Raw genomic sequence first — 144179 nt, 5'->3', positions numbered from 1 at the left:
CTATAAAGATCCATGTCCATCACCTGTACCCCCTAGTTTTCACATCAAATAAATCACTTCAGTTTGGGGTATACTCTAAACAATCCTCTTGCGAACCATACCCTAACTCTCCAGGCTGGGTCTGGATGCAGGGATGTGATTTTTGTGGACAGGAGTCTGTTATGTTTGGTGCCATTCAAAAAACAATCACAACAGCAGCAACAAGAGCCATATACTCAACTACAAATATGTACAGCCTTGTTTTCAAAGCCAGAGTGCTGAACAGAGAGAACAATTCTTGAGCCCTTAGAAAACATAAGGTATGGGTAGATTTGAATATATTCTGAGACAAGGTAAAAAAAAAGACATTTTGAATGGTATTCTTTTCTTATTTAAAAGTGAGTCATGTTCTCACACCAGAAAATAAAGTAGGCTGAGGTCCCAAGAGACCATGTTTGATTACCTGCTGAAAGTTGAACAAAGGGAGGGGCCTGGAATGTGTATTGTGACTGACTAAAGAGTCACAGTCTGTGATGAGCTGAGTGCTTCTTTTAATGTGTTTTCTCTCTGAAGAGAATTCTATCCTTTAACTTTTTGCTCAACAAATAAGATGAGGGGCCATGATACTAATGACAGTTTAAGAGACCAAAACTACCTTTGTTTGTTAACTAAAAGAAAAAGTAACAGTAGTTTGATCCATATTTAAACAAATGGCTCAATCTAACAGTTGGATTGGGAAATGTACTGTTAAAAGATGTTTGTATTAGTAATTGCCTTCATGCTTTCTGAGAAGTGAAATAGGATATGTAGTCTTATCTGAAGTGCTTATTTGCAAAGGCTTGACTGGGTTTTTTTTCTCACTAAAGTATATGCAGGTAGTTGGGAATTTGACAAATGAGAGCACCAGAGGGTCTTTCGTTTGAAAGCATTTTGTGTGTGTGTGTGTGTGTGGAATATCAAGGTTACTTTTGGACTACATTTTAGCTGAGAAATTACTTAAGATATATATAAAAAAATGTACCACGTTCTCACTTTCTATACAAGGACTTGCCACCATTGCAATCAGTGTGCTGTGGCTAGTTTTGTTTGAGATAATATCAATGCCAATACAATTAGAGAGGTAAATCTAGGGCTAACCCAGTAAACATATTTTTAAATGACTCCAGGTAGCCTGATTTATTAAATGGATCTTCATAAAAAGATTTTGTGATAATGAATTTTGAGACAGAGAATGGGAGCATGTATTATAAATAAAAAAAATATTCAGAATTACTGGGTAGCTTCTTTTTAACATTACTTCATTTCAGTCACTTATAATTTATCTGTATGTATCTTTCTGGAGAATAATACTTTGTTATCATTATCGTCACCTTGTGAAGCATATTTTGATAGACCTTAAAACTGTTATACTGCTACTCTAAGGAGGGATAATAGTAAGAATATTAGATATATAGTGCTTGGTGAATACAACAAAGTAGTACTAACAAAAAGTGTTGCAAATAAAACCTGCTATCTCACTTTATTCTTATTGATGACAGCTTTTATTTGTTTATTTATAGATATTTGGATGAGTATACTTTATTCACATCATTAACAATCTACAGCCTATCCTGGAAAATGATCCTTCACTCTCACAGGCTTTAGGGGAGAGGCCAATCCTTGCCTACAGACAGCCCCCTAACTTGAAACAAATTATTTCCAGAAACCATGCAGCACACCTCCATCTTACTCACCCAAGAACTCACCCCTGCAATCAACTCTGGTGCTAACTTTGTCTACATATCTATACAAGAGACATCATCACAGGACCTACGCACATAAGCTACCACATCAAAGGCTCATACAACTGTGATATGTTATCAAGTGCCAGTAATGCCCCTTTGCCATGTATATTGACCAGACTGGACAGTCTTTATGACAAAGGATTAATGGACACAAATCAGATATTTGAAGTGGTAAAACTCAGAAACCTGTTGGGGAACATTTTAACCTGCCTAGGCTCTCATTAATGGATTTAAAGGTAGCTATTCTCTTACAAACTGATTTCAGGAATTAACTAGAGAGAACAAAGACATGAACTGGATGGGCTGTTATGTTCAACAACCAAATAACATCAAAAGCTAAATGTTGAGCACTTACAGCCCATTCTATTAGTCTCATTTAGCACAGACACTTTGACAGGTTTTCCTCTTCCTCCTCTTTTTCTGATTTTTATTTGAAGTTCTGTGCCTCTTGCTCCATATTTGTCATCTGAAGAAGTGGGTTGTACCCACAAAAGCTCATGATACTTTATATATACATTTTTAGTCTCTACGGTGCTACAGGACCATTGTTGTTGTTTTTTTATAATTTTTTTTAGTTTCAGACTAACACAGTTGCCCTTTAAAGTCTCCATAAGAAAATGTATGTAACTGGGGCAGCAGGAAAAACAATATATAGTTACTACTGCACTCCTCTTCCCATCTTTCTCAACTTTTTGCTGAAGGAAAGGTTTTCCTCTGAGCAGTTCCATGTGTGGGCACACTGAGTGTACTGAATCTGGAGATGGTTTTTTCCCATGTGGTACCCATCTGCATGATACATGAGCTCTCCACATGCTCATACTCATGCTACTAGCTGCCCAGAACTCCTAACCCCACCATTTCTTCTCACTACTCATGATCATACTCTCAGAGTTTGTGTGGTTGTTTGCATAGTTTTCCATCTTGTTTAGAGAAAAGTTCATTAAACTCTGTAAATACTTAGCTTAGTTGTTTACAGCTAACAATACTCATTTACTTAATTTTTCTTCTGTTTGTTTTCCATTTGTACTTGTTATTGGAGCTCAATACTAGGATATGTCTAAGTCTATAGAATTTAAATCCCACTCTGGTTGTAAAACATTTATTCTGGTCAGTATCATTGACCCTTATTATCCGAAGTATTTTAAGTGAGGGCCGTTGTTGGGATGGGTACCAGATTCTTTGTCCTATTCTCATGGAATCGGTCTAGCATCCTCCCTCAGAACCTAGCCTCTCAGTGTAGAAGGGGTTACACTCCATTTCAGAGCATTTCACCTGATATTGTTGCTTCTTCCTATGGAATGACTTCAGAAGGGAATTATTACATCTTCTCAGTAGTGTGTAAGAGGCAGAAGAAGACAGAGAGCTTGTGTATTTTAGAGGTCTTCCTCATTTGAGGTGATCTTAATCCTTGGAGGAGCCCTCCAGAAGCAAAGTAAGTATTGGTGGGAGAGCACTAGCTCTGGGTAGGCTCTTCCCAATACTGCATGCTATCTTGGCTTGATAAGCAGAATCACTGACACCAGCACTGACCTCTGAACCATTTCCTAAGCCTGATTCCTTTGCCTGTACTGTCTACTTTGTCTGCATGTTAGCAGGAAGTTTAGCACATGCATTTTTGTAGTGGCAACATCTGAGATATATGCAGTAAGTAAAGATTTGCTTTGCCTTTGCAGTTGTACTAGAGATAATTACAGGTATAGACTACTTCACAAGCTCTGGCACTGTTGCCTTTGTAAAATGGTATGCCATTCAGCTTCAACTTTGGTGCAACAAACCTGCAACAAAGAAGGCCTCACACCTAACCTCTGGTACCATATCAAGCCTGGTCTACACTTAAAAAAAATATACTGATGTAGCCACATCACTCAGGAGGGCTGTGAAAAGTGTACTCTCAGTACTGCAGCTAGATTGATCTAACTCCCTGGTTAGAGGCAGCTGGATTGATGGAAAAATTCTTTTGTTGAGCAAGCTATTGCCCTCTGGAGATTTGGATTAATGACTCTGACTATAAAACCCCTTCCAGTGATACAGTAAGCTGGAGCATCATAGTTGTGCTACTCAAGTGGCTGTAGTACAAAGCCTCAGAGGAAGACACTGATATTTTGTCCACCACACACCACATCTAGCCACAGATGATATTCACGTGTACCACATGGCTGTTTGATTACTCTTAACTCTTTTCATATACAAAAGTGGGATTGTATGCATCCTAGTCCTAATATAGTTCTCACAATACTCCATGCATCATATGTAGATCTAGGTCTCTGAATCAATGCTCTCACAGAAACAGGACAACAGATGAGGCACAATGGGACAAAGGAGTACCCGTGCCTTATTAGTGGCCCTTCTGAACATACCAACAGCTTCATGTACTTTTCTAGTTCCTTGGTTAAGTATCAGAGGGGTAGCCGTGTTAGTCTCGATCTACAAAAGCAACAAGGAGTCCTGTGGCACCTTATAGACTAACAGATGTATTGGAGCATAAGCTTTCGTGGGCAAAGACCCACTTCGTCACATGCATCTGACGAAGTGGGTCTTCACCCACGAAAGCTTATGCTCCAATACATCTGTTAGTCTATAAGATGCTACAGGACTCCTTGTTGCTTTTGCTTGGTTAAGTCACTTCTGAGCAATGGGAGATTCCAAAAGTGATCTGAATTTTAGTCAATATCATTTACTCCCATTGTCCAAAGTGTTTTAAATGATGGCCTTGATCCCTTTATTGATCAAGTTCCAGAGCAGTCTCCTCCTGACTCTGACCCAGCTGATTCATCTTTAGTGCATACACTTCAGGATATTTCTGTTCCTGTATCTCTTATCATGTCATTGTCCTCACCTGATGAGGTGACAGTGTCTGAAGATACACCTCCAATTCAGGATGATTTTAAGACATACCAAGAGCTATTGAAAGTGTGAATAGTTCCCTTGATATACACATTGAGTTGATGTGGAAGAATCCACATAAATTAGTGAATATCTTTCATACCCTATGGATTATCTCTACCAAATAATAAAGCGATCTTTAAGTCCACACACATTTTATGGAAAACACGAGTATTTCTTCCTCTCACTGTAAAGAGAATGCAGAAGAGGAAGTATATGCTATCTCAGTGTTAAGAACACTTTTATTTATTTTGTACCCCAGATTGATAGTGACTGCAGTCAGTGAGAAATCAAGCGAGGATCACACTAAATCTACCCCAAAACATAAAGATTCAAAAAATATCTGTAAGGAAAAGGTATTCACTATTCGGGTTATAGTTCAGGATAGTAATTTCTCTCATGGCCAGACAAAGATTTTCAGTCAGGGTTGATATAGAAATATATTTACTGACAAACTACCAGACCACATTAACCAGGGATATCAAATCACAATAACTGAGGGGAATTTGATAGCCTGAACATCCCTTCAAGGTGCCTTGTTTGGTGTGGATTTTACCAGTATAGTGATGGCTGCATTCATCTGGATATCCTGCAGAGATCTAACAACTGAGAATCTCAAGAAAATAGTACTGCATTCCCTATAAAATTCTAGGGCAATTGTTAGATCTCTAGGTATCTATTCACCAGGACTTAAGAGGAATCAATTTCATGCTCAGATACCGAGAGATATCTATTTTACCCCCAAAGCAATTGAAGAGATGATTTATGTCCCAGGGGAGAAAACCTTATCTGCCTTCAGCTTGAATGTGATTCAGACAGACTGCATCCTCTACAAAGTCTATTTACTTCTTAGTCGAGAACAGCAAACCTTTGTGTCATGATTTAATCTACCATATATGACTGAAGAAGCTATTTTATTCTTGTATTTAGCTCTGGTGAGATCATAAGTGGAATACTGTGTCTGCTTCTGGTGTGCTTGATACAAAAATATAGAAAAAAATTGAGATATTTTAAAGAAAAGCCACAAGAACTATTAAAAAATTGAAAATCATTCTTTTGTAGTGAAAGGCTCAAGTTCAATTTACAGTAGACTTCTGATAATCCTGCACCTTTTGGACCTAGGGGGTGCCGGATTATCAGATTTGCCGGAGAATTGGGAGGTGCAGTACATCTGCACGGCTTAATAGCTGGCCAGGACACAATCTCCCTCCCTCTCCTCTCCCCTTTCCTCTTTGCGTCTCCTCCGTGTTGTAACCTGATCCTCCTCCCCTTCCTCTTTCCCCTTCACTGAAGCAAAACGCTCTTCTCCATACTGTAACACGATCCCACCTCTCCCCCTCCTCCAACCTTATGTTCCCTCTGGTTACAGCCAGCACGTATACTGAGCGGCAAGCTTTTTAATCAGCTGGTCAGGAGCGCTCGGCATTTTGATGCCAGAGTATCAGGAGTGCCGAACAGTTGGATACCGGACTATCGGAGTTTTACTGTATTTAATTTATAAAAGAGATAGTTAAGTTATATCTTGATCGGTCAATAGGCAGAGTCCCCTCTTGTGAAATTATGTTCCTAGAAGTTATACATTTAGACATATTAAAACTTACTGCTTGCTTGCACCCATCTTACCAAATGATGATCACCCTGTGTCAGTGGCCTGCTCCTTTTATTATTTATAACTTCCCCAATTTTTGTGTCATCTACAAACTTAGAATCAACTTTAGCAATCCAGCAAACTCCTCAATCAGATGTTTTTACAATTCTTGAATGCAAGTTATCCTGACCTACTGATTTTAAAAATAATTAAATTTAAAAGTGGCTACCGGATTTCCTTGTGACATATTAGTGAAATAAAAAGTGTTATCAAATATATCTACATCTGTTTTTTCCCAAATATAGAAATTTTTATTGAACACTTTTGCTCTTTCTTCATAATTATGGCTAATTCTCCCATTTCCAACTGAGAATGGACAAAAACCATTTTAGGTTTCTCTTTGTTCTTAGTATACTTAAACTCCTTTATATTGTCCTTCTGGCCATGGATCTCTCCTTGTATATCTTTATTTTCCTTATCAATTTTCTAACGTTCTATAGTGCCTAGCTTTTGATTTTTATTTATTACTACCAAATTTATCTTTTTTTCTATTTGTTATACATTATTTTTGTAGCTGCCAACACTTGCTTTATAGATCAGGCATTTTCTCCCTCAGTTTTGGGTTTGGGGCCTTTTGCATCTAGTGGTGATCTTAAAAAATCCCAAGTTTTATTAACATTTTTTATTAAATTCTTCTTCCCAGCTTACTAAGTGTTGTAATAAATTTTCCGTCACTGGCAATTTTTATGGAAAATTTCATTGCCTTTCAAAAAGATCTTCTATAGTTCCAACTGAATTAAATCAGGCAAGTTCTATGGCCTGTGTTATTCAACAGGTCAGAGTAAATGATCACAATGATTACTACTGACTTCATTACGAATCAATCTTTGAAATAATAGATACTAAACAGTATTTTCATTTTTATTAAATTGCATGTTTCCTGAGGCTGTGTTCTTCTGGTTACTTAGTATTCACCATATAGTCCCTTCTTGACTGCCAATGGAATTACTTAAGACCTAATAGCAGTACAGAAACACAAACAGAAAGACTGCATGAAAAGACCAGGAATTATTTTTAGAAGAGAGTCAATGTAAGTATAGTAAAGTCACAGACAATACCATTGAAACAATGCATATAGCTACGTGTGAGGGGAAATTTGCCAGTATAAACTTTGCAATCATAGTTTCTTTTTCTCTATTTCCACAGATGTCTTGTAATTTTGCTTCCCTTACCTTAGTCAGTGCAGGTATGATATCTCATTAACCCAAGTAATTTTAATTATTCTAAACTCTTTTGGGGACTGTATTTTAATCATAATATATAAATATGAGCCTTGTCCGAAAAAGTTCTCTCTGTGGCCTTGTCTTTACTATAAAATAAAGGTGTGATCTTAATTTAAGTTAATGAACCTAACTTAATTAACTCAAGGTAAAACCCTACTGAAGATAAGACATTTTAATCTTTTCCCCTTTTTTTCTTTTCTTCTTTTTCTAAGAAGCGAAAAATGTTTCACAACTGAAACAGTTTTAGAAATTAATCCCTTGTGACTTCCTGGCATGACAGTGAGGAGGGTAGACTGTATGCTCTCTGTCCCAAATGAAGCAAGAAAAACTCAGCTAGTATAAATCAGCAGGATTCTGTCTTCTAGATAGGAGCCAAGGCGAGAGAATTCATGGGCCCAGGGAAAAGGTTGTTAAAAGCCTTACTTGAATTGTTTGCCTTGAACTATAAACTCATATATAGTTACAAAAACTTTGGTATCTTTACAAATTAGCCTTTAATCAAATCCATTTTGATAAAGGAAACCTGTTATCCATAACCCCCTCTGCAGTATGGAGGATTATCTGTGACTGAATATTATACTACCTGGCATAGTAATATCGGAGACAGCAAGTATCCAAAAGCTGACAGGAGGATCCAAAGTCCATATAGAAACAAATAGAGTCAGAACAAAAATGCTGGTAATTATAGTCTGAAAGTAATCAGCTTAATAGCAATATTTTTTGTACTAAATAGATTGCACTTAGTAGGATGCACATACATCACCATATAAAGTATCCATTATGTGGGGAAAGCAGTGACCTAACTCTGATCTCACTTTCACTGTTCTAATACCTGAGTAACTCTAAGGGGTATACTAGTATGAACTGAGACAAATAATAAATAGTAAATGGAAGTATTGGACCAGAAGTGTTAATATTTGATAGAGTTTTAGCTGACATTATTAGTTATCTGTGCTAGCTGTTCATTTACATTATTGTTGGTTACCATGGTGTGCTTTGCCTAAAACTATTTCTATTCTACTGTTATTTACTAATGGCTCACCTCCACTTACTCCAAGATTGACACTTAAGAGCAGGAGTGGCCCGTGCGTTTAGGCCAACTTGGCCATCACATAGGGCGCCACATTTAATGGGGTGCCCAATGATGACATCACGCCATTGAAGGCTGTGCAGGTGGGGGCACCGATCGCACATTCCGCCTGGGGTGCCAGCTGCTGGTAGCTTTCCTTGGGCTGCCCCTGCTCAAGAGACAGATATCCCGGGGTTCGATTTAGTGGATCTGATAAGGACCTGCTAAATCAACCACTGATGGAACCCCATCAACCTTTGTACTCCACCAGGTTGTAAGGAGTAAAGGAAGTTGACAGGAGAAGGGGAAACTCCAACAGTGGGAATCCTGCATAAATTTGACCTGAGGTACATCAACTTCAACTATGCTATTCTTGTAGTTGGAGTTGCATATCTTAGGTCAACTTTCTCCCTTAGTATAGACTGGGCCTTAGTCAAAGAGTATTAGTCAATGTGTCTAGCTGAATATAAACTATATGGCTGTGTCTAGACTGCATTCCTCTGCTGACAAGTCAAACACTTCTGAAGTGCAAATGAGCCCGGGATTTAACTATCCCGGGTTTCATTTGCATACTCACGCTCAGGCGCTGTGCCGTTCACATGCCCTTTCGAAAGTGAAAGTAAAGTGTAGCCATGGCTCTGCCGACAGTAGGGAGCTTTTTTGGCAGATTTCGTACTCCTCAGAAAATGAGGATCGGCACAGCGCCCGAACGTGACTATGCAAATGAACCCCAGGATATTTAAATCCCGGGCTCATTTGCACTTCCAAATTGCTTGATTTGCATCCCTGTCGGCAGAAGGGTGAAGTCTAGATGTAGCCTATAAGACCAGATATGGATATGAAGATGGTTTGTTTTTCCTAACTTACTACATCATGTGGAAATATTGTAGAGCTTTCTAAATAGTGGACAGGCTGTACAACATAGAAACTAAAGCAAATTTCACACATAGCTTAAAGCATCTTGTTTTGTTGGTCCTTCCCGAGAAAATCAGATGTGCAAATATTGAGAGTGTTACCCACTTCTTATGTCTAGGTCTTCCAATTGTTCATGCAAGAATAAGTAACTGCCACTTTACTACTGCTGTGAAAGCAAAATCAAAGTGACAGCAGAATAAAGCTGCCCCTTACTTCCTTCACAATTCTCAAACATAAACTATTGTCAAATGTGTTTTTTTTCTGAGAGAGAAGGAGAGAGAAAGAGAGAGATTAACAGAATACAAATATGGTCTCTGTTGGTTAGGAAATAAACAAGACAAGAACATGTAGAAACAAATGCTACATTGGGAAGTTGTCTACTCTTACAAGAATGTAAACATAACAGTAGTTGACAGTACACTCTCACACATGTTGTGGGTTTTTTTAAGTCTGTCTGTTAGAAGGAGAAAATATTGAACGAAATATAAGAATTTTCTAAAAACTTTTTCCTCTGTAGCTGGAAACTGTTGCCTATATTTCAAAGAGCAGAACAGTGCCAACTGTCATGTTTATTCTCCCTCAAAAAGAAATCCAGGCAATGTCAAATAAAGCAGAATCCTTCTGGTCAGAAAATATATAAAATGACACAATTATATACAAAATCTGTGAAAAGTTTAAGATCAAACAAAAGTTGAAGCAATGATTTTTAATTAGTCACCTTTGCTCTAACTTTACTTTAATATACCATCTGGTGTATTTATTTTCAAAGTTCTCCCGAACCAATGTTTCATCTGACTGACATGGTTAAGGAACATAAGTTTTACAGTCAATGTCACATATGTGATGTTCGCCACATTACTCCCTTTCAACAACCTTTTACTCTCAAAATACAATATATCAGGTGCCCATTTTGCAGCAAGGTGAAATAGAGATGACCATGGTAGAGATGACTGAAGTTAACGATATTCAAGTATGCTAACCACTCAGCCCCCATACCTGGACATTCACTCTCAAATTACACTGGTAAAATGAATTTCTTATTCACTCTTCTTTCTCCATGAGCAAGTGGCCTCTTTCTTCTCCCTCTGCCTATAAGATATCAAAACCATTTTCTCCATCTTCCCAAGATTATTGTGTGTCACTCTTCCCCTGTCTCCAGTTCATTCTATCCTTGTCCTTGGATATGTGCTGTGCTTCTCTCCTGCTATTTCATAGCTCAATGATCACAGAGAGAAAATAACTGTGGGAAAGAAAGTCCTGGGGGTAGTGCAAACTGGGGTCTGAGAAAGACACTGAGCAAATTTGGAATTATCTGAGGCAAGTGTTCTGATTAGTGCATCCCGATGTTCCCAGCATGGTAAATAACCTCCCTGATTTCCTCTTTGGAGCTAATCTTAAAATGCAGCTCTGATAAGTAAAGTTACTGTCTATAATCACTGTTGTTTGATTCCTAGATTTTCATCTCCTTATAAATGTTCTCAGTATGTAATTTAAACTTTGTTTGTTTCCCTGCACCCTGACTTGGGTTTTAAAATTACAGCTGGTTTCTTTCTTTCCTACATGCCATGAAATCTAATAAAAACTGCAATGGACCCTCAGCTGCACTTGGGCAATTTTTTTGGTTTCAGATCACACCTCAGTAACAACTGTGGAAGCTCAATTGCCTTCAGTGAGTTTGCACAGGTACGATTGGTTGCACCTTAGTTAAAAAAATCAGATTCCATCAGTGATGTATAGGCAAGTACACTTATTACTATTGGTCTAGCAATGCCAAACAAGTATGGGGAGAACAATAAGTCACTATAATTGCATCAACATTAGAGTTTATGTCAGTATACAAAACAAACTCCTAACTAAAACAGTAAAGCTGATACAACTTTAAAATATAGACCAAGTCTAATTGTCCTGCAACTCATTTTATTTAGTAATGTGTTATGGATCCTATCTCTGCCAAATAGAGTGCAGTGGAGAATATTTATCTGTCTGTGTCTGTTTCATCTGCAAAATAGGAATTCACATACATATTTACTATTAGTTACTAAGTCTGAATAGGAAAAAAATTACTAAAACAACCAAATACCTAATAAGTGTCTTTTCTACCACACTCCTGCCAATAATTCATTATGAGAGACAAAAAATGGAATTACTAAACATGCTTGATTTCATTATGCTTTACTAAAGCCAATGAATAAAACAAAGCAATTGAGACTATTACATTTAATTATTAGAATTAAATGGGTTTTTGTTTTTTTCTGAACAATTCATCTTTTATGTCAAAGAGGGAAAAAAAAGAAGTCTTGTGGTTAAGTAAGAGTCTTCTTGTGTGATCCTGGGCAAATCACCGAGAATATTTTTAAAAATGACCTCTCAATTTGAGGGGGTTTTTTAGTGCAAATGTAATATACCCAGCTTTAACTATTCATGACTAAAGCAAGTCTGCTGATAAAATGCTACAACCTGTACTGAAAAATATAAATAGGAGGAGATGACAGCATGAGCATCCGAGCTGATCTTAACTGCTATGACAAAATATGCAATAAGATCAGAAATGGTCTTACAAAACATGCTATCTTTCCAGCAACAGCAAGAAAAGTTAGGCAATGTAAAAAGGGCATTCTGAAGAACATTAAAAGGTCGTGCAGTGGTAGAAATGGTTCCAGAAAATGTCTGGATCATTAAGGTGAGAATGGGACAGTAGTGCTGTCCATGTTGTTCTGTTCATTCCATTTGAAACATGAAATATTGGCTGCTTAGAATTTTTTAACGCTAAGGAACATTTTAGCAATGGAAACAATACAAGACTGTGAAGGTAATCAAAGGTTTATGTTAGTACGGCTTGTGTTAAAAATTGGTGGGAGTGAACTCAGGGCAGCCAGACTGGCATTTTAGCACATTTGGGCCCCATAGTTTTGTATGTGACTTCATTAATACATTAGTGTTGATCTCGCGTATCTTGGAGAGCATTGGAATTCTATTGAATTTAGTGGAATTTCAGACTCATCATATATGCCAATTATGATTGCTTTTCTATAACTTTTTCCTTAGATCAGGCCTTGCTAAGTGAGCTAAGCTGAGCTACATACACACTATATTTGTTTTAACCTTGAATTTTGTGGGTATTAATTAAAAGTTAATAAATCAATCACATTAAACTAAGAATAAAGGTATGCAAAATCATTACAAAGATGACCTGGTTGGTCTGGATTGTACTGTGTTCCAAACTCTGTTGAGCAGTACTTCCTTCTCTTCTAATTGCCCACAAATTGAGTCCATTATGTTTTCAGTTATTTTATCTACTATGGAAATTAGGTTCATAGGCCACAAATTCTTTGGGTCATCTTTCTCTCTTTGTAGCCATGTTAGTCTTCCTCCAGTGCATTTACACCTCACCTGATTTCTGAAATGTATCAAATATTTATTGCTAGAGGCTCATCTGTTTCTTCAGCCATTTCCTTCAGAACCCTTGGGACTCATTCCATCTGGTTCTGGAAACTTGTGTTCATTAAGTTAGCTAAGTAAACTTTTATCGTCTTCTCTCCATTGTTTAGCTGTAAACTCTTTTGTTTGTTTCTTGAATTTGGCTCCTGCTGCGTCTTTGTTCCTGTCTTCTTCTTCTTAAAAACAGTAATGCCAGCAGTTCTGTCTCTTTTCAACTTATTTTCCTCTTACTTTTCTTTTCATTTGCAGATAAATCACCGCCTCCATTTTCTTTGCTGCTCAATAGTCCCCTAAAATGAAACTCTAGACCTGTGAATGATCCCACTGATATAGGGACTCCATATAGATGCTGTGATGGCAATAGCGGATTCCCATGAACGATAGTGGATTTATGAGTCAACAGAATTCTGTTTCAGCCATATGAATGAACATACAAGTTTTACAGGTTATTACAGATAATTAAAACTAGCAAGAGAGAACCTTTGGTGAATAGAGACCAGGAGGGAGGTAAAAAATGAGAATGTAGTAAGTTGTGAAATGCCTTGAAAATGAAGAGAAACTGGTTTTGTTAGGCTCAATGTCCCATTAGTTGTTATATAGCAAATTCAAACTGTAAAAAGCTTCTTAATTTCATTTATTTTATAATTATCCAAAGGTTTTGATTTGAATTCACACTATCATGACCTTTTATTCCAAACTGTCCTGCACATTTTTGTTATTGCCTATATAGAGTGAGTGCATCTTTCCTTTAGTAATGTGCAAGAGAAGCATCAAGCAAATTATCCTGACTGTCTTTGTGTTTATGCACCAGTTATTAATCACAAAGATAGTGATATTTACTCACTCATAGTCATAATTGTGGGTATTCAATAGCACTTAGAGACTTCATTTGAGATTAAGGTCCTATTCTACTTAGCACTCTAAAATTAGAGAATAGAAAACAGTTGCAAAGAGCTAATGAGCTCAGATGATTAGAAATTTTCCAGTGGAACTTTTTCTGCCATAACATGCTAATTTGTCAAAATCAAAACAGTCTGTAGGACAGTCTAGATTTTTATGGCTCTTTCTGTAAAATCCTGGGTAATTTTCTGCTCATCTTCCTCTCTCTCTCTCTCTCTGGCTCCTTGGCATTTGACCTGGTGGGGTAGTACAGAAACTAGATAGACTAAATGGGAACCTGGATTCCTATCTCTGCAGCAACCCATCTAGTTGGGAAGCACAGGCTGCTTGTGAGTCCTGGGAGCTGAATTAAAGATATATTTGCTTTCTTAATAAAAAGGTAACAAACACAAAAAATTAATAATCACTTTGCCAAAAGTATAAATCTTTGTAATTCTCCCTGCTTTCCCCTTCCACTGTCAATCTTATGTCCTCTAAATGGCCACAAAACAGGGGTCTCTTTCTGAACCCAGTGAGAGGTAGGGTGGAGGGGACTTTCAGCTTTAGAGTCTGGGAGAAGAAAGGCTGCAACAGTGACTGAATGTCTACTCTTGGAGTGGGTGGATGTGTCGCAACCACAACCCTAGTAGAAGAGAGCAATCCCTGCCTACTCACCATTTGATAAACACATTGGCTATGTCTACACTGGCATGATTTTGCGCAAATACTTTTAACGCAATAGTTTTTCCGTTAAAAGTATTTGCGCAAGAGAGCGTCTAGATTGGTCCAGGACTGATTGGTCAGAACGATGCGATTTTGCACAAAAGCGCATCTACATTAGCGGGACGCTTTTGTGCAAAAGCAGAAGCCTGGAACCATTTTGAAGAGGCAAAAGGGCACCAGCCCTTTCCGCGTTCGGGGGCTGGAGCTCCTTTGAGACACGTGCTTAAAGGGATCTCCCCAGACAGCTGTTTCTCTCCTGCTGTGTGCTATAGGATCTCTTGCAGGGACTGACAGCCGTAGCAGTTCTATTTGTGGTTGCCCTCTGCCTTTTTGGACACCACTGACTTGTGCCTTTTTGTGCCTTTGGCTGATGTTTTTATCTCAGCTTGTTTCTTGTGCCATGGAGCCAGTGGTGGCCTTGTGCCTGCTCTAGCCCCTTCCGGCTATTTTAGAGTGCCTGCAGCTGCTGCTCCAGGCTGCTGCACTGCTCCTCCAGGACCTCGAGGCACAGGTCACTCTGGACTCCCTCACCACGGAGGCCATGGCGTCCCTGTGGCATCCCCACCTTAGTGTGGAGAGGCCACTGTGGAGACTGGTCACCAGCACCATTGGTGGGACTGGCTGGTCCTTGGGCAATGGGACGACCAGCAATGGCTCCAGAACTTTCGCATGCAAAAGCAGATGTTCCTGGAGCTGTGTGCCTGGCTCGACCCTGCGCTCCAGAGAGCCACCACCCGGCTGCGGGCACCCATCTCAGTCGAGAAGAGGGTCACCATCGCACTATGGAAGCTGGCCACCCCGGACAGCTACCGATTGGTGGAACACCAGTTCGGGGTGGGCAGATCGACCGTCGGTGCTGTTGTCATGCAGGTAAGTCCCAGGGGGAGTGTGTGTGGGAGGGTGCTGCACTCCATGCCCAGGGGCAGGCAATACTTCAGGCTGGGTCACCCCGGGGTTTGGGTCGTCCCTCCCTTGCACAGGCCTGCTGGTGGGGGGCAGGGCCCATAGGGCGAGGGGGCCCTGGTGTGTGTGTGTGTGTGAGGACAGACGGCATCACGGGGGGGGGGGGCAAGGGAGCATGCACTCACCCTGCTTTATGTTATGTGTTCCCCTGTGTTTCTCTGCACCCTTCTGCAGGTTGTCCGTGTCATCAGTGACATCCTGCTCCAGAGAGTCATCCACCTGTGCGACATGGAGGCTACAGTGGCCGGCTTCGCTGCCCTCGGGTTCCCCAACTGTGGGGGAGCCCTGGATGCAACCCACTTCCCCATCCATGCCCCAGAGCATCGAGTGGCCCATTTTATAAACAGAAAGGGGTATTTCTCTATTGTACTCCAGCCCCTCGTGGACCACCATGGCCGCTTCCTGGACATTTATGCGGGATGGTCCGGCAGGGCACATGACGCCCGCATGCTACGCAACTCCGGCCTGTTTGGCAGGCTGGAGGTGGGTACTTACTTCCCCCAGCAGGAATTTACTGTCGGGGATGTGCCTATGCCCACATATGCTGTGGGGGACGCGGTCTACCCCCTGCTGCCCTGGCTAATGCGGCCCTACACGGGCACCTGGACCACAACCGGGCCCGTTTCAACGACCGCCTCAACCGGGCCCACAACCAAGTAGAGTGCGCCTTCGGGCGTCTGAAAGCCTGGTTCCGTTGTTTGCTCACCTGTCTGGAGATGGGTGAGCGGAATGCCACAGAGGTAGTGGTAGCATGCTGCATGCTCCACAATCTTGTGGAGCAGAGGGGGGAGGCATGGATGGCAGGCAAGGGCCAGGCCTTCGAACAGCCCCGCCCAGCTGCCATCCGCCAAGTGCACCATGATGGGGTGCGCTTCTGGGAGGCCCTGATGGAGATGTTCTCCCAGGCCCCATAGTAGGGTCGCCTCTGTCTCCCTTGACATCTCCCATTCCTAACCCTTCCCTCCTCCCCTCTCCTTACCTCCCAATAAACAACCAACACAGGGTTTTTTGGAACACAACGTTTGAACTTTTTATTTATAATGAGAAGGGGGCAGATGTAGGATGGGAGGGGGAGGAGGCTCTTAACTGAGATGGGGAGGAGGCTCTTAACTGGGTGGGGGGAGCTACTGCTGGGAGGGGTGGCCCCTGCAACTGCTTCTGCGGGGGCAGACCTGCACATGGGGGTCATGCCGCGTCAGGGCAGGCAGCAAGGGGAAGTTGGCAGGAGGGGCAGGAGCAGGAGGGGGCATTATGGGAGCAGAAGGGGCGAGAGCAGGAGGGGGCACGGGCAGTGCTATGGGAGGGATGGCGGGTGCATGGGGCAATGCCATGCCATAATGTATGGCATGGCCAATGTGTGCAGTGAGGGTGGAGATGGCAGGCTGCCTGGCGCCACTGCAGATCTGCCTCCACCCGGCGCGTGATGGCTACCTCCACCCGTTCGATGGCCTGCACATGCTGCCAAAGGAGCTGGTCCTGCTGCTGGACCCGCAGGCTTGGTGGTTGGGTGGCTGGGGGTGCTGCTGCTGCCACTGCTGCAGGGCTGGAGGGTCCCCCGCTCCTGCTTGGTCCTGCTGCAGGAAACAGAAGAAAGGATGGGTCAGTCAGGCAGCCCGGCCACTGTCCCCACACCCCATGCCCTCCACCCCTGAGCCTAGGTGACATCATAGTAGTGTGGCTTGGGTGGTTACCCGCCACCCCCCATGTTTCATGTTTACATACAGGACCGCACCTGGTGTAGGGTCCTCCTCCATGTATTGTAACCACCGGTCTGTGTCCTGGCCCCTTGGGGGGTGGCAGGGCGCTTGTGTTGTGTTAACCTGTGGAACTCCCTGCCGATGGAGGCTGTGAAGCTTTGGGCTAATCAATGGTGTTTGACAGGGAGCGAGATGAATCCCCACACAGTGCCTGGGAGCACATATGGCAGATGTGGTTTGGACTCTCAGATCCCCATCACATGGGATGTCTCCTGGATGGAACCAGGAGAGTGACTGGGGGGTGTACCATCCTTGCAGCAAAACTCAGGTGGCCCTAGGGCCAGCTCAAGAGCTTCCCCCTCCCTCTCCCGCTCCCGCTAGCCCTCACACACGGTAGCCCAGGATCATGTGTGGCCGCAGTGGGGACTTTCCTCGGGGAGCCAGCCAAGGCACCGGGAGCAGGCGAGGGGCTCAGTGGGGGCCACGTTCACAGGGCTGTGATGCCGCAGTTTTCCCAGGAGCAGCTGGCTGTGCCTCATAGCCAGGCATGGGACAGTGTGCCGTTCTGCGTGCTGCACCCTTGCGGAGGTGCGGGCTCTGGCCTGAGTCCCTGGGGCCCTTGCTGGTTCCAGCTGGCATCCACCCTTCCCCCCAGTCCTGCCAGATGTGTGTGAGCAGCACGGTCACAGGCGTGCCCTGGATCTGCTTGCCACGGCCACGTGCCGCTCAGTCACCAGGCTGCACATGCTGCATACTGCTAATGCTACACAGCATGCAGCTCATGTGGCCTGAGTGACGCGCTCTCCCACTCCCCGCTCCGGGCGCCTGGCTCGGGGGGGCCCTTGTGAATGCAAAGTGCATCACTCACTGGTGGATCCTTCCCCGGCCTCCGAGGATGCACAGGAGACATTGGGGCTGCTGGAGAGGGCCTCCGCCTGGAGGGTCGCAGCGCTGTCCTCGTCCTCTGACCCACTGGCTGGCACTTGCTAATAATTCTGCTAACTTCACTAATTCCGGCTGAAACTTTTCATGTCAGATTTCTGACCCAGGCTGAACTCTGGAAGTTTAAATAAATCTGGTTCTGAAATATTAATTTAAAATGTATTATTTTCTCCCCCTTTTTATTAGCATTTTGCTGAGATTCTCTATCATTCCCATATATTGCAGAAGCAATCTGAATTGTTGCAGAGGTGTCATCCAGGCAGTATGAGCTTTCTGTTGCATCTGTATGGAATACACCCACATTTGTCAAAGATCTAAGTGCACTTATGCGCAGTAGTCACTTGTTAGAGCTAAATTCTGAAATTCTGTCATCACGGAGAATTTTCCAACCAGGGCTGAGCATGACATTTCTTGCAATTGCTGCAGTATGTTGCTGAGGTACAAGGCATGGAAACAGAGCATGGAGCATCTGTCTGTCTTATATTGTCAATGGAAGAGGAAGAAGACTGACTGAAGTGGACAGAAAAAAAAAAGCCGTCTATGCAAAGACAGGCAGGGGAAGTCTAAAAAGACAAGTTAGTAATAAAAAGGTAAACAGAGGCACAGAAAGGTTCTACGTTTTGCCAGAAGTTCCCACAGGACATTTTCAGAGCTAGTAGTGAAACCTGCTCTCCTCACTCTCGATTCATCACTTTATCCATTGGATAGTCCTGCCCTTTCAGGGCACATCTACACAGCAGGACAAAAGATATGCAACTTCAGTTATGTCAAATGTGTAGCTGAAGTCAAAAGAGCTTAATTCAGCTTTTGGTGCTGTGTACTCAGCAGGAAGTAGAAGGAAGAGCAGTCTTCTTTTGTCTTTCCTTACTGCTCATGAAATGAGGGTTACAGGAGTCGGAGTAAGAAGTCCTCCATCTCAAAATTATTTCAAAATAAAGGCTTGCTGTGTAGACGTGCACTTTGTTATTTCAAAATAACCAGTTATTCCGAAATAATGCTGAGGAACCCTCAGTATTCAACAGGTAATTAATTGCTTACTATAATACACTTTAAAGTTTTCAGTATGTATATTTACTGTTGTGCATTCCCTAACCTGGAATAAATGTTAGACAATTTATGCTCCTATTTTAGTGAAATAATATAAATTAAATTTAAGATAATTTTATAAACCTATGCTGTAGAACTCTGCACATAAGCATCCCCAAAAATAATGTCAGGAGGAAGATTTGTGACAGAGATTGTTTGCTCCAATTCTGATTCATTTGAGGAGTGATCATTCTGCTGGCTGTGAATGACAGGAGCCAGAGGCATTCTCAAGTGAGGTTTAAGAGATAATGAGACACGGTTTACACATTGTGCATATACATTACCTAACCAGTAAAGGGTAGCTATGTACTCCTCACTGTAGATTTGTTTTATTTAAAGTAATCTGCAGAGCATTTAGATGAGCTTGCACATGGGATTATTTCTATCTGGAATATATGGGAATATTTATTCTCTTTCACAGAATTAATGTGAATCTTTTAGAAGGACATTATTTGTTGAACCAAGCTTTAGGCCCCATGTAAGTAAATGCAATATGTACTCCCAGATTATACCATCAAGACTGCCACTTTTCTTTCATAATTATGAGTTAGAAATTTTAATTTCCTGACTTGTCTGTTTTACATACTTACTCTATATTTACATCATTACATTATATTGTTAATTTCATAGAATCAGAGAATGCTGGGGCTGGAAGAGACTTTAGTAGGTCATAGAGTCCAGCCCCCTGCCCAAAGCAGAACCAACTCTAACTAAATCATCCCAGCCTGTATAGTATCATTCTGTATAGTTATTTTATGACATTTCTCAGATAACATGTCCCTCAGTAATAGCTGTTCATGTCTGATTATCAATGTGTGTGATTAGCTAATGAAATTTAACTTTGTTCCTTGAGGCTTTAATACAGAAGAATGAAAAAAAATGAAAAAGATATTGATCTCACTTTTGATAAGAGAGAGAAACAAATGAATAAAATTATTGTACAACCAGGTACATGGAAATACAAGTCTTTAATAGAAGTCATCGGTGTGTTTCTCAGCTCTTAAGCCTCTTTGTTAAGATTGTCTTATTTGGTTGTAACACCACCATTGTATAAAGAGACAGCTAAGTGCCATCCAATATAAGAATTAAAGTGTTAGGGTTGGGAAGAAAGGAGAATTTTAATTATGAAAAATGAAATTGGTATTAAAAATATTTTACTTAAAAGTATATGATCAAACTCTTTCTCTAACTGTGACCCCACACAAGAAGGGTGACAGCTATTTGTAGTAGTGATCATTTTGTGCGTTATTATTAAGTTCAGGTAGAATTTTAGCAGCATTTTTTTTTTCTGTTGAAGAAAAGGCATAACTGAATGATTATCAGGACATAACATGGAAGTGGAATGGATTGTTAGTTCTCTATCCAATAACCCTACCCATAGAACCTAAATAATGAATAAAAACATCTGCTTGTCCTCTTCATAAAAAAATAATTTGGTGGCCCAGCAGGCAGCTCAGCAATTTCATAATCCTCCCTTCAATACATTTTACTCTTGTTCAAAAAGAGGCTTCCATTCCTGAAGCAACACACTTCTGGAACCATCCCTCTGCTATTGGAATGGGCAAATCAAGTGAGCAAGACATTGCATATATGAAGAAATGGTCAACTTTTTGGTAGAAGTTTTAGTATATTTATTTGTGCGTGTTTAATACATATCTGATTAATCATATTAATATTGTTGATGGTCTATTGAGTTCACATGACAAAATATAAGCACATTGTAAGCCAGCTTTATATTAACACAAGATGGTCAGGATAAATATCTGCACCCAAAAGCTTGTGGAAACTGTCATGCTTTGTCAAACATAGACAATAGCCATCCTAAAAGGAGGGAGAGGGAGGAATATTATGATACCATCCCCTTTATAAACAGGAGGAAAGCAAACAATATTACACTATTCTGTCAATCCATAAGATTTTGAGGTAATACAAATATAAGTGACGTATAGGTTGCACTTGGATAATAGGAAAACTTGAATGTGCCATAATAATGTAGGACTTAAACCAGAATTTGGAATACTTGTGCTATCCAATAGGTCATAAAGGAACTCTGAGAACTACTGTAAACTGGACAGAATAGCAGTAGTTCAACTGTGTATCAAAAAATGATATAGGGTCTGTCTATACTGCAGGGTTTTTGTGCAAGAAGCTTTTTGCAGAAGAGATCTTCCGCAAAAACTTCTTGCGCAAAAGCGCATCCACACCTCAAAAGCTCATCCCGGTGTGCTTTTGCGCAAGAGAGCGTCCATACTTCATGGATGCTCTTGTGAAAGAAAGCTTTCATGGCCATTAACAGAATGGCCATCAGAGCACCTGTGCTTTTTGCACAAGAAATCCCTGTAGAGCATTCGCACATGCTTTTTTGCAGAAGAGCTGTAGCGCAAAAAGTAGTTATTCCTTGTGGGGAGAGGAATAACTCTACCAGCAAAAGCCCACTGTCCTGTCAATTTACTGTATTTTTTGTGTGTGCAATAATGCGCTTGAGGTGTGGATGCTCCATCGGTTTTTGCACAAAAACCTTGGAGTGTAGACATATCCATAATGCTCTGTAACCAGGGGACAAAGAGAAGGCTTATTTTGCTTCTGAGACATCCTGCTAATATGAAGATGTAGGTAGGCATGTGATATATTTGAATGTCTTACATAGAAATGGATGAAGTTTGTGGAGTTTCACATTTTGGTAAACCTCTCAATCCGTTCCTTGATTGCACAGTACTAATCTGAATGGTCAGACTTTTGATTCTGTAATTGTAAAACCCATTTTTCCTAGGGTGATTCAACATATTTTTCCTAGCTAAACATGCAAATGAGAGCACTATTGAAAGTAAGCAGTGGACCTTACTTTGGGTACCTACATAATTCTGAATTTTTTTCTATATTTGCTAGCTCGCCACTCTCCAATCCTTTTTTTTTGATTGTTTTATTTCTGTTTTTACTCTGCTTCCTTCATTACTTCATTTGACAGCATATTCTAAATGGAATGAATATTTAGTAATGATGAACTTCTGAGCTAAAAATTGCTTGTATGGGTTTAAAATAAGATTGTTAAATTTATAGCGACTAAATAATTTAACATTTAATATCAGTTCAGAATGTCAGAAGAAATAAATCCAATAATCTGTCTTCACTGGAACAGGTAGCAGTTTTAAATTAATTAATTCACGATTTAGGGGGGAAGAACTATTCATAGGGATGGGGAAGAAAGCCATCCATTTCTTTCCTTCTGCAAAAGTGAGGACCACAAAGTGGTGCCTGGACAGTACTGTCAACAGCACTAGTGGCTTTTCTTGTTTCGTTGCTCTCTACATAACTTTAAGATTATGAAGAAACCCCACAGTCATAGATGTGAGTCCCAAATAACTATTTTAATAACCATATACAAACATACAGGCCTAGCCATGAAAGAGCACTGTTGCTATGTTAGTATCTAGCAGTAATTTGGCAATGGAGCCATTAGAAAGTTCTCAGTTTATTTAAAGGGATAGTCTGAAAATCCAATACACTTCTGCCATAAAAAGATGTCTGTAGTTTTGTCTGTGGTTTCACAATTACTTTGATAGGACTAAGGAATGCCAGGTGGACCCAAACAGATAATCAGGCTGTAAATTGCAGGAATTAAGGGTGAGAGAAAGCTCACTTGAGAAGAGGTGTGCTGGGCTAGTATAAACCCAGGAAGCTGAGAGCAACAAAGGCTGCTTGATGGAATTATGTTACCCTCTATTTTGTAGATAGGGAAGGAGGGATCCTAGGAAAAGAGTAGACCCCTGGGAGAAGGTCATAGGGTGGAGAATACAGCTTGTGGGATAAGAAGCACCCCATGGAGTAAACAGCAAGGTGGAGGACTGAACAGACTTGACCTGTGTATTGTAGTGGCTCTGAGATGGAATTCAGTGTAGAGAACTGGGCTAAGTTCCCCAACCTGCCACAGGGAAAGTGGCACCGGTGGGGAAGTAAACTTGAAGATTGCCCGAGTCATTGCGGAAGTGAGAGGGTCAGGGCAATGGGCATAAGGACTGTTTCATATCCCAGAACAGAAGAGACTTTGAAGGACTTTACCCTGGAAGGGGGGAAGGTTGAGTAACTTGGCTGGATGGCTTAATCATGAAAAGGCAGCTGCAACTGCTGAAGTAACAGAGGAGCTGTGGAGCAAGAAAAGGAAGAGATAGCAGGTAACTATAAGAAGGGACATTGACCGCATGGAACTAATGCCCTAAATGGCCAGGAGAAGGTACCATACCAGCACCTCATCCCATGGTCTCACCCTGCTGGCCTAGGCCCACAGAAGTGCTTGCTACAACACCTCTTACCAAGCTTCTTCCAGCACAATAGAAATAATTTGTATAATGCATCCACCTATGGTCAATCGTATTGTGGGCTCTTTCCTATTGCCCAGTGAAGTTCAGCCTTAGTGGCCTTGTCTTCATTAGGGAAAAAAAGGTGTTTTCTTGACTCAGTTTAACTACTAAAAGTAAAACTCTGGTGAGGATCAGGCAGTTTACAGTTGTCCCATAAATTAGGAGGCACCCCATAGATTTCAACCTGACCTTCCCAGCTGATGTAACAACTGCAAACTACCTTGTCCGCACTAGGGTTTTATTTTGTGTTAATTAACCTGAGTTAGGTAACTTACACTAATTTTTCCTAGTAAAGACAAGTCAATAAGAGGCAAAATTGAGCCTTATATGTTCTCTGTTGCTAGCCCTAGATATCTGCTCTCTTTTTTCCCCCTCCATTTTCTACACAGCCCTGAACACAGTATTGATGCTCTATAAATGCAATAAAAGTAAACTACAGTGAATTCAGAAACCAACTAAGAATTAAAGTAAGTATTTGAGAAGACCAGTGTAAACACTGCCAGTGATCTTAATCTCATTGTAAAATATCCATAGTTACTTGTTGAGGAACATTTCCTTTGTAATTTCATGAACTTTACTAATCCTTTTAAGTATATTTTCTATTTTTTCAACATCATGATTTTCTGTGATGACCCTCTTAATATTTGACTGACAAGCACCTGCAACTTTGAAGTGATCCCATTGAAAATGTCAGTTGCTGGCTGCATATTTCTCTTTTCTTTCTGTTAAATTATAGCCTGTTACATTTTCCTTAGTTCTGGTTTTTGTTTTATTTTAGTGGAGGCCGTGAATTCTTACATCTGTCATCTATTGAGAAATTGATTAAAAAAAGAATCCAGTTCACATATGATTACATTCCTCTTAATGGTCATTTAGAAAACTAATGTATTTATACTTTACTTTCTGTGCCCTTTGGGAATCCCAGCATTCTATAGAGTTCTAATACCTGCATGATTTCCACAAGGTGTTTGACATGAAAGATAGATTGCCAGACCTTTGGAATTTACACTTTTTAAGTACACTTGAAGTTAAATGAATTAAACACATGAGATACAGCTTCATGATAACAAACTAAAGACTATGTCTATACTGTGCCTGTTTAGCGCAAGAAATATTCAAATGAGGCAAAGCGTTGAATATCACCATGCCTCATTTGCATAATTAATGAGGCTCCGTTTTTGCACAAAAGGGATTTGCACAAAAAGGAGACACCTGCACGGCTCCTTTTTTGAGTAAAACCCGCTTCTTGCGAAAGAGCTGTTCTTCCGCAAAAAGGAGTTGTGTCAATGGCTCCTTTTTGCATAAAAGCCTCTTGTGCAAAAACGGAGCCTCATTAATAATGCAAATTAATCCACTCTTCGCCTCACTTTCATATTTCTTGCATCAAACAGGCACAATATAGACAAAGCCTAAGGGTGTGTCTACACTCAGGGCTTAATTTGAAATAAGCTACACAAATTGAGCCACGTCAATTGCGTTATCTTATTTTGAAATAGCTTATTTTGAAATAGGGAGTGTCTGCACCACACTGATTTTGAAATAGAACACTCTTCCTCCTACTTCCCTTCCTCCTTTTACAATGAGGGTTACAGGAGTTGGAGTAAGAAGTCCTCCAGCTTGACAGTATTTTGACACTATTTCATAATAACTGCCTGCTGTGTAGACACGGACTAAGTTATTTTGGAATCGAACTAGTTATTTTGAAATAGTGTTGAAATGTAGACGTACACTAATTTGGATGTATATTTGACACACGAAAAAATTGTGTCTCCAGTAAAATATGTTTACTTGTGATGTGGTACTGAGACACGAAATTCATCTTTGGATTCTCTAAAGTTTCAGACATAGTACAGTTCTGTTTAAACAAGTCAGACAAAGCTGGAACATGAGGTTTTGAGAAAGCTGTTTGCTCTGTACATGTAGCTGTTTTCTTTAATAAATATTTCCCATTCAAGATTTGCAATGATTCTATGCATTGTAATACCTATGCCCTAGTGTATGACAGTTTCTGTGTGGGATTTGTTAGTGTACTGAATTAGGATTAGAACCATATAAATAATGCAGTGATGTATCTACCTGTATAAATACATCCATCCAGACTGTATACTCATTTTATAAAGTTTGTGGTATTAATTTCTGTACTCACCCTAAATTATTATAAGTACTATGAAGTAGGAGGTCAGGAGGTCTGTAAAAAGATGAGTTGAAGGAAGGGAAAGTGTACCTGACTGACTTTTTAAATAAATCAATTACTGTTTGAATAAGGCTCAAGGAGGAAGAGTTAATTTAGAATCTTTCCTGATTTCAGTAGGCAACAAACAAACAATTGTTATTTTATTCCTTATATTCTTTTAGTCTATCAGATTATCACTTTATTTTTGTTTGCCGTTTTTATTGAAACAGGGCTCTAATAAATAATTTACCAATCTAATTACAACTAATCTTCATGTTCTTATCATATGTATCCTGTGAACTGAGCAATTTTAGGCTTAGTTATTAACATTCAAATAAATATTGCAGGATGACAAAGTAGAACACTCTTTAAAAATTGTGTATGTGTAATCCACCAGTTTGGCAATGAAGATTTCATGTTATCTCTTTCTGAATTCTGGAGTGACTCTTAAGTCTAAAGCATGATATGAATGCTCATGAGAATATCAGGCAGACAAAGTCATTGGTGAGCATCTTGGTAGTTATGGCAAGTGTATGACACTTTGCCCTTACAGCTAACAGTTATTTCTGTCCTCTTCATACACCTGTGAATCTCTGTGTGTTCTGTCTTGCCATGCTTATCTATTTAACCCAGCCTTCTCAAGATCATCTGGTTTTATTGCACCAAAGTATGTGCTGTTCTTGATATTGTCCTTGTAGCCCTTCCCAGGGTGCCCTCAAAGCCGATGTCCTTGTGCCAATACTCCAAAGAAAATTTTTCTGAGGAGCCTATGTTCAGGCATAGTTGGGCTTTTATCAACATGGCCTCAGTACTTTTGGCATTTGACTTGTGGAGAACCTCCAGGTTAGTAATTTTGTCCTGCCAGCAGATGCACATAATGGCACAGAGAGACCACATATGGAAGGCCTCTAGTGGTTTGATGTGCCATTTGTATGGTGTCCAGGTCTCACAGCTGCAGAAAAGAGATGTGAGCACAAAAGCATTACAGAGTTTTATTCCTGGTTTAATTTATTTCTTTGCTAAATATATCTGTATGTTCTGAGTGGGAGACAGTACGGTCCCTGTCTAGTAACATCAGGTTGCTAAAATATTTCAGAAGCAGCATTGCCACCTACAAGTGTTCAAAATCATGAGTCAATCCTCTAGTTTATGTGAGAATCTCAGCTTTCATTAAAAGAGATCACATGAATCTGGGTGCTGAGATATTAAGAATATCATCAAATGTTGGGGAAAAAAAATTCCATTTCCATTTTATGGTATTAAATTGCAACTACACTTAAAATGCTCCATTATGGTGAAGAAAGAATAGAGTAACACTATCAGTAAACTTACTGAAGTGCTTTGGCCCATTACAATTGACTACTGTATTTGATAGCATGGAAATAAAATAAAGTAACAAGGCTTTCAATTATTCCACAATTGTAAAGCTCAATTAACCATGGCATCTGCCCTAGGCCACAGAATCTGTTCTCGTCTATCAGAAAGTATAGTTCAAAAGCAATTCTGGTTCTTTTCTGGCTCACTAACACTGTTCTTTTTGGAGCTTACACCTGTCTAATTTTTGTCTCTCCCTCCACATGAGCATAACTTTTCAAATGATTCTTGGAGCATAAAAAATCAAAACACACTGTCTCTTTTTGTGACTTCTAGTCAAGATGTTTTCAATATTGTTTTTTTTCTCTGTGCCAACACCCACAAATGCCACAATGCTGAAGGAAAGGAGTTGAAATGTGTGTATCTATTATGGTGCAGCTGTAACAGCATAATAATTAAGTTCATGTTAAAGGTTTTATGGTCTTCGCGGGGAGAGAATGAGACTTGAAACCTTGTTTACAAAAAAATCTAAAACATAAAAGAAAATCCAAATGGAAAATTGACAAAATTCAGAAAAATCTATTTTTTTCTACAAAACTTTTCATTTTCAAAAGCTGCATTTTCTGTCAAAGTCTCTTTCGGGGAAAGTTCCTCACCAGCTTTACCTATGACCTAGCATGTTCCATCTTGATTCTTTTTGGTCACAGCTATGGGAGTACTCAATGTGCCCTGCTTCAATTTTGTGAGCATGAGTTCATTTAATCACTCTTCTATAATTCTGACACCACTGTTGATAGCAGGTCTTTTGGAAAGAAGGAGGCGAGAGCGCATGTTCTACAAATTTCTTATTTCTCATGCAGCTGAAGCCCTTGCCCTCCATTTGAGCTGGCAAATGGCACCACCCACACACCAGAAAAACCTTTAGTTCAATGCCCATTTCTCAAGAGTTTCTTTCCAACCACACACTGCTACAACCCAGTTATTGGGGGAGGGAAAGCCCATTAGAGTTTCAACAAAGTAGAATATCTTACTGTCCCACAGTCCATTTATTTGGGTTTCTGTAACATTGATGAGGTCACCATTTTGGTTTTTGTGAGTTTAATGATGGTGGAGTACAAATTACTTTTCAGCATTGGTTGGGAGTAAATGTGAAAGCCCAATGGAGTATTAGAGTAGTATTGTCTAGCAAGCTACCAATATGAGTGGGGCAAGGAATGTAGAGTAGCTTTACCCTTAACTTATTTTCATTTTTAAAAATATTTCATCTTGGTTAATACATACTGAGGCAACTTTAACTGTCACTAAATATAATGTTTATTTAACATGCAAAGAAGGCTGGAAGAGTTATTAATCATCCTATTCCAGGGCATAAAGTGACCTTTGATTCATGGAGTTGGGAAGAAATTTCCCTGATTGTCAGTTTATTCTATAGCTTCCTGGCTTGAGCTATCACATCTTCCCCTAAAGCATTTGTTATGGATCATTGGCCTGATACAAAATGGCAATTTCTATGTTTAGGTGTTAGCAATGGTAATATCTATTGTTAAATTCTTAGTTGAATAATTGTTCATTATTGGTGGCCTTCTAACACTACTTGAAAGTGCAAAATCCCTTTTGGGGTATATACATTCGAGTAGAGCAATGTACTTAAGTTTAGGAGCTGGGTGTTTCTGTTTGATAAGAAAATAGTGTCAAACCATAGCCAAATTTTCAGCTGTAATCAATTCATACACAGTGCAGCAAAGATACACCCAGAAAGTTGTCTGAAGGCTACTTTCCAGTCTCCTTCCCACCCCCCAGCATGAGTCTGCAGCAGACGTAGAATAGCCCCTAGCGGAATGCAAAGTCTCCAAAATGATGCTTGAAGTTGCAACAATTTGAGAGCCCATAAAACATCGGAAGATTTGAATCACTGTCTTAACTCTAATAATATAATTGCAATGTAATAATTAAGATAAGGGAATTTAGCAACTGTTATCCTTGTTTTATTATTCTCATGTTATTGGTGTAATAAGAGAGCATTCTGCTTTTCCCCAAAGTACAATGATGTAGTCCCATGCATTCCCATGCTTAGTGTGCTATTGCTGTAATCTCCCATCTTCTTTTATTTCTGTTCAGGACACCTCATTGAATGAAGGATGACATTCTGCACAAAGAGGGAGGCTCTTCACAGTCTCTTCATTAAAGTTTACTTTAAAGATTGTTGAGTAGAATTGTGCAGGGAACACTTGTGAATATCACCTCTGGTGACTAAGTACATGCTGGTGCTGCAATTAATTAACTAATTAATTAACTAATATTTGTACAGTATTTCTGTACCTGAACATTTCTTGGTAATATAATAGTCTTAATTCTGAGCACCCTCCCCCCCTTGCTTATAACAGCAGCAACAAAAGAAAGGGGAAAAAGTCATTCAGTTTTAACTAATTCTCAGGTTAATTTGCCATGGAATTGTGAGAACTTCCTATAGAAATTTATGACTGCTTTGCAGCCAATGACAAATAGACTAAAATTTGTAACAGCTTTGAAAGACATTGAAACACACTTAATATGAACTACAATATTCAGGATTGATATCTTCCTCCCACTTCATAGAAAACTAAATGCTATTCATAAACTAACTGTCCAGTTGGAAAATATATGCACACTACTGCTTTCAGCAGTACTACTGCAATGCATAAAATTGCTATGATTCTTACTGTTCAGCATATTAATGGCTTTATTTTACATATTTCCCTGTACTTGTACATAATGGATAGTGTACCCTATGGTGACAATATAGATTGAACAGCCATGTGCCTGCAGCCTTCTTGCAGAACTAGCAGGTTTTTGATTGGCTATGACAGGTTTGGGGAAATGACCATTTCAGACAAGACACAATGAAGCAGAAAATGGGCAGATGCTGTAAGTTGCATAATCAGTATAAAGAAAATTCATCTGCCATTTATAGTACATAAGATAAACCGATGGGATGCTGACTGTTTCAGGCTAATTTAATGACAACCTCTAACCATCTGGATAGAAAGCTGTACTTTGTGAAGGCCTAATGCTGACCCATATAAGTTGATCTAAAAACAGTTGGGAAGTTTTAATAATGAATTATACATCAAAGCAATAACTCATTACTGCTACAAGCCATGAAATATTTATTTTTAATCTGACAGTTCTACAACTGCTGAACAACAAGAGATTACACTGTGAAGCGGCATATATAAGAAATGACTTCTTTAACTCCACTAGTAAATGCATAGCTTTCTGAGTGCCATGATTTGCATGCTAGCTGTGGGAATCTGTGGAAAATAAAGCTGTTCTCCCACACCTTTATGAGTACTTCATTCCCCTATCATGGGGTGTTATCCCTACACACACCTTGAAAGAGTTGCGTTAGGCCACATGGACCCCATTAAACATGAAATGGGGAGAGACTTAGGCTGTGTGACACGGGCTAATTAGAGGGAAGCTCACCTGTGAGGGAACAAGTAGAGCTTTTATGAAGATAAAAAGTGGTGATATAGGGAGGAAGCCCACAGGCAAAGGAGAAGGAAGGAGCATAGGAACATCTGAGAAAAAAAAATTATCTAGTAGGTCTAAGAGAAAGGAGTCTGACTAAGAAGGCTGGTGACTGGAAAGCTTGGAGAGTCATTGCTTTTGCCACTACATTACATCCTACCTTAAGTTAGATATAGCCACAGTCTTTAACTGGTCTCTACAGCGGTCTGGTTCCTGAACACCACCTTGCAGTGGGTAGTAGGCTGGGGCAGTGACTAGGCAGACTGTGGAAGTGATGTACGGCAGCAGAAACACCTGAGGCTGCTTGTTCAGACTCCCACAAGAGAAGAAAACACAGAGTGAGCTGGCCAGAGAACTGAGTCATGAAGCAGCCACACTGCGGGTATGTCTAGACTACATAGTTCTGTCTCCAGGCCCATGTAGATTAGTTTACTAGACATACCCAAATGAAGCGGCGATTTAAATAATCGCCGCTTCATTTACATTAAAATGGCTGCTGCACAGAGCCGATCAGCTGTTTGTCAGCTCAGCGTGCTAGTCTCGACGCTCTGCGGTCGACATCAAAGGCATTTGTCTACCGCCTCGGTAAAAATCATCCCAGGAGGCATAACAGGGCGGTCGACAAATACCTTTGACGTCGACTGTGGAGCGTCCAGACTAGTGCGCTGAGCCGACAAACAGCTGATCGGCTCAGTGCAGCAGCCATTTTAATGTAAATGACATTTGGGTATGTCTAGTAAACTAATATACATGTCTCTGGACACAGAGCCATGTAGTCTAGACATACCCTGCAATTGTATGAGTGGGAGAAGAGCTGTAACAGGGAATGAGAAGAAGGGGACTTCTGAACCAGCAGAGTAGGGTGGAGGTGAACATCCAAAGCATCCTGTAACACTCTGCCTTGCCCCCCACCCCCAACACGCTATTTCTCTGTAATGTCTACAAAGTCAAATGTCTTGGCATGCAGCTGCCATACAGGGTTCTTTCCACCAAAAATAAGAATCCTGCATACCAAATTATGCCCTCAATGATAAATATTCATTCAAAGTGGACATATAAGCATTAAGGAAATCATAATTTGGCAAAAATGCAATAATATAACTTGGCTAGCAGAATCTGTTCTATTTTGGTACTGATGGAGATGGAAAGAAACCAGCCTGACTCTCAGAGCCCACGCTGGCAGTTAGGAAACATACAGAAGCAAATTTGACTCAGAGTCAGTGATACAATAAACATATGTGCATGTACCCTGGTGCCATTTTTACAGAGCTATTCTTCTGAATAAATCCATGCTGCTATAGTACTTGACCTTGGAAAAATTTGATATCACTTGACCTTGGGAAAACTTATGCTGCTGTTCTCCTAAGCAGTGCTACATAGTACTGTGTGCTGCACATACCATGATGCACTTTTGTTTATTTTATCCTTTTACTGCTTTCTTATTTACAGATAGTGCTCCTAGTAGCCAAATTACCACCTTTGCTGGATGGGAATAAGGGAAAACCACACACACACACACACACACACACACACACACACACACACACACACACACAAAGAGAGAACGAACAATGCTTTATTTTAAGAGTCCTTTTAGGGAAACACCTCAGCTTATCATGATTTTTTTCCTCTCCAGTGTATACTTCCACTGCCTTCAAGTTTACAATGAGTTTCAATCTAACATTTAACATGATCTAAGGGTGTTTCTTAAAATAAGGGGCAGGAAGTCAGCATCCCCAAAAAACAAAATCCAACAAAAAGCCTCACAGACCACTACTTTTTCATGGCTTTCAGCACTCGAAGCAACCTTTGTGATCAGCGTCTAATCTCTTGTATAGTACAGAGCATAGAATTTCCCCATATTAATTCCTAGAGCAAATTGTTTAGTACAAAATATTGATTTAAATATAGTCTGTGATGAAGAATCCACCGTTACCCTGATAAGTTGTTCCAATGTCTACTTGCCCTCACTGACAAAAACAAAAAAACAACAAAAAAACCCTTACACCTTATTTACAACCTGAATTTGTCTAGTTTCAACTTTCAGCCATGGCATTATGTTATACCTCTCTTTGCTAGAGTGAAGTGCCCATTAATATATATTTGTTTTCCAGGAAGGTACTCAGTAGACTTTAATAACTCTCCTCTAAATCTTCTCTTTGTGTGCTAAAAAAATAAGTCCATAATACATAAAAAGCATAATTGCTATAAAGAATGTTTTCTAAGTTTTGAATTATTCTTGTGTCTCTTCCCTGAACCCCATCCAGTCTGTCAATATTTTTCTTTAATTGTGGGCACCAGAACTGCACATAGTTTTCCAGCAGTAATTGCATCAAGGCCAAAATCCAGCATAATAAAACTTATCTACACTACTCAAGATTCTCTTTGTAACCCACATACCTACATTAGGTCTAGACTACACTCTTTTATTGGAAGAAGCTATGCAAATTGCACTATGCAATTTGCGAAGCTTTTTCCGATTGCTTTTCCAGAGGAGGCTTTTTTTTTTAGACGGGGCCAAATGGTGGAAAAGCCTCCTCTTTTAGCGAAGCCCTTATTCCTCATGGAACGAGGTATACAGGGCTCCTCAAAAGAGTTTTCTCTTACGCAAAAGAAAAAAACCACCACGGAAGGGCAAACACATTCCCTGGATGTGCAGAGTTTTTCCGGGATATCTCTGGTATCCCAGAAAAACCTGCCAGTGTAGACGTACCCCTAATGTGCTTCACTCTCTTATGTGGTGGCACTTAAACCACTTACCATGAGAGAAAAGAAAAGGGGAGTACTATTACTGAACCTGCAAGGCAGTTGGCTTTATAGCTCAGGCTGTAGAGCTACTTATGCTAAGCTCCAGATGTCCTAGGTTCAAATCCACCTGCTGACGGTTATACAAGGCTTGTGTGTTCCAATATTGCCTCAGCTCTTTTGCCACAGCATCACATTCATTCCTGTAGAATCCTACTGAGAAAACAATTTGATGACAATTTCCCATTGGCAATTCTATTTTGAGATTTATCCATTTTCCAGCTTGTAATTCATTTACTGTGTGTCAACTTCATTTTATATTCTAGTTTTTAAATCCAAAGTGTTTTCTGTACCAGGTAAAATCTGGTATTGAAATCAAAGTATTTCTTTTTTCAACCCAATTTGTACAAGTTTAAATTATTTTAATTCTTTCTTAATCAAGCCCCATGTCATATGATCAATCAACCTGTCCAGGATCAATTGGCATGATGACAGATCCCACCCCACCTCCTGAGGGTCCCTTATCCTACCTTCCTAATGGAAACCAGCTCCATCTCTAGGACAACTAGTATGGGCTACCACACCGCTTCCAGGGTAAGAATCAAGCCTCCAACTCTGTGCTCCCCAAGCAAATGCTGTTTCTCCCTAATCCACCCAGAAACCCACACTGGGGTCATCCCATTTACTCTTTTTTTTTAAAAAAAGTCTCAACATTAACTTTTTTTTCAGTCTCCTGGAACTTCCCAATGCTACAAGTCTTTTTGAATATCAACATTAAAAAAACCGTGACTGACTCAGCCAGATCCTTTAAAACACTTGAATGAAAGTTATTTGGACCTGGTGAATTTAAATTAGCTATTTTGTTGTATATTCTGTTTAATATCCTCCAAAGACACCAGTGCTTTACTGCACTAACATTGACAATTCTACCACATCCGTCAAGTGATGGATTGATACCATTGTTACAATTCTTTTTGTTGCTAATAAATATTTTTTTAAACAAAATCTTTTTTTTTTAATTTCTTTTTGCCTGCCTCTGGTTCTTGCTGGCTTCTCATGTGTTTCCTGTCATGCCTAGTTCCCACAAACCTATGCTTTGCCAGGTGACAGGCATAGGAGTCAGCTTTTCCCCAGTCTTTGCCCACTGCTCCACTGCACCTGAAGAATGGAATGAATTATTGTCACTCATTGGTGAAAAATGTCATATGAAAAATGTTGCATGAAGCTGCACAACATTTGACAGTTACACTCTAGCTGCAGAGTACCACTATAGTTCTACTCCCAGCTATTACATTTGCTGGTATGAATAATTCTGTGCATTTCACAGTCCTTATTGAGCTTTCTACTGTAGAATGCAAGCAAGCTAGATTTTTTCTTCCATATTTCAAATGGACTAATAGGTTGTGAAAACTCCTGTCGTCTGAAGAAGTGGGCTGTGCCCATGAAAGCTTATGATACCATCCACATGTTTTCTTAGTCTTTAAAGTGCTATCAGAGCATTTGTTGTTTAAGTTTAGGCTATGTAAGGTCAGCCTTGCCAGAGATGGAGATAGAATCTGTGCTTCTCATTTGCCAAACCTAGGTTTCATCCACTCAGCCATTCAGAATAAATGTGCTAAATCTATATGATCATCTGTGACCACAAGACTGCATTCCTCTCCAGATCCTTGAATAGAACCCAGGATTCCTTAGTTCCATTTTTCCCTTGCCACTGAAAAATTTGGGTGGCTCCTCCAGTGCTGGTGCCCATAAAGGATAAAAGCCTGTTCTTGCTGTCAGTTAGGGTATGTCTACACTACCAACCTAGTTCGAACTAGGGTGGTTAATGAAGGCAACCGAAGTTGCAAATGAAGCCCAGGATTTAAATATCCCAGGCTTCATTTGCATCTTACCAGGCGCCGCCATTTTTAAAGCCGCGGTAGTTCTGACTCCGTGCCCGCGGCTACACGCGGCACGGAGTAGGTAGTTTGGATTAGGCTCTCTAATTTGAACTACCGTTACTCCTCGTGGAACGAGGTGTACCGGTAGTTCGGATTAGAGAGCCTAATCCGAACTACCTACTCCATGCCGCGTGTAGCCGCGGGCACGGAGTCCGAACTACCGGGGCTTTAAAAATGGCGGCGCCAGGTAAGATGCAAATGAAGCCCGAGATATTTAAATCCCGGGCATCATTTGTAACTTCGGTTGCCTACATTAACCACCCTAGTTCGAACTAGGGTGGTAGTGTAGACATACACTCACTCTGTTACCTCAAGTGATAATAGTCAGTCTGATGGATCTAAAAGTTGCATTCAGAGCAGTATACGGTAATTTGCAATTATTAAAAAGCAAGCAGACTCCTTCCTTAGTATGCTTATGCTACCCCAGCAATAAGAAGCTGTCTCCATAACCCTGTTCTTCAGATTGTACATGCAATAAGAATGTACAATTAGGAAATATATGCAACATTCTCTGTTGTTAAGCCTACATTTCCCAAGACCTGGCATCACTGGGCAGCACACCAAGTTTTACACAGGTTAGGTTCATAAATAATGCACCAGTTCAGACAGCCTATTCACATTCAATTCACTCTCATGTGATACCATCTAATTGCCATTTACTGATTGTTTCATGATGATTCATTTGAATTGCAGCATCTCCGACAATGAAAACAATAATATATTTTATCTTAATTGATCTGACTTCTCAGTGTTACATGATTTCACTTTCATTTTCTGCTTTCAAACCTCACAAGATAAACAATGCGATGTCTATGGTAATATAACAATACTCCTACTAGATCTGTAGAAATGTAAGTTTGGATTTCTGAATCTAAAAGGATGTATCTCTACTATGGGAGCTAAAGAGACAAGTCCTTTAGGTTGGTTTCAATAAGCAAGGTATACACTTGTATACTTGGTCTAGCCAAATGACTCTGTGGGTTACATAGTTATTCCAAAATTTTGGTTTGTAATAAGATCACACAAATAGGAGTCTGTTTTTAGTCCTTCTTACACTATAGAATTCCTTCTTACAATATAGAATTCCTTCACCCAATTGATTAGGGTGAAGGAATTGTTTTAATACCCTGCGAATATATTCAAACCCTTGTTAGGTTTCAGATAATCCTAGGAAAGAATATTTAACTGCCTGACCATGTTCACTTCTTATTCCACCCAAGGATACTAAATATATTAGAGACTTGCAACAAATGGTGGAGTAGCCCTTCCTGATGTCTTGTAGCCATAAGTCAGAAGATTATGTGTTGAAATGAAGTCCCTTTCAGTGCATATCACCAGGCACTTGTTAACAACTCCAAGGGAGTTGCTGTTAAATATGGTGTTTAAGTTCCATAATAGTCCTTTATAGAATGGCTACTGTTATTATCTCAGATAGATCACAAAACCTGTAGAAATAATATATATTTTCTATTAAAATGTATAGTTTTTTCTTTCAGGAAATGTTATGAGACTGGGCCTTATCTGTGTTTATGTCACCATAGTGGCAGCAAGGTCATGCAGAACTATTCTGGGCAGTAAATTATTTCATTAAACATTAATTCTTTCATGAAATCCCAATAACCAGAACATCACACTATGAAGATCTATGTGTCGTAAACAGAGATAACACCACTTCCATTTGGGATGGCTTCTCTAGGCGCCAGAAAAAAAACTTGTCCTTTTATGCAGACGGACTTCCTGGAAGCTCTAAAATACACTCAAGCCATCATTCTTGACTGTGGTCCTTGGTCTTCATGGCTCGCCAAAAAAAGCTGAAATCCCTTAGGAATTCTACTAAGAGAAAGCATTGGTGTTCATCAAATTTTGACAATTTTTTCATTTACAATTTCATTTAATCTAAACCAAAATATTTGTCTGGAATGTATTCTAGTCCAGAAGAAAAGGATAAAGACTCGCACAAAGGCAAATAATATAATTAATAGGTCACTTCCAGCGTATGTGGGAAAAGTCCTTGCTTTGAATTGCCTAGAGATTTGAACCTGTTTCTCTAACATACTGAATGAGTGGCTTCATCACCAAGCTCTTGTGTGTTCCCGAGTGGCCCTTTCTTTAATTATTTTATGGAAAATTTTCAAAAGATACAGCTTTCATTCCAAAATAGAGCATAAATAAATTCAAAATTTAAGTTTTTGCAAAACAGAATGCTTATTTTGTAGCTAGCCCTAGAAATCATTACCAATTTATTTGAAGCAGAATCTACCACTCATTCTAAAGTAACAGCTACACTGCACAGTTATTTCAGAATAAGCTATTCATAGAATCATAGAATCATAGGACTGGAAGGGACCTTGAGAGGTCATCGAGTCCAGCCCCCCATCCTCAAAGCAGGACCAAGCTCCGTCTACACCATTCCTGACAGATGTCTATCTAACCTGTTCTTAAATATCTCCAGAGAGGGAGATTCCACCACCTCCCTTGGCAACGTATTCCAATATTTGACCACCCTGACAGTTAGGAATTTTTTCCTAATGTCCAATCTAAACCTCCCCTGCTGCACTTTAAACACATTACTCCTTGTCCTGTCCTCAGAAACCAAGAGGGACAAATTTTCTCCTTCCTCCTTGTGACACCCTTTTAGATATTTGAAAACCGCTACCCCTTAATCTTCTTTTTTCCAAACTAAACAAGCCCAGTTCATGAAGCCTGGCTTCATAGGTCATGTTCTCTAAACCTTTAATCATTCTTGTCGCTCTTCTCTGTACCCTTTCCAATTTCTCCACATCTTTCTTGAAATGTGGTGCCCAGAACTGGACACAGTACTCCAGCTGAGGCCTGACTAGTGCAGAGTAGAGCGGCAGAATGACTTCACGAGTTTTGCTTACAACACACCTGTTGATACAACCTAGAATTATATTTGCTTTTTTTGCAACAGCATCACACTGTTGACTCATATTCAACTTGTGGTCCACTGTGACCCCTAGATCCCTTTCCGCCATGCTCCTTCCTAGACAGTCGCTTCCCATCTTGTATGTATAGAACTGATTGTTCCTTCCTAAGTGGAGCACTTTGCATTTCTCTTTATTAAACTTCATCCTGTTTACCTCTGACCATTTCTCTAACTTGCTAAGGTCATTTTGAATTATGTCCCTATCCTCCAAAGAAATTGCAACCCCACCCAGTTTGGTATCATCTGCAAACTTAATAAGTGTACTCTCTATCCCAATATCTACATCATTGATGAAGATATTGAACAGTACGGGTCCCAAAACAGACCCTTGCAGAACTCCACTTGTTATCCCTTTCCAGCAGGATTTAGCACCGTTAACAACAACTCTCTGACTACGGTTATCCAGCCAATTATGCACCCACCTTATCGTGGCCCTATCTAAGTTATATTTGCCTAGTTTATCAATAAAAATATCATGCAAGACCGTATCAAATGCCTTACTAAAGTCTAGGTATATGACATCTACCGCTTCTCCCTTATCCACAAGGCACGTTATCCTATCAAAGAAAGCTATCAGATTAGTTTGGCATGACTTGTTCTTCACAAACCCATGCTGGCTATTCCCTATCACTTTATTACCTTCCAAGTGTTTGCATATGATTTCCTTAATTACCTGCTCCATTATCTTCCCTGGGACAGACGTTAAACTGATCGGTCTGTAGTTTCCTGGGTTGTTCTTATTCCCCTTTTTTATAGATGGGCACAATATTTGCCCTTTTCCAGTCTTCTGTCTTCTTTCAAAGATCATAGCTAAAGGCTCAAATACCTTCTCTATCAGCTCCTTGAGTATCCTGGGATGCATTTTATCAGGACCTGGTGACTTGCTGACATCTAACTTCCCTAAGTGATTTTTAACTTGTTCTTTGTGTATCCTATCTTCTAAACTTACCCTCTCTCTGCTTGTATTCACTACGTTAGGCACACCTCCAGACTTCTCGGTGAAGACCGAAACAAAGAAGTCATTGAGCATCTCCGCCATTTCCAAGTTTCCTGTTACTGCTTCTCCCTCCTCACTGAGCAGTGGCCTACCCTGTCCTTGGTCTTCCTCTTGCTTTTAATGTATTTATAAAATGTCTTTTTGTTTTCCTTTATACCTGTAGCTAATTTGATCTCATTTTGTGCCTTTGCCTTTCTAATCTTGCCCCTGCATTCCCGTGTTGCTTGCCTATATTCATCCTTTGTTATTTGTCCTAGTTTCCATTTTTTATATGACTCCTTTTTTATTTTGAGATCATGCAAGATCTCCTTGTTAAGCCAAGCTGGTCTTTTGCCATATTTTCTATCTTTCCTACACAGCGGAATTGTTTGCTTTTGGGCCCTTAACAACATCCCTTTGAAATACTTCCAACTCTCCTCAGTTGTTTTTCCCTTCAGTCTTGCTTCCCATGGGACCTTACCTACAAGTTCTCTGAGCTTATCAAAATCTGCCTTCCTGAAATTCATTACCTCAATTGTGCTGGTCTCCCTTCTACCTTCTACCTTCTACCTTCTATTCTGGAATAGTTATTTCAAAATAGCTTAATTTCAAATAGCACGTCTAAATTGCAGGGATGCCTCAAAATTAGTTTGAGGGAGGTCATAATGTAGACATGCTATCTCAATTTAGAGTCACAAGAAGAATAAGTAAGAATGGTCCTGTTGAGGAGCTATTTCAAAATAGCAGAAGTAAAGCGTTTAAACATACCAGCTGTGTCTACATTGGCATCCCTTTCCGGAAAAGGGATGCTAATGAGACATCGCAATTGCAAATCCGTGAGGGATTTAAATACCCCCGCGGCATTTGCATTTACATGGCTGCTGCTTTTTTCTGGCTTGGGGATAAGCCGAAGAAAAGTGCCAGTCTAGACATGATTCTCCGGAAAATAAAAAGTATTGAAAGTATTGAAAGTAGGGATAAGAGATCCTCCGGAAAAGGGCTTATTTTCCGGAGAATCATGTCTAGACTGGCGCTTTTCTCCGGCTTATCCCCAAGCCGGAAAAAAGCGGCAGCCATGTAAATGCAAATGCCGCGGGGAATATTTAAACCCCCCGCGGATTTGCAATTGCGATGTGTCTCATTAGCATCCTTTTTCCGGAAAGGGATGCCAATGTAGACATAGCCACCATATTTAGAAAGAGCTATTTTGGAAGAGCTATTATTCTTCGTAGAATGAGGCTTACAGAAGTCAGAACAAGCCACCTGTTATTTCAAAACTATTTCAAAATAACAAAATTGCTGTGTAGACGCTCACATAGTTATTTCAGAGTAATAGCCATTATTCCGAAATAACTTTGCTGTGTAGAAACACCCTAACAGAGTAGTCCAAACAATGATAAAGTATCAGTTATTCAGCACTGTGGCCAACCTTCCATTTCTGAAGCTTCCATTTCTGAAAGGCTAACTCAATTATTACTTCTTCACTACCTATATCCAACATCTTTTTCAGTCACTGTCAAGACCAAGACATGGCACAGAGACTTTATTATTAGAAATTATCTTTTGAGCCAATATTTATTTTAACCTGTTTTTCCCATGTATTAACTTACATTAAGCAATTACTGTCCTTTTTATCCTGCTCGATTCCTTTCTATTTCTTCATTACTTTTTATTATTTCTTGCTTATTCTCTCACTTACATAAAAATATACACAGTCCTTAGTGTCAGGACTATGTGAATCTTCTGCAGGAACCCTACTGCTACTCTTCCACATTCAGGCTATATCTAGATTGCAGGCTTCTTTTGGAAGAAGATTTGCTGGAAGAGGTCTTCCAGAAAAAACTTCTTTCGAAAGAGATAAGTATCGGAGGGATAGCCGTGTTAATCTGAATCTGCATAAACAATGAGATGTCCTGTGGCACCTCGGGGTATGTCTACAATACAATGTTAGTTTGAACTAAAGGACGTTAGTTCGAACTAACATTCATAGCCGCTACACTAGCGCTCCGCTAGTTCGAATTTGAATCGAACTAGCGGAGCGCTTAGTTCGAACTAGGAAAACCTCATTTTACGAGGATTAAGCCTAGTTCGAACTTACTAGTTCGAATTAAGGGGTGTGTAGCCCCTTAATTCGAACTAGTGGGAGGCTAGCCCTCCCCAGGTTTCCCTGGTGGCCACTCTGGCCAACACCAGGGAAACTCTATGCCCCCCTCCCGGCTCCGGACCTCTTAAAGGGGCACGGGCTGGCTACGGTGCCCGTGCCAGGTGCAAGCCTGCCAGCACCCAGCCAGCAGACCCTGCACCTGGCACGGCACAGATCCACCCACCCGATGTCCCCCAGCCCACCCCCTCTTCCTGGGACCAGGCTGGCGGCTCCCGGGAGCTTGCCCTGGACCGCAAGAGGCGGGCACCTTCCTGGGCTAGTGCGGACATCGTGGACCTCGTCCACGATCTCCGCACTAGGCACAGGAAAGTGGCCGTCTAGGGTAGGAGAGCTGCCAGCCTGGCCACCCAGGAGCAGGTGTGCATGAAAATCAAGGGGGTCCACTGAGACCCCTGACCCTGAGCTTACAATGGCCGTCCTGGGTCAGACCAAAGGTCCATCTAGCCCAGTAGCCTGTCTGCCGACAGCGGCCAATCCTAGGGACCCTGGAGGGGATGGACCGAAGACAGTGACCAAGCCATTTGTCTCATGCCATCCCTCTCCAGCCTTCCACAAACTTTGGGCAGGGACACCACTCCTACCCCCTGGCTAAGACTACTCCATGGACCCAACCTCCATGACTTGATCTCACTTCCCTTTAAACTCTGTTCTAGTTGTAGCCTTCACAGCCTCCTGCAGCAAGGAGTTCCAAAGGTTGACTCTTTGCTTTGTGAAGAACAACTTTCTCTTACTAGTTTGAAGCCTGCTACCCATTCCTTTCCTTTGGTGTCCTCTAGTCCTTCTTTATGGGAACTCATGAAGAACTTTTCTGAATCCACCCTCTCCACCCAACCCCTGCTTTTAGAGACCTCTATCCTGTCCCTGCTCCATCTCCTCTTTTCTAAGCTGAACAGTCCCAGTCTCTATAGCCTCTCTTCATCTGGGACCTGTTCCCAACCCCTGATCATGTTAGTTGCCCTCCCCTCTCCCAGCCTTTCTCTTCCCCTCTCCCACCTCCTTTTCCCAGTCTCCCCCAGTTTTGTTCAATAAAGACAGAGACAATGTTGGAAGAAACATTATCTTTATTTTGTACATCAATAAGAAGGGGGGCTAGGGAAGGGTAAGTGGAAGGAGGTGAGGGAGGAATGGGGTACGAGCCCCCGATGGGGAGAACTGGGCTGGCTCTGTGGGCTTCTGGGGGTGGAAGCTCTCCTGCAGCCCCCCGATTGCCCCCTCTCCCCAGATGGCAGCCTGCGGCAAGTGCAGCCGGGCTGATGTCCGAGTGGTGTGATGTGCCCAGTGTGGGTACTCCGGGCAATCCAAACCAGGACTGCTTTGCAAGCGGGGCACCCCTGAGAACTGTCTGTCCAGGGTGGGGGTTGGGACCCTTTAAGCGCAGCCTTTGGCTAGCCTGAGACAGCATCGCCACGCTCTAAGTCCTCCTCTGATGCCCTGCCGGCACTGCTTCCGGCCATCCTTAAGCCCTGTTCAGGGTCCACTCAATGTGGAATGCTAGTTCGAATTAGCAAAATGCTAATTCGAACTAGTTTTTAGTTCTAGATGCGTTAGTTCGAATTAGCTTAGTTCGAATTAGCTAATTCAAACTAAGTTAGTTCGAATTAACGTTGTAGTGTAGATGTACCCTTATAGACTAATAGATTTATTGGAGCATAAGCTTTCGAGAACAAAGACCCACCTTGTCTGACGAAGTGGGTCTTCGCCCATGAAAGCTTATGCTCCAATAAATCTGTTAGTATATAAGGTGCTACAGGAAGTCTAATTGTTTGAAAGAAAGCTTCCATACAGCAAAAGTGCATCAAAAAAGTCATCTGCTTATTTGAAAGATAGTGTCCACATTCATTGGTTGCTATCTTACATTTACATTGTGATTACTATAGTCGGACTGGCCACCAGGGCACCTGTGCTTTTTCCTGGAGGCCTCTTCTTTTGAAAAAAAAAAAAAAAAAACAACAACAACAACCTCTTCCTTGTCCACACACACCTTTATTTGAAAGAACTGTTTTGAGGAAAAAAGGATTCTTCCTTGTAGAAAGAGCTTTACCTCTGTTGGAAAGCCCCCTATATTCTTTTGACTTTGTTGCAAGAATGCAATTGCAGTGTGAACATAAGTGTAGTTTTTCCAGAAAAACAGCCATTTTTCCAAAAAACCAGTGAGGTGTAGACATACCCTAAAAGAGAATGAATAGAGAAGGTTTATGATAATCTGTAACCAGTTTACTCAAGGAAAGGAAGTCAACTTTCCAGTTCCTAATCCTAAAATCATGATATCGTGTCCCACAAGTTTACATTTATTCAAATTCACAATCTTGGGCTTTAGCTTACTCATGGAGGGGAGGAAAGCATAGCAAATCTGATGAGAGATGTACTTTGTTCTCATCTCTACACCTATACAATCTTTACACAAGGTTCTGCCATGATCATCCACATCTTAGGGTACGTCTAGACTACAGGGTTTTGTCGACAGAAGTTTTGTCGACAGATTCTGTCGACAAAGCTTCTGTCGACAAAGAGCGTCTACACTCCATTCAGTTCTGTCGACAAAGCAAGCTGCTTTGTCGACATGGCAGTGTAGACGCAAGGACAGTTTACATGCAATAACACCTTCTGTCGACAGAGCTCTGTCGACAGAAGGCGTTATGCCTCGTAAAATGAGGTTTACCAGCGTCGACAAAACTGCTGAGTTCTGTCGACATTATGTCGACAGAACTCAGCGGTAGTGTAGACGGAGGTATAGTTTTGTCGACAAAAGTCCACTTTTGTCGACAAAACTCTGTAGTCTAGACACACCCTTAGAGTATGTTTATACTGCAACACTGTTTTAAAATAACTAGCACTACTCCGAAATAACTTAAGAGTACCTCAAGACTGAACTCTAAAATCAAAATAAGATACACAATTTGGACTATGCAAATTGCATATCTTTTTTCAAAATAGACTATTTTGAAATTTGGCACATCTACATGGCACAACATTTTGAAATAAAGCTCTGTTTCGAGACATCCCTTGTTCCTCGTGGAATGAGGTTTACAGGGATGCCGAAATAGCGCATCAGTTATTTCAAAAAGTATTTAAAAAGATAGCTACCCCTCATCCAAGGAACATGTCCACTATCTCAGGATACCTCCAGTATCCCAAAATAGCCTGCCAGTCTAGACGTACCATCTGTCTGTGTCTATACAGCAGGCAGTTATTTCGAAATAGTTTCAAAATACTGTCAAGCTGAAGGATTTCTTACTCCGACTCCTGTAACCCGCCTTGTAAGAGGAATAAGGGAAGGCAGAGGAAGAGTGCTCTATTTCAAAATAAGTGCTGTGTAGACACTCCGTATTTCTAAAAAAAGTTATTTCAAAATAAGATATGCAATTAACGTAGCTCAATTTGCATAGCTTATTTGAGTTAAGCCTTGCAGTGTAGATGCACCCTTAGAGTCAGCATTGCTCTGATTAAATTTTCTGAGCATAAAGAAAATTTTCCCTCAGTGTTCTAATGCCCATGCAAAATGTCATCATTAAAATCATTATTCCATTTCTACAGATTTTTGTTCTTCCTGTTGCAATTTATGTCACATTATTTGTGATATTTGCATTTAAATCTATTTTTGACTCTTTACAAATCTGCATTTTGGAAATGCAAAATCTTTGAGAAGAGGAAAGACATCATTATATCCTTAACGTACAAATAATATCTCTTCTATAAAAGGGCTCTCTTTGGAATAGCCTTTTTTATTTCTTCAGTGGAAATCTCATAAACTATCCTCAAGTGCTTCTGGCACATTTTTTCTCACTTTTAAATCATAGGTCTAGAGAGTATTTCAGTCCTGTTTCTTTATTGAGCATGTACAGATTCTGTCAGTAAACTGCTGCAGAGAGATTTATTGAATGACAAGCTTAATGAGAAGTTCCAAGTTGTTTTAATGAATTTTGTTCTTATGCTTTGTTTTATTTTTCTGAGTACCAGTATGAAAATAAGTGGGAGAAATCAATCAGCAACATTTTGTCTCTACTTTTTTGTTTATTTTAACCATTTGCATTGCTAACAATTGTTTTGAGCAAGGTATGTTTCAATAAAAAATGGCATTTATAATATGATTTGAATACCCCAAGTAGGAAAATTCAGAGAGAGAATGATGTATCTTAGCATCACAGTCATCTCACTTGTTTTTGCATTGTTCCTTCTCTGACTCACTGCATGGTGGAAACAAAAGGTCCATTCTGCTTACTAAGGTCCACTCCTAACTAAATCAGTGCTTCCTTTTTCATTGGGAGATTTGAAAGAGAACAGACTTCGGTATCACACCCATAATCTCAGCTACAATGCTTGAAATTATTGGCTTTACACAGGTGTAAAACTGAGAGATCAATATAAAGTCCCAAATCTTTAACAAGTCGGTCCTTGCAATTAAGCATAACAACCCTTCCCATCTAATACAAACAGACATTTTTCCCTTTTATTACTCTTTAAAATAATCTTTCCTACTTTTATATACATTGAGAAAAAAAAGGAGACTGGGATCTGCTTTAAAGGGCTATTTTCCACCCTTAGTTGGTGACTGATAATTGATAAACATTGATAAAATAGTGCACTAGGGTAACTTGTGATGGACTGGAACTTTTTTTAAATGGTTCAATGAGTCCTTGCATTAGCTTGCCTTATCTATAATGTATCCCTTGTTGCTGTTTATCTTCCCCATGGTCATCAATGTGCTTGGATTTTATTTTTATTTTTTAAAACTACAACTTCTATCTAGTTTATCAGCTGAGATCCACTGGAAGAAAACAAATACACAGGACCCATAAAAGTCCTGCTGACTTAAGTGTGCCCTTGGAATAAACCTTAATATTGCATTCAAAGCTATTAGACCTACTTCAGAACTAATTTGCATCAATGCAGAGGAGTATAGGGGGGCCCTGAGATGTGACTGCCCGAGTTCCAACCCCACACACTTACAACCATTTTGTTAGAGTAGGGAAGGGGCTGGAAACCCCCGACTTACATCCTCAGCCCACGTTTACAACGGCACATGACGCCTACCGTAAACATGGGTTCAAGTTACGATACCCCCGACTTGCAACACTTCCTCCAGAATGAATTGCATCACAAATCAGGGGTCTCCTGTGCTTGCAACAATTAGTGGAGTTATGCCAGTGTACTGTCTGGACTTCCTAATTTGAGATACTATACCACTGAAGTTTGTGATGCTGCACAGTGAGTATAAGATTTGGCTCATCTTCCCAGTACTTCCAACAAACCCATGAAGTTGCTAAGCAGACATATAGCTAGATTTATATTTGCTTCAATGTTTGCTTGGGAGAAGAAGGTACCACAGCGCAAATTATTTGTAGTCTCAATCTACCATGAAAGGGGAAGCCACACTGTCAGCATAGCTCAAGATGGGTAGAGTTAACACAAAAAGGGGCTGAGTCAGATGCATTTATGCACTATATTCTTTTTGCAGTGAAGCTCCTACGGAGAGTAGAGCCAAAAACATTCCATTGACTTCAATGGACTTTGGTTCAAGTCCATGGAACCCTAACCACAAAGTTGCTATTGTTTTGCAGTAATTTCCCAGAGGCACAATGTCTTCTGGTGGAGGAAGATGCAATTGAAAATGATACTTTTTACCAATGATAAAGCAGATACATCTTTTAGTTGGCCATGGTAAGAGAAGCAGTATTAGATGGAAGATTAAAAAAACCTAATTATTCTCCATCATTGGTTAAACCACTAGTTAGAGCAGGTTGGAAAATAGTAACATTTTCATGAAAATTCTCAAAAAAAAAGCCTGCCAGTTTTGCCATTTGAAATTTTTGAACCAGCCTTATCACAAAAATCACTCTCAAAAATAGAATTCGCTTTATTTCATTTTAATATGCAACTTTCTAGGACACATTCTTACAAACAAGCATATGGATAACTTACATGAATAGGCTCAACAAAAAGGAACTACATACAAAAGTACTACGTACCTGGTGAAAATTATTCATCTAAATCAATGTCCTCTTTTGAAGGATTGACTTTTTTCTTTAAAATTACCTATAAAGCACCCCACATATCTATCAATAAATGCGGTAATGATACAAACTTATTTTCCACCGTTACTAGATATGTCACACACAAGTGTGCATGTGTGTACTCTCTCAGAAGATCTCAAATGACAAATGGATGTTATGCTGTCACTGTAGAAAATGTTACCTTTAGACAATAACTCCAGGAGTTATCACAATTGGCTGTTGGCAATTTGATGTGCCTCAGTTTCAGAATAAGTGGAATTGGGTTATTCATTGGTCCCAAAGATACAGTGTATTCCTACAGGTGACTAATTAAATGAGAAAAAAAATAATCCCAGACATGAGATCAGCAATACATTCTGGTAGGAACCTTACACTAAAAGAAAATAAAAACTTTTGAAGTTCACCAAGATACAATCTTGCTGTAAAGGAAATAAAAATTAATTGAAAATTCCAATTAATTTTACTAAATTAAATTTATTTCTTAGATTCACCATAACTAGCCCAAGACAGAAACATGTTGCCCTTTGGTTGGCTTAGTTTGCACATCTCTCCTTAAGGGAAGCTAAGACAATGGACTAAACAAATATACTCCCCTCAAAATACCCTACCGAGTACCAAGTCTAAAACAAAACTAACTGGTCTTCCATTTCTCTAATCCTCTTCATATTTTTTTTTTTTTTTTTTTTTTAGAAACAAGTAATTTAACTTTAATTTAAACACTTATGTCTTTCAGACCTAATAATGCCAGAGAGAACTCTCAAATACTATAAAACCAATCATGCTTAGTCAAAGCTTTATGAAGCATATAAAAGTCTTCAAGTAAACTATTTTTATTTTCTGGTATAAAAATAGATATGCTTGCCCCCTTGCAGCAGTCTGCATCATTTTTATTAATTTTAGTAAATGTAACAGAAGTCTCCATGAAACAAATCATAAACCTATGTGTCTAGCAGAGAATCCTTTCTAACATTAAATATAGAATCTAAACTAAACATGTTAGTTTTTCACTCACAAAAAACTAAGAAATTCAAAGTGTTGCTTATTTCCACAACCCAATTATCTAGCTCACATCACATATAGTCTTCTGTCAGAAATACCCACAGTACTTGTGATGTTTTATAAGATGAGCGATTCTTCATATGCTACAGTTCAATGTGTAGTTTGGCAGAGTTGAGTATCATTATCTATACACAGAGCTGTGTATATATCAAATCTCTGAAACTACTGTAGTGTCAGGAATGATTCTGAGTCATAACTGTTAGAAAATATATATATTGTGGCAATGTTAGTTCCATTCCTGGGTCCCTGACCCCTGTTCTGTCTACTATCCCAGGCTACTTCTACACTGGCAAGTTCTCACACAAAAACTCTTTTGCTGAAGAGTTCTTCTGCAAAAACTTCCAGAAGAGAGCATCTACACTGGCATGTGCTTTTGCACAAGAGCATTCATGCCAGTGTAGACGCTCTCTTGCATAAGAAAACTCTGATAGACATTTTAACCATAGGGCTTTCTTGCACAGGAAATTCATGTTGTCTGTCTACACTGGCCTCTTCTGGAAGAGCTCTTGCACAAGAGGGCTTATTCCTGAGCAGAAGCATCAGAGTTCTTGTGCAAGAAGCCCTGATTTTATACATTAGAAAATCAGTTTACTTGCACAAGAACACATGGCCAGTGTAGACAGGCAACAAGTTTTTGCACAAGAGTGGCCACTTTTGCGTGCGATCATGCCAGTGTAGACACAGCCCCACAGTTTTAGGTTTGCAGCATGAAACTTACTCTCAGAGTTTTTAGCACTTGACCTTCCTGTCCCTCCATATAAATAATGGAGCGTTGGGCTGAAGTCCTGGGTCAGTCAGGGCTGAGTAGTGAGTCCTCCTCTAGCTCCTTAGGGATAGGGTGCCTTTCAACACTCCCTGCTCAATCACCTCATGCTGAAACCTTTAGCAGGGCTGGTAGTTCTTCCTGTTTCACTCCCCCTGGTTGGTTGCTTGCTCCTCCTCAACTCTCTTCTCTTCCCCCCTCCTCACCTAGGGAAGGCTTTTTTAAAGATGTTTTGTGGCAGCCTGATTCAGCTCACCTGTCTATTAATTAATTTGCAGCCACCCTGTCTCAGCTGCCCCTAATTAGCCAGGGCCTCTGCTGTTCCTCTTGTAATGGCTGCCACTTTCCCCTTTTAACAGACCTTTTAACCTTCCCTGTCACAATATATATATATATATATATATATCAGTACTAAGCAGAGAACCTGCTACAAAGAAACCTGAACTCAGAAATTTGTTATTTGAAGTTTTAATATTGCTTTATTGTTGTAGTAATGTGAACAGATTTTTGTATTTCACATCCTTTCTTAATTTACAGTTACATTATATTGGTTTGCATGGGCATCCAGTCAACTGTTTGAAGTGCTATTAGAAAATGTTCCCCAGGGCTTTTCCTGCCCATAATACAGTCTTTGGAAGGCAGAATAGACTTATGAGCAAAAAGTTGCCAAGTATTTGACTTAACAAAAGAATTGCTGAGAGAATTAAAGTTGTGTAGTGTATTATAAATGTTCATACTTGCACAAAACAGTAGTAGTATTTTTAAAATAGAAGTATTCCTGGTAGTGGCTTTATTGAGCTTGTTTAACTTTTTAAACTAGGTTCTTCTTATGATGTCTACATCTACACTGGAAGCTTCTTCTGGAAGAACACTTTTGAGGAAGAGTTCTTGTGCAAAAACTCTTCCACAAGAGAGTGTCTACACTGGCATGTGCTTTTGTGCAAGAGATTTGCTTTTGCGCAAGAGCATCCATACCAGTATAGATGTTCTCTTCCACAAGAAAGCTCTGATGGCCATTGAAGATGACCATGTCCATGAGGAGACACCTGAGGTAGCTGTCCCAGTACACAGGACTGTGGCCACACCACTGGTGGAGGAGGAGACGGCTCAGGGTGGACACTGGCCGCTGGTTACTTCTGGCAGCAGGCGCTGCTCCACCCCTGCTCCAAACCCTCCCGCCGTGGTACTAGGAAACCGTTAAGCTCTTCTTTATACAGGACATAAGGAATCACTCCCTACAACAGAGGAGAAGAAGCCTCGTATCCCCAAGGCTGGGAGGTCTGCTCCCACCACTGTGAATAGGAAACGTAGGGTAGTGGTGGTCAGAGACTCTCTTCTGAGGGGGATGGAGGTACCCATCTGTCGCCCTGACATTTCATCTCGGGAGGTATGCTGTCTGCAGGGGGGCCCGTATCCGAGATGTTACGGAGGCATTGTTGAAGATTATCCAGCCCTCTGACTACTACCCCATGCTACTCATCCATGTGGGAACAAATAATACTGTGAGGTATGACACTGAGCGGGTCAAGAGTAACTACAGGACTCTGGGAGTACATGTGAAGGAGTTTGGAGTGCAAATGGTATTCTCTTCTATCCTTCCTGTTGGAGGTAGGGGCCCAGGCAGAGACAGGTGCATCCTGGAGGTCAATGCCTGGCTGCGAGGATGGTGTTGTCAGGAGGGATTTGGCTTCCTCGACCATGGGATGCTATTCCAGGAAGGACTGCTGTACAGAGATGGCATTCACCTTTCAAGGAGGGGGAAGACCCTATTTGGACATAGACCCTATTTGGCTAACCTAGTAAGGAGGGCTTTAAACTAGGTTTGACAGGGACAGGTAAGCAAAGCCCATAGGTAAGTGGAGAACATGGAGACCTGGGAGATGAGTCAGAAATGGGATGGAGCGTGGGCTATAATGGGAAAGAGAAAGGAGGGTCAGGGCAAAACTGGGAGGCAAGGTCAAATCAGTATCTTAGATGCCTATATACAAATGCGAGAAGTATGGGTAATAAGCAGGAAGAACTGGAAGTGCTAATAAATAAGTACAATTATGACACTGCTGGCATCACAGAAACTTGGTGAGATAATACACATGTTTGGAATATTTGTATGGAAGGGTACAGCTTGCTCAGGAAGGATAGACAGGGAAAAAAGGGAGGAGGTGTTGCCTTATATATTAAAAATGAACACACTTGGAGTGAGGTGGAGATGGACATAGGAGATGGAAGTGTTGAGAGTCTCTGGGTTAGGCTAAAAGGGGTTAAAAACAAGGGTGATGTCATGCTAGGAGTTTATTACAGGCCACCTACCCAGGTGGAAGAGGCTGGATGAGGCTTTTTTTTAAACAACTAACAATATCATCCAAAGCCCAAGATTTGGTGGTGATGGGGGACTTCAACTAACCAGATATATGTTGGAAAAATAACACAACGGGGCACAGAATATCCAATAAGTTCTTGGACTGCATTGGAGACAATTTTTTATTTCAGAAGGTTGAAAAAGCTACCGGGGGGAAGCTGTTCTAGATTTGATCCTAACAAATAGGGAGGAACTGGTTGAGAATTTGAAAGTGGAAGGCATCTTGGGTGGAAGTGATCATGAAATCACAGAGTTGACAATTCTAAGGAAGGGTAGAAGGGAGAACAGCAAAATAGAGACAATGGATTTCAGGAAGGCGGATTTTGGTAAACTCAGAGACCTGATAGATAAGGTCCCATGGGAATCAAGACTGAGGGGGAAAACAACTGAGGAGAGTTGGCAGTTTTTCAAAGGGACATTGTTAAGGGCCCAAAAGCAAGATATTCTGCTGAGTCGAAAAGATGGAAAATATGGCAAATGACCACCTTGGCTTAACCACGAGATCTTGCATGATCTAAAAATAAAAAAGGAGTCATATAAAAATGGAAAGTAGCACAAATTAAAAAGAAAGAATATAGGCAAACAATACAGGACTGCAGGGGCAAGATTAGAAAGGCAAAGGCACAAAATGAGTTCAAACTAGCTACGGCAATAAATGGAAACAAGAAGACTTTTTATAAATACATTAGAAGCAAGAGGAAGACCAAGAACAGGGTAGGGTTAGGGTAGGGTAATAGGAAACTTGGAAATGGCAGAGATGCTTAATGACTTCTTTGTCTCAGTCTTCACCAAGAAGTCTGAAGGAATGCCTACCATAGTGAATTCTAGTGGGAAGGCGGTAAGTTTAGAAGATAAAAAAGAACAAGCTAAAAATCATCTAGAAAAGTTAGATGCCTGCAAGTCATCAGGGCCTGATGAAATGCATCCTAGAATATTCAAGGAGCTGATAGAGGAGGTATCTGAGTCTCTAACTATCATCTTTGGACAATTATGGGAGACAGGAGAGATTCCAGAAGACTGGAAAAGGGCAAATATAGTGCCCATTTATAAAAAGGGAATCAGAGCAACCCAGGAAACTACAGACCAGTTAGTTTAACTTCTATGCCAGGGAAGATAATGGAGCAAGTATTTAAGGAAATCATCTGTAAATACTTGGAAGGTGGCAAGGTGATAGGGAACAGCCAGAATGTATTTGTAAAGAATAAATCATGTCAAACCAATCTGACAGCTTTCTTTGATAGGATAACGAGTCTTGTGGATAAGGGAGAAGTGGTGAATGTGGTATGCCTAGACTTTAGTAAGCCGTTTGATACGGTCTCGCATGATATTCTTATCAATAAACTAGGCAAACACAAATTAGGGTACATCTAGACTACAGGGTTTTGTCGACAGAAGTTTTGTCGACAGATACTGTCGACAAAGCTTCTATCGACAAAGAGTGTCTAGACTACATTCAGTTCTGTTAACAAAGTAAGCTTTGTCGACAAAACCCTGTAGTCTAGACACAACCCTACATGCAATAACACCTTCTGTCGACAGAACTCTGTCAACAGAAGGCGTTATGCCTCATAAAATGAGGTTTACCAGCGTCGACAAAACTGCTGAGTTCTGTCGCCGTTATGTCGACAGAACTCAGCGGTAGTGTAGACGCAGGTATAGTTTTGTCGACAAAAGTGGACTTTTGTCGACAAAACTCTGTAGTCTAGACACACCCTTAGATGGAACTACTATAAGGTGAGTGCATAACTGGCTGGATAACCGTACTCAGAGAGTAGTTATTGATGGTTCACAATCCTGCTGGAAAAGTATAACTAGTGAGGTTCCGCAGGGTCTGTTTTGGGACTGGCTCTGTTCAATATCTTCATCAACGATTTAGATATTGGCATAGAAAGTACGCTTATTAAGTTTGCAGATGATACCAAGCTGGGAGGAGCTGTGACTGCTCTGGAGGATAGGGTCATAATTTAAAATGATCAGGACAAATTGGAGGAATGGTCTGAGGTATACAGGAGGAAGTTTAATAAAGACAAACGCAAAGTGCTCCACTTAGGAAGGAACAATCAGTTTCACACATACAGAATGGGAAGCGACTGTCTAGGAAGGAGTATGGCAGAAAGGGATCTAGGTGCTATAGTGGACCACAAGCTGAATATGAGTCAGCAGTGTATTGCTGTTGCAAAAAAAAATAACATGATTCTGGGATGAATTAACAGGTGTGTTGTGAGCAAGACACGAGAAGTCATTCTTCTGCTCTACTCTGTGCTGGTTAGGCCTCAGTTGCAGTACTGTGTCCAGTTCTGGGCACCGCATTTCAAGAAAGATGTGGAAAAATTGGAAAGGGTCCAGAGAAGAGCAAGAAGAATGATTAAAGGTCTAGAGAACATGACCTATGAAGGAAGGCTGAAAGAATTGGGTTTGTTTAGTTTAGAAAAGAGAAGACTGAGGGGGGACATGATAGCCATTTTCAGGTATCTAAAAGGGTGTCATAAGGAGGAGGGAGAAAACTTGTTCATTGTGGACTCTGAGGATAGAACAAGAAGCAGTGGGCTTAAACTACAGCAACGGAGGTTTAGGTTGGACATTAGGAAAAACACTGGAATAAATTGCCCAGGGAAGTTGTGGAATCCCCATATCTGGAGATATCTACGACTAGGTTAGATAAATGTCTATCAGAGATGGTCTAGACAGTATGGCTGTGTCTAGACTGGTAAGTTTTTCCGTAAAATCAGCCGCTTTTCTGGAAAAACTTGCCAGCTGTTTACACTGGCCACTTGAATTTTCCAGAAAAGCACTGACGAGCTCATGTAAGATTGTCAGTGATTTTCCGGAAATACTAAGCTGCTCCCGTTCGGGCAAAAGTCTTTTTCTGAAAGACTTTTGCGCAAAAGGGCCAGTGTAGACAGCATAGTACTGTCTTCCGCAAAAAAGCCCCGATCACGAAAATGGCAATCAGGGCGTTTTTGCAGAAAACCGTGTCTAGATTGGCCACGGATGCTTTTCTGCAAAAAGTGCTTTTGCGGAAAAGCATCCTGCCAATCTAGACGTGCTTTTCCGAAAATGCTTTTAACGGAAAACTTTTGTGTTAAAAGCATTTTCAGAAATTCATGCCAGTCTAGACGTAGCCTATTTGGTCCTGCCATGAGGGCAGGGTACTCGACTCGATGACCTCTCGCGGTCCCTTCCAGTCCTAGTATTCTATGATTTTATGATTCTATGATTCTTGCACAAGAAATTCATGTTGTCTGTCTACACTGGCCTCTTCTGGAAGAGCTCTTGAGCAAGAGGGCTTATTCCTCCTGGGAAGAGGAATAACTCTTCCGGAAGAAGCCCTGTTTTACAATGCTATACTGTAAATTTACTCCTGGAAGAACGCTTGTACAATGTAGACAGCCAGCAAGTTTTTGCAAAAGAACAGCTATTCTTCCGGAAGAAGCTGCCAGTGTATACGTAGATGGTGTTTACTTTCTGGTTAATGATACCTTTTCACTCTAAACTTCAATTTATGGAAAATTTGTTATGTGGGATCTTGCTTTGGTATTTTTTAAAGTTTTCAAGGAAAATTATAAGGATACTTTCCATGTGGAAAACAGCAGTAAATTACATTGTATCTAAGATTTCAAATGGGGATCAGCATAATTGAGCTTTATCTTGGTACAGCTGCACCAGAATTTTCTTCAAACCTACATATGCAGGCTTCTTTTATCCTGGCTAGTAAAATATGGACTTAAGTTTGTGTCCTTCAGAATGTCTGTGGTCTTTTATAATGGCTCTATATAGTCTCTGTGAAAATTATAATTTTGTGAAAGGTAGGTACACTGTTTTGTAATTTGAGTGCATTTTGGTGCACAGGAAAAGAGACAGACAAATTTGCGGGCAGAGAAAAAAGGGCTAGCCTTTAATATTATGAAGCAAACTTATAATTTCAAATGTTTGTATATGAGCAAGGAGAAATGGTACATGTTTAATCTTTGGTGGGAAAATTACTGGTAGTTTCCATCACAACTAAATCTTCTAAATGATCTTTAACATCTCATGATCCCTTTAAAAGCAAGGTACTTTGCTGGAGGGTCTGGGTTGGAGAGAAGGCTAGGAAGGATGGTGGGGAGAAAGAAAAAGCACTGCCAGCCAGGGAGACGGGTGGGGAGGAAAGGGCAGAAAAGGTCCTGTCAGCCAGAAAGGGAAAGAAAGCCCTACCAGATATGACACCCCACCCTCTGCCCCAAGTCTCTCTTCACCCCACCCTCTCTCTCTTGTGTCTTCAAGCCCACAGCTTTCTGCCCTTTTTCCCCCCTCCCCTACACATTGCAAAGGCCCTGTCCTGACTCCTGCACCCCCTCCACACCATTAGCTCCCTGTCCTGAAGGACCCAGACAATGAGTCTTCCAGTATAAGATATTAGTGGCCAGGATGTGCTATATATTGTCTAGCCATATAGGAAGATGGCCACTGCCCTGAAAACCTTACAAAGGATGAGAAAAAGGGATATAACATGCAGCCTTGCGGGTTAAGGTTATGAATCATTGGCACATGTGGTTAGTTCTGTTTTCTGTTTCATTAATTTACTCTAGTGAGTGATCACCAAATGCTCTCTGCCCCAGGAATTGCAAGAAAACTGAAATACTAGAATGCATGATGGAGAAGAGATATTGAAAACTATGAAATAAGAGGAATTTTACCACTTTATTGTGATTTCAGGATGTACACCCTGATGATTTAACAAAAGGAACTGTGAATAGAAAGAATAAGCTGTAATAAAATATGCCCTGTTTTGGGACAAGTTTCATGTTGTTACCAAAGACTTCATAGACAGGAACAGACCAAATTATGGAAATGAAATCTTTCTCTATATATAAAAAGGTTTTTCCTGCTGCACAACAGCATGATGTCATCAGTATACTTGAAAGGGGAGTCAGCATCTCACTTACTTGTGCTTCAACCAGAACCATCTGCAAAACTGAGATCTGTCTGTACATCCATCTGTAACATGGAGTCGGTGAGCAATAGACCAATTAGCAGGGATTTTTTTCTATATAGCTTCATTTGTTCACTTTTCCATATAACAGGCTCTCTGGCCACAAACCAAAATCATCTCCACTGAAGCCATCTTGCTATAGCTGTAGCTGCTTACAGGAGTGTAAAGAAGGCCAGTTTTTTCACTCTCTTTTAAGACTTCCCCTTCTACAGAAAATTGTCAGGAGTTTTAAAGGAGATGGAGCATTTTGATTAATGCTGCTTTTTAGAACTTCTGCCTATATAGTATAGAATAAACAACTAAGAAATCATAGAATGGCATTTTATTAATGAGACAATATAGAAAATATCTTAACTTCGTTGTCACATTACTCAGGATACAATCTGAATTGATGACTAACTACAATACCTTTTACACTGCTTCACTCTGTGAGTAATAACTCCTGGCCTGCTTATATCCAGTTTCCAAAATGTGAATTTATCCCAGCTATACTGTATGGCTATGTTTACACTGATGGGTTCTTGCGAAAGAGCCGGGAGAGGATTCACACGACCCGTCCACTCTTGCGCAACACGATTTACAGTAAAGTGTGGGAAGAGAGGGCTTCTTGTGCAAGAGCTATGTTCTTTTCTAACAAGTGTAAGCTTTCTTGCACAAGAATTCCTGTGAAAGAGGGCAGTGTGGACACACGGCAGGGGTTTCTTGTGCAAGAAAGCCCTATGGCTAAAATGGTCATCAGAGAATTCTTGTGCAAGAGAGCATCCACACTGCCATGGATTCTCTTGTGCAAAAGCACACGGCAGTGTGGACATATTCTTGCACAAGAGTTCTTGCAGAAGAACCCTTGTGCAAGATGTTCTTGCGCAAGAAGCTGCCAGTATAGGCATAGCCTATGAGTGCTATAGACAACTACTCTTGAATTACACTTCAGGGCAAAACCAGTAAGCTTTCTGTGTCAGACTTCCCAGAAAGTGCATTTTATAGTGCCCAGATCTCCCCTTTTGGACAATGCAAGATCATAAAAAGTCCATCATTTATTAGTAGAAAATTATATTCACAAATGCTATTTTTTTTCAAATGGAGATTTCAGTCAAAACACACAAAAAAACCCAATAATCATGTTTAAGTATAGAGAGATAATTTAAAAAGGTGACAAGTAATAAGAAATAAAACTGAGAATTGTATATAAAGAAATAACACAGGCGAATTGATTTTATAGCAAAAGTCTTTCTCACCAGCTGTCTTCATTCATTTCTGACATGATCCCTGCCCTGTCCAGTGATGCTTTCTTTGCCATAAAATTATTGTCAATGCCATAAGTAGAGAAGAAGAGACAGATCTTTTTTAGCATGTCTGTTTCCATGTCTTATAACTCACTTTTTCTTTGAAAATCATTTCTAGCGAAGTTCAGAAGACAGCAACCTTATGCGATGGGAAACGTCAACTATTTCTTTTCAGACATATAAATTCCTCTCATTCACCTTTTTTTTTTCTTTCAAATAATGGATGGGTAATAGTCCATTTAATTGTGCCAAAACCTGGCTGAGGCATCAGTTTGCTTTTGTATCTAAGGAACTGGATTGTGCCTGTTTTTCTGAATTTGGAACATGTCTCAGAAATACTATACAGAAGTTTATAACTTTACATAAAGTGTTTCCACACATTTTATCAGAACAATAATGATCAGCAAATTATGAGTTTTCAAATGCTATTTCAGATGACAGCATACTTTATATAAAATGTATCATAGTCATGTAAGAAGGTTGAATACAAAGATATGGACTATAAAATACAGATACCCAAATTCTGGGATTTCAGGTTTAATGTCAGAGGAAAAATTCAGAGTACAGAATTAAGGTAATGAATTTGGATGTTGAAGAAATTAGATTTTCAGAGCGATAGTACAGAAGTTTAGTGAATGTTCTGTGTGCACTTGAAGCTTCCTTGAGGAGATTTCAGCTTTTGTAATCTCTTATAAAGATCAGAGGGGTAGCCATCTTAGTCTGAATCTGCAAAAGCGGCGAGGGGTCCTGTGGCACCTTATAGACTAACTGAAGTGTAGGAGCATAAGCTTTTGTGGGCAAAGACCCACTTCGTCACATGCATCTGACGAAGTGGGTCTTTGCCCACGAAAGCTTATACTCCTACACTTCAGTTAGTCTATAACAGGGGTGTCCAAACTTTTTTCAAAGAGGGCCAGACTTGAAGAAGTGAACATGCGTGAGGGCCGTCCCCGCACTCTCAGCCCCAAGGCGGAGGGCCCGCGGGGTCAGAGGCGGGCAGAGAGCGCAGGGCACGCCGGCCTCACGGCGGCCCGGGGACAGGGCAAACCCGCAGCCGAGCGGGGGAGCGGGGCTGCGGACGTGCCCTACAGGGAAGGCTCTAGGACCGCGGAGGCCATGGGCGGCGGCGGCGGCGGCACGGCTGGAAGCGGTGCGCTGGGCATGCCAGTTCAAAAGAGCGCCAGGGAGCCAGGAGAGGGGGAGGAAGAAGGGGCCGTATTAAACCGGAACACGGGCTGCAATTGGCCCGCGGGCCAGACTTTGGACATGCCTGGTCTATAAGGTGCCACAGGACTCCTCGCCACTCTTATAAAGGTGACGGTGTGAAATTCTTTGCCAATAGAGACATGGGAAGCAACAGCACCCTCCTACCTCAGACCATAGGAAAAAGGAAAAATACTACAATGAATACTTGATTTAACCTGAGGTATGCAAATGCCCTCAACAAAGATTCCCACCCTCCCTACTACTGGAACTCAATGAGTCAAGATGCAGTAGCTTCCAGTTAGCTTTGGAGTGCAAAGTTGCTGATAACAGAAATGTATTTATATAACCTCCCCTCCTCTCTCAAGATTATGTAAAAGTATCTTAAATGCAAAGCAGGGCATGGGTTTTATAGGGGCAGAGATTTCAGAAACCTATGTACACCATTTGGATAGAGAATTAGTGTCAGGTCTGAAGATCAGGTTCTTAAAACTGGGAATCTGAAGAGGGAAGTTTCAACATCTGGTAAGTGTTATGGATCATGGTTCTTGCAAGACCATGGGAAATTGAGTCGTGGTGTCACTTTTCCATAGTGTGGTATTTCACCAGAAAGGAGCATTGGTACTTGAGTGCTGACAGTCCATGTGCAATCATATACCTAGGCTATATCTACACTTGCAGCTTCTTGGGCTAGAAATAAGCAAAAGAGGCAAAGCATGGAATATAGCCAAGACTCATATGCATACCTAATGAGCTGCCATTTTGCAGAAGAGGCTCTTGTGCCAGAAGGAGCTGTCTCCATTGCACCTTCTTGCGCAAGAAACCCCTCTTGCGCAATGCCGTTACACCAATTATTTTCAGGAATAACGGCATTGTGCAAGAGGGGTTTTCTTGATCAAGAAGGGGAAATATAGACATCTCCTACTGGCGCAAGAGCCTCTTCTGCAAAAATGGTGGCTCATTAGGTATGCAAACGAGGCTTGGTGATTTCCACGCTTAGCCTCATTTGCATATTTCTGGTGCAAGAAGCCGCGAGTGTAGACGTTGCCCTAGTGTAAGAGGAAATGTATAAGACCAGTCCTGTTCAATGTACAGGTTGGACCTCCCTGGTGCCCTCAGGGCCTTACCACTCCTGGATGAGAGATTTTGCCAGCCCAGGGGAGGTCATATTGCCCCCCCTGCTTCTGGCCTGGACCCACAGCAAACCTACTGCCCTGCTTCTGTTACCCATCCTCCCATGCCTTTGATGCCAGGCAGCCCCACTGAGGCACTCTGGACTCCAGACCCACCGAGGCTCCTAGATCCACTGGGCAGCCCAGCTGAGGCACACTGTACAGTACTGTTGTGGCACACTGGGCAGCTCTACTGGGGTGTGCCAGGCTCCTGGCTCAGCCAGGCAGCCCAGCTGGGGCACGCTGGGCAGCCCCGCTGAGCAGCCCCACTACGGTGATGGGGCATACCCAGCAGCCCTGCTGCAGGGAGCTGGACTCCTGGCCCTGCTAGTAGCTTACTACCAGCAGCCCACAGCCCAGCCAGCCCAAAGAGCTCATAACGCCAGTGCTCCACCGGGACTCTCTGGTCCTGCAACATCCATGGTCCTCCTGGACTACAGATGTTGCTGGACAAGGGAGTACCGGTTTACAGAGGTTCAAACTGTACTTGAACTGCAGAAATAGCCAAAGAAAATCTTTTAGGATAAGTTACAATTCAGTTTTCCCTGCTGTTAAAAGAAATTTCAGATCTGTCCTAAAAGGGATGTTTGTTCATATTTTGTTGTATAGATATAGATATAGATATAGATATAGATATAGATATAGATATAGATATAGATATTATTTTTTCAGATAACTTTTTTTTTCATTTTGTGTATGTCTTTCAAGGTTATTTCCCCTGCTGTACCCTTTGCTGCAAAAGACTTTCATGTTATAAAACATTTTATTTGCAACTGAGATCAGGACTAATACTGAATGTGCCTCTTCAGTCACAAGAATGCAAAGACTACATTGCTGCAAAATCACAATATAAAAATAAATCTCCACGATTCCTTCAGCTATTTCTCCTTTATCTGAAGGTCAATCATAGCAGTTAAAACAAATAAGGCATTCATTAGTAGTGGGAAAATCTGTTTGGAATATGTTACAAAATACAACCCCATAATACCATTAATCATTTTTAAAGCTACAAAACTGAAAATCCATGAAAATATGCCATGAGGTATGTTTAGCTTAAGCACCTCAGTGCAATAGACACCATAAATCAAAACTACCTATACACATGCTGTTCATCACTTATAAAGAGTGAGCATTTGTTACACAGGGGTATATACAATACTGTATCATACTTTTTCATATATGTGGGATAGGAAGCAAGTGTGGGGAAACTGTTGGCAAATCATGATGTGGTAATGCAACTTATTGTAAGCACTTCCATTTCTATGCTTGCATACACAGAATCATTCAGTTTATAAATGCAGTTGACTGGGAGGGCTGCTTCTATATTTCCCCCTTCTAACTACTGCACAAAAGTAAATGTCATGAAAATATATTCAGATGTTAAGGTCTTACTTTGTGGTTTGTTTATAAAGGTTGCCTGTTTGTCCTTCTGGAATTATAATGTGTTCTTTTGAGCAGCATGAGTGACTTCAAGTGTTCTGTAGTACCGGCAATCATGTAATGACTCCATTGGCACAATCAACATAATTGGAGTACAGTTTTCTTTCATCTAATTTCTATACATATTTGTTGTACAGGAGCTAAGTTTTCTGTAAGCTGCACAGCCATATGGTCACACAGCAGCCTTTATGTGTCAACCAGACACTCAGGGAACTCACCTGGCCCAAACCTTGTATGGTCAGGGGATGGGCACCCTTTCTACAGCCTGAAACCAGCCTTGGACTTGTCCCAACTGTCAGATAAGGCACCTCTTTCATAGCTTGAAACCAGCCTTGGCCTGGATCTGCCACAGATGGGAGCAGGGTCTTCCTCCCCCACCATTAACCTGCTGCAGCCCAGTGAAAGTTGTCCCTCCCTCCCCTGCCATGAGGGAGAGATGTCCTTCCCTCCAACAGCCTGAAACCTGGTTCTGAGCTGCTGTAGCTGGGGGAGAGGTACCTATCCTGCACCCCTAGCCCTGGAGCTGCCATGGAGGGGAGAAGCACATCTTTCCCTCACCTAAGTGCTGCTCAGGAGATTCCGCTTATGCTGCCCCAATCCTGGGGCAGCCCACACAACAAACCCTTCATCTCCAGCCCCACCCTAGACCCTGCATCCCCAGCCAGAGTCCTCATTCCCCCTATCCCAATCCTCTGCTCCAACCCTGAGACCCTCGTCCCAACACCATCCCAGAGCCTGAACCCCCAGCTAGATCATTAACACTTCTGTACCCAAAATGTGTGCCCAGCCCTTAACCCCCTTCCATTCTCCAGACCACCCATTCTTCAAACCCATCCGCCCCACCTTTTTTACTATGTTCAGCAATAAGGAGATGACACATCACCTCCCTATTGGGGCATATAACAAAATTCATTATGCACATGTACAGAAATAGTTAGAAAGATCATTATACAGAAGTAGTACTTTTTTTTTTGTCAAATTCCAAATTTCTTTGTCAAGGTATAGTTGAGATCCAGACTCCAAGGAAACACTTTTCATGACACAATGAATAAGTATAATAATAAGTAAACAGTCTTTTGTGGTACATAGTCTTCCTATTGACTACCCCGTTGTAGTAGTTTCTTGCTTCAGAAAGGACTATATTAGCAGATAGTGTTCTGGGTGAGCATACTTTTAAAAAAAATTGCATCTATATATCTTCTTTAAAGAAACTAGCGGGCTGTGCCCCGTGCTTGCTATAATCGCCAAACTCCCTCTCTCTGGCTGCTTTTGCTTTCTCAGCCAGGGAGAGTTAGAACGTGATGATGTCATTCTGTCACCTGACAGGAAAAAATCTTTTTTATATATAGAGAGAGATAATTGCTGAAAGTCTGGAATAGGTATCTCTTCAGTTTCTTATGAACACAAATTTTAAATCATCATCATCAATTTAATTTACACATACTCAGGAGCAGATGTAGAACTCTGAACCTTTCATTCCTTTGACAATCGTCATTAGTAGAGATTGGTGAAAAATATGGACAAATAAATTATTTGCCAAACATGCAGATTAGAGCTGACTGAAGCTGCAAATTAGGCACAAACTTGCCAAATAGTTCTGGAAAACATTTTTTCCCATTGAAGTTCATAAAAGAGGAAGAAATAACATTATCTTTGTGTTATTAGGATAGTCTCCTAGGATGTGGGAGAATACGCCTTGAGTCTTTGCCCCACCTTGGTTTCCCCCTAACCCAGGTGAGTTCCCCTGCCATTAGATTAGACAATTTTGATTGAACATACTCCTGGAGGTTTCATCATATTCCATAACCAGTTTTAAAGAGTAATGTTTAATTCCTGGAGGCTCTAGGACAGTCCTGAAGCTCTGGCAAGCCTACTATCATAAAAGAAACCATTATAGAGACCCAGCTTAAATATAGCACATATTAAAAAAACAGTAAGAGAACCATAAAAGTGCCACCATGGCTTAACAACCAGGTAAAAGAAACAGTGACAGGTAAAAAGATATCTTTTAAAAAGTGGAAGTCAAATCCTAATGAGGAAAATAGAAAGGATCATAAACTTTGTCAAATTAAGTGTAAAAAATATAAAAAGAAAAGGCAAAAAGAAGATGGAAGAACAGCTAGACAAAAACTCAAAAAATAATAGTAAAATGTTTTTTAAGTACATCAGAAGCAGGAAGTCAGCTAAACAACCAGTGGGGCCCTTGGACAATCGAAATGTTAAGGGATCACTCAAATATAATAAAGTCATAGAGGAGAAGCTAAATGAATTCTTTGCTTCAGTCTTCACAGCTGAGGATATTGGGGAGATGCCCAAACCTGAGCCATTCTTTTTAGGTGACAAATCTAAAACTGAGGTGCCATTAGAGGGGGTTTTGGAATAAAATGATAAACTTAACAGTAACAAGTCACCGGGACTAGATGGCATTCACTAAAGAGTTCTGAAAGAACTCAAATGGGAAATTGAGGAACTATTAACTGTGGTTTGTAACCTATCCTTTAAATCAGCTTCCGTACCTAATAATTGGAAGATAGTAACACGATGCCAATATTTTATAAGGGTTCTAAAGGTGATCCAGGCAATTACAGACTGGTAAGTCTAACATCAGTACCAGGCAAATTAGTTGAAACTATAGTAAAGAATAAAATTGTCAGACACATGGATGACTGTAATTTGTTGGGGAAAAGTCAACATGGTTTCTGTGAAAGGAAATCATGTCTTACTAGTCTGCCGGGCTACGTCTACACTGGCCCCTTTTTCGGAAGGGGCATGCTAATTTTGAAAGTGGGAATAGGGAAATCCGCGGGGGATTTAAATATCCCCCGCGGATTTAAATAAACATGTCCGCTGCTTTTTTTCCAGCTTGGGGAAAAGCCGGAAAAAAAGCATCTAGACTGGCCCGATCCTCCGGAATAAAGCCCTATTCCGGAGGATCTCTTATTCCTACTTTGAAGTGGAATAAGAGATCCTCCGGAATAGGGCTTTATTTCGGAGGATCGGGCCAGTCTAGACGCTTTTTTTCCGGCTTTTCCCCAAGCCGGAAAAAAAGCGGCGGACATGTTTATTTAAATCTGCAGGGGATATTTAAATCCCCCACGGATTTCCCTATTCCCACTTTCAAAATTAGCATGCCCCTTCCGAAAGAGGGGCCAGTGTAGACGTAGCCCTAGAATTCTTTGAGGGGGTCAACATGTGTACAAGAGGGATCCAGTGGATATAATGTACTTAGATTTCCAGAAAGCCTTTGACAAGGTCCCTCACCAAAGGCTCTTAAGTAAAGTAACTTGTCATGAGATAAGAGGGAAGGTTCTTTCATGGACTGATAACTGGTTAAAAGACATGCAACAAAGGGTAGGAATAAATGATAAGTTTTTGGAGTGGAGAGAGGTAACAAGTGTGATCTCCCAACGGTCTATCCTGGGACCCATCCTATTCAACCTAAATAATCTAGAGAAAGGTGTAAACAGCGAGGTGGCAAAATTTGCAGGTGATACCAAACTGCTCAATATAGTTAAGACCAAAGCAGATTGTGAAGAACTTCAAAAAGATCTCACCAAAATAAGTGATTGGGCAACAAAATGGCAAATTTAATGTTGATAAATGTAAAGTAATACTCACTGGAAAAAATATCCCAACTATCCATACAATATGATGGGGACTAATTTGACTACAACAACTCAAGAGAAAGATCTTGGAATCATTGTGGATAATTCTCTGAAAACATACACACAGTGTGCAGCGGCAGTCAAAAAACCAAATAGGCTACGTCTACACTGGCCCCTTCTTCGGAATAGCCATGCTAATTTAGAACTTTGGAATAGGGAAATGCGCGGGGGATTTAAATATCCCCCGTGGGATTTAAATAAACATGGCCGCCACTTTTTTTCCGGCTTGGGGAAAAGCCGGAAAAGAGCGTCCAGACTGGCGCGATCCTCCAGAATAAAGCCCTATTCCGGAGGATCTCTTATTCCCCAAGCCGGAAAAAAAGCGGCAGCCATGTTTATTTAAATCCTGGGGGGGGGATATTTAAATCCCCCGCACATTTCCCTATTCCAAAGTTCTAAATTAGCATGGCTATTCCGAAGAAGGGGCCAGTGTAGACGTAGCCATAGAATGTTAGGCGTCATTAAAAAGGGATAGAGAATAAGACAGAAAATATCTTAATGCCTCTATATAAAACATGGTACAACCATATCTTGAATACTGCAAACAGATGCGGTCGCCACATCTCAAAAAATATATATTGGCATTGGAAAAGGTTCAGAAAAGGGCAACAAAAATGATTAGGGGTTTGGAATGGGTCCCATCTGAAGAGAGATTAAAAAGACTTAGACTTTTCAGTTTAGAAAAGAGGAGACTAAGGGGGGATATGATAGAGGTCTATAAAATCATGACTGGTATGGAAAAAGTGAATACGGAAAAGTTATTTACTTATTCCCACTATATAAGAATTAGAGGTCACCAGGTGAACACGCAGCACGTTTAAAACAAACAAAAGGAAGTTTTTCTTCACTCAGCACATAGTCAACCTGTGGAACTCCTTCCCAGAGGATGTGGTGAAGGCTAGTACTTTAACAGGATTCAAAAAAGAGCTAGATAGATTCATGGAGGTTAGGTCCATCAATGGCTATTAGCCAGGATGGGTAGGAATGGTATCCCTAGCCTCTGTTTCTCTGAGGTGAATGACAGGAGAGGGATCATGTGAGGATTACCTGTTGTGATCCCTCTCTCTGGGGATCGAGTATTGGCCACTGTTAGCAGACAGGATACTGGGCTAGATGGACGTTTGGTCTGACCCAGTGTGACTGTTCTTATGTTCCTACGTACAAGCCTATTAGACTAGCTTACTAGCCTACTAAATTACTCATTATGCCGGGGTGGATCATTTTCAACCTTTCCTGTCGAAGCTGTTTCACTTTGTGAAAAATACTTGATTACCCTGTGGTCAAAATGACTGATGAAATTCTTAGATGTATAAACAAGAGAATATTAAGTAAGGAAGTCATTTGCCCTCTGTATTCCATAGTGCTGGGACCACTGGAGGAATACTGTGTCCACTTTTTAAGTGGGTTGTTGATAAATTGGAGAGGATTCAGAGGGAAAAAACCACAAAATAGATTAAAGGATTGAAGAATATTCTTTACAGTGAGTAAAGGAGTTTGATCTATTTAACTTAACAATATTTCAAGGGGTGATTTGATGACTCTATAAGGGTATGTCTACACAGCAAAGTTATTTCGAAATAACGGCTGTTATTTCAAAATAACTTTACTAGCATCTACACAGCCAAACCACTATTTCAAAATTAATTCGAAATAGGGGAGTGCTTATTTCTAATTTCGTAAACCTTATTCCATGAGGAATAATGCAAAATACGAAATAGCTATTTCGAAATAAGTGCTGTGTAGACACTTATATCGAAATAGGGGGCCTCCAGCCTTCCTAGGGTGCCCTCCGGCCTCGACCAAGAATCCTCCCCCATCCCCGGAGCCCTTAAAGGGTTTGACCCTGGCCACAGTGCCTGTGCCAGCTCCAAGCCTGCCAGCCCAGAGCCAGCAGTCCCTGCCCCTGACCCAGTGGCCCCAGAACATGAGCCAGCAAGCCACTGGCAGTCAGCCCTCCACTGCTCCCCAGAAGCAGTCTGACAGCTCCCAGGAGCCTGCCAGGGCCCGGAGAAGGCGAAAGCCTTCCTGCTCCAGGGTGGAGATCACAGACCTTATTCAGGTTTGGGGGGGGGGGTGCTCCCAATGTCCATGATCTCTGCACTAGATGGAGGAAAGTGACCGTCTATGGCAGGATAGCAGCCAGCCTGGCCACCCAAGGCCACATGTGAACCCAGGAGCAGGTCTGCATGAAAATTCAGTTGGTCCAGTGAGGACCCCCCCCCATCCTGAACCCTGAGCTTCCCATCTGCCTTTTTCTCCTTGCTTCCCCCTTCCAGCTCCCTCCTCCCAGGTTTCCCCCCTCCCCTCTCCCACCCTCTTTTCTCCCCTCTCCTGCCTCCTTTCCCCAGTCTCACTAGAGTTTCATCCCCCCCCCCCACCCAGTTTTGTTAAATAAAGAGAGTTTGTGTTCATGAAAATATGTGTATTTTATTTGACATCAGGAAGGGGGGTTAGAGAGGGGTAAGTGGAAGGACATGAGGGAGGAATGAAGCACAAGCCCTCAGTGGGGCAGACCAGGGAGGTTCTTAGGGCTCCTCAGGATGGAAGCTCTCCCGCAGGTTCTCCTGGATACTGACAGACCCTTGATGGACCTCCCAGATGGAAGCCTACAGAAAGTGCAGCCAGGCTCACAGCAATGAGTCCATGAGAAGCACCAGAGTGCCCAGGGGCAGCTCTGGTTCCATGTTGAAGAGTGCTGTGGTATCCCGAGTGAGGGCAACCAGAATGTGCAGAGACAAAAAGCTTTGCTGTCCCTCATCGAGGTAGGCAATCAAGCAGGGAAAGCTGAGAACCGTCTGTCCAGGGTGGGTCCCTTTAAGCACAGGCCTCAGATAGCCTCAGGCAGCAGCCACACAAAATAACTCCTGACCTGTTGCCCTGCCAGACCTGGTTCCAGCCAGCCTTAAATGTGATTCAGCCTCCACTCAGTGTGGACGCACTATTTTGAAATAGCAAAACGCTATTTCGAAAAGCATTTTGTGTGTAGACACGTTTCAAAATAAGCTATTTCAAATTAACTATTTCGAAATAAGATATTTTGAAATAATGCTCAGCTGGCAGAAGCATGTAAATTAGACTACCCGACATAGTCAATGAAGCGGATATTTATATATCCCCCACTTCCTTAAAATAAAAATGGCCACCACACCGTGCCGACTCAGCTGATCACCGACACAACACAGCAATCAAGATGCAGATCGGTCGATAAGGAAAGCTTTTGCCGACAGATCCCTTATGCCTGGCTAGTGAAACGAGGTTTACAGGATCGGTAGGCAAAGGCTTTCCTTGCCAACCGATCCACATCTTGACTGCCGTGTTGTGCCAACAATCAGCTGAGCCGGCACAGTGTGGTGGCCATTTTTATTTTAATGAAGGGGGGGATATTTAAATAGCTGCTTCATTGACTATGTTGGGTAGTCTAATTTACATGCCTCTGCCAGCAGAGGCATGTAGTCTATACCTAGCCTAAGTTACCTACACTGGGAGCAGAAATCTGAGAGAAGGCTCATCAGTCTGGCACAAAAATTTATAAACAAGTCCCAGTAGCTGAAAGCTAATGTAACATAAATCGAGGCTAGAAATAAGGCACATCTTTATAACAGAAAGGGTAATTAACAACTGGAACAATTCAATTTCTTCATCACTGAACATTTTTATGTCATAACTAGATTTTTTTAAAATATCTTCTCTAGTTCAACCAAAAATTAAAATCAGGGAAGTTCTCTGGCCTGTGCTATGCACGAGATTAGACTAGATGGTTACATTGGTTCCTTCTGGATTTATAATCTCTTGATAAACTGAATATTTTTGGAACCTGATTGACTTCAGTGGATCTCTGTAAGATTCTGCCAGTTGTAGGATCAGAGCCTTAGACTACAAGCTTTTCTTGAGCAGACACTATCTATCTCATAGGGTATGTCTACACTACAAAGTTAATTCGAACTAACAGACATTAGTTCGAATTACCTTTGATAGGCGCTACACATACAAACTGCTAGTTCGAACTTAATTTGAACTAGCGGAGCGCTTAATTCAAACTAGGTAAACCTCATTCTACGAGGACTAATGCCTAATTCGAATTAAGCAGTTCGAATTAAGGGCTGTGTAGCCACTTAATTCGAACTAGTGGGAGCCTACCCCTCCCCAGCTTTCCCTGGTGGCCACTCTGGGCACCACCAGGGAAACTCTTCTGCCCCCCTCCCGGCCCCGGAGCCCCTAAAGGGGCACGGTCTGGCTACGGTGCCCATGCCAGGTGCAAGCATGTTATAACTTTTTTATGAGGTTTCCTTTTGAGGGTCTTGATCCGCTTGAGCTTAGTGGTTTTTTCTTCCCTCCAGTGGCTGTAGTAAAAACACATGGAAATCTCTTTCTTTTGCCTCTTTGTTAGGAAAGAGATAGATATGATTTATTTAAATTAAATCCATGCCCTTAAGAGTCTCTTTCATGCAGCTCTTTCCTTCCTTCCTCCCACCCCGATTTAAATTTTCTCAGGCCAAAAAAGGATACAATACTTTTGTTGAACTTGACTCATAAAACTCGCTGCCATTTAGTGTAAACCTTTGTCCCTTTTGTTCTTTGCTGGAGAGACATGATAAAAGAGGTATGAAATACTGTATTTCAAGTGAGTTTCTATCATCAAGATTCCTTCAGGCTGCTATCTATCTTACACTTCTTTCCCGCCTCCCACACACACGCTCTTTTTTGAGCTTCTTTTTTTACTCAGAAGTCAGAAAGTAGGGGTGAAAGTAGAAGTGGTTTTTTATCTCCTATATCATAGCAGCTTGATATTTCTGGTAAGAGAGTCATAGTAACAATTGCCCAATAAACAAGGAAGATATTTGCCTCATTCCTGTCTTCCCTCTTCTAATTTTGAACATACCCCTCTTTCCTTTAAAAAATACAACTTAGATAAACTTGAAGTTGCCCTTCTAAACCATTGGAAAATCTTTCATTTTTTCTTGCCCTGACATTTACCTTTCACATCTCATATTTCCTTAGAAATTTCATTTTTTTCTCCTGACTTTTGTTCCTGTTCCCATATTTTCTCAGGTTAAATTAGTAGTTGATTGCACTGACCAGAAAAGTCAAATCTGAAATGAGGGAGTCAACTATATTTAAGAGGCACCAGAGCAGGAGAAATTAATTCAGGCTTTATCACAAATATCCCATTATGACAAATAAATGGGCTGAAGGGACAGTAAAAACAAAACAAAACAAATGTAGTAATTTAATATAAACTGCCCATTGCCAAACAACCCTAAGGATTGAATGTATAAAACGGGGAGAAATAATTAAAAGTAATTTATTTGTCTTCAAATTTAATTGTTGTTAGAAATCATTTGCCTTCCTATATCTGTGTCTAATTCTTGACCTGAATCTGAATATTCAGTAGTTTGAATTATTGATCAACACAGATCACATTACATTTGTATTTTCCGTGATCAGAAGTTAATAGTTTGGAATTCCTTAGTCTGGCACCCTCAGTGCCTGACTGGTCCCAAACAGAGGAAGTCAGGCCTTTGGGCTTGGGGGAGGTGGGAGGGCGGACAGAGAAAAATTCAGTCACACAAACTCACTAGCCAATTTTGAAAATTTTGGCTCACACTTATGAATTCCAACTTCCCTTATTTGAATAGTCTGAACCATAATATGACCAAATTCATAAATTTGGCAACACTCCTGCTAGTAAGCTTGTTTATAAACTACTAGCAGAAAATGAACAGAAATGGTGAATAAACATAGCTAATGCACAATTATTTGAAAATCTGACTGAATATTCCTAGATATCTATGTTTCTGTACCTTATTTACATGCTACAAATTGTTCTTACTCAAACGTTCTAAAATACAGGGCTATAAACTCATTCCATAATTTTGAGTAGTCATTTGAAAAATCCAGTTTTATTTTAGGAAGTTTCATGACTCTTTTTTCATTTGAAATTTAGAAATTATTTTAGGGTATCCATTCCATATTTCTACTGCATAATTTGAATATATTTAAATGAAAACCTATATCGAATAGGTAATACATTGATGGTAAAATACTTTGATTTACTAGACTGTTTCATCTATCATCTAATATTGAATGACTTTTTGAGTATTTCTATGGACCTTATTGTACATTGTGAAATGTATGTGTTGAATCAAATCCCCCCTCACTCTTCGCTTCTGCAGACTAAACACACCCAACTCCCTCAGCCTCTCCTCATAAGTCATATGCTCCAGCCCCCTAATCATTTTGGTTACCCTCTGCAGGACCCTCTCCAATGCATCCACATCCTTTTTGTAGTGGGGGGCTCAGAAATGGACACAATACTCCAGATGTGGCCTCACCAGAGCCAAATAAAGAGGAATAATGACGTCTCTGGATCTGTTGGCAATGCTCCTCTTAATACAACCTAATATGCCTTCTTGGCTACAAGGGCACACTGTTGACTCATATCCAGCTTCTCATCCACTGTAACCCCCAGGTCCTTTTCTGCAGAACTACAATTTAGCTGGTTGGTCCCCAGCCTGTAACAATGCTTGGGATTCTTCCGTCCCAAGTGCAGGACTTCACACTTGTCCTTGTTGAACCTCATCGGATTTCTTGTGGCTCAATCCTCCAATTTGTCTAAGTCACTCTGTACTCTACCCCTGCCTTCCAGAGTATCTACCTCTCTCCCTAGCTTAGTGTCATCTGCAAACTTGCTGAGGGTACAATCCATCCCCTCATCCAGGTAATTAATAAAGATATTGAACAAAACCGGTCCTAGAACCGAACCTTGGGGCACTCCACTAGAAACCGACTGCCATCCTGACATTGAGCCGTTGATCACTACCCGTTAGGCCCAGCCTTCTAGCCAGCTTTCTATCCATCTTACCGTCCATTTATCCAATCCACATTCCCTTAACTTGCGGGCAAGAATATTGTGGGAGACCGAATCAAAAGCCTTGCTAAAGTCAAGGTATATCACATCCACTGACTTTCCCATGTCCACAGAGCCAGTTACCTCATCATAGAAGCTAATCAGATTAGTCAGGCACGACTTTCCCTTTGTGAATCCATGCTGACTATTCCTAATCACTTTCCTCTCCTTAAGTGCCTCAAATTGAGAAGAGGACCTCTTCAAGTTTGACTTATTTATGCAAAGCAAGGAACAGTATAGTCATGCATATGCAGATTTTTTAATGTAGTAATTTAATATAAACTGCCTATTGCCAAACAGTACTTAGACGTGACAATAAGAACATAAAAACATAAGAATGGCCGTAGTGGGTCAGACCAAAGGTCCATCTAGCCCAGTATCCTGTCTGCTGACAGTGGCCAGTTCCAGGTGCCCCAGAGGGGATGGACCGAAGACAATGATCAAGCGATTTGTCTCATGCCATCCATCTCCAGCCTCTGACAAACAGAGGCCAGGGACACCATTCCTATTCCCTGGGTAATAGTCTTTTATGGACCTAACCTCCATGAAATTATCTAGCTTCTCTTTAAACTCTGTTATAGTTCTAGCCTTCACAGCCTCCTCTGGCAAGGAGTTCCACAGGTTGACTATACGCTGTGTGAAGAAGAACTTTCTTTTATTAGTTTTAAACCTGCTAGCCATTAATTTCATTTGGGGTATGTCTATACTACATGGCTCCGTAGACGGAGCCATGTAGATTTGTTTATTGGGCAAAGGGAAATGAAGCAGCGATTTCAATAATTGTCACTTCATTTAAATTTAAATGGCTGCCGTGCTGAACTGAAAACAGCTTTATCAGCGCACTAGTCTGGACGCTCAGCGCACTAGTCTGGACGCTCTACGGTTGACATCAAAGCCCTTTGTCAACCGCCCCGGTAAACCTCATCCCACGAGGAATAACGGGGCGGTCGACAAAGGGCTTTGATGTCGACCGCAGTGCGTCCAGACTAGCGCGCTGAGCCGACAAACAGCTGATCAGCTGTTTGTTGGCTCAGCATGGCAGCCATTTAAATTTAAATGAAGTGGCAATTATTTAAATCGCTGCTTCATTTCCCTTTGCCTACAACCCTAATGTACATGGCTCCATCGATGGAGCCATGTAGTCTAGACACAGCCTTGGTGTCCTCTAGTTCTTCTATTATGGGTTCTTCTACTTAATCTTAGCGGTGTTTCTGTGGGTTGTTCCTGCTGATAAAATATCTCAGAGATTCTGGGCTTGTTACTTTAGGCCCAACCTTGGCAAAAACTATCAGGCATATCTGTGAGAGATTTGCAGTAATAAAGCTTGCAAAATGGGCCCCTTTGTGGCCAGGCAGGTTAGGGCTCAGTCCTGCTGCTGTTGATTTCAGTGGCTAAAACTCTCTCAGACTTCAGAGAAGCCAAAGGCCCTTGGAGAGCAGGGAAAAGTAAAACCTTACCTCGGTGATCTGAACAACAGATAAAAGGATTATTAGGAATCAGAAAATGGTGTTTACAAATACATCACAGTCTAACGTCTATAGAGTTCCATTTATTTTTTCTTCTCTTTTTTGATTGTGACTGAAAGATAATCCACACTGACAAACAACATATATGGGTTATAAAATAAATATATAAATAAAAAAACAACCAGCGTAGTGGTTACAGAAATGGTCTTAGATTGTAGACCTCCCTGAAACAAGGTAAGAGGCTTAAGGATTTTAGAAGCTGCTGCTTGAATACACTTTTGTGGAAATATATCCTGTACATTAATCTTAAATCCACAATTTGAACGAGGCAATATTATATTTCAAATTGTATATTTAAGATTAATCTTTTATTTAAAATTATTTTCTGTGTAAAAATGATACTGTTTTAATTTGGATTGGGCATGTGTTTGAGCAATTTTGTTTTCTAATGAAAAAGCATACGCAATTGCTGTTTGGGTATATCTACATATTTTGAAATAACTAAAGTTGAAAGAAAAACTAGTGGAATAACAATACTACCTCTAATTTGAAATAACTTTTGAAAGAAGAGTTATTCCCTGAGGAAATCAGGAGTACAGATTTCAAAATAACTAGCCCGTTATTTCAAAATAATGGGCTTGATAGTGTGGATGCTCCATTTATTATTTCAATATATGGGGTTGTTATTTCAAAGTAACTCCCTAGTGTAGACCAGAGCTTTCAGACAAATTCCTGAGTCTAATCTCATGAATATGCTGCAAATATAAACATCAGTTTTGACATCAAGAAAACAACAGTTTATCTCCACTTCTTAATTTACAAAAAAGACTGTTATATTTTAACTTCAGAAAAAAGTGTTGGCTGTTCCCGTATTAATATCACTGTCATTATTTCTCAGGGTGTTCTAAACTACACCCCTCTGCCGGCAGCGGGATGTAGATTAGGCACTTCAAAAGTGCAAATCCCAGGCTCATTTGCACTTTCGAAGTGCTTGATTTGCATCTCTCTGTTGGCAGAGGGATGCAGTCTGGAGGTAGCCTCAGTGTTCAGATGATCAATTGTATATGAAGAATTTTTTGAAAAACTTCAGGTATCGATTACCAATGCAACCATTGCAGATTGGAAATAATTCTTTCTTTGTTCATGCCTCATCAACAGAACTGTTAAGCTATGTTCTGGCTATTGAGTTCTTGGTGGTGGTAATTTATACGAAGAGAAGAATACAGTTGCACTTTAAGATTTTAAGTTCAATTTGCAGGGCTGGCAGTTAAGGGAAAATACACTTTTTTTTACCTGTAAAATTATCAAAAACAATGTGGAATCAGCAAGAGACAAAATGGGGAGTGTTGGTTGGGCCAGGCAGCATCTGGGGAGGAACTCATAGCATTAATGGGCCAAGTGGTGGCTGGGGAGGCCCAGTGGTGGCTGGGGAGTCCCTGTCCCAGCCAGGGAATCTCTGGCATCAGTGGGGCCAGGTGGTGACAGGGGAGCTCCTGCCTGGGCTGGGGAACCCCCAGCATTAGGCCAAGTGGCTGGGGAGTCCTGGCCCCAGCTAGAGAACCCTTATTTGCAGCTGGGCTGCCTCCAGCCAGGCAGCCCCAGCCAGGAACCCTGGGAAACTGATGATGGCAGTGGGGCTAGGATGACCGGGCAGCCTTTGTCGGGGTACCCCTGGCTCAAGCGGGGCTGGTGGAGGCAGGTGGAAAGAATCCCCAGTGGCAGCGGGACAGGGTGACCAGGCAGCCCCAGCTGGGGAATACCCAGCTGCAGCAGGACCAGTGGCAGTCCCAGCTGGGAATCCCTGGAGAACCTGGGGCAGCAGGAGGGCAGCAAGGTGGGCAGCTGTGCCCCAAAGAGAGGAACCTGGGGCAGCCAGCAGGGGAGCACTGATCTCCCCTGGTCCACTAAACACCCTGGTCCAGGACAGGGCAGGACATGAGGGTGCCAGACCAGGGAGGTCCAACCTGTAGCTTTTCCCATAGCTACATGAGAAACATCAAACCCTAACCTATGACTTGTGTATATCTGCCTTTTAACATAACATGAAACTTTGCCTTAGAACTTAATCATTAATCTCCTTTTATATAAGTTTTACCTAATGCAATTATTTAAGTTCATATACCTTATATATTTGATAGGTTAGTTATATGAGGAAAATTAGCTGAGTTAATAGGCTTTAATCTGTCAATACATATTGTTAGTTTATATACACTAAACCAGTGGTTTCCAAACTTTTTGGCATCATGCCCCCCTTTTTGATTTTTGAAAAACCCTCATGCTCCCGCCCCCATTGCAGCAAAACTTGTTAAGAAAAAAAATGGAATAAAGGAACTGAACAGGGCAGCAAAACTTGATGGGGGTGGGGGGGAGGCTGGGTTGCCACACGCCCCCCAATTTCTGCAATAAACAGAATGAATTATTATTATTTTGTATATAACACTTGGCATACTTTGATCCTTCCTTTTTTTTAAAGGAGTCTTTTTTAGTTTGGATACCAAATAACAGCCATTATTGACAATTTTGGTTCCCTAAAAGGCCAGTTATAGGAGACATGAACTGCCTTCTCCTCCCCTTATCCACTCCTGTAACAAACACTCATTTAAACTCTTTACCAGCCTATTTATCTGATTGCTGTATACTTTCCCTAGCCCTCCACCCCTACTCCCCTACATAATCAACAGAAGTGTCATAGTCTGACTCGTGTTGAGTAATAACACTATGGTGGTTCACCAGGATTAACCCCTAGCAGGTTGCCACTGCTATATTTACCTGCCCAGCCACAGGAACCAGAGATTACAGCTCCAATTGGCCACGGATCCTGATTCCTGGACAATGGGAACTACAACAGCACAGATAGGAACACTACTTCCCGCAGCTTGGCCACAAGTGGTGATCTGCGGCCAATGGGAGCTGTGATCTCAAGTACTGCAGTCATGCAGGTAAATATAGTGGTGGGAGCCCACCAGGAGCTAACCCTGTCAAACTGTTGAACTGTATCAGGCCCACGGGCTTGTATTTGCCCATGCCTGCTCTGACTCCTATTTTGTGTTTGCCTATGAATCTGCTATAGAAAGGTGAAAAAAAGCCATTTCACTTAGGCCAATCTGGCCGCGAGAAAAAAACATCCTAGCTCCCAGAGAGAAGTGCATCTTGAGCAATGCCCAAACCAGATCCTGATGAGGCACTTTGACACTTTAGTGGATGGAAGTGTGGGTGCTGCTCTGCCAGGTCAAGGTGAAAGAAGGCTTCTCCTACCTGGTATGCATTCTGGTCACCTGGACGGGATGGGTCAGTGCACTCATGCTTGGTGATTACTACAAAACCACTCTTCATATTTCTCCCCATTAAAGTGGTACACACCATCCTTCAGCAAGCCAAACAATATCTCCCATATCTCCTGCTTAGGCTGTGGTGTGGTCATTCTCTTTTCTTTTATATAATTTTCTACTCAACCCTGTAATATCTGAGTACCTGAAACTCATGCATGTACGGAGAACTTTGTGAGGGAGAAGCATCTGAGTTACTGAGCTTCCCTTGTCTAACTAGCTGTCTCTCATGTCTTTGAGTGCTTTTAGCAATTTAGTGTGTAGTGGTGGTTTGGTAGAATCACAACCCTGGACCTCAGACTTACATGCATGTAAATATATGTGCATTACCTTATTTGCTTGTATATTTATGGGAGGCGTGTATAGAATTTCTGTACTTGAAAGTACTTTTAGTCACACCTAGCATTTTTATATATTGAGAACTGTCAAAACAGTCATGCCTGAAGCATAATTGGGTCCCCAAGGTTACCTTTGCCTCAGTTTCCTTTGTATGAACAAAAAGTTATTTTAAAAGCACATATTACTGAATAAACTTGTTTATAACCACTGTGAAGGGGAAAGGGAGAAGTTTTAAACACAGGACATGCTTAAATTGGAGGATTACAAATCTACAAAATGTACTGCCAAAAGGCAGTTAGGGAAAAGGCAAGCGGAAGAAACAAAAGACTGTGACATCCCAAAATTCCCCTATCATGCAAAAAAATCTCAAAATGACCTAGCTAAAACAAGCAAATTACTATGTAATATGAAAATAGCCCTCTACGGGATGCTTCTCCTTTGCCTCATTGTGACGTGGAGTTGACCCTGGACTCTAAAAGGCTATGCCAGCAGAGCATAAACTCTGGCAGGTTCTACCAAACTGGAAAGGTTTCAGGTATGGTCCTGGTGGTGGACTGTGTGTGTGGACAGCCTAGCAAAGTGTGGAGAGGTTTGTCACCCTATAATACTATGTACTATAATACTATGGGGAAGCCAGTTTCAAAAGTACACTACCATATTTGTCAGTTTTCCCTTTGAGCTTACTCCCCATATTAAGGTTTATAGTGAGCTGACTGCTAAGAGAAATGGGGTAGATCTGATAACTTTGCCAGCAGCACCCTGAAGAAGATCATTAAACAGAAGAAATTGGTTTAAGGTTCCTGGCTATAAGGCAGTTTTCTTTAGTATCACAATCCTCAGTAGCCCAATTAATTTGCTGTTTTCTGTGAGAGTAAAATATGTTCATGGGATAAGAGACTGCCAAATAAAACTGGTTAGAATCCTACTCATTTTCTTTTAAAGTCCAAAGTCTTTCTGGGCCCGTTCATCTTCTATGGACATGTCTGGAGTAAGAAAATCTATTAGACTCCTGTACTATACCTATTTTTACTAATATGTTTTTGAAGGTTGGTGAGGGTAGAGGGAAGATCTCTACCACTTGGGTCCCTTATGCTGTCAAAAGAGACCCGCAGCCTTAAGCTTTATATTTGACTGAGGGAGAAACCCTTCAGTGCAGGAACAGCAAGAGAAAGCATCAAGTAGGCAGTGAAGTAGCCCAGTGCCCACCAGTCACCTGGGTTCTGAACTTCAAAAGGTAGCCTGTTAGGTCTCACAGCTAATCAAAGGCAAGCAGTTGTACTTCGGCTCCTCCTCTCCTCGTGAACAGTAGCTATTATTTGTAGAAGCTCTCACAGAGTTTAACTATCACTAAACTCTTTTCTCCTCTCCCAGAGGTGATTCTGCAAGGGCTGCTCCAGGGCTGCAGTAACTCCAGGGTTCTGAGAAAAGGAAACAAATGGGAATCTGAATCCACTGTTTCCTAATTGAGGGGATGGGTAGTTCACTGAGCTGCTTATCTTTTTTGGACTTCTGGGGCTCTGGACTACAGAGAGGCTGAGCAGCTGCTTCCAACACCATACCATGCTTATTTGACTGTTCAGAGGATCAGCCAATCCTCTGTACTCAAGTCTCCTCAGTGCTAGAATGAGCACAGCAAAGACCTTAGTACACAACCAGAAGGGATACTCCCTGACTGCAAGTTTCTTTTGAAAGAAGCTTTTTTCTAAAGAGCTATTCACAGAATGGCCACAAGGACACCTGTGCTTTTTTTGATTGCCTCTTCTTTCGAAAAATGTCTCTGTTCTGCGTCCACACATGCCTTCCTTCAAAAGTGTGCTTTCAAAAAAAGGCATTCTTCCTTGTAATTTGTAGTTTAGCAATGCAAAAAAAATCCTGATTTCTTTTGATTTAATTTCGAAAGAAAAGAATTGCAATGAATTGAAGTTTTTTTTTTTCGAAAAAAGGGCAGTTTTTTTCGAACCCCCCCCCCCCCCAATGTAGTCTAGACATACCCCTTAAGGAGAAAAAAAAGCCACATTGGCTAAAAGACTACTGTGAGCCCTCTCTCCAACTGTTAGCCAGCTTCCTGACCCATATGTTATTTAAACATTTGTGCAATGCTGGATAAGATGGATAACCCTGACCCTTGCAAGAGATTTGATTATGCTTGTTAATAGCTTAGTAAGAGGAAGACCATTCCCATTAATTGAAATCAGCATTGTTTAGTTATTTATCATTTGTCATTGGTCATGTTTCTAGGATAAAAATAATTGTTAAGATTTTGACCAAATGATATTTAAAAACTACATTTCATTGTAATTTACTCACCAGTGTTTTGTAAGATTTAAGAAGTTACTTGTTCTCATAATACCTCTTTGTGTGCGCACATTTATATAAACAACATTGAAAGGAATATGAATTTTACACAGCTAACAGACAATAAATCTAGTGGCTTTCTAATGGAAACAATTAAGAATAATCAGAGTGCATTGAAAGGGTAATTGATAACCAGATGAGTACTTTATACTAAAGATGGGACAGGTGCAGATGTTTCTGCCTATGAGGAAACACAGCCATCTGTATGTACAACAGCTTCATTGCTATGTGACAGCTTCCTTCTGAAAACCGTGCAGCTGAGTTAGTATTAAATTGAACTAAGTCACTTTTCATATGTGTCAGTCATTCATCTGTTCTAGAGGGCCAAAGATTATGCTTTGTTCTGTTTTTTCAGACACCACTAGTAATATTGTCCTCCTTTCAAGAGGGAGAAAGCTAGCCCATGGGATGGTGACTCTACAAAAGGATTAAAATTACATCATACCATCTGCTTGGAGTCATAGTGTATAAACACTTACGAACACAGAATGCACATGAACAACTATAATTCATTATAGCGTGTATGCTGGGACCACACATTATGGCTGAAATTCCTGAGTGTCCACACACATTTCAGTACAAATCTCTTAGAAGAAAACATCACTGCTTGGACTCAGTCCAAAGACAATTATTTATTTTAATAACCAAAGCAAAATCAATTAAAATGACAAAGTTATTTTCACACAAAGGGGAAAGGCCAATGGATACTGATAATAAATTTTGCTATAGAAAGCTGTAACTCTATTTTAACTAGATCTTCTGAAAGTTTACAACCCTTTTTTTTTCCTCACTGGGTCTGGCATAGTGGTCAAGGTTTCATTAATATTTTAAAATGTAAGTGTGCTGTAACTAATAACTGGATTCCTTGATGCAAGAGGACCTAACTCAAAAAGATAAATTCTTCATATTTATGTGATTTATTATATATAAATGTAAGTCTCAAAGGTACCTCAGGAGGCCATCTAGTGCACCCCATGTGCAGAGGCATCACAAAGTATATCTAGATCATTCTGAAAGGTATATTCAACCTGTTCTTTACACACACAAAAAAGGGGGGGGGGGGAATACACATCTTCCCTTAAACGGGTATTCTACTACTTAGTTACTCTTATAGGTAGAAGGTTTTGTGTAATAACTAATCTGATTATCCTTTGCTGAAGATTAAACTCACTACTATTTATCCAACCTTCAGTGGAGATGGAAAACAATTGATCACCATCTTCTCATCTTCCGTATAAAAACCCTTAGTATATTTGAGGATTGCTATCAGGTTTTCCCCCTCACTGATCTTTTCTCAGTGTTAAACATGACCAGATTTCTTAACCTTTCCTCATGGGTCTCTTTTTCTTAAACATTATTTATTATTATTTTAGTTTAGTTATGTTCTATGGAAACAAAGTGAGGCAGGAACAGATTGATCTGCGTTAAGCAAGCAACAACATAGAACCTCTTTCACTAGGAGACTCTCTGGGTGTATCTAAACTACGCTAGACTTTCGAAAGAGAATATGCAAGTCTATGGAAATTTGCATAACTTCTTTCGAGTTCACTTTCAAAAGCGGCAGTTTTGAAAGCGAAAGTAATTAAGACACGGTTTTGTCGGTGAACCCTCCCGTTTGTCGGCAAGCCACTTTTCCTTAAAAAATTAGGTTTACGCAGCTTGTTGAGAAACGGGAGGGTTTGCTGCTTTCGAAAGTGAGCTCAAAAGAAGATATGCAAATTCCCGGGGAATTTGCATATCCTCTTTTGAAAGTCTAGCGTAATCTAGATACACCCTCTGTCTCTGTCTTACAGCTAGAATGAACTTTATCTGAGAGTCACCAAGAAAATGATTTTTTAAGGATGACTACACCATAAAAGTGAGGGCCAAAGGCACCCTGATTCTCTCTCCTTTCCCCACTCCTCATTCTCACTTACAAAGACAAAGGAACCAGTCCACTTTACTTTGATTGGGGTCCTGACTTCAGAATTTGGTCAGCAATATTGCTGGGCACACATGGTAGGGATTAGTTTGCCCATTAAGTTGTATCTGCTATAAAGTTTTTGTTCTTTGTTTCTTGAAACTATTTCTTACTTTAATATCCTATCTTTATACTCAATGACAATCCATATTTTTGTATTCAAATAAGCATGTTTCTTTTTTAATCTAAACTAATCTAGTGTTTTGTTTAAACTGAACTATTTGGTAACTGCAATTAAAATAGCATATTATTGCCTATTGACCTCTTACAGGGTAACTGAGCTCTGTTTCCTGAACTGCCAAAGAGAGAGCTGGATCATGCAGAAAACATGGTTTTTTTGGGGAAAATACAGGCTTGAGAATGTGTCGAGATCACTCTGTTGGTAGTGACTGAGCCTGGTGTAGCCGGAGTATGACTGCTGTGTTGTTGAGAGGCTTCTGGGTTAGAGGTTCTGTACCAGGAATGTGGCCATACACAGATACTCAAAAAATTACTGGTATGATATTTGGCTGTTTGGCCTTAGGTAGGAGCCTCAGAAACAAAGACTTGGAAGCACCCAAGGTTGTAGGGCAGGTATTGATGACAACCCTTCATTGATTTGTATTGCACCATGGAATATGTTAGCCATCTGGAATGGTGGTGGCAAGAGGGCTACCTCCTTATCACAGGTAGGCTACAACAGCAGCACGGCACCCGTTGTTGCCACTGTAAATAGCAGCAGAGACCTCACTGCCCATAGCAGCAGCATAAAGTAGTAGCTGAGATGTTTCTACTTAGAAAGGTAGGATGGAGCAACTCTGCCATACTAAGAGCCCTCCCTTGGACTAGTGTGTGCACCACACTGACAGGAGTGGGTCTCAAAATTAACACCCTGTTCAAATGCTTAGAGTTGGCATTGCACCTCTTAGATAGATTGATTTGACTGTCTGCAGACTCGGGAGGATGTCATTGCAAAGCTTTTCTTTTAAACCATGTGGGCTAAAATTATAGTAGGCTTGATTATGTATATTAATCACATGATTTCAGAATCCAGGAAACTAGGCATCAGTTTATATATCTGTGTATAAATCTCTCTCTATTATTTTTTTAGGAATGGTATATTGACTACTAATGTCTCCTCATCAACCCATTTCTTTAGGATATCAATACTTTATCCTATTCTGTCCCTTCTTGCTCTTCATCCTTCCCTTCTAGGTTGGCTACAGGATTTTCTTATTGATAACTTTATTGAAAATAACTACCTGAAGATATGTACAATGCTCAGAGCATTTCTGCTGTTCAGAATGTTCAGAAATTAGAATTTCATGGAAAACTCTGACATTTTGAAATTTAATAACAAAAAAATAAAATTTTCAAAATGTATAGCAGAGCTATCCAAAATGTTCCACCATGGAAACTTCAAGTGGAATTTCTTGGAAAGCTTTTTTTGGATGACTTGAAAGCACTAAAGTGTTACACATAAATACTAAATATAACAAAATTCAAGTTAAAACTAAAAAAATAAATGAAAATATAGCAAGAAAGTTAAAAATAAATGAGACTATGCAAACAAAATACTCCATTTCATTCATATTGATTCAATTTTTCCATTGACATTTTGTATAGAAATTAATTTGTTGCTACAAAACTGTTTTGTTTGTAGCAATGCTCACAATATCCTATGTGATTCCCATATATATATAAAAGGATGATTCCTGATATGAGATGCTTACCAATGAAGGACAAATAAAGATGTAAACAGGCTAGTACAAAGGGGACCACAACCACCAACGATCAATTTATATGACTCTCAGCTGATTCCACAACATGCGATATGAGAAAAAATAGCCTTTAAAAACTCCTTAGCAGTATATGTTTGTAAAGTGAATTAAGATCTTTGGCTGACTATGCAATAATTATATTACATTACATTTACTATGTTATAGCCACTTCAATTATTCATGACTTATTGGTGCCAGAAATCAAGCCCCACAATAGGGCCAGGGTTCATACAACCTAACAAATATTGCTGTCTTACAGTAAGTTACCTAATGGGCTACATCACCTAAATGGTGTCAACAGATTAGCTCAGAAGACCAGAAGATTGGTGGCTGTTCAAAGCATTTACTCATGCATGTGTTAGCTTTTTTGCCTGTTCTCATCCTGGACTCTGTCCTGTCTCACTCCAGATAATCCTGCACTTACCATTTGGTATGACTCCCCATGTTCCGGTCTGTAACAGCCTGCACAGTAAAACAAAATACCAGCAGTGCTTTTGATGTGCTTGCAAATCAAGCATGACTGTAACTTTTCTGGAACAATTATTTCTAATTAAAATAGCCCCTGTGCCTGAGAAATTCACTAAAATATTCACTCTGTCCTTCCCTACAGTAGCAAGGACTCTGGTTGGCTGCTGTTACTGCATGAGTTTTTCACTGCATTCTCAGTGCTCTGCTGCTATAACTGCAAGCTGTTGGAAACTCACTGGTCATTTTAATAACTTGGCTTGCATCCCTGTGTTACCAGCTCTTCTTATTTAAATCTATATATTTAAATCATTTCAAAATTTGTCATAGGATTGGGGAAAGGGCATCATCCATCTATCTCTTCACAATGCTGTCTGTATCAGTGACAATGAGCTTGAAACTAAAATTCCCTATTCACTCTCTCCAACTCTCCTGTGCAACTCCAAACTCCTATGCTTCAGTCTTCAGTAGTGGGGGAAGAAAAAAAAATCCGTGTTAAATTAGAAACTGCTTCTGCTGGGAAACATTTTGGGTTGGCCGGCTGCATCCCTTCACTTTTGGTTCATGAAAAATAAAGCAACTCCATTAGATTTGCAGGCTGATCCAAATTCAGTGAACTTGGAACAATCAAAATAAAATAGCTAATGCTTAGGAACTAATTGGCTTTTTGAGCTAACATAATAATGAGATTAATGTCCGGCAGAAGTTTCACACCCTTTAGTCAGCCAACACGGGCAGATGACAATATTTACACAATATCAACATTTCAGAAATATTTCTTTGCAACCATAGGGGCTAAAAAGTTCCTGTTCCTGTTTAATATAACAAGTGTTCATTTAAAAATGTGTACAAAGTCCATCCAGATTTGAGATTCTAAGGGTACGTCTAGACCAGTGTTTCTCAACCTTTTTTTGTTCATGGCCCCATTCAGAGCCTTGTTTACCTCTGAAGCCCCCCTCATAGTCGCTGTTGGTTGGAAAAAAGGGAATATAATTTACCTAATGTTCCATTTTTTCCATGTGGCCCCCTAGAGGTAGGGCGTGGCCCCTAGGGAGCCATATGGCCCACGGTTGAAAAACACTGGTCTAGACTACATGGCTCCATCGATGGAGCCATGTAAAATAGTTTACTCGGTATAGTCAAAGAAGCGTTGATTTAAATAATCCCCACTTCATTAAAATAAAAATGGCCACTGTGCTGTGCCGATGTTCAACTGATCCGGCACAGCACAGCAGTCTAGACATTGTGCGGTCGACAAGGGAAGCCTTTGTTGACCGCTCCGATAAACCTTGTTTCACGAGGCATACTGGAGCGGTCAACAAAGGCTTCCCTTGTTGACTGTGCCATGTCTAGACTGCCATGCTGTGCCAGATCAGCTGATCCTCGGCACAGTGCGGTGGCCATTTTTATTTTAATGAAGTGGGGATTATTTAAATCTCCACTTCTTTGACTATGTGGAGTAAACTATTTTACATGACTCCATCGACGGAGCCATGTAGTCTAGACGTACCCAAAATGTGCAAAACATCAGTACAAGCTCTTGGTTAAGTGTTTATTTGTGGAAATACTCTTGTTTGCATCTGAAAAAAAATATTTTCTGCTTTGGAGGTCTCATAAGGTCAATAATTACTCATGTTGCTGTTTGAAAAATATCACATTCATTAGATGGTATTCATTTGAATAATGAAAATTGCTATTTGACTCATCCCCCACCAAACTTCTAATTTATAATAAAGTTATTTTTTTCAGAGTAAGCACATCATCTCAGCAATAAACTATAACTTTGTAGATTCCACTATTAAAATATGCAAAAGCAGTGGCTTAATTAAATAAATCACCAAATCTGACAAGTCAATAAGCAATAAAATGTGTGTGCGGGGGGGGGGGAGGGAGAAGAATCTATTTCCTAAAACTCAAACGATGAATGCAAAGGCATGTTAGCATATGCTTCAGTTGCTCATCATTATCTTCAGATGCTACTAAATTCACTAAAATATTCACTCTGTCCTTCCCTACAGTAGCAAGGACTCTAGTTGGCTGCTGTTACTGCATGAGTTTTTCTTAAAGGATTTGAATCCAGTGAGATCTGATTTTTAAACATACAATTAATAAATTATGATATCAAAAATGTTACAGTGAGACAATTTAGCAACTTGGACCACGTTGGTAGTAGCATTGCCAGCAGATCTAGGGAAGTGATTATTCCCTTTTATTTAGAACTGGTGATGCCACATCTGGAATATTTCATCCAGTTCTGGGGTCTCCATTACAGAAAGGATGTGGATGCATTGGAGAAAGTCCAGCAGAGGGCAACAAACATCATTAGAAGGCTGGAGCACATGACTAAATAGGAGAAGCTGTCCTTATTTAGTATAGTATAGTATAGTATAGTATAGTATAGTATAGTATAGTATAGTATAGTATAGTATAGTATAGTATAGTATAGTATAGTATTTAGCATAGAAGAGAAGAGCGGGGAGTGAAATTTGATAGCAGCCTCTAACTACCTGAAGCAGGATTCCCAAGGGGGTGGAAAGAGGTTGTTCTCAGTAATGACAGATGACAGAATGAGGAGCAATGGTTGCAATGGGGGAGGTCTAGATTGGTTATTAGGGGAAAAAATCCTATTTTACTAGGAGGGTGGTAAAGCACTGGAATGGATTACCTAAGGAGGTGGTAGAATCTCCATCAGTTGAGGTTTTTAAATCCCAGCTGGACTAAGCCCTGGCTGGGAAGATTTACTTGGGATTGGTCATGCTTTTAGCAGGGATTAGGACTCAATGACCTCCTGAGGTCTCTTCCAAACCTGTGATTCTATGAAATTCTGCCCACTTGTATCTACCTTATCAACGTTTGCTTAATGATGATTGAAAGGGGTAAAAAAAACCTAAGAACCTCCCAATCCCATCAATCTCAGCCTATACTCCCTCTTAAATCTGCTTATACGAGGAATTTCCTAGGGGACTGGGAATTAACCAGTCCTGAAGGAGGGAATTTGTCAGACTGGCCCCCAGCCTACCACCTCTCCCCACTACCAGCCAGAGTTTCCCCCCTTGCTGGGATGCTGGGTCCCAAGCCTCTGCCTCACTACTGCTGCTGCTGGGTCCCTGGCTCCACTACCAGGGCTATCGTGTTTCTGGTTCCGGCCCTATTTCTGGGGCTGATGCAGCTTCTGCACCTCTGACCCAGCCCCACTATCAGGGTTGCCATGTCCCCTGCTGCACTATCAATGCTCTGGCTCCAGCTCCAGTCCCAACCCCACTTCCACCATCCCTGCTGGGCTCCCAGCTGCCAGTCCCCTTGCCACTGGGTTCCCAGCCAGGATTCCCTGGTCCAGGAACTTCCATGGTCCTGCCAGATCATGCATGTTGCTGGACCAGAAAGTCCCAGTTTTGGATGGTCCAACCTGTATATCTGAGGCAGAGTATTTGTGAAGTAGATTTATGCAGATATTCCTACTTTTACTATCAGAATAGTTCTGTAGAAGGATCCAATATACTTTTGTGGTGTCACTGATCATGTCAAACTTTTGCTTGGGCCCCCTGCTTGGATTGGATGTGGATCTTAGTTAGGTTTATTCCATTTTACATATGAAAGAAATATGCATAAATATGATAAATTACAAGATCAGAATAGTGCAAGAAAATGTATAACAGTTAATCACAACAGCCAGTTGAATAGCCACCGATGATAGCTAAATTATACTTCACAAACAACTGGAGGTTTAAAAAAACCAGTGAAAATGTAGTGGCAACATTTCACAGAACCATTTACTACTACTATGAAATGCCTCCAAGCAAGGTAATGAAAGACTAATGGTTTAATAGAGAAAACAAGATGACTCCTTACAGGGATAGCCCTGAAGCATTGTATAGGGAAAAAAAGCCCAGATTTTTGAGGCTAAGAGATCTCCCTCAGTATGAAGATGTGAAATGGCAGGCTTACAAGGTCAGAAAGGCTAGCAGCTTAATATAGAAACATTTGATTCCAGAGAAAACCTAGTCTGAGGTGAAAATTAAACACAAGAATTTTAAGTGTTTTCCTAATGATACATATACTAAAACAACAACTACAATAAAACACAAAAAAACCCCAAGCAAAGTTCTGTAAAAAATATGTAGAATTAACAGTATTCGTTAATTTTATTATGTTAAGTACTAATATTGTTTATGATAGTCTAGTTTGGTTGTAGCTGTGAGATGAGTAAACAAATGTTGTTGCACATACAGCAAAACAACAATCACTAGCATTTGGTGGTATTTAATTTAAACAAAAATAATGTATGGAAAGACATACCTCTATATAGAACTTTACAAACACACACACACACACACACACACACACACACACACACACACACACACACACACACAGAAGTTGTATTCTATGTCCTAAGGAGTATGCAAATAAGGTCCCCAATCCTGTAAAGGCTTCTTCATGAGAATAAGGATCTTTCTTTATGAATCCCTTTGCAAAATCAGGCCCCAAGAAATAGTTCTTAAGTCTAGTTTATAGATATGGTTACAAAAATCAAAAATTTGAAATTTTTTGGTTACAAAACGGACATGTATCTGGTGGAGAAAAAATGAAACAAATTAACATTTTTTCTCAACCACTTCATCTATAATTTAAGTACAATGGCTTCCTGGAAGTGGGAAAGCATAATCTTTGCCATACACACAAAAATATGTGAAAATATTTTCCCGTATAAGTGCAAATGTCTGCGTCTTAATCCAGGGAGAAAGGGAAATATATATGGCTACATTGATTATGCTCTATTAATAGGTCTCATTCTTATTCTTACCCAGCCTTGAATCTATGGTAGAAATTTTTGCAGAAGAGGAAATTATGATTCTCTCTAGACAGTCTCCAAAGTCCCTCTTTCTTGATAATAAATTCAATCACTGAAAGAGACTGATTCAAGAATAGACCAATTCATGTATAGAACCAGGCTCTTATTTTTGAGCAGATGCTTGCCAGACTTTGCACGACATGCAAGATCCCTAATGCCAAAGAACAGTGGGCAAGCTGTTCTTCCCTTTTTGATGATTATTAGATAGTGATTCATCTCATTACTTAATTACTAGGGGTGGGCAAAGTGGCTTTGATTTTAAATCAACGTATAAGACCAAAATAGAAACAAAGTCCTTTTTTTTAGATTTAACACATTTATGGAAGCAAAATTATCCCCCCAAAAAAGCTATTTTATAGAATTTTCAGACCAGTTGACACCACAAAGTGGTGAAAATCACACAAAGACTGTTAATATCCACTTTCCAGAACCTTTATGTGAATTTTGACTATACGCAAACCTTCAAATATCTTTTGAGTTTTACTTATCTTTACTTATACTGTGTCAAATGGCTTTTAGATTGAAATGTCTCTGGAACGAATATGGTGTACTTATACAGTTATTATTTTGGTAGCACTGCTAGCATTTTTTAGGAAAGGAGAATACTGCAAGGAAAACTGGGAGACTATTGCTAAGCGCATTCCAACTTTAGCTATGTTTATTTAGAGAATCCATATGATTGATTGATATTTCACAGTGAAATTCTGAAGCTGCAGAATACTAACCAAAAGATTACTGTTCCAAAGTATTAATTAATAAACACTCATTTTTTCCATTGTTACCTTTTTCTGCCAGGCAGACACCTTTTGAATATGTTTGTTGTATGTTTGTTTTACTTGCTTTTTTAGAGATTTTTTCTGAAGATTACATGTACATTGTCACAGGCAAATATATACACCTTTCTGCCCATTATTTTTGCAAGCAATTTCCAGAAATCCAAGTACAAATGAACAAAATTTACCACTTGTATAACTCATCCCCCAATTTGTAGATGCAATTTCCTACACTAAGGCTACGTCTACACAACAGTTATTTCAGAGTAAGTTATTCTGGAAGAGATTTTTCATAATAGTTTATTTTGAAATAGTGAGTCTACACACAAAATGCATATCAAAATAGCACTTAGTCACAAACAGCAGCCACACAAAGTGACTACTGACCTGATGCCCTGCCTGAACTGGTTCTGGGTGCCCTTTAATGCAATTCTGCATCAAATTGATGTGATGCTTTATTTCGAAATAGCTATCTGAGGCTCGTGCTTAAGGGACCCCCTTGGACACCAATTCCTCAGGTTTCCCTGCTTGCTTGCCTACCTCTCTGAGGGATAGGAAAGCATTTTCTCTTCTTGCTCTGGTTGCCCTGCTTCAGGACACCACAGTACTCTCCACTATGGAGTTGGAGCTGCCTCCAGGCAATTTTCAGCTCTTGCAGCTTTGGCTGCAAGTTATGCAGCACTTTCTGCATGCAGCCTCCCAGGCTCTGCAAGAACCCAAACCTCCAGCCCCTCCTCAGGTATGTGGGGGAGCAGCTCCAGCAGCTGGATGCTGCCCTCCCTGCCTTGGATGCCGGGAAATTCTAAGGCACCCTGAATCCCCTGTGATTCTCTGTTTCTTTGTTTCCTTCTGTTCAGGGTGATCAACACCATCCTGCTGCACAGAGTCATCCAGTGCCAAAAAAAGGGGAATAGTAACTTATCTAGATCTGCTGGAAATGCTCCTCCTAATGCACTCTTATATGTCATTAGCCTTCTTGGCTACAAGGGCACACTGTTGACTTATATCTAGCTTCTCATCCACTGTAATCCCCAGGTCCTTTTCTGCAGAACTGCTACTTAGTCAGTAGGTTCCCAGTCTGTAACAGTGCTTGGGATTCTTCTGTCCCACGTGCAGGATTCTGCACTTGTCCTTGTCCAGATTTCTTTTGACCCAATCCTCTAATTTGTCTAGGTCACTCTGGACCCTATCCCTGCCCTCCAACATATCTACTCTCCCCCTTACTTAGTGTCATTCGCAAACTTGTTGTGGGTGCAATCCATCCCCTCATCCAGGTCATTAATAAAGATATTGAATAAAACTGGCCTTAGAACTGATCCGTGGGGCACTCTACTTGAATCTGACCACCAACATAGAGAGGTTGATCACTACCCGTTGGACCCGACAATTTAGCCAGCTTTCAATGCACCTTACAGTCCATTTATCCAATCCATACTTCCTTAATTTTCTGACAAGAATATTGTCATGTGACCCTAATTTTGGCCCAGATGCATTAGTGGCAAACCAGCAGAATCTAAATCGCTGTTTAGCACAATTTTGTTAAAGCTGTCTGATAACAAAACTGGAGTTAGCTTAGTGTAAATAAAAATAAGAAGAAAATATTTTGTAAGTGCATTAGCTAAAAAGCAAGCAAAATTATTTGTAAAAAATATTCTCTAGAGATGGAAGATAAAATGGCAGCACCCAAGCTTTCTTTAAGATGTGGAACCATAGAGCTGAATGTAGCAGTTTATTGAATTTATTTTTTTATTCACAGCTAGGATTTTATTTCTAGGATTTCTATTCACTGGTATACTTTAATAAATTATTTTCTCCCTGTATAGTTTTAATCTGACATGCTAATAATAAGAAACAAACAAAAATCACAGTGGATACACAAACAAAAGTTTAAAGGGCTTCTTTTAATATTGTGCTCATTTTCATGAGGTTTTTTTAAGTGAGTATAACCAAGTATTCCCTGAGCTAGAAATTACAGTGGCACTCTTTATTTATGTTTGGCCTATGCATGGTGTAACTTACAAGGCTGACTCCCCCATTCCAGTGACATACTGTTTCTTCAGTGAGAGGCATAGTGATTGAGTCTTCTTTCTAAAACTCTTGAATTTTTATTTACTTAGTTGAAGAAGTCCATATGTGTTAAATTGCATAGCACTATGCATAACATGGCAAGGGTTTTTATTATGAAGGATATTTAGAAAGCTGAGATCTAAGCAAATACCAGATTCTATTCACTCAGGTTTCATCTTCACTGTTAGTTTTTTTAGCAGAAAATATGCTAATGAGGGACTCAGTAGCATCAGTCCTGATCTCATTAGCATATTTTCTGCCGAAAAAACTCACAGTGAAGACGTAGCCTTAAGGTAAAAGTTGCAGTCAGAATACCAACCAGAAAGGCCACTATCCCACTTTTTCCATTTCTTTGCCTAACAATTTATGTTTCAATTATCCACCCAGCAAAGCCCTGTAGCTTAACTTTAAGCACATGAGTAGTGAAATCTATTGGTATTATTGGGACAATTCATGGTTAACACTAAATGCTACAGACATGGTTAAGTATCAGAAGGGAGTAATCAGCAGTCAGTTGCAATGGGACCTAGACTCTGGATTCCACTTGCATCCATATCAGCACTGAGGTTCAAAAATTCAAATTCAAATCTCAAAACATGTTAGGTTTTTGGATGGTTGATATAGCCTGTCACTGAGTCCATTCTATCACCCGAGGCATACTCCCTCTCTGAGCTCCTCCTGGGAAGTCACAGGATCAGTCCGTTCCCAGGCAGACTCTGTGCCATAATTCTATAACAGTAACCATGACAATGGATAATGATCCCTATGATGTGATCTCATTAACTTTTGTAACCCTGGCTTATGATATGTGACTGAAGCCAAGAAACAGAGTACAATACCCTTGTTGCATGACAGGGTACAGTGTTTTGCAATGCGATTGTAGCCTTATTGATACCAGGCTATTAGAGACAAATGGCAGGTGGGGCAGAATCTTTTGCTGTATGGACTTCTGTTGGTGGAAGGTACAGGCTTTCAATCTACACATAGCTCTTCTTCAAACTGACCCTCAACTGCCCGTGTCTTTTAAAGTGTCGTCCTAAAACATGCATTACTCTGATACTTAATATTTCATCCCAATTTGTATTTAGCTCAGACACTCTGATTTTCTTCCTCAAACCTGTGCAGCTTGAAAGCTTGTACCTTCCACCAACATAATGTGGTCCAAACCTATATTTTCTCACTTACCCTGTATCTTGGAGTTCAATATCTCTTGCCAGGATTACTGTTACACATCCATACAAGATTCAGAGCCCCAGTTACAGGTCCCATCCTGGCAGCTAATGTGGGTTGTCACATGGCCCCGGCAACTGCCAAAGCAGTCAATGGCTGCATGGAAACCATTTCCAATGGCAGGGGGAATCTCTCTTCTGCAATGACATGGCAGTCTTTGGTTGAGCCCCTTCTCCAACTCACACAGGCTAAATGAGTCAAGGGTAGAGGTGGCACTCTCTTCCTAAATCCCAACTGGGGCTTAAGACCAAGCCATGCCACCTGGGCTGAAGCCCAATTTATTTTGCTGGATCCCCTGAAAACTGCTCGTGACCTCCCATTAGGCCCTTGACTCTGAGGATCAGTACTCGAGAGAAAGTTTAACATAACTGACCTTCAGAGATAAGCGTGATTGAACAAGAATTTCCCCCGAGAATTATATTAATGTTGTTAATCTTAGGTCCTTCCTCATCATCCTATCACTTGTGTAGTCCTGTTACATCACCACCATTAACATTCAGTTCCCAGGCATCATTATTATTTTTACAGATTGTATATCCCATTGTCAGGGCAGAACTTCACTTCCATTAGCTGTTCATGCCATTGAGAATGCCCTGAGCTGATGGCCAAAGAAATTCCCAAAGCAGGGAGAGCAGTTGATCCCGCCAAGTGGCCTCAGATACCACCGAAGCAGCGGGAGCAGATGCCCCCACCACACAGCACTGGTCATCGCTGGAGCAGCTGAGCAGCAGTGTGGTGTCTGACAGAGAGGGAACTGGGGCTGTGGTGAGGTTGCCCCGGTAAGGACAGCCACACTATGGCCCTGACTCCAGCAGATACTAAGTGGCCCAAAATGACAGCATCTCCAGCCTCAGCAAAGGGCTCAATGTAGAGCCAAGGCTGCATGGTGGCTGCCCAGCTGTTCCCGGGAAGAGGCAGCCACCCACACATGGCCCCACCCAAGAGCAGCTGAGTAATCACTGTGCGGCCTGGCTGGGGAGGTGAACGGGATTTGAATTGTTGGTGCGATCCCACGCAAGCACACACCTTAAAGTGAACTCTGGTCTGGACAGACCCCTTGTCATCCTTTTATTCTTTTTCTGTAGAACCCAGATGTGATTTTAAAAAATCACTAACAATAACGTGGATGAAATACTATGTTATTTTCACTTAGTCCCTCCTTATTTTCTTCATGTTCCCTGCTATGATCCTTTTTGTATCTGTGATTAACAGGGTTATATTTAAACAACAACCTTCTCTCTACCAGAATATTCCCTCTATTGTTGTCTTTTCCTGTTTACTTTGATAAAAGTATTTAACAGAAAATCCAACACGCCCATTACTTCCCTTTCAGTGCAATGTATGGCAGACTGTTTCCAAGCTGAGGATGCTTGGTAATGATGCTGGCAGTTTAAGCAGCTGGTAAAGTCATTTGAACAGCTCACTGGAGCAAACACAACTCCCTAACAGTCCCTCATTTGTTCATTTTTGCCCCAAATTTACTTTTACATTTATTTGTTGTGCCATCTCTTTGATTGCTCAAAATTATTCAGACCAAAATTAAAGAATGATGAAGCTGAGAGTTATTTGCAATGAAGGGCATAATCTTGCTGCATTTTAAGCTTTCTGCATACATTTTGTCTGGCACAGATTGGTTCTTTGTCACACTTTATTTCTTAAATTTTGGAGTTCGTGGGAGATTGAGAAGATGCAGAGAAAGCAAATTGGATGGGTATCAAAGTAGTAAAAGTGTTAGACGTGACTTCAGTGCATATAGCAGTGAGAACATCAGTACCAGAAAGATATAGACATGACTGAAGAGAATTGAGAGGGAAAAACGATAAATGTGATTTACTGTCAAGCTGCTGAAGTGACTGATTTCTAAAACAAATGATTACAATGTTTATGTATAACTCAGCTAACTGATGATTAAGGGAGATGACACCATAACTATTTACAAGCATCTGAAGGATTTCAACAGAGAGAATGGAATAGTTCAAATGTTTCTAAGGATGTATAAACAAAAGGATTAAAATTGTGTAAATGAAAAATTTGTTTTACTATCAGGAAAAAAATTGTGATAACTTCTTGCAGACCAATATTTCAATGGGAATAGTGAAAGTCTGATAAAATGAGTTATTGTCAACTGAACTGAATAAAGTAAGGGGCTGCGTCTAGACTGGCATGATTTTGCGGAAATACTTTTAATGGAAAAGTTTTTCCATTAAAAGTATTTCTGCAAAAGAGCGTCTAGATTGGCACAGATGCTTTTGCGCAAAAAGTGCTTTTGCGCAAAAGCATCCGTGCCCAGTATAGACGTGCTTTTGTGCAAGAAAGCTCCGGTGACCATTTTAGCCATTGGGCTTTCTAGCGCAAAAAATTAAGGTGCCTGTCTACACTGACCCTCTTGCGCAAGTATTCTTGCGCAAGAGGGCTTATCCGTGAGTGGGAGTGTCAAAATATTTGCGCAAGAAGCACTGAATTTTTACATTAGAATGTCAGTGCTCTTGTGCAAATTAAAGCATCCAGTGTAGACAGCTGGCAAGTTTTTGCACTTGCTTTTGTGCAAAATCTGGCCAGTCTAGACGCACCCAGGGAGAATACTCTGAAGTAAACAATCCTGCGTTACCAGAGAGATGGACAAAATGATCTTTTTTCCTTCTTCAGTCTCTATGACTGCATAATTAATCCTTTTCCTCCATTAATCAAACCATCCAAAGTAGAAATGATTGCTAAATTTTGGAGATGACATTATTCCTCATTGCACAACTAATATCTCTAGGGCTGTCACTTTAAAAAAATGCATCTGCACATAATGGAAATGCTTAAATTTTACCAGACCACTGAGTTCAAGATGCTCATCTCTTTTAAAGGTTAATTTCCACTTACAAAAGCATATTTAGCAAACAATTAGTTTGTTTGATAGTCTAGGAAGAAGTGTTTCTGCAGTGACTGGGCGTATCTCTTTTGATATAGCTGATCAAATATACTCAATAATTCTTTAAACAAGATCATTTTTTATGTTTTAAATAACAGTATAGTTCCTTGGATTCCCTGACTGACAGAATTAAGTGGCTTACAAAGAGCTTTACAAAATCTGCTGTAGGCTCAAAAGGATTGCCATGATTTTCTTGTGATTATAATATTAATGTAATAATGAATGCTATGTAATATTAAAATTAATCTTCAGAGTTCACCAAAGAGTGGTGTGTACATATATGACTTGGATTTTGCTACAGAGATGGGAAAATAGAAACAAAATGTAAATGCTGTTCCTTATCATCTATTAATATAATGGAGATGGGATTTCTCAGATGGGTGATGCTCAGCATGTGTTTAGATGCTTTCAGAGACAGGGCCTATATTAGGAAAGTTAATCTATAGCTGGTGTCCTAGACTTCAAGTTATTACATCCCAGTGGACAAGGGCAAAAATGAGTTTGTGGATCTGGGGGAGAATGAAGAAAAGTTTGAATCTGTGGTCTGGGACTCTGTGATCCAGAAGGACCGCGGATGTTGTGGGATTAGAAAGCCCTAGCAGTAGAAGTTTCCGGTGGTTCAGAGTGGAGCCAGCTGGCAGGGCCAGTGGGGCAGCGGAGTCCACAGCTGGCAAGGCACGGAAGCTGGCCAGGGTGGGAGGGAGGCAGAGCTCATGACATAGCAGAATCTGCAGCTGGTGGAACCGCCAGGGACTCTGAAGAGGCCATGAGGGTGCTGTGAGGCTGGTGGGGCTGCCAGGAACTCCAGTGGGATTGCCAAGCTTTTGGGGCTGGAAGCTTCGGCAGAACTACTGCAGCTTGCAGGGCCAGGAGATTGGGGAGAGGAGCTTTGGTGGCTGAGGAAAGTAGCTCAGTGGGGAAGTTGTCCCCTCTCCCAGATCTCTCCTGACCCCCAAAAACTTCCTTGTATAACCTGTATCATTTTCATCCAGGGTTCAAATCCAGATTAAACATATTATTTTCATCTTTCATTGTGTGTACTTGCTGAGGAGCATAGAAGAACATGATTTGTTTTTCCTATTTCTTTTCCCTAATAGCCACCCTTCTCACAATGTCACGTCACAGTGTAGATCTGACAGCAGCAATTACCCAAATTATGGGCCAGATCCTTAGCTGGTGTTTGTCAGTATAGCTCCATTGCCTCAATGGAAGTGTATATATTTTTTTTACTTTTCTTAGAAATGCTTTATTTGAAGACATTCATGAATTCAAATTATATAAGCTTTCTCAACTTAATTGTGACAAATTAAAACTAGTGAAAAAACAAATAGTCTAGTAGCACTTTAAAGACTAACAAAACATGTAGATGGTATTGTGAGCTTTTATGGGCACAACCCACGACTCCAGATGACTATTTGTTGTTTATTAAGTTTATCCTGTACAGACTAACTCGGCTACCCCCTGAAGCTTCTAAAACTAGTGAGGGTTGTAGCTATGTTTTTCTTTCTTTCTTTCTTTCTTTCTTTCTTTCTTTCTTTCTTTCTTTCTTTCTTTCTTTCTTTCTTTCTTTCTTTCTTTCTTTCTTTCTTTCTTTCTTTCTTTCTTTCTTTCTTTCTTTCTTTCTTTCCTTTCTCAACTACACAAGCTTGTCAATAATATAAAATAGTGCACTTTTTTCTTTTAGAAATATACTTCAATAAAAATAGTAATATGACAGCCATATCTCATTTCAAGCTAAGTAGCTTGAGGGTAGGTCTGCAGTGTAATCCAAAATATGATTGCAGTTTGGATAGACATACTTAACACTTGCAGGGATAAAAATAGCATCCTAGTTATAGTGGCACAGACTTTCACAACACACCTCTAGTCCCCAGCATGCTTGTACAGCCCATATTAAAACCCCTGCCACCACATCTACAATGCTACTTTTAGCCATGAAAGACCGCAATTCTTTCCAGGTTTAATATAGCCCAATATAGTTTAAGGTTTAAAGCACAGTGGAAAAACTAATATTCTCTTTGAAGAAAAACATTTATTTGAGTTCAAAGGCAGCCTTGTAGTTATGCATCAGGTACTGGAATGGGACTTAGGAGGCCTGTATTCTCTTCCCAACTTGACCATTGTCATGCTTTTGGCCTTAGTCAAATCACTTCACCACTCGGTGCCTCTGATTCCCATCTTACTCTCAGTGGTGACTGTTTAGATTGTAAGTCCTTCAGGGCAGGGACTGTCTTTTACAGCAGCTACGAAAATGGAATTTCCATTCTCACATGAAGCCAAAGCTTTAAAGTACTTTATGGCTTTCAGAGCTTCTGAGCACCTTCATCTCCCTTGGAATTCATTTGTAGTTGTGGATATTCAGTGCATCTAAAAATCGTGCTCACCTGTGAGATTATCTTGGACACATCTCATCCTTCAAACACTTAGTTCAAGTAAGTTGTCCCTTGATTTGCATGTAGGCCTGCCTTGCTTATGTTGAAGTCAGTTTGCTGTAGTCATCAAATTTACCGGCAGCACTGTCACCACCCCACAATCTCACCGACGATATACCTTTAACATGGGATCTCTTGAAGGCAATTGGGCGCTTTGGCTAAAGCAACCTTGTACTTGAGAAAGCAAGGAAAGCCTGGGAAGCAATTTCATTGCATTGGAGATATGTTTCCAGATACCTCTGAGTGTCTATGACACATTTTCCAACCACTTGTGGGAACCATATCACATTTTGGCTACGTCTACACTGGCCCCTTTTCTGGAAGGGGCATGTAAATTTCACGAGTCGTCGTAGGGAAATCCGCGGGGGATTTAAATATCCCCCGCGGCATTTAAATAAAAATGTCCGCCGCTTTTTTCCGGCTTTTAAAAAAGCCGGAAAAGAGCGTCTAGACTGGCCCCGATCCTCCGGAAAAGGACACTTTTTCCGGAGGATCGGGGCCAGTCTAGACGCTCTTTTCCGGCTTTTTTAAAAGCCGGAAAAAAGCGGCGGACATTTTTATTTAAATGCCGCGGGGGATATTTAAATCCCCCGCGGATTTCCCTACGACGACTAGTGAAATTTACATGCCCCTTCCGGAAAAGGGGCCAGTGTAGACGTAGCCTTTATGTTTCAAGAATGCATACAAACCTCAGAAAAATCCATTATACCCATTGTATTGAGATAGGCCAGGCAATCTGAGATATATAATATTCTTTGCCTTCAGTATCTGTATAGTTGATGTATATTTGTGGGTACCCTGTCCACTGAGTGGGGAACGTGGAATAACTACTAGGAGAGATTAGGGCAAAATCCCTATGCGGGCTTCAAAGCCTCCCCTCCTGGAGGCACTGGCTTTATCTTTTTTAAGGAGGTTGGGAGACAAAACAGAATTTCTAGTTAAAAAGGAATACATTTAAGCAGTTTCAGGTCCTTCTTTCTGATCCACAAAGGGACAGCTGATTCCTTTAACCAATTTTAATTCTCATCTCTTTCTTTCTTTCTATTAACAACGAGTAGCCCTGTGGCACCTTAACAAATGTAATAATATCCTGAGATTTTGTGAGTAAAATACACTTCATCAGATGAGATGAAAACAAACTTTTAGATATTAGATAATAAAGGATCAGCAACAGCATGATTATGGGATAAGGTCTGAGTTATGCATTGACCTGGGTCTGTGGCTGGCCATTTTGGGTCAGAAGAACACTTTGATTGCTTAAATTGGTTTTAAATAACCGCTCATCATTAGGGCTACTGTCTGGGGATTGACGACAGATTGGAAAATCTATAGAGACTATCGATGCTGTTCTGACTTCTTGTTAGCCAGTGTGATGAGACAGAAGCTTACATTTGTTACTGGTTTGGAATATTTTATAGAAGATAAACTACCAGTTTGGGGCATGTGTTTGTGTCTGCCCTTTTGCTCAGCACTTTTTCCTGAATTTGGTATTCTCAGTTGTGATCCACTTAGACATGGTGACTGTAGCCCTGGGCAAGAAAGCAAAGCACAGAGTCTGGCCATTATGCAGACTGCTCTGCTGGAGATATCACAGTAGAAGGGAACTCTGCAACCTTAAAAAAAAAAAAAAAAAAAAAAAAAAAACACAGTCAGAAGGGAGTAGGCCACAGGTCCCTGCCCTGAGACAAATGATTGCTGCAGGCCTGACACCTTAATGAGCACAACTATAGGAGGATGCAGAGAGTGCTAAACATGCAATTACTCTGAAGAGGCTTTGTTACTAGGATAATAGTAGCCAACAAAAAGGCATGGACTTTCTAGGTCAGATATTTGCAACCTACAATGTAGCCTTGTCATTGTGTAAGTAATAAGTCAGTTAGGGTATGTCTACACTACCCCGCTAGTTCGAACTAGCGGGGTAATGTAGGCATACCGCACTTGCTAATGAAGCCCGGGATTTGAATTTCCCGGGCTTCATTAGCATAAGCGGGGAGCCGCCATTTTTAAATCCCCGCTGCTTCGAACCCCGTGTAGCGCGGCTACACGGGGCTCGAACTAGGTAGTTCGGACTAGGGTGCCTATTCCGAACTACCGGTACACCTCGTTTCACGAGGAGTAACGGTAGTTCGGAATAGGAACCCTAGTCCGAACTACCTAGTTCGAGCCCCGTGTAGCCGCACTACACGGGGTTTGAAGCAGCGGGGATTTAAAAATGGCGGCTCCCCGCTTATGCTAATGAAGCCCGGGAAATTCAAATCCCGGGCTTCATTAGCAAGTGCGGTATGCCTACATTACCCTCCTAGTTCGAACTAGGAGGGTAGTGTAGACATACCCTTAGTTATAATGAATGTATGTTATATCATAAGGTTTGGATTAAACTTCAACACAAGATATAGGCCTCAGTCAGTCCAGGCAGCTTTGTTAATTTAGCTCCAGCTCTGTTTGATGTTAGCATGTTCTGATGTTAGTGCGAAGGGATGGAATATTGTAATACATAATGATATTAATATTAGGTAAGGCCTTGTAATAGATAGATGTTTAATGTTGAAAGACTTTGTAACTTTGGTAAAGTGACTAGAAGCACCCTTTTGTCCCATGCTGCAATTGTGTAAATGCATTGTTCGTGTGAATGAGAGAGAGAATGTATTAGGAGAGAGAAGTGTGAATGCCACTGCACGGTCAAATGGTCAGAGGAAGGGCTGGACACTCAGAAGCACCAAATAATTATCAACTAAGTAAAAGCAGACTACTGGGGCAGATTAATGAACTCTGAAGTTAGTGGCAAGCATCCCTTGACAGGCAATCGATAACAACTTTTGCCATAAAACAACACCCAGGAGGGGTCGTCAGCATACTGATATCAGATGACTGCGAGAATAACCTCCAGATAAACATATGTTGCAGAAAAACTGATTGTGATGCTGAAATACTGATTAAGGCCTGACAAGGCAAAATGCATAGCCATGCATGGAAAGAAAAAAGGATGAGGTGTCCTGCATGGTTCTTTGGGTTCAGTTCTGCTAAAACCATGGAGCATGAGTCCAGACTGACAAGAACCCGGCTTCTCCCTTGTATTCAAATTATCTGGCCACTAAGTTGGGCTGAGCTACAGACTGGTCACTATTCCATCAGCAGGACATGTGTGTGTGTGTTCAGGGCTGGCCCGAGCCATTTAGGCACCCTGGGTTTGGGCACGCGGCACTGCCTCCAGGTGAACAGCGCATGTGTGGGCCCGCCCCCGGGGCTCACGGCGCATGCGCTGCCCGGCCCGGCCACAGCCACTGGCGCACAGCCTGGGGCCCGCCCCTGGGATGCACAGCACATGTGCTGCCCAGCCCAGACTGGCCACTGCTGCTGGCGCGCAGCCCGGGGTGGGGCTGTGCCTGGCCGTGCAGGGCCCTGCGGCCATGGGGGGAAGGGTGCTGCTGGCCGGTGGAGGGGGCGGGGGGGCGGCGGCGCTGTGGGATCCAGGTGCGCAGTGCCTGATGGCAGCTATAAGTGACGTTGCATGCCTCTTACAGCTGCCATCAGGCATCCCCCATCGGTTGGTGCCCCGGGCAGCTGCCTGGCTCACCTATTCCTTAGTCTGGCCCTGTGTGTGTGTAAATGCATATCCGTAAATGCAGCATGTTGCCTTATCCCCCTGAAAAAGGTCTGTGTGCTTCTTTTAAGCATAACATCATTGCCCTGAAATTATGCTGATTTACATCCGCATGACTCAATATGTTATATTGACTGATTTCCTTCTTATTTTTTATTTCCAATACTTTCGTACATAACGTTTGAATTACATAACCCTATAAAATTGGCAAAGCTTCTAAGAAAGATGTCTGAGAGGTTTACCCTTTCTGATTTTGTGTGCATGTATTTTAAAATTATTCTAAAAGCTGAATCTAAAAGACTGTCCGAAAAAAGAACTCTGTCCTTCCATTTTCATGCTCTCTTGTATCATTATCTCCTTACTCTCAACCAACCAGTGCCAAACTCTACTCTAGGTGGAACTAATTGTAATGGGTAGTGATGATGACTCCTTTTCAACTCCTGTAGCAGAAAACAAAATTTTATATGTTTAAAATAGAGTCCTTAAAGAACAAACCTGTCTGATCACTTCATATTTTATGAATATATATATTGTCTTTGATTATTGTGAAATGTCTTAAAGCTATTAACAGTTCACTACATTTGTAAATTAAGCAACAAGTATCCTGTACATAAATGGTTTCCTAACAAGATCATCAGTTTCATTTACTGATGTTGTTCTAGTCTTCTTCCAACTGTTTAATTTTGAAATGTATCTTTAATAGAGCTTAGAGCATTATCTGGATACTAATATAGGCTGCACTTTTAAAAAATTGATTGTAAATAAGGACAACTGCAAATACATTCTCAATTCATGCAGTATTTGTTAACGTTTTTAACTTTTAAAATGGGAGGATGCCTGCTATTTCTCAAATTATAATAATATATATCCTTCTTTGTTCTATCTGTTGTCTCCATAAGATCCTTTCCATTAAGCAAATTTCAATGTGATATACACCTTTTGATATAGTTCGTCTTGTACAAACTCTGTCCAGAATATAAATATAAAGATATTAGCATGTTTTCCTGTGTCTGACCAAATTGGTAGGAAGAATTTCATCAGAATCTTTTAAAGAGTTTTTAAACAAATAAGTTCAAATCTTAGTTTACAAGCTCGTCCTACTTTTTTCACTGCAAGGCATGTTTTGACATATATTAAGAATTAGAAGTTGAAGAGCAGCTTTAAAATATAAACAAAGAAAAATCCTCAGCTGGTAAAAATGGAGATTTTATATACAAAAGTTGTGTCCGGCCTATAGAGTTCATTTGCACTGGAGTTGATTACAACATTTGTACTTCACTATATTAAATCAAGTCTTTAAGCATTTACGATAGCTTTGTGTTTAACATTTAATTTATAATACCTGACGCTTACAATTACATTTTATTGTTGTTTGTTTTGTAGATATCAACAAAAGTGTATAGAGCTATAAATGGTTTTAGTTTTCCTCAGCATACATACTTATTAATGTTAGTGGATTCTGATTCAGTAATACTTTACTCTGGAACCTAAAGAAAAGTTGTGCAATCCACTACATCCAATATGAACACTCATAAAGTTAATGAGGAGTCCTGTGGCACCATGAAGACAAACAGATTTTTTGGGGCATAAACTTTTGTGAATAACCCCCTACACAAATAAATCTGTTAGTCTTTAAGGTTCCACAGGACTCTTCATTGTTTTTGTGGATACAGACTAACACGGCTACCCTTCTGATACTGGTCATAAAGTTAATGGTGGTTTAAACAAGGTCAGTAAATATAACAGCCAGTTGTTTTAAAACCTCCGTGGTTGAAGCATGCTTAGGTCCCTCTCACACAGGGCTCAGTCTTCATTTCTCAAGGCTAAACACACCCAGTTATTTTAATCTTTTCAGATAGGCCAGATTTTCTTAAGCTTTTTTTCCCCTTTTTGTTGATCTTCCCTCGCTCCCCTGCCAGTGCCAAGGGTCACACCCCACTTTTTTTTGACAAAACTGCATTTGTCTAGTTGACAAGAGATGATCAGTAGTCAAGAGAAAATGGGACAAATGTCCAGATTTGCCATCAAGTTGGGACAGCCTGGACAGGGCTTAAAAGAAGGACTGTCCGTGACAAAATGGGACGCATGCTCATCCTACTTCCAGCCTTACATTTCTATGATACTATGACAGCAGCAGGCAATAACCATCCCACAGGCCAGATGCGGATCACCAAGGTTAGCCCTGGTGGGATGCCACCACTGACTGCATTTACCTGTGCCTTTGCAGGTATGGGTGCTTACAGCTCCTGCTGGCTGCAGGTCTCCATTTCCAGCCAATGAGAGCTACAGAAAGTGTTGGCCCAGTCTGTGCTGCTTCCCACAGCTCCCATTGGCCAGGAATGCTGATCCATGGCCAACGGGAGCCCCAAACACCCATTCCTGCAGAGATGCAGATAAAAAATGTGGCATCAGCCTGTCTCGGGCTAACCCTGTGGAAATGCTGCTTTCTAATTGCCAACCCATGTCCTACGTTATAGCTTTAATATGTACTCCAGAAAACATTTCCCATGTTCCACGGAGCATTTTGATCTTTGAAGATTCTAAGATATAAGGTAAAAAGAGCATGATTGGGGCATATTAAGCAGCTTTGTATAGTAAACACTTTGGTTTACAGCACTTATTTTCAAATAGCTATTGTTATAAAGATATTTAAAGAGTGAGCTCTCTAACTGATGAGTAATATTTTCCATTTAATGAATGGGTATTAAACAGACAAAATCATGTCTTTTTGTGAGTGCGTGTGTTCACAACAAGTTTTGAAAGAGAGATGCAAGTGATGCTGAGGGCTACTGTGTCAAAAGCTTGCATATTTGTGGTTGAAATAATTACATCTAAACTTCAAAGAATTCGTGTTTCATTCTGTGGATGTAGTTTAAGCAGTCTACATGGAAAAGATAAGAAGGGAAAAATAGACTTTAAATTCACAGCATCTAAATTTCCATATTAATACACAATTTCTATATTAATATATTAAAACAATGTTTTTGAACACTACCAAAGTTTTTTCCCTGAGTCTTCTATTTCTATTTTGTTTGATCAACAAAAAAGTGACACACACCTTCAATCTTTTAGAATTTCACATGAACCACATTGTTTCTCTTTTCATTATAATTCAATCTCCATGTGAACACATGGGCTGTTTCCCTGCCCTGTCTTATTAAAAAGAATCTACTGACAATACCCAATTCTGCTACAAGCATCTGTACACTTCAAAGCCCTGGAAGACCATGAATCTTGACTCCATAGGTAGTCAAGATGATATGCAGAAAAGTAAGCCTGTCAGGTTGCCGTACACTGACCTATTACTGATCTTCCCATGTGTCTTTCTCTCTACACTACTCCCACCCACCAAGAAGGAAGTGATACAACTAAAATAAGCTTCTTTTTAACTGCATCCCACTATTGTGGAGTTCTCTTAAAATAAAAATAGAGATTGAAGACAATCCAATTCTACAGAAATTACTCTTAACAACTCTCCATAAATTGATTTTACTTTGTTTAGAACCGCTCAATTGAATCGTATTGCAGGGATAAATTCTCTATTTAATCCTACTGGAGGATTCAAACAACCTACCGAATGGCTCTCCTTTTTTATTTAATCTTACTCAGCTTTACTGTGTGGGTCACATCCAATGATGATATATCAGGTTTTCCTTCTTCCTTGGTAATTTGAGTCACAGAACATACTTCTATAGCTCCATTTGGGATCACTTATTGAGGACAGCCTCCCAGAATTCTCCACCTCTACTAGATAAGAGCATAAGAATTGCCACACTAGGTCAGACCAAAGGTCCATCTAAACCAGTATCCTGTCCACTGACCATGACCATTACCAGATGCCCCAGAAGGAGGAAATACAACAGGTAATCCTCATGTCACCTACCTCCAGAGAAACCGAGGCTAGGGACATGATTCTTACCCATCCTGGCTAACAGCCATTGATGGACCTAACCTCCATGAATCTATCTAGCTCTTTTTTGAACCCTGTTAAAGTTTTAGCCTTTACCACATCCTCTGGCAAGGAGTTTCATAAGTTGACTGTGTCGTACAGAGTGAAAGCAGTCAAGGGCCAGACTTTCAGGCATAGAATTAGAATGTTCATCATATTTTTTATAATAGTTGAACAGATATTTTCCCTTATGTTGGAATTTCACAGCGCTCCCTTTCTTTCTGGACAATCAGAATCTTTTTGGCTATGGTAAAGGGGATTTTGAGAGATTCTCATTGTCACTTCACTCTTGTGCAGCAAAACACACAACATAGAAGAGACCCAAAAAGGTGAGATGAAAAGGATTGTTCATCTTGCCACTTTCTGTTGCTTGGCAGCCTTGAAGGTTGTTACCTACCAGCCATGGGCTTTTGGGAGCCAGGGAGTGACATTCATGGAAAACCATCTCCCCTCCCCCCAGCCTTTGCTGGAATCAGACAAAGCAATGAAAAGGCCGGGGAAGACACACCTAAACTGCTTCAGACAATGGTGATACAATTAAGGAAACACCCCAGCCTCATTTGCATTAAAGATGGAACAGAGGGACATCTCATTAGCATACAGAATGGAGAGCAGCTCTTCCAAGGCAAGAACCGCAGTGAACTATGGGACACCGAAAGCAGAGAAGCACTGCCTGATGGGAAATCCCTGCTCCAGATGCTAATGAATCTAGGCCTGCTCACACCCAAATTAGTTATTATCAGACCAATTCTAGTAATGATCCTATTGACATCTAAAAAACTGCCTAGTTGCATTGTGAGCTCGTTCAAGGAACATCACCCATAACCAGGGGTGATCAGTCTCTATTGTCTCTCCTCTTTCTCTTTCAACTATCCCTATAAAAAGTCTATCTTTGCCCCAAGAAAAACTGTTCTGATACCTGGACTTAAACTGCATCAGTTCCATTGAGACTTCTTCATCTCCTGTCTGATCGTGCTGGGGGCTCTGTCCTGCTTTTCTCTGGACCCCCGGCTACCATCATCATCTGGGAACCCCGATCAGTGCAAGCTCCGTGGAGTGGTGAGGTCTCTCTCTCTCTTTCTCTCTCTCATCAACTATCTCTCTAAGCATAGCCTCCTGACCCTGCACTGTGTAAACTGTTATATGGTTACCTAACATTTTTAATCAGTTTCAATTTAGATTTAATATTGTAATTGTTAGATTTAATATTGTAACTTTTTGATATCTATTCACTACTCAGAAATAAAACACTTTCATTGTTAAGCTGGTTGCTTCTCTCTCTTTCTTTCTCTTTTGCTCACTCTTCCTTAAGGGGTGTTGTTTTGGCTTCCCCATTCGCTCTGCAGCAACGCTTCTTGTACCCAAGCAAAAGATCCCTGTAGTGCCCAAAATCCTGTGGGGTTTGCTTATCGTGTGGTTTACCAGTGAATGACTGTGGTGTGAAAGTGGGGATAGGGGGTGCTGAACCTGGGGGCTTATGAGGATGGCAGCTTAAAGTGCTGTTTAATCCAGCCCACGGAGTCCAAAGGCACATGAGGGTGCAGTGTGGCATTGCTGTGAAACCCAGCCAGCTGAGTCCAGGGACATATGAGGGGGTCAGCTTGTGAGTGCTGAGTACCCAGTCCTCTCAGATGTGCTCTGATTAGTGGGTGTGAGTGTCTGTGTGTGTTGCCAAGGTGGTAAGAACCCCATCCTGAGGAACCTCGTTCCTGCAGGAGAGCTCCAGTGGGAGGGGGAATTGACAGCAGGGAGAATTCAGCTCCATATGAGAGCACAAGTAAGCACCCAACATCACACTGATAGAATTGTTAACCTTCCCCCAGTCCCATCAGGGTAACCCTGATAAATGAGCATACCCCAGAGTATTGGGCAAATCTGGTAACAAGGTGATCTCCACACAGGTTCTCTTCAGTGCATGGTATGAGATGAAGACACTCTCTAATACCTTCAGCATGCAAGACAATCATCCCCCTTTCTCCTGGCAAGTGCGCTGGAGAGGACTGCACAGAACTGTGTCAGTGAGCAGTAATACATGGCGATCTTGGTCCCCCTTCTCCCTGCACATATACATGCACACACACATATATTGTAGAAGCAGCAGTCGCTATGGCAGGGCATCAGTAGCCTCATGAAACAGCAGGAGAATTTGCCTTCACAGAATACTACTGTGAAAAGGTCAGAACAGACAGGAGTGAGTCAGCCTTTTAGTGATGTCACCAGTTTCAGTCTTCCTTCAGCCTCAGCCTTCCCTCAGCCTTCCTTTAGCCCAGCTTCCTTCAGCCTCATCATAGAATGTGGATATGCCTCAGGAATTTATACACTGGATGGTGATGCATCTAAATAGAAAAGCATATGCTTCTGTCATCTTCCTATTCCAGGACTTGTCCTCCAACCTTCCATAAAAAAACATTTCAGCATGGGGATTCTTCCTCAGTAGGCAAATCCCAAGACAAATATCAGCAACATTCTGCAAATTCATGAAACATTGTGTTCTGCCACACTCTCCTTGTCCATGTGTGGATATTTCCCAGAGGAAAATTCATCTGTTAATCTTTTTAGGGGAATGGATTGCCTAACATCATCTTACGGCAGTCATTGACGCATAGTTACATGCTATTCTGTTTTGCATTCTCGGGTTTTTATTTTCTGATTCTTGATAAAAGTTGTATCAAACTTGTAATGTTTTCTTCCACGAATAACAAGTGAACCGAACATTACTTTGATCTCTACATTGTTCTGCTATGCTGACCTTTCTCATGTGCTGACCACAGGCACAAAAATATAGACCAGGTGGGTGCAGGGAGGTATTTTTAAGTATCACAGATTTGTTGTAGTTGTATTCCACTGAGATTGTACTGTGGCAAAGAGACCCAACACAAGCAGAGATGGAGTTTAAAAGAAGCTGATAGGTCTGAACTCTTTGTGCATCCTTCCCAATAACACATTGACATATTTTCAAGCAATATTAAAGTCTTCTGTGAACATCATCACTGGTCCACAAAGCAGTTCAATTTATTTATTTGTTTTTTAAGGCTGGAAACATTTTTGAAATGTCTCATTATGAATCAGTAAAAGGTCAATTGCAAATGAAACTATTCAAAAATAATGAGGGAGACATGTCTGACCTATACCTTATTATTACTACTTGCAGAGCAGATAATCATTCTGAAAAAAAAAACATGGATTTTTTTTGCTATACTCATCAGCTTGCAAATATGACATTTCAGCTAAGTAAAGCCAATTGTGTTGTCCGATAGAAAGTCGTACCTAAATGCAGAAATGAAACCCTTTAGAAATTCTTTATAATAGTTTCCTCTCTCCTTAATTTTAATTCCAGCCTGTGTAATAGCAGGTAAACCATGTAAGAAAAAAGGAGTTTTAGTTCAATTGATGCTGGATCGCTGCAGGCACTGTAAGGTGAGGAAGTAGAAAAATAATCTAATATCATTAAGTATTATATGAGATAAAATTCTGACCCAAGATTTTAAAAACTGACTAGTATTTTCCATTTTTTCTTGCCCAATCTTAGATCTCTTATGTGATCAATATTGGCTCTGACTCTCTGTGACACTGGGCAAGTTGCTTAAACTTTGCATGGCTCCTTTTCCCCAGTGTTTAAATTGAGCCACTACTGGAACTAGAATTTTTAAAAAAATTTCATTCTTGTGCCCTGTATACTGGGCTACTCAGCTTTGAAGAAAAATGATATAGGGTTACATTCAGTTTCTGATACTTCCACAAAGCAGATGTGCATATTCAGTCTCCTATATTGGTTCAAACATTGTTTCTGAATTAAGTTGAAATGCTGTTTGGCTCTGTCCATTGTGGCTGATCATAACTGTGTTAAATCATAGCACATTTTAATGGTCTTTCAAAATCAAGGCCTCAGGCTGACTTGGAGAGGGGAGAGTTCATGTAATAGTCAAGTCAATTAATTCTTTGTGAGCAGGCCTATTAGTGTTTGGGTGAAGATAAGAATCTCATGAGAGAAACAGTCCTTTTTGCCAGTGTTAAAAAATGGATGATTCGAGGATTTGTAATGGGCTATTATAGCTTTCATCTGTAGGCTGCCAGTGTGAGTTAATCCCAGTTCAGAAGTGATTGAAAGTTGTTGCTGTTGGTGGCCTATTAAAAATGTGCTTGGTTGTCAGAGTTCACATCCCAGAGTGCAATTATCCATATTAAAAAAGTAATCACTACACTTGGTACTAATTTGGAAGTCACAGCAGAAAACATTAGAGATGGAAGGGCATGGAGACCAGACTATCATCTCACCCTTAGAGATGATTCCTCCTATGTGAGCTTCAAGTACATCCTCGGTGTGGCCAGAAAAAGCTTGTACTGCTATAATCCCTGCTACTGGGTACTTGTTCTGGAGCAATTGAGTACTTAGTCCACCTGGCCCATAAATCCATTCCCTCCACTCTAAATACACTCAACACAGGAATAGTCATGAGGAAAAGATGGCTCCTAGTAGTGATGGAGTAATATAGTCAAGAAGTAGTCAATGAATGCAGTTGGGGTTCAGAGACCTCCTAATTACAAGTTTCAAGTAAGGAGAGGATTTTGTGGGTCTAAAACTTACCGTGACAAAATGAATCCCAGGTCCAGGGATTAACCACTGGGCAAAGGTTTTTGTGATGGTGTGTTTACTCAACATGCTGAGAAATGGTTAAGGTGATGTGAGTCCAGTTAACTTGGCTGCTCACATCTGGAGGGTGGGATAGGAAAAAAAAATCCCATATGGGGGAGAGAGTAGGCCTTGTTGCCCTACAGAGGGAGGCGAGCCAATTGAGAGGAGGGGCTTCTAGCTCTCTGGGAAGTAGTCTGAAAGAAGACTGAGAAGCTGAGTACTGGGGAGTGAGTCAAAAGTCTGACTGGAAGTAGACACCTTGAAAAGCAGCAGCCTGGTAAAATCCCCGATTGATGAGATAAGTGTGCCTAACCTCTTGAGCTGGTTGATCAAGGCAAATAAGCCTATGGATAGAAAGGAGAGTGGTACAGAACAGCTGAGGCATGCCTGTGATGGTGTGTCTGCTAGCTGAGCTCTAACCAGGCTTACTGTTTTATTTGCCCATCTTTTGGTAAAGAACACTGAATCTGGATGGGGTAGATTTCTGTAAAGCTGTTTGGCTGATGGGCCAGGACAGACTGACACTTTGAAATGGCTGGAAGGTAGAAGAAACTGACGCCAAAAAGGTTGAATAGCTACCTCCAGCCATGACAGGCTGTGTCACGTGGCAATATTAACACAGTCCCATACAGATTAACGAAAGACAATTTTCCATAGAAAGGCTTGTGACCTAATTATTTTTTGAAGCAGAGTAGTCCAAGCAGCTGGGCACAAGAGTAAAAAACTTGAATTCTGTTTCCAGCTCTGTCCTTGATTCTTTGTGATCTTGGATCTGATTATCTTAATTCCTTATGAATAAAATGGCTCCATGTTTTTTTCTGGTATCTTGTAAATCACTCTAGATCTACACATGAAAAACACTAGACAAATGCCAGGTGTGCTTATTACGTGATTTGTGGCTCATTGGAGCTACAGAAGTCCCAGAGAGACACTTTATGTTTTAAAGGACCAAACATCAGTTCAATATAGTAGTTGTACCTGACTTAAAATAGCCTCATCTGAAAAAGAAGATAGCTAAGAGAGATGATGGAATAAGATCTACAGATAGATCTGTAGTGCTAAAAAGAAATGTTGACTATTGTGTCTTTTTAAGAAAGCTGAACACAAGACTATGTATCAGGAAACTCTTTTTCTGCATTGTGCTAACTTGGTGGTAGAAGTTTCTTCTTCTTTAGAAAGTAGCAGCCATCAAGCCTTTGCTGAATGTATCCTCTCAAAGAGAAGAGTGACCTGATAGCAGAGCCTGAGAGTTTCAGAGGAAAAAAATCAATGTATAGTGTACTTGGCCATATGTTCTGATTTCCTGTTAGCAATGTCTTTGGGATTCTGTTTATTAGTGATTTAGAAAAGCTGTTGGGCAGCAGAACAAGGTAAAATTTAAACATGCCAGTGGTTAGATTTTTACATCCATTGAAAAGGAAAATATGACCAAGAAGTAAACAGCTGCTGATTACTAGGAATGGACCAACTTATAGCACTTAATTTCAAATGCTGCCAATATGTTCAAAAGTTTGGTCCAAACTTCAGTAATACTGGATGTGTGTCATGTTTAGGAAAGATTGAGAAGTAATAGTGGTGGAGGGCAGGGAGGAACAAAAGAAGAAACTTTGTGCTCATGTGTTCACTTGCATACATGCAAGGTGAGATTCTTTTCACCACTTTTCAGTAGTTGTAACTGGATTTGCTGTGGTGAAGTTTCTTCTTTACACAGTGTAAGTGAAGACAAATAGACCCAGTATTCATAGGCAGTCCACAGAAAGAGTAAATTTTTGTTTACATTTACAAATGCCTTTAAACATAAGTTGTCTTGAGGGAAACAATACCTGAATTTAAATCAGCAAAGAACTGTTTAGTAAACATAGGCTCTTACTTTAACTCCCTCCAAAATAGTTCAATTACTTCACAAAACCTAAAAGTCTGTGAGGTTCATTCATTTATACTTTTATCTCTCTATCAAAATTAAGTTGGTATGCTTGCAGGGCACTTGTGAGCCTTTTTGCTATTATTTGTGGTGATTTTCTAGAAGTAGATTTTCTCCAAAGATCAAGAGGTTGCTTGGCCTTTGATTAAATTTAAAAGGAGAGCTCTGAGACATTATGCTGCTGTGTGAGGTAACTACAGATTAAATCTCAAGCAGCAATAGTGCACCTTAAACACACTGAGAAGAGGATATTCACTGTGCACTAATGTTATATGAAAATACTGTCATAGGGCAGAGAGGTCTAAATAGGAAGCCTTTTCTGAGCTTTTGATCTATCCCTTGTGCAGAGGAATTGCACACACTACAAAAACCAGCAAAAGCAAATTAATATGATATTTAAGGAAGTGCCTTAAATTCTTAGGCTTTGTCTATACTGTAAGGTTTTTGCACAAGAAGTTTTTCGCACAAAAAAAAGCATGTCCGCACCTCAAAAGCTCATCGCAAATGCGATGTGCTTTTGCACAAGAGAATGTCCACACTGCATGGACACTCTAGCGCAAGAAAGTTCTGATTGCCATTAACATAATGGCCATCAGAGCACCTGTGCTTTTTGTGATAGGATTTTTTTGTGCAAGATCCCACTGTTGAGCATCCATACACCGCTTTTTTGCACAAGAGTTCTTGCAAAAAAGGAGTTATGCCTTGTAGAAGGATGTATACCTACACCGCAAAAAGCCCTCTGTTCTGTTGATTGTAGATTTTTTTGCGCACCTCACTTGAGGTGAGGACACTCCGTGGGTTTTTGCACAAAAACCCTGTAGTGTAGACACAAGCAAGTCACAAGGGCTGTGTCAGGACTGGCAAATTTTTCAACAAAAGCAACTGCTTTTGCCGAAAAACTTGCCAGCTGTCTACACTGGCCGCTTGAATTTCCGCAAGAACGCTGACTTCCTACTGTCTGAAATCAGTGCTTCTTGCGGAAATACTATGCTGCTCCCATTATGGCAAAAGTCCGTTTGCGCAAAGCTTTTGCGCAAAAGGGCCAGTGTAGACAGCTCAGATTTGTTTTGCACAAAAAAGCGCGTCTAGATTAGCACGGATGCTTTTCCGCAAAAAGTGCTTTTGCGGAAAAGCGTCCGTGCCAATGTAGACACTCTTTTCTGCAAGTGCTTTTAACAGAAAACTTTTCCGTTAAAAGCATTTGCGGAAAATCATGCCAGTCTAGAAATAGCCAAGAAGTAATTCTTCTGCTCTGTTCTGCACTGCCTCAGCTGGAGTGTGTCCAGTTCTGGAGAAATGTTTAGTTTAGAAAAGAGAAGAATGAGAGGAGACATGATAGCAGTTTACAAGTATCTAAAAGGATATTACAAAAAGGAGGGAAAAAACAATCTTTTTGACCTCTGATCATAGGACAAAAAGCAATGGGATTAAATTGCAGCTAGGGAGGTTTTGGTTGGATATTAGAAAAAAACTTTCTCACTGTCAGGGTGGTTAAACACTGGAATGAATTGCCTAGCGATGTTGCGGAATTTCCATCATTGGAGATATTTAAGAGCAGGTTGGATAGGCATCCATCAGGGATGATCTAGATGGTGCTTGTTCTTGTTGTGAGGGCAGGGCAGGGGATTGGACTCTTAAAATCCCTTCCAATTCTAGTATTCTATGATCCTGATCTCTTGTCTTCAATAACCTGTTTTCTAAAATTTTCACCTTCCAGGCATGACACTTTCCTTTTGTTCTCTCTGTGCAAAAGTAAATGTTTATTTGTAAGCATAAACAGTATAAAGAAGCTCGAGAAATGTGTATTTCTCTTCAACATAGGTAGTTGTTCTCAAAGGTTCCAAAGGCTTCAAACAGCAGTGTGGTGTGTCCTATTAAACTATTCATATGACTTACATTTGTTTGCTTCATAAATTATGGGGAGGGAGGAAAGATAAACAAACAAACCCCAAACCAATCTGGAATCTTGAAACACACACTAAACCACTTCATCCTAAGAATGGCAAATATGCCATCTCAAAAACACAACTTTTAAAAATTAAACATTAGTGAAATAAATGTCTATCTTCTAAGTGACTAGAAACTTCCCTTTTGATAGCAGTAACAAAACCAGACCTTTCTAGTATATCTTGGAAATGACAGAAATGCAGACGAAAAGCAAAAATTTTTCTGACAAGCTAACAGAGCTGAAAGGATCCTTGGTACATCACAGGATTGCTAGCACATTGGCACTGTTGCTACCACATTGGCACTTTGCTACTGATCCATCATTTAAACTGCTATAGTAATCACATCCTCAGAGCAAATTGATGGTTGTATCTCTGATATGACATGGGAAATGTCAAATTTGCTACAAAAACTGAGAAGTAAAAAGAATACAGAATGGTGGAATTCTTTCTGGAGGACTGTTAGTCTAGCAAAAACCTAAACTAAAGCATGGGAAGTAGGGAGGCATTTTGGGAAACAGTGTGGGGCCCTTTGTAGTTAATTCTCAAGTGTAAAAGTTACACTGCTCTAAAAATAGTGGAAGACAGTAGTCAATCATGACATGTACGTATAATGAGGGGTGGGGAGAATCAACTATTTGAAAAAGAAAATAACTAAAATAGATGCACCGGTGTATTATGAATATTATAGCATGTTCCATATTATGGAAAGAATGTCAAATATTATTGTGAAAGATGAGTAATACAAAAAAAATTAGACAGCTTTTTATCTTTGAAATACTTTGCTAGAATGCATAGATTTATCCTAACAATACTCTAGCTTCTGTCCTTTCTAAAAGGAATGTTCTATCCTAATTTTTTTAAATGTCTGTTACATGACTTCTTGATACAAAAACGACAACTCATTTCGTCAATGTCAGCCCTGGTTAAGAGTGGAAAATCCGTTGATTGCAATGGAGTTGCACTTAGCTGTTCAAGAACTATGTCATGAGTACCTGCTCTTGAAAGAATTATTGCATAAGTGGTGTGAGGTTTGACAGTTTATACTAATGTAAATGTAAATAATTTGGCACATTAACCTTGTGGCTACGTCTATACTGGCCCCTTTTCCGGAAGGGGCATGTAAATTTCACCTATCGTAGTAGGGAAATCCGCGGGGGATTTAAATATCCCCCGCGGCATTTAAATAAAAATGTCCGCCGCTTTTTTCCGGCTTTTAAAAAAGCCGGAAAAGAGCGTCTACACTGGCCCCGATCCTCCGGAAAAAGTGCCCTTTTCCGGAGGCTCTTATTCCTACTTTGAAGGAGGAATAAGAGGCTCCGGAAAAGGGCGCTTTTTCCGGAGGATCGGGGCCAGTGTAGACGCTCTTTTCCGGCTTTTTTAAAAGCCGGAAAAAAGAGGCGGACATTTTTATTTAAATGCCGCGGGGGATATTTAAATCCCCCGCGGATTTCCCTACTACGATAGGTGAAATTTACATGCCCCTTCCGGAAAAGGGGCCAGTGTAGACGTAGCCTTTATGTATTGATATGAAGGACTTCAATATTCTCTGTTTTCTGGGGTGATGCTGTTTTAACTCAATAGACTTATGGAGTTATGTTCGTAAAAGTGTACTAGAATGAAGAATCAGACTCAGGAGCTATTAATGTAAACTTGGTGTTTATATTACTCTCAATTACACTAATATAAAATTGGAATAGTTATACTGGCTGAGATGGTTGCTCCAGATTAAGACTGGTTTTACTGGGAAACATCTAACTGAGAAACTACCCTGTATAGTTGATAAACTAAAGGTTGTGACTATAGTTCCCGAAATTCAAAATTAAAACCAGTGTTTCATTTGGTCTGGGCTCATATATCCAAAACATACTGCCAAGAGTTCATTGAGGTAATTCAGCTTTCCAGTGACATGATACAGGTTGGATCTCCCTGGTCTGGCACCCTCGGGACCTGAGTCAGCCCAGACCAGGGAATTTGCTGGACCAGAGGAGGCCAGTGCTCCCCTGCTGGATGTTCCACTGTCAGATTGTCTCTCTGGGGTACCCAAAGCTGGTGCTCACTGCCCTGCTGCTACCCCACTAAAGCTGGCCTGGATGAGGCTCTCTGCCCTGTGCCAGGGATTCCTAAGGGTTCCCCAGCCAGGGCTGCCCAGATACCACCAGTCCCGCTGCCTCTGGAGGTTCTTTGGGATTCCCCAGCCCCAGTGCATCCAGCTGCTGGTGGCCCCCCTGCAGTGGTCTGGGCCTGCTGCCGCTGAGGTTTTCCCAGAACTGCCCAGCCATCCCAGCCCCACTGCAGGGAGGTCTCCAGGGTTCTCCAGGTGTTACCGGCTCTGCTGCTAGGGGCTTTCTGCCTGCGTGAGGTTCCTCAGCAACAGGGGTTCCCCAGCCAGGGTAGAGGTTCTCTGATGTCTCCTGGTCCTGCCAATGCTGGGGTTCTCCTGCCCAGCTGCTGCAGGCCTGGCTGGGATACCACAAACCCTAAATCTTCAGACTGGCTCCCGCTCATGGGGCTATTTGGTCCAACAACATCCATAGCCTTTCCAGACTATAGGTGTTGCCAGACCAGAGAGTCCCAGATTTGGGTGGTTTAACCTGTACTGATCTTTTTCAACAACCGTGAGGGCAATAAGCATTGATCAGTCACCCAAGAATGACCAGTTTCCACATGTTGTTGCAGTTCATTTTCTGGTTAGAAATTGATGCACAATTATAAAATCAGTTTGTAATGTGCACAGGCATTATTGGGAGAGCCGTGTACTTGGATGCTTTCTGAAGGAAATGGAACTATCCACTGTAAAAGTGAATACTAGCAAAGCTGCAAATGTATCTCCTCTGCTTGATGGCTTCTCAAAGGTTATTTCACAATTGTTGTCTCATTTTTCGGATCAAAGCTTGTGAAACAATACTACTGAAAGCCTGCTTTTATTCAAGCATTTGTAATCCAAAAGAGCTACTTAGATGTTTTAGAAGTGCTTAAAGCCTGAACCCAAGAATTCTTTGCATGTATAGATTTTTCCCCCTTTCTTTCTCTTTTACCTATATAAAACAGGCAGCATCTATTCCACTCAAAGAAAAGCCCTTCTCTCTTGAGCTGCAGCCTGTAGAGGAAGGCAAAGAAAGTCTTTCTTCTCAGTATCAGATTAACACCTGATCAGAATTGCAGCTCAGCATTCAAGAGAGACAGGTGGGGGCTATCTACTTACATAAAAAAGCTGGTATTAAAATGCCAGTTTTTATCTACACTTACCAGCAGTGACATCTGAGAAACTATTTCTTCGTTGCACAAAAAGGGAATGACTTCTCAGGTCACACTGTGTAGCTAAACAAATACTGATTTGTCATAGTGTCTACTATGTCATCCCTCCAAAGTATAAGCATGTGTACTGTGTGTGGAAAGATCTATTGCACTTTGTAATCGAGTGGGGGGACAATCAGTTCTCTGTTCTTTTCTTTGGTTTTGGAACTGGCTTCAAACTTTGAGCATGTTGCCAGGATTTTTCTATTGCTCCAATTATTTGGGAAATATTTTAGTGAAGAGAAATTTCTTTCCCAGAGTGTAGTAATTGTTGGACCCAACCTCCCCAGAAGTGTGGTTCCCTTGATGGGGCTTACTATTTGGAGTGGCTTCTTCCCTCTCCTTGCATGGTTCTGGTCCTGCAGCTGGTGCCTCCACCCTCACCATGCCCATGTCATAAGGGGTAATGTTCCTTGGGAAAATGATGAATGCTGCTACTCCTGCTGGCAAGGAGCATAAAATCCAATATTCACAAGAGATAATGAAGTAAATCAGTACAATCCTCATCCTCCCCACAAAGAAACAAAACTCTCTAAAATAATAAGGGGAAATTTACTGGAAGAAGTACAAAAGGATGCGAGGAAGGAAAGGGTTAGGGTTAACTAATAAAATGGAAATGTCAACACACTTCTCACGTCCCATAACTCTTCCTGATTCCCATTTCCCTTTGGTCAAGGGGGAAATAGAACACCCTGCTTTTTATTGAGCTAGTCCATTTTAGAGGGATATAAAATAAGCCTGCCAGGTGTCTTTGTACCTTAACTGATCTTGTGGTCACTGAGCATTACACACAAGGTTTCCTATGCCTGTTACCTGTGCAGAGCTGGGACAGCACACAGAGGAAACACATAGCTGAACATATAACAAAACAAAAGTTCCACAGTTTTTTTTAAAAGTGGAAATATCAAAATAAGGTTGCATAGACAAATTAATTCTTTGTCCTTGGGCATATGCACTGTGGTAGGATGTAATTACTTGATCACATAATTGTGAGATTTTTTTTTAAGCAGCAAAATTGGATCAGATCAAAGCCTTACTTCACTTCTCATCTAGTAGTATATTTACCCTTCAAAAACAAGGAAATAAAAAGTTATTCTTCCAATGCACTAATAATTCTTCCTCTTGTGTATATCCATTCTTTAAATTGTGTTCTCATATACAGTTTGTCAAATGCAATTTAAAATGATCTGTGGTAGTATGAAAATGTATATGTAGGTTTATTTATTTTATTCTTGAATACTGGTCCTGCATTTAGTGTCATAATGGTCAAGTAACTGGTGTGAGGAAAAACCAGAAAGAATAAGTCTTCTGAAGCTGAGAATGGCTGGGAGTAGGCAAAGGCCAGTTGGAGTCAGGTAAAAAAGGCTATCTGCTTTTATTGGGGACCAGTTCTGGATGAAGCCTGGTCAGGGAGGGAAAACTCTCCCTGTCTAACCCAAGTCACTTGGCCTGCTCCGGGGTCTCACCTTCAGTTCAAAAGAGTCCTCTTCAGAATAGCAAGGGTTGCAAACTATCTAACCAAACACTCTTGCTCCATCCCCTGTCCTGCCTCTTCTCTGAGGCTCCCCCCTCCTTCTCTAACCTTCCTTTCTCTGTCACTTTTTCTCCTCCATCCTTGCTCACTTTGGCCAGTTTGGGACAGGAGGTTGGTACATGGGCTCTGGACTGGGACAGAGAGGTTTGGAATGTAGGCAGGGGGCTCTGAGCTGAGCCTACATCAGGAGGTTGGGTACAAGCTCTGGGAGGGAGTTTGGGCACAGGAGCAGTCTGGGGTGAGGAAGAAGTTTGGGGTGCAGGGTCTGGAAGAGAGCTCTGGGCTCAGGCATGGGATTGGGGTACAGGTTGAGAAAGGGGTGCATGCAGCGCTTTCCTCAAGAGGTTCTTGTTTGGTGGTGCAGAGGAACTTCAGTAGGCTCACTGACTCTCTGCTATTCCTGGAAGTGGCTATCACATTTCTTCATCCCAAGGGTGTGGGCCAAGGCTCTCCAGGCACTGACCCTTCTCTGAGCACCAACTCCTCAGACTCCTGCTAAAACTAGGAGGGTTGGCAACCATAAGCATAAGTGCTCTCCTAAATATGCATGGGTCACATGTGCTTAAATGCTTTTCTGAATGGGGGTCAGCAGGTACCTTTTACATATGTTACCAATGCAGATTGCATAAGCAGCCATAATACAGTTAGTTTGTGGCTTATGAATGATTACATGGGCAGCCTTACAACATTTTTCAATTAATATTTCGATAGATTTTAAGAGTTTTTATTTTAAGGATCAAACCTGTATCTGGCTAAACGACAACAGATTGTCCCATTCAGGCATTCTCTTATGAAATCCCAGAAAATAACTTCTTCCATTCAAACCTACTCCAGTAGTTATTAATTCCGTATCTTAAAAGATACACAGCAAATGAAGGCAGAACAGTACTCAGTTATCTCCAAGACTTCCTTTGTTATATAAATATTAACTCTCAATTCTATACATTTTTAGTGGGCTGCATCTAGACTGGCAAGATTTTGTGGAAATACTTTTAATGGAAAAGTTTTTCTGTTAAAAGTATTTCCGCAAAAGAACATCTAGATTGGCACAGATGCTTTTGCGCAAAAAGTACTTTTTTGCGCAAAAAGTGCCCAGTATAGACGTGCTTTTGTGCAAGAAAGCTCCGATGGCCATTTTAGCCATCGGGCTTTCTTGCACAAAAAATTAAGATGCCTGTCTACACTGGTCCTCTTGCGCAAGTATTCTTGCACAAGAGGGTTTATCCCTGAGCAGGACCGCCAAAGTATTTGCGCAAGAAGCACTGAATTCTTACATTATAACGTCAGTGGTCTTGCGCAAATTCAAGCGGCCAATGTAGACAGCGGGCAAGTTTTTGCACAAAAGCGGTTGCTTTTGCGCAAAATCTTGCCAGTCTAGACGCACCTGTGGAGTAAATATGGGCAATTTTTCCTTTTATTGCATCTTCAAAAGTTGCCCTTTTCTCTGTCATTACAGCGAATACTCTGTTTCATGATCTTTTTAATTTCCTGTCTAGACTACTGCACACCCTTCTCAAGGATGGGGAAGATACTAATCCCTGTAGCCTGGCTAAAAATATTCCACCAATATATCTTCCACTCACTTTTGTTTAACTTTTACTCCTATCTTCATAGAATCATAGACTAGAACTGGAAGGGACCTCAAGAGGTCATTGAGTCCAGTTCTCTGCCCTCATGGCAAGACCAAGAACCTTCTAGATAATTCCTGATAGATATCTATCCAACTTGCTCTTCATATCTCCAGTGATGGAAATTCCAAAACCTCCATAGGCAATTTATACCACAATTTAACCAGCCTGACAGTTATGAGTTTTTTCCTAATATCCAATCTAAACCCCCCTTGCTGCAATTTAAGCCCATTACTTCTTGTCTTATCATTAGAGGCCAAGGAGAACAATTTTTCTCCCTCCTCCTTGTAGCGCCCTTTTAGAAACTTGAAAATAGCTATCATGTGCCCTCTGTCTTCTCTTTTCTAAACTAAGCAAGCTCAATTTTTTTCAGTCTTCCCTCATGTTTTCTAGACTCTTAATCATTTTTATTGCTCTTCTCTGGACCATCTCCAATTTCGCCACATCTTTCTTGAAATGTGATTCCCAGAATTGGACACAATACTCCAACTGAGGCCTAATCATCAGAGTAGAGTGGAAGAATTACTTCTCATGTAAATTCAAAACTTTTTAATGTTTTCACAAATCTCCCTTTTATTCCATAAAAATGTACAACTTAATTGTTTCTTACCCTCGTGCTAAAGTTCTACTTTTAATTTTTTTTTCACAACTTCACTTTTCTGACCTGGAACTGATTCTTCTTTTTCACACATTCCCAACTCTCCTTCTTTCCTTATATATGAAATGGTGCTCTTCCTCTCAAACTCAGTTCTGAAAATTCACCTTGTCTCACAGGACTGCCAATAATGCCTGTCAGTTTTGTATTTTAAATACTGTCCCCATTGTGTACTTGGGGAACAACATTTAGGCCCATGGTCACCAACCAGTAGATCGCGATCTAGCGGTAGATCTCAGGGGCTCTAAGAGTAGCTCTTCAGCCCTCTCTGAATTGCGCACCTGCGCAGTACATTTACATTAGATTTCCTCATGTAATGTAGGCGGGGCTTCAAGGAAGGGGCGGGGCAGTAGATCTTCACCTGTTCTGAGACTTAAAAAGTGATCTTGGGTGTAAAAAGGTTGGAGACCACTGATTTAGGCTATACCTTGATAGAAAAAAAAAGGCGTGTTCTTAATTTAGGTTTGCTAACTTGGATTACAATAGCAATGGAGTTGTGACAATATGGTTTTTAGCTTGGGTTTGCACCTCAAGTTTAAGCCTGTCTAGGTCAGCCTTGAGTTTAAGGTGAGTTGCTATGTTTAAAGCCAAATTGCCATGTTTTCACTGCAATTTCAACTCAAGTTTGATAACCTGAGTGAAGAATGAACCTTCTTTAGCATTCTAGACACCCTTAGTCACCCTTAGTACTTACTCCCACAACCAGGCCCATTGCTTTCAATAGCATATTCATATGTTCAAGAACAACTTTATATGATTTACATAATGTGGCCATCAGACTGTAATTTATTTGGGGACAGTTGGCCTGTTCAAAGTGCTGTAAGACACTGTATTTGTAATAACAATACAGGAAAAATTCACTAATTCACATAGATGGAATGGAGGTCCATATGACACTGCTAAATCATGCAAACTGGTAAGTGAATAAACATATTAAAAATCAAGATACTGCACCATAAACTGTACTCTAGTTTCTAGTTTCTGACAAAAGTGTTTCATTGGTATATTGTGATGTGACATAATTAAAATTAAAGTACTATATTATTTCATTAAAAAGTAATAACACATTAGTAATTTGGAAATATGTTAAATTGTTGACTCTTCCTTGTGAAATGGGGTGAGACTGCAAAAGATTTAATGAGATTTACTTGGCTTGCAGTTCAGTATAAGATTAGTATAGTGTTATTACATAGTGATATTTTTACTTCTCCTTGGGCTGCCACCTTAATGTTGTTAAATTTGCATACATAAGACCCTCAGACTGAGGCCATCTGAAGTCTAGTACTCTTATTAGGGTCACCCTGATGGTAAAGTCAAATGTGAGGTGCTGCCCAATACAACACAATATAAGACCTCAATAGTAGAAAGGTTGGATGAAACAAGGTCATTTCTCAATGGCTGAGAAGGTGGATGAAGGTTGCAACTAAGGATAAATACCTAGTCATCTTGGATCTCCTTGTTTCTGCCAAGACTACTACTTCTTTTCTCCATCACCACCCATAAAGTCCTGTGGTTATTAGGCAAGTGGTGACAGGGACAGGTGAAGTGATCATCAAGAGTCCCTAGTTATAGATCTGCTCATAGGCTCTGACAAAAAGATGGTCATGTGCCTGTGGATTTGGATATTGGGGCATTTTTGGCAGAAATTAGCATGACCGAGCAGGCCTTTTTAAGCGCCCTTCTGCTAACCCTATATAAAGAAGGATCTTAAGGTTCCTGAAACATAGGCTATCCTACAATTCCTAACTGGATAATTGCATAAAGAGGGATCACACCCAATATGGTTGAAAAACACAAATGTTTCTTGTAACGCAGAATGTCTGTACCCTACTAGAAAAACCCACAATTGAAAGAACAGAAGTTGTTGTCCAGGAACTCTCAAAGTACAATGTCAACACTGTTGCTCTCAGCAAAATAAAGCATGCAGATGAAGACCTCCTAAGGGAAGACAATGGTGATTACACTTCCTTTTTGTAAAGGAAAAACAGCAAGTACATGCAAATACATGATTTTGGCTTTGCAATCATGAAACTGTCAACTGAATGAGTTCCCCATTGGCATTAATGAATGCCTTATGACTCTCTGTATCCAAATGTTCAATCAGCTCTTTGTTATAATCATTGGTGCATATGTACCAATTGCTGACACGGAAGAAGATCAGAAAGAATCATTCTATGGTAACCTTGATAAGTTGCCATCTATTCCAAAAACAGATAAGATTAGCCTCTGAGAGAGAGAGTTGAGAGCAATTTGTAAGGTAAGGAGTAACACCACTGGGAAGGAAGGACTTGTCAAAGCCAATTCCAGTGGCATTATTCTACTCAGCAAATGTTCAGAGCAAGAACTAATGATCACAAACAAAGCCTTCAGACAAAGCAACAAGTACAAAACACCTTGGTAATACCTCCACTCAAAACAGTGGCAAGAGTGATATGATATTGTCAGAACACAGGATCTAAAAAGATATCCAAATCACCTATGTCATAAGAGAAGCTGTTAATTCGTGAACTGACTATAACCTTATGAGTTCACCCATGTCCATCATGATTATATCAAAAAATAGAAAGTAATCCAAATCACACAAATGGCAACACAACACCCAAAGACTTCAATCCTCAGTGCTCCAAGATAACTTCCAAACACTCCTCAGTAAAAAAATGTTTATATGCACAGCTGGAAATAGCATCACATGTGCCAAAGAAGACTGCAAATCCCTAAAACCACCATCAGCACCAGTTTGATAACAGCAATGTTGAAATTACAGTCCTTTCGGACCAGAAGAGAAAAAGGATTTATGATTGGCAAAATGAACCACTATCCAGTCAAAAACATACATACCTCTTTCCATCAGCTCAAAGATGAAGCTCAAAGGAGGAGTCAAGAAATCAAAACCAAATGGTGGGAAGACAAAGGAAATCCAAACATTTATTCTGACTGGCATGAGGGCTTTTTTGTTTTGTTGTTTGACACACACAGACCCTTTAAGGACCAAATGTAAGGACCAAATGTGGCTTCATGCCTCTGAGATTTAAAGATGGAAGTATCTTTTTAAAGATAATAAATGTATCAAAGAAGACTGGATGAAATACTATCTAAAATGAGAAAAGACTGACTGATTGATTGATTCTATCAGCTCTATTCCTTGGGAGATAGTCTCTTGCCAACTCTTGACACTAGAGGAAGTCTGCAAAGCAATTAAAGATATGGACAATAAAGCACCAGTTTCAGAGGGCATACCAGCTGAAGTGCTTAAAGTGGATAATCACTAAATAGCAAGCTTCCTTTGCTGCTCCTTAGAATCTGGTGCACAGAAGAAATCTCTCTGAATTACATAATGCTAACATCAACACCATTTCCAAAAAGAGAGACAGGGCTGTCTGTTGCAACTTTCAAGACCTTGCCTCCTATTCATGGCTGGAAAGAATCTTACTGAATAGCCTGCTTCCCCTTTCAGAAGAGGAACTTCCAGATTCATATTGTGGCTTCAAACCTTCACAAGTCACCACTGACATGATTTTTTTCTGCCATGCAGATCCAGAAAAAATGTCAATAGCACCAATAGCTATAATATGGAACTTATTGATCTGATCAAAACCTTCACTCTATCAATCATGAGGCCCTGTGGAAAATCTGTCATGCAAATTTATCATTGTTGTAGTATTCCACCATGACCAGATAACTGCCTCTATCCTGTGCACTGGTTCTATTTCTGAGCCTGATGCAAGCAGGGTCTGAACCACTGCTTCCAATGCATCTTGCTGAAAGGGGAAGGGAGCCCTGGGTGTGGTTATATTCACTCAGGGTATGTCTACACTGCCACCTGCAATGAGGAGTAATGGTAGTTCGAATTAGGAGCTTTAATTTGAACTACCTGGCCCGTGCTGCATGTAGCCCCGGGCAGGTAGTTCGAACTACAGGCAGTCCCCGGGTTACATACAAGATAGGGACTATAGGTTTGTTCTTAAGTTGAATTTGTATGTAAGTCGGAACTGACTCCAGATTCAGCCACTGCTGCTGAAACTGACCAGGAGCTGACTACAGGAAGCTGGAGGCAGAATTGCTCTGCCCCCAGCTTCCTGGAAACAGCCACTGATCAGTTTCAACAGCGGCTGAATCTTGAGCCTGGGACAGAACAGCTGGGCTGCCAGGTAGGTCCCTGCAGGACCCCTCCGCCTCCCCGGCTTTGCTCCAGGTGTCCCTGGTCTGCTGGAGACGGTCCCCAGCAGACCAGGGGCACCCGGAGCAGCTTTTCTCGCCCCGGAGGTCGAGGTGGCGGGACCGCTGCGCTCTGGGCGGTCCCGCTGCCTGCGAGCTCCGGGGCGAGAAAGCCCCGTTCGTAAGTGCGGATTTGACGTAAGTCAGATCCGTGTAACTCGGGGACTGCCTGTACTGGGCATTTAAAAATGGTGGTGCCCGGGAACATGCAAATGAAGCCCAGGATATTTAAATTTAATTCTGAAATAGCCTTCCAAGGGGAGCAGCTGGAGATAGTTTTTTTGGCTTCAAAACAAGACTTAACAATGTTTGGAGGGAGTGGCAGGATGGAATTGGCTACATACCATTGTAGTCAATATGTTACTGCTACAGGTTGAACCTCCCTAGTCCAGCACCCTCGAGACATGACCAGTGCCAAACCAGAGAATTTGCTGACCACAGAAGATCAATATTGCCTAGCAGCATTACCAAAACTTCCACTGCTTACTGGGTCTTAGAAGACATTTGTTGCTAAATTAGAGCTAAATAATAGCACAGAACACTGACAGCCAGAACTGGTGGCTATTAACAAACTTTATGGGACTGTGGAAACTTGGCCTCACCTATGTTAAATGGACATCCCACTAACTAAAATTATGCTGGACCAGAGAGTGCTGGACTAGAAAGCTTCAAGTTGTAGCTGCAAATATACCCAATGGATGGTGATGGAACATTAAATGCAGATAGCTTTGACTTACTATAGTTAGTTTTTCCCCATATGTCTAGCTGGTGGGCTTACCTAATTGCCCATGCTCTAATTGTCCACCATATGGGTAAGAAAAGGAATTTTCACATAGGTCAGATCAGCAGGGACCATGGTTTGTTCTATTTTTTTCTTTGTCCTCTGCAGGATGGAGAAAAGTCACTTGCAAATATAAAGTAGTGTAAATGGTAGTTTTTCTATAACTTTAATTCCTCAAAACATGATTTAAAGACTTGTCCCATAACTCATCCAGCAGTTAGGATACTATTACAAGAATGGTGTGGAAGCACTTATGTTGCCTGTATACTATTAGTTTGCACTTAAGCCCAGAACAACATTTCAAATGACATGACAAGTAGATGTTTTTAATCTTTATTCCAAGTGTGTTCACCTTCCACCTCATTCTCAGAGCAGTCAAGGTGAAAGCTTCAAAATTAGGAATGTTTCCATGACTTATTTTAAAGAAATTTGAGGAACTAAATAGTTTCTTACACAGGTTTCTTCAGTGAAGGGAAAAAATGTTGCCTGCAGTGATACAGATGCATTTAGAGTAAACATACAATGGCAGTCAAAACCAGCAAGATTTGTCAAAGGTCCCAGCTGCCTTCTCAGTTTCCAGTAAATTATATAATCTTCTCTTGCATCTACATATTTATTATTGTGAAGGTATTCTTCTGCTATCATAATTTCAGTGTCTCAGTCTTCATAGTGCCATTGTACTCACAGCAGGTGAGTCCAACGCCATGCATCTGTACAGTACCAGCTAGGAAAAATTTATTCCTCATACAATTCTATTTAGCTATGCCAGGGATGAATGCAGTTTCATATCTAACCAAAGAGGAGTTGTGCTAATCGAGTGTGGCACTAAGGAGCTGAAGAAATCCTGCCTAAATCCAAAGTTCAATATTAAGAATCTCCTAGTCTACAAATGTAATAATGCTTTGCTGGAGGTGGGTAAAATTTCTCTCTCTGCATAATGGTTGGGATGCCAATATAAATGAAGTGAGCTCAGCTAGTTATTATTTGTAAATCTGCAAATCATGATGGGGAGTTATACTTTACAATGAAGGGTATCAGCGGAAATACATCTGCATTAATCAATTTCTGATTGGACAGTCACAGTGGATCCTGGGGCAATGCTTTTACACTATTCTGTAACATTTATCTTGTGATCCACTATGACCCCCAGGCTCCTTAACACAGTACTTCTTCCTAGTTATTTCCCATTTTGTTTGTGTGCAACTAATTGTTCCTTACTACGTGGAGTACTTTGCATTTGTCCTTACTGATTTTCATTCCTTCAAACTATTTCTCCAGTTTGCCCATATCACTTTGAATCCTATCCTAAAAAGCTCTCGCAACTCCTCTAAACATCACCCTATGAGAAATGAAAAATATTCTAGTACTTCAAATGCAACTCAAGTGCTGTGAATGTCATAACTCTGAATTAACTTGCTGTACTTAAGTGAAAAATTGGCTTTATTGTCTCTTACAGGGCTATTTAAAATTTATCCTTAACATTTTCCTTTATATATGTATGATCCTTCATGTAAACGTTTTACCTATGTAAGTATTGCAAGTCGTGTGTGTACACATTAAATGAACATTTTCCTATGACTTGAGGTATGAAACAAAATGCAGATTTTTCACTTAAAACAGGTAAGAGACAAAAAGATAGTTAAACCAATGTAGTTAAGGATGTGTTAGCATTTCTACCATAAAGACTTATTTAACGTCTTATATCCTGAATATCAATAGCTCTGGGCTAAAACCTGGCTGAAGTCTTGGCCTAGAGGGAAAGTGATTTTATTTCATTTATTTAGGAACAATACTTGTATTGAGAGGATTGGTGGCCAGAAAAAACGATATTCTTTAAAAATAGTGTATACAACTTCAGTGCCTCAAATATGTAATTAAACATCCAGTAGAAGAAAAGAAAAGGGTAACTTTTTCGGTTATTAGTTCATCCGTTGATGCTCTGAAATATAGTACCAGTTTTTATGATGTTTGCAACCACAACCATAATTCTTCGCTAATAGGTCACCAGTTCATTCACAGAGACTAAGACTGAGCAGATTGTGTACTCAGGACTTGTGGAATTGAATGGGAGATTGAATGGAGGTGAGAAATTCTTTATTTCATTACTGATCTCCAGAATAGACTATGCAATGTATTTTGGAACTACTCATTGAAGAGCATAATAATCTCAACTATGACATCAGTACTACTTTGCTAATCTATTAAAATTCAGATACAAAACTGCAGTTTAAGCATTGAGAGAACATGCCTGCTAAACTTAACTAATATAAACAATTTCCATGCTCAAGTACTCCCTTTGAAATTAGTGGCCTGCCCTCATGGCAGGTCCAAATACTGTCTAGACCATCCCTGATAGACAAGGAGCTCCTCTCCAGACACAAGAGCCACAATCGGTGCACTTGGAACCAGAGACACTTGGCCAGTTACCCGTGCCGCTGTTGTCTCTGGGCTGAGCCAGATCGCAACGCCAGCTGCGTTGTGCATCCCCTCTAGAAGCTGTCACTGCTCCAGCCACTGCTGTCTCCCAAGCCATGCCTGCCAACGTTGCTGCTGTCACCAGACCCACATCTACAGGTGGGACCACTGTCAGCCAGTGTGAGGGGGTAGGAAGTAACCCAGGGCAGGGACCAGGAAAGGCTCACCGAGTTTCAGGGAGAACTCCCTGCTGAGCTAGTGGTGGGAACCACCCACCACTGATAGGGCCCTGGTCTGGGGCCCAGTGGAGAGGGAGGGCCTGGGACCCCATACCCCTTCCTCCCAGATCCTGGATGACGAAGGGATCCCATTGAAGGACTAGGCCACTGGGCCTGTGTATGAAGGACCAGGCTGATGGGCCGGTGTATAAAGTACTAGGCTGCGGAGCCTGTGCACAAAGGACTAGACTGTGGGGCCTGCAGTTAAAGGACCTGGCCATGGGGTTGAAGGAGGCGGGGCTGGTAACCCTGCCACACCTACTCTTAAATATCTCCAGTGATGGAGTTTCCACAACCTCCCTGGGCAATTTATTCTAGTGTTTGACTACCCTGACAGTTAGGAACTTTTTCCTAATGTTCAATGAGGTTGAACAGAAGTTCAATGAGTTGCCCAAGGTTTTGGTGGGGCAATGGCAGACATAGAAACAGAAGACTTAAGACATTACTCACTTACTCATCTGTTCTTCTTGCCAGAACACAATACCCTCCTGCAATGCCAGAGGCAAAATTTTAGTCCTGATTCTCTCCTTACACTGGTTTTAGGCACCATCATTTCTTCAACTTTAATATTGTTATTCTAGATTTACACCTAGGTGAGTCTAAAATTGTTGCTTATGTAATGTCTGCCCTAATACTTTTATTTGGGGCAATTTTTTAAAATGAAAATACTGCTTTTTTCACTGCTGGAATCCCATTTGTTCTTCTTATAAAAACAGTTCTGTGCCAAACATCTGGGTCATGGAAAACAGGCTTAGCCATGACCTGGATGTTAGAAAGTTATATATGTTAGTTAGGAATCTCATGATCAAGGGCATGCAAATACCTGCAGTCATGGTGCAAACAGACAAAAGCTACAATTTTGTGGTTTTCCATTTAAAACTGATTCGCTAGAGGAGAATCTGTCAGTTTTTCTTCTGTCAATGACAGTTCAGTCAGTAAGCATGCTACAGTTCCATCCAACATAAACATGGGATGAGAGCCATATGGGTGTGGGGAGTCCTGTCTTTAATTTCACAGAAGGCAGAGGGCTACTGCCTGAGCCTGAAAATCTGTTCCACCAGGGTGAAATACTATTTCAGGTTAATCTAACCAAAAAAGAATCCAATTTTTTTCTCTGTGAACATTCCAACAAGTTGAGGATTGCTAGGAGACAAATAATTGCAAAACGTTGAAAGACAAGTCAAAGCAAGAGAGGAAACTAGGGAGGAAGTACTTATTACTTAAACTTCAAGTATCTTTGAAAAATATACACAATTCTAATTAATATAGAATGTTGGCCAAAGTTTCTTTAACTGTTATGCGATTAATGGATTTGAGGTTGGAGGATCAAGATCTGATATGGGGGGAGTCTGAAATAGTTTCGAATTTTTTGGGGGGAGGTTTCAGATAAACATCCAAAACTCATCTATATTATCAAAACACTTTGCGACATTGTCACAGGAAAGCTGTACAAACTTTCTAAGTCTCATACAACAAACCTTTATGTTCTGCTGGCAAATCTAAGGAAGAGGTTTTGTGTTTGCAACCACTTCTAGTAAACAATCTTCTCTCCAGTGGCCAGGCAATCACCCTGGAAAATGACCCCTCACTCTCACAGGCCTTGTGGGGAAAGGCCAATCCTTGCCTACAGGCAACCCCCTAACCTCAAACAAATTCTTTCCAGTAACCACATACCACATCTCCATCATAATCATCCAGGAACCTATCCCTGCAATCAGCCCCGGTGCCAATTCTGCCCACCCATCTACACAAGCGATTTCATCACTGGACCCAACAACATCAGCCATCAAATCAGGGGTTCATTTAACTGCGGATACACTAATGTGATCTATGCCATCAAATGCCAGCAATGCCCCATTGCCAAGTATATTGGCCAAACTGGACAGTCTCTATGGGAAAGAATTAATGGACACAAATCAGATAATCAAAAAGGCAACACAGAGAAACCAGTTGGAGAACACTTTAGTCAGCCTGGACACTCATTAATGAATCTCCAAGTCACCGTGTTGTTTCAGCCCAATTCCACAAGCCAAATACACAGAGACGGGTTGGAACTTAAGAAGTAAACTCGTAAATGAAGTTATCAGATTGGAATGAACAGAGATTTCGGCTGTCTTGCACACTATCTTCCACATCCTTAACCAACCAACCAACCAATGGAGGCACTAATTGTTCTTATCAGCCTCTTATAACTACTTGAATAATCTATTCACTGTCTATTTTCCTCCTGTTTTTCCTCTCCCTCCCCCCTTATTTATTCTTGGATCTGGACTTTTACTACTCCAATCATCTGAAGAAGTGGGTTTTGCCCACAAAAGTTCATGATACCATCTACATGTTTTGTTAGTCTTTAAGGTGCTACTAGACTATTTGGTTTTTTAAGTTTTCCCTTATCAGTTAAGTTTCCCTTATAAGTTTGCCAAAGAAAGTGGCTTTCATCCAGTCTGACTCCCAGCATGATCAGTTTTAACTTTGTTGGCATTTTGTGGCTAATTGATAGGCTGCTCCTCTTCATCCGGGAATCTTTGAAGTGAGTCCAGACAGCTAACTGTACTTCTTCAACATCAGAACAGCTCTTCCCCTCCCCACAGTAAGCTCAGGGAAGTTTACTTGCCTGTCTGACACACTGACAGCAACGTTATTTTATATTTAATGGGCTGGGATAAAATAATCCAGTAGAGTGTTTCCATATTCTGTTGCTACCAAACAACTAAAACAAAATCTTATTTTTATTCAGAAGTACAGTTTCTACTCTAAGGACAGCACAAATGACAATGTTTTTCTTGAAGACCATTGGTCTGAATGGCAAAAAGGAAAGAAAATTGGTAATCTGGATTAGTGGTAATTTCCTTTCTGTGTGTTTTTTTTTTTTTTTTTTTACATTTGAGTATTCAGATGAGCAAATCACCATACGATTTGAGATTTCTTTGTGCTCAAATCTGAAAATAAGGAACTGAATTGTTAAGAATTAGAAAATTATAGAACCCATTCAAAACCAGTTTTAGTATTTTGTCTGCCAGTATGCAGGCATGTTTGTGACAAATATAACTGCAAGAGCTTTGGTTTTGTGATATCACTGTTTGTTTTCTGAATTCTCAGATCCTGGCTAAATCTGGTTCCCAGAGTACTCCTTTGTAGCAGTAGAGATGCAGATTCTAATATCCAGACACATCTGAATGTGTGCAATAACATTCTGAATATCTTATATATAGTAGCCCAATGTCTGTGACTCTGAAATGTTTTCTGTTCCCTCTGGGAGGCTCTGTTGCCTCCCGTCGTGGCTCTCAGATGATTTCTGTGCCTCTCTGCCAGGCAGCTGCGGGAGAGCAAGAGGCACAAGTGACTGTTTGGGCACCGCGGTCCCCATGCAGCACCCCTGTGCTGAATAGGGAGCGCCGGGCCCAAATGGCCACTTGTGCTGCTTGCTCCCCTGCATCGGCCCAGCTGAGTGGCACAGAAGCCAGCCAAGCGCTATGGCGAGAGGGGAAGGGGGGTGGGGCAGTGATGTTCATGGCCACGGGGCGGGGCCTGGAGCCGCTGTCATGCCGCACGTCACTGCCCCCCTCCTTTGCCTCCCGCCATGGTACTCGGCTGACTTCTGCACTGCTCAGCTAGGCCGCCTCGGGGGAGCAAGTGACACAAGCGACCATTTGGGTTCCGCATTCCTCATGCAGGACAGGGAGCACGAGTGAGAGGCAGGAGGGGGAGGAGAGCTGAGAGAGAGAGAGAGAGAGAGAGAGAGAGGGAGGCAGTAGGAGGAGGAGAGAAAGAGAGAGAGAGAGACCGGAGGCTCAGGAGAGAAGACCACCTTGGAGGAAAGACCTGAAAATCCCATCTTATGACGGGCTGATTGGCTAGTTATAAAGAGAACAAGAAAAAGGGGATCATGTGGATAAGTTATGCAAGTGATTTGATCTATATTTTTTTTAAAAAGGAGGAGACATTGAATCAACTGTAGTGAGATCAGAGTTCATGTTTAACTATGAATGGAGTTGTCTTAATTAGACATATGCACCTTCCTATTTTCTAACCTCTGGGTAGAATGAATAGACACAGCTCATCAATTCATTTATTTTCACAACACTCCCCAAATTAAGGAAGTATAATTCCCATTTTACAGATAGTGAATAGAGGTACAATGAGGCTAAGGTCACACAGAAGCAAGAAATTAAACCAAATTCTCCTTGGCTAATATCCTAACCACTGCACCAGTCTTCTTCTTCTTACGCTATTTTTTATCAGTAGCAATCATCAGGAACAACCTTAATTTTAGCATTTTGTGCCAAATAACTGTATACAGTAATTGGGAACCATGGTTTTCATTAGTTTATTGTCATTTGATAAGATAAGAAATTCCACTTGAAACATTGGAAATTTTATATTATCTTCCCTTTTTTTAAACAAGGAACTGTTTGCAATAAAATAGACAATGCTTGTTATCATACAAATCCGTGTTGAAAGAAAAGTGAGACTACTACAGAAAATATTCTATACATTTTGCTGTAAAATATCAGCTAATCTGTTCTTTTACTATGTTTGCAGTTCATTTAAATTATGTTTGGAATTGTCATGTCTGCACTGGAAGATTTGTTAACTTTTCTTGGCTTGAAAAATAAAATAATACAAATACAAATCTACAACATGAATGGCAGTTGCTAACACTACTCCAGCCCAATAGATGTTTCAGCTGTGAGTCTGTCTTAATAAGAAGTTACAAATAGCACCTGGTAAATGTGAAAACAAGCCTTAAAAATGGAGAGTGCTCCTGCAGTTGAGGTCATATCCAGCATTCAATGTAAATTGTTAAATAATTCATTTACTGTGTTCTTGTAGCATAAAACTACTGTTTAACCCTTCACAAAGTAAACTTTTGCAAATAGACTCCTATTAGAATCTTATTCCCATCACCATAAAAGTGATTCTTAATTGCTACCATATCTGTTCTTTTCCTATGCTTTGAATGTGAACAGTGATCTATTTTTTGAGAATTGCATAAAAAGAAATATCACAGACATCACTGTTTCACAATGAAGAGATCATTCTTCACTTACAAATTTCTCCTGTATATTTCAAATCAGTCCAGTGCTACTTAATGTATTTTGGGTGTTTTGAAACTTTTTAAATTCACTCTTTATACTTAGTGCCCTATCCTGCATCTATTCGTTTTGAAAATCTATTAACTTCAATGGAAGTTCAGTGACTGAAGCAGATATGCAAATCAGATCTAAATTCTTTAGTGAGGTACTTTAGAAAAGAGAAGCCTCATTGGAACTTTATATGGGCCCTGGGTTCCCTTTATGAAGATGGAAATTTGGACACATTAAAACTAAGACATGTTGCATAGTGATGGCAGCCTCTCTCTGTTTTCTGTTAGACAGGGATTTACAAAAGGCTGTAACATCTGGCACCACTGGCATTCACTTGGAAGCCTCAGTGCTGAGATTAAGGGCTGGGACAAGAACAAAGATTGAACCACCCCAACTATGTTGGATCTGTTTCTGCTTTCATATAAACTTGTACATGGGTGTAACTCCTTTGGTCACCTGATTTATATTTGTTGTGAGAGGAAAATAAAACCCTTCCATTGTTGATATGCTTGGAGGCTCATTGGTCAAATGGGGCCTTGTTGTTGTTGCCCATTGCAAGTCTGATTCTTCAGTGCCCTGCATCTTGTGGACACCTTTCACCCAGTGGGTGAAAATGGTTACTGTTCTAGTTTGGGAACATTTCACACTACTTTGCAAATGGTGCTCAAAGACTACACAAGATGAAAGGCAGTGGAGAATCAGGCTCTCTGTATCAGTTCTCTGAATAAATGGGACTGCCAGTGTCAACAACCATAAATAATGAACCATTCAGGAACTCTAAATTCCCATTACACATTGTTAAATGCTGTGTCTCACTTACCCCTATCAGGAGCAGCATTGTCACATTGACTGATTAAGAGACTTACGCACACAATAGCATAGTTTTTCTGGCTTCTTTACTGGAGTTACGGGTTGAAAGCTGACAGCCAGTGCCATGATGATCATAAATTTTCAGATTCTGTTTGCTCAGAAAAGTCTTTCAAACTCATAGGAATCAGCCATGTCCACCTACCAAGAACAGGAATGGAAGATAAGCTGCAGAAGAGCATTCAAACGTCCTTATTTTAAGATATATATAACACTCACAACATTTCTATTACTAGTGTATTTAAGAGTGCAATTGATTTCAGCTTACTGGTGGGTTTAATTCCTGTTAGTACAACTAATTATTGCTTGTAAAGTGCTTTGAAACCCTTAGGAAATGTATTATTATTATTATTATTATTATTATTATTATTATTATTATTATTATTATTAATTGCAACAAATTATGGTTTGATTAACCTGCTAAGCGGGAAACTATGATTTCCATTCCCCCGTTCCTCCCCTCCCTACCCCCACCGCTAACTTGTCACCCTCCAGGTAGAACATGCAGATGCATCTGTTTCCCCTAGGAAGTAGGTGATGAGAGAGGAAGGAAAGACCCTGACTCAAGAGGTGACCCTTCCCACAGAAAAAGTAGATGCCACATGCGACGTTGAGAACAAAACAAGGATGCTGACTATAAGTGAAGCTGCTGAGGAACTCCATGGGGAGCAGGATGTAACTGGTAGATGTTGTAATTGAATTTTGTTGCATGCAGATTTTGCAGAGAAGGAGCCAGGACTGGGCATAGGCCCTGCAGTCAAAGGACTGAGTAGAGGAATCTGAAGAGAACTCTTAGGACATGGAGCTCAGGCTCACAAAGGGACAGGAGTCTGAAGGCTATTGAAGCCACATGTTACAGACATTGAGATGAGTCTGGAAGTGCTCAGAATGCTCTGACCAGCTGGTGGATTCACAAGAAAAGGCTGCCGTCCTTGAATAGGATAGCTGCATACAGTCAAGGCCATGTCATATAGGCAGCCTAGCAGATACTCTGGTTGGAGCAGTCCAATATCGGGAAATGTGCGGAAACGGCTGGTGCTGCAATGGGACAGTAAATTAAAGAGCCCTCCAGTGAGACATGCTAGTCTAATTTGGCTAGGAAACCTGAAGGTAAACTTTAACAGAAGAACAGACTGATGGGTACTTAAGTCTGTAGGCCTGAAGAGATTAAACTTCTATTGGGCTGCCCCAGGGGCCAGTGTAGGGACTGCTATGTTTTACATTGAAATAAATCTGCTTAAAACCCAGAGTATTTGAATATTTTCCCTTTCCTGACATTGTTAGAAAATTGTGCCTTTATTTTAGACTTGTATCTAAGGAGTTACTGGGGCCCGTCAGGAACAAAATCTATAGGCTCTAGCAGTTGAAGCACTGTCCGGGTATGTCTACACTACCCCCTTAGTTCGAACTAGTGGGGGTAATGTAGTCATATGGAGTTGCAAATGAAGCCTGGGATTTGAATTTCCCGGGCTTCATTTGAATAAAGCCGGCCGGTGCCATTTTTAAATGCCGGCTAGTTCGGACCCCTGGTGTCTAGGCCAGCCAGATCATATTTTGCCCAGGCCTGCTCTAGAGTTTAGTTGGATTTTTTTGTTTGTTTTTCTATGTGTGTGTGGTTTGGTTGGTTGGGCTTTGGGGGGGGGGGGAGTTGTTTGTTTGTTTTGTTTTGTTTTGTTTTTTTAAATCCTGGTACTAAAATTGACACCCTCCAGTTTTGGAAACTTGTATGAATAACTGTCCTCTCTCCTCTGTGAAAGGAAGATATTTCATGCCAAAGGTTATTATGAAGATTATTTAATGTTTCAAAGTGCATCATCAGAGCTAAGTATTACTACTTGTAAAAGTGAGAGCTCAATCCACACTTTTTACTTTTCTCCTTTGTCTGTTTTATTTTCGCTTAAAGCCTCAAGGGTCTTCTGATTTGCATCTTTACAAGCAGCCTGGTTGCCCCCTTGCACTTCAGACCCACATTGCAACCATTGTCTTTACATTCAAAGAGTAGATAGGAGTTCTTCAGAGCTGTCATGCTGATCCTCCCTTGGGGAATACTGTTAACATAGACAAGACAGTCCCTACCTTCCACATTATCTGAGCTGCACTGTCTGTTTCAGCCAGCCCAGAGAGCAAATGATATGACTGAAAATTAAATGTCAGGTTTCTTGTACCGCAATACAGCACATTTAAAGTAGGTAACAACACTAGCACATTTTCCTCATTCTAACGCATAACCTTAGAAAGCAGTATACATTTTTCTTGGATAAGTCGATTATAAAATACCTAAAACTAATGTCTATTCATCATTCCCTAACATCCTGCACATAAATATAAATATACATTCTAGAAATTTCATCTCCAGATGATGCTTCTGCAACCAGTTTGATAACAACAAATAATACGATGTCACTCCATACGTACAAATGCTAAGGCTAAAGCCTCATTTGGTGTAAATTCAATGGAGCTACACTTATTTACACCTACTTATGAGCTGGCCTGACTATTGCGCATAGAACTTGCCAGAGTCAATGCGCCTGATTCATCCCACACTATCTCTATGCTAATGTAACCTCATTCTCTTCAGTAAAGTTGCTCTGTGTTTACAAAGTGTGAGATCAGAAACAGGGCCAATGTTTTGTCATGCATATTTCATTGTGTAACTCTAAAACATCAAAGACTGCCAATCCTTTTCTCAAATTAATTCTACTCTTCAACAGTTTTCATAATAAACATTGAGTTGGTTAGCAACATACCTGCCTAAGCATGCAGGTTGGATCATGCAACCTTTCCTGGGATTTTTTTTCCATTTCTATTATGAGAGTTACTGCTTTGGGAAGCCTAGGGGGCATGTCAGTGACAATACTCACACTCAAGGAAGACTTTCTGTAACTGTAAAAGTTGTTTATTATGAATATACTTCAATAAGTAGAATAATCCAAAAAAGAAAAATGACAACACCAGAAGAACATTAGAGGTGTGTGCTCCTTCTATCTTTAGGCAGAGCTGTAGAAGTTGAGATGGATCCTATTCAACTGTGGCATGCTGAAGAAGAACTTAGGTTGTACCTGAGACCAGATATTGTATTGTAGGTCTTGAGGGACTTGAGCACATGGTAAAGGAAGAATGAGCTATGCATACATATCTTAACTTCCTCACCTGCACAACACTGAGGTGTCTATATTCTGTAGTATGTTAATTAGGTTAAGCTCATTAACATTCATCAATTGGGTTACTATACTAACTATATTTATTCATCTAGTGTTGCCCCAAAAATTCTATAAACAGGTACAAATTATTTCCTTGCAGTTACGTATCACAGTTTGCAAAACTTGTGACTATTACAAAATAATGAACAGAACTCTTTATCATCTTGGGTCTTACGGTCAATATTAGTTTACTTATTTATGATAACTTATTGACTCCTACTAAGTCTACTTAAACTTTTCTTTTATATCTAGCTATAGTCTGCTTTTTTTTTAATGTTCCACAAGATGGAAATGAACTGAGGAGTGAACTTTAAGTAAAGGAGTTGTCACCTGTGTTTAGTGCTCATGTGTTAACAGTAGGTTTGGACCATTTTTCTCAAGGTTTTTTCATGAGGTTTTAAACATAATTATATGCTAGAATAATCATTGTGCTGAAATGTTAATGATTTGTTGGCATCTGTAGTGATTTTTTTCCCCTCCCTTAGACTTTTTTCTTTCAGTCTTTGATTAGGCCACTTTCTTGTCATAGCATCAAGGAATAGAAATTATATGTTCTTTCACATTTTCAAAGTTTGCTGTGAAATGAAATCTTTACCTTATTCCCATCATGGCGATTTAGCAAATTAAGGAAGAAAACACCACCATCTGTTGTACATAATGCTCCACTTTTACTGTCCAAATGGGGGGAAGAAAAAAAGGAAAGGAATCTTTATTCATACATTTTACATGATAAACCCTTATTCCAGGATTGTTGTAATTGGTTGAGGGGAAAACATCACTCCAGGCTTCAACTTGGAGTCAATTTTGGTTTGAAAAATTGGAAGAAAACATGCTGTGCCAAGAATGTATGTACTAATGAATGCCAGAATCGGAAATAAGTCCATACATGATCATTCAGCATTTTGGATATTGTTTCGTTCACATTAGCTCCCCTTGCTGCTCAGGTATTTAATGTGCTAGTGGCCAAGTGAACTTTACAAGTTTCATGATCTCTGAAATGAAACTTTACAAGTTTCATGATCTCTTTGCAAGCCAGAAATCTTGGAAATGTTCACCTTTGCTCAGCAGAGAGTAGAACACACTGGAACAGAGAGATTCAGGATATGGAGCTACATAGCAAACATCAAAATGGAGTAGCTGCAAGAGCAAGTTAAAACAGCGGGATTAGCTGTTGAAGAAGCAACCATGAATAGAAGGAGCAGACATAGCTTAGGACAAGTGTATGGAGTTTATTTTCCTGTTTATAATTTTCATAAGTAACTTTAGAGGTTGGAGAGTAACCATATTTAAAAGACATTCAGTATAACTAGGTCAACAGCTTTCTCTTAGTTCTATGTATTTCTTGCTTACTGAAGACTAAATGGACTAAAATGGTAACTTTGATTATCTTGTTAATTTGCTTCACACTGTGCACCACTGCCACAGTGACTGATATGGAATCACTGAGAGAGAATGTATTGTGTAGTGCCACATTAATTAGCAGTGGCTTTTCAGAGTAGAACAGCACTTTGAAGATTCACATACAATGAGTGAACTCCAGTCTAAGGAATCTAGCAAAGTCAATTGGAGAAACAAGCTTCTGCACTGTATGGTGGCATCTAGAAACTGCAGCAATTCCAGAAGTGCATAAACCAGGTCCAATAGTTAAAGTAATAACTAAGAATGGTGATGCTAGGTCATTTCATTATTTGCCAGTTGCTCTGTTCGTCACTGGTTTTTAGATGAATATTCAGAATATGTTGTCCATGTATTTGTTCAATGTCTTTACATTATATTTGACTTTCTAGGGCAAGATAATTCTGAAGGTGACCCTTAGTTTTCTCTCATTGAGTAAGAGCTCAGATATAAAAATAATCAGCTCAATGAGAGCTTAGAGCGGTGCTACATCATATATAAAAGTAAATCAATTTGATCTTGACTGCATCTAATTTACTTGTATAATGACAGAGATTAACTTTCTAATTAGAAAAGGAAACAAAAACGTGCCAAAGTCATCAGGCTTAACTTATTATATTTTAAATTATATTAAAATTGTTAAAATTCCTCAGTCATCTTCCAGTCCAACTTTTTTTTTCTGTACTCTGATTCTAACTTGTTTGTGTGTACAAACAAGTTCTTGTCCACCAATTTATAGTATGCAAAGTTGGCTAACCTAACCAGGTTCACCAATGGGGAGAAGGCAAAGCTGGCAACTGCCTCGGGTCCTTTAAATCACTGCTGGAGTATCATGTAGCACATTTTTGGCTGGTCAGGGGAGCACCATTTTTCTGAGGTCGGGATGCACCTAAGGCCCCACCCCTTCTAGGAGCATGGAGCCAGCACTCCCCGCCCCCCTCCCCCCCCGCCACACACACAACTTGCCCAGGGGTCTGAATCGAACACACAACTAACTTCATTTGGTAAAAATGGGAATGCCTTTCACTACATACCATTTATGCCAGTGATTCTCAGAATTTTGTATTGGTGACCCCTTTCACACAGCAAGCCTTTGTAAATTAATTTAGTTTTAAATATATAATACTCTCATAGGGTGCATCTGCACAGCAGGGCATAACTCAAAATAAACTACGCAAATTGAGCTACATCAATTACATATCTTATTTTGAAATAGCTTATTTCGAAATTGGGAGTGTCTACACAGCACTTACTTCAAAATAGAGCACTCTTCCTCTGACTTCCCTTATTCCTCGTACAATGAGGGTTACAGGAGTTGGAATACGAAGCCCTCCAGGTTGACAGTATTTTGACACTATTTCAAAATAACAGCCTGCTGTATAGATGCAGACTAATTTATTTTGGAATAGTGCTAGTTATTTCAAAATAGTGTTGCAGTGTAGATGTACCCTTAAATATTGGAGGTAAAGCAGATTTTGGAGTGAAAACTGACAGCTTCTGACCCCCTGAGGGTTCACGGCCTCTAACCTGAGAACCACTGACTTATGCAATACTATACACAGCAATTAAATGTGATAGAGAACACTTCTCACATTTTTCAGTGCAAGAAACTGAAGTACTGTGTCAACCACTGATACAATTTGGTACAGTAGTGCTACATGTTCAATGCTATCAAGTCAAAAGCCCTTGTAAAAAAAAGGCATAATAGGTACAGTATAAGGGGAGGGAATGGGAGTTTCATTGGCTTATTGGTGAAAAACAGCTGCCTGGCCCAGTCATTTAGGAACTGGATGTGGCAGACACTTTGGGAGCAAAGGTGGGTGGGGGGAGTCATGCGAGTGTTCCTCACCCTGCTGCGCCTCTGATCAGGAGAACCTCAGATAAGTGATGCTCACCCAGAGCCTACATCCCAACCCTCCTTTCCCAAGTCAGAAACCTCTCTTGTGTCCAAATTTCTTCCAGATGCTGCTCCATCACCTGCACCCCATTCCTTGCTTCAGATCAGAATCTTCCCACACCCAAACTCCCTCCCAAACTCTAAACCTGCACCCAGCCCTAATCCTGAGCCCACTCCTACTCCCCATGCACCTCAGCCCCACCCCAGAGCCCACAGCCCCATTTGGAGCCCTTATTCCCTCCTAGAGCCTAACTCCCAACCCCGGCCCCGAACCTTCTACCACACCTAACTTCTTGCCCCCCTGAGCTTTCATTCCCCCACCTACCCCAGCACAGGAGCTGTGAGAACTGGCTTGATGAAATTTCTGCCCTTCTTCTCCCTGGCAGATCTGTGTATGGCCCACGCACAGATTTGTTTCTGTATGTCAGTGACTCCTGATTAAAAAAATAAGATTTTCCACCCCTGAAAACATCCTATCACATGACCATTGGTACTGGTATCACTGTATTAGGAATATAGTACATACTCTACTTAGTATATTAGTTTGTGTGCCAATAAACAGGCTTGCTCTCTATCTCTATTGAGCTTGTTCACTCTTGCTCTTACACTATCTATCTATCTATCTATCTATCTATCTATCTATCTATCTATCTATCTATCTATCTATCTATCTATCTATCTATCTATCTATCTATCTATCGTTCTCCCTCGATTGTTCTTCCTCTCTCACTCTCTCGCTCACTCTGTCGCTTGCTCTCTCTCTGTAACTTTCTCTCTTGCTCTAGTGCTCCATCTATTTTTGGTCTCTACTAGTACAAGTTTCACAAATTCATTTTCTTCACTTCCATTTGAGAGAACAACATGTGTTTAAGAATGCTGCAGCAAAACTCTGTCAAAAATTTACATATTTAGTTTTCCAGTTAGTTCTGACTAGTTTAAAATTATGAAGGTGCAGAAAACAGGTGGTCAGAGCTATTCCAATCCTTCCTCCCCAAAGTGACATTTGTATAGTGATGTCTAGCTTTGGGGGAGAACACTTCAGTCATTGTGTTTGTCCTTTATACAGACACACCAAAAATCACTCTCTAGGCTTTGGTTCTATGACTTTGGAGAATAAATAGCATTTTATGCTTTTGCAAGTTTCCCCTGCTTATTTGAGGTGGAGACAACATAATAATCTATTTCTTCCCTTTCCTTACGCTTTAGGTAATTTTTGCCTGACTTCTAAGATTGTAATGAGAATAAAAAATTAAGAAAATGTATGCACAGTCTACCCTGACTAATTACATGTTTGTATGTGCATTTTAGTACTCCTACTACTCATATTCCCAGAATACTACACACAGGAGCATTCAGGCAAAGAGCTTCCTTACATGCTGCCAACATGTCTTCTTCCCACTTTAATGTCTTCTGGTGTTATCTCCCTTTTTCGCCTACTGAGGGTACGTCTAGACTACACCTCTCTGTCGACAGAGATGTAGATTAGGCATGTCGAACTTGCTAATGAAGCAGGCATTAAATATCCCATGCTTCATTAGAGTAAACATGGCCGCCATTTTTTTTTAAATGGAGCTTTTTCGAAAACAAAACCCCAGCAGTTTAGACCTGGATCTGTCGAAAAATAAACCCCTTTTTGAAAGATCCCGTAAACCTCGTTTTTTGAAGAATACAGGATCTTTCAAAAAAGGGTTTATTTTTCGACAGATCCACGTCTAGACTGTCGTGTTTTTGCTCCATTAAAAAAAAACAGTGCCCATGTTTATGCTAATGAAGGACAGGATATTTAAATCCCTCCTTCATTAGCAATTACAATGTGCCTAATCTACATCTATCTGTTGACAGACTGGTATAGTCTAGACACAGCCTGAGGGACACAGTCAGGATTTCTCTTTTTATGCAGCTGCATATGCAGTGGGGAATAGAGAGTAGACATCTGTAGTATGGAAACCTGTCCCCTACTTGAGGAAAAGAGTAGCCCATGGACTGAAGACTAAAACCTTGTATGGGGTAGAAAAGTGGATACTTTAAATGGGAGTTTAAGAAGAGAGATTTTGGGGCAAGGGTACAAGAGATCTTGGGACAGAAGTTGGATTCCCACAATAAAACACACTTTCCATCCATCCTTACCTTGAGAATCCTTCTACGGCTCCATAAGGGGAACATTGTATTAACTAACATTTAGGCATCTAGAAAATCACTGGAACAGTGATAGGATCCACAAACCCTGAGGGTATGTCTACCCTACAAAGTTAATTCGAACTAACAGACGTTAGTTCGAATTAACTTTGATAGGCGCTACACAAGCGCTCCGCTAGTTCGAACTTAATTCGAACTAGCGGAGCGCTTAGTTCGAACTAGGTAAACCTCATTCTACGAGGACTAAGCCTAGTTCGAACTTACTAGTTCGAATTAAGGGGTGTGTAGCCCCTTAATTCGAACTAGTGGGAGGCTAGCCCTCCCCTGCTTTCCCTGGTGGCCACTCTGGCCAACACCAGGGAAACTCATATGCCCCCTTCCTGGCCCCGGAGCCCTTAAAGGGGCACGGGCTGGCTACGGTGCCCGTGCCAGGTGCAAGCCTGCCAGCACCCAGCCAGCAGACCCTGCACCTGGCACGGCTCGAGCCAGCCACCCGATGCCCCCCAGCCCTCCCCCTCTACCTGGGACCAGGCTGGCGGCTCCCGGGAGCTTGCCCGGGACTGCAAGAGGTGGGTACCCACCTGGTCTAGTGCGGACATCGTGGACCTCGTCCATGAC

This window comes from Pelodiscus sinensis, chromosome 1, assembly GCF_049634645.1.
Source record: "Pelodiscus sinensis isolate JC-2024 chromosome 1, ASM4963464v1, whole genome shotgun sequence".
Taxonomy (NCBI): Eukaryota; Metazoa; Chordata; order Testudines; family Trionychidae; genus Pelodiscus; species Pelodiscus sinensis.
This window is presented reverse-complemented; position numbering follows the sequence as displayed.